The following is a 141,211-nucleotide window of genomic DNA, read 5'->3' on the forward strand; positions in this document are numbered from 1 at the left end:
GGAGAGAACAGACCTACATTTTCAGTTATAAATATTTGAGTACGACGATAAACAGGTATGGTTCCATGCAAATATTGGTTTATTATTATTGGTTTATATTATTATTGGTTTATTAAATGTAATTATTTACATTTTGTATGCATATTTCTATCTATCTATCTATCTATCTATCTATCTATCTATCTATCTATCTATCTATCTATCTTGTCCAAAAACTTTCTTTTCAAGTTGAAAAATAAAGTTTGTTGTTGTCGTACCCCCCCCCCAGCCATCCAGATACTCACCGGCTCTCAGATCCATCGCTCCAAATCTAACCGACACGAACCGCACCAGCGTGATCCAAAACCGGGCAAGGATACCGGTACCGGGACGACCAGTTCCTCTTGACGCGAACTCCCACCGCTGGAGAGTGGCGACGTATAGAGCAGACAGACCCCGAGTTGTTTCAGGGTACCCCCGAAACTCACTGCGCCGCGATTCTTCCCCGCGTCTCGCTGTGGCGTCTCCACCGCTGCCGGAGATCCCGACCCCGGGGGTGAGTGTCAGAACCGTCCCGGTAACCGTGAGAAGGGCGATAGCTGCTGTGGAAGTTGTAGTGGTTACGGTGAGAGCGGTAGTGGCGGCGCTGGTGGAGTTTCGAGCCGGGCTGCGAGTCTTCTTCAAGCTGGAGGAGTCGTTGTCTCCGTCGGCTTTTAAAGCCCATTTCCACCCGCTCTCGCCTCCTCGCTTTCCTTTTTCAAATTCTTCACAGATGGTTGACGCATAGCTAACCACAACCTCTGACGACACACCAGTGATACAGAACTTCATATAGTGAGTGTGTGTGTGTGTGTGTGTGTGTGTGTGTGTGTGTGTGTGTGTGTGTGTGCGTGTGCGTGTGAGTGTGCGTGTGAGTGTGTGTGTGTGTCAGAGAGAGAGTGTGTCAGTGAGTGTGTGTGTCTATCTCAGTGAGTATGTGAGTGTGTGTGTGTGTGTCAGTGTGTCAGTCAGTGTGAGTGTGTGTCAGTGAGTGTGTGTCAGTGTGCATGTGTGTGTGTGTGTGTGTTAGTGGGCGTGTGTGCGTGTGTGTGCCTGTCTGTCTGTCTGTCTGTTTGTATTACATATTACAAAGACATTTCAGAGGGCTGGATCTCATCAATATCAGGGTCTAGTGCTGTATATTATAAAGACATTTCAGAGGGCAGGATCTCATCAATATCAGGGTCTAGTACTGTATATTATAAAGACATTTCAGAGGGCTGGATCTCATCAATATCAGGGTCTAGTGCTGTATATTATAAAGACATTTCAGAGGGCTGGATCTCATCAATATCAGGGTCTAGTGCTGTATATTATAAAGACATTTCAGAGGGCTGGATCTCATCAATATCAGGGTCTAGTGCTGTATATTATAAAGACATTTCAGAGGGCTGGATCTCATCAATATCAGGGTCTAGTGCTGTATATTATAAAGACATTTCAGAGGGCTGGATCACATCAATATCAGGGTCTAGTGCTGTATATTATAAAGATATTTCAGAGGGCTGTGTCTCATCAATATCAGGGTCTAGTGCTGTATATTATAAAGACATTTCAGAGGGCTGTATCACATCAATATCAGGGTCTAGTGCTGTATATTATAAAGATATTTCAGAGGGCTGTGTCTCATCAATATCAGGGTCTAGTGCTGTATATTATAAAGACATTTCAGAGGGCTGGGTCTCATCAATATCAGGGTCTAGTGCTGTATATTATAAAGACATTTCAGAGGGCTGGATCTCATCAATATCAGGGTCTAGTGCTGTATATTATAAAGACATTTCAGAGGGCTGGATCACATCAATATCAGGGTCTAGTGCTGTATATTATAAAGACATTTCAGAGGGCTGGATCGCATCAATCTTTTTGTTTTTTTTTTTTTTTTTTTTTTTTTTTTTTTTTTTTTTTTTTTTTTTTTTTTTTTTGTTTTTTAGTTCTTTTTATTATAAAGACATTTCATTCCAGCTTTTCTTTCAAGATTTCTGTCCTTATTGTCTTCGTAAGTTCTTTCTTTCTTTCTTTCTTTCTTTCTTTCTTTCTTTCTTTCTTCTTTCTTGCACAGCAATCCCTGTCTGTCTCCGCGCCTCACGCGTGCTTGCTTGGCTTTGTTCCTCGTAATAATTCAGTCTAAAAGATGTTTGCGTGTCAGCGAAGTCTATTCGTTAAACCGTAGTTTCAATCTGAACCGAAGAAGGAAAATAAACAAATAAACAAACAAACAAATAAATAAATAAACAAACAAATCCTGCAGTAGGTTCTGACGCGAGCTGCTTGCATCACGTTACTCGATGTGTCTTTATTTAAACTCTGAAAATCAAACAGTATTGCTCCCGCGTCTCTCTTTTCTTAAATAAATGTTTTGCACATGAAAACGTTTTGAGCAGGTTTTGAAAACAATGTAATCCGATGTGATTATATTACATTTATTTTATATAGCTATACCAGTATTCTATTTTGCGATTGCGTGAGATGTTGATTATTATTATTATTATTATTATTATTATTATTATTATTATTATTAGCTCTAACTAAAGTTTTGCATCATTCCACGCCCTCTATATAGAATTAACTCACTCAGCTTCATAGAGTCCAGTGAAAGCTGCTGAATAATGTTCCCTTGTTAACATATTGAATTGCACCCCCTCTATATAGAATGAACTCCCTCAGCTTCATAGAGTCCAGTGAAAGCTGCTGAATAATGTTCCCTTGTTAACATATTGAATTGCACCCCCAGCACTTTGCAGTTTGAACTCCCCAGATACTTAGAGTCCAATAGAAAAACTGACATTGAAAAAAAGTGACATTATGTATCTTTTTGACTGTAACGGGTTTTTTTGCACTGTGAATACTTTTTAGATTGTACTTTATAATACGTGACGATAAACTGGATGGTCATTTCTTGAAGCAATATTAAAAACATTATGTGCAATATCTTCCCAATTATTACCGCAGTTAAGGCGTTCTAACGATAACAAAGAGAATCTCTGATAGGGGGCGCGTAGATATATATGTTATATATATAATATAGATATAATATAATATATATTGTATATATATATATATAGTATTATATATATATAATATATATTTAAATAAAAAGAGTCTTTAATATATTTATATCTAAATATTTTGAAATTACGCAAAACTTTAAAGAAAAATTGTCAGGGTGTGAAATTGATACAAAAACGATAAAACTGTCGAGTTTAATGCGTTTTTTTTTTCTTTAATAGAAAAGCGGTCAAGGGAGTAAACGTTTGAAAAAACAGCTTAGTGCAAACTTGGGGTGTGTCTCGGTTTGAGAAAGCCTGCTTTGAGAGATCTATTATTCATCTTGTCACCGTTTGACAGCTCCCTTTCTCCCCGCTGTAACATTTCACACAAATATTTTTCACACCTCGGACTCATTTGTCAGACCACCCCCCCAGGGAGAAATGACATCATAACACTTTACACCTCTCTCTTCTCCCCCACCTTCCACCCCCTCTCTAACCCAGGCAATGGAACGCTCCGTGCATTCAATAGCTGCAGGCTGTCGTTTGGAAGCTACCACAAACCCTTTAATAAAAGGGGTAGAAAGGTTCATTTTTTATTTTTTTCGCTGACATAATTCTTGGGTGGATTTTGACTTGCTTTCTTTATTGTGAGAGAAGCAGAAAAGGAAAATCCTGGAACTTTAGAGACAGTTAACCTGTGAGATGCTGATTTAGCAACAGTATATAGATATTACACTTTACTGTGCTTTTACTGCTGTGGGAAAGTTTTGTAAGGGTTAGTTTACCCTGTTTTGTAATCAGCTTTACCAGACCTCTCTGTGCTTTACAATGCTTCCCTGTGCTTTACCAGACCTCTCTGTGCTTTACAATGCTTCCCTGTGCTTTACCAGACTTCTCTGTGCTTTACAATGCTTCCCTATGCTTTACCAGACCTCTTTGTGCTTTACAATGCTTCCCTATGCTTTACCAGACCTCTCTGTGCTTTACAATGCTTCCCTGTGCTTTACCAGACCTCTCTGTGCTTTACAATGCTTCCCTGTGCTTTACCAGACCTCTCTGTGCTTTACAATGCTTCCCTATGCTTTACCAGACCTCTCTGTGCTTTACAATGCTTCCCTATGCTTTACCAGACCTCTCTGTGCTTTACAATGCTTCCCTATGCTTTACCAGACCTCTCTGTGCTTTACAATGCTTCCCTATGCTTTACCAGACCTCTCTGTGCTTTACAATGCTTCCCTATGCTTTACCAGACCTCTCTGTGCTTTACAATGCTTCCCTATGCTTTACCAGACCTCTCTGTGCTTTACAATGCTTCCCTATGCTTTACCAGACCTTTCTGCACTTTACAATGCTTCCCTATGCTTTACCAGACCTCTCTGCGCTTTACAATGCTTCCCTATGCTTTACCAGACCTCTCTGTGCTTTACAATGCTTCCCTATGCTTTACCAGACCTCTCTGTGCTTTACAATGCTTCCCTATGCTTTACCAGACCTCTCTGTGCTTTACAATGCTTCCCTATGCTTTACCACACCTCTGTGTGCATCACAATGCTTACTTATCATTATTATTATTACAGTTCACTGTGATTTTTAAATCCTATTGCCAAAAGAACGCGCCCATGAAAGATCAAAAGGCAGAAGATGACTTAATCCTGCCCGGTCTGGCATTGTGAAGCTGTCCCGCACTGACGGGCTGAGCTGGGATTTCATCTATAGAAGAAAATGAAGATTAAAAAACAATGAACCCACAGAGATCAGGGATGACAGGGGTTACCCCCGAATGAAAGGTGGTATTATGGGATTAAATCTTCTACTCTCGGCAACTAAAAAAAAAACCTAAAATAAACAGACAGACAGTCTGTGGAGTGCTGCTTGGACTAAAAAAAAAACAGAATTTTATTTTGGTCTGTCTGGTACAGACCCTGGAGTGCGACTTCTCTGATTTAGTATTGATCATTGTTTCTATGCACAGCTCTAGAGGGGAGCTCTGAACCCCAGGACTGGGTGCAGCAGCAGCAGGGCTAGTGTGAGTTTCTAACCCTGCTCAAACTCCTGGCTCCTGATCATTGCAATATTAATAATAATAATAATACTAGACTTCATTGAGGGGAGCTCTGAGCCCCATGACTGGGTGCAGCAGCAGCAGGGCTAGTGTGAGTTTCTAACCCTGCTCAAACTCCTGGCTCCTGATCACTGCAATATTAATAATAATAATACTAGACTTCATTGAGGGGAGCTCTGAACCCCAGGACTGGGTTCAGCAGCAGGACTAGTGTGAGTTTCTAACCCTGCTCAAACTCCTGGCTCCTGATCATTGCAATATTAATAATAATAATACTAGACTTCATTGAGGGGAGCTCTGAACCCCAGGACTGGGTGCAGCAGCAGCAGCAGGGCTAGTGTGAGTTTCTAACCCTGCTCAAACTCCTGGCTCCTGATCATTGCAATATATAATAATAATAATACTAGACTTCATTGAGGGGAGCTCTGAACCCCAGGACTGGGTGCAGCAGCAGCAGCAGGGCTAGTGTGAGTTTCTAACCCTGCTCAAACTCCTGGCTCCTGATCATTGCAATATTAATAATAATACTAGACTTCATTGAGGGGAGCTCTGAACCCCAGGACTGGGTGCAGCAGCAGCAGCAGGGCTAGTGTGAGTTTCTAACCCTGCTCAAACTCCTGGCTCCTGATCATTGCAATATTAATAATAATAATAATAGACTTCATTGAGGGGAGCTCTGAACCCCAGGACTGGGGCTGCAGCAGCAGGGCTAGTGTGAGTTTCTAACCCTGCTCAAACTCCTGGCTCCTGATCATTGCAATATTAATAATAATAATACTAGACTGGATTGAGGAGCTCAGTGGTTAGATAGAGAAAGCCCTGGGCTGCAGTGTGGAAGGCAGTGGGTTTGAGGAGCTCAGTGGTTAGATAAAGAAAGCGCTGGGCTGCAGTGTGGAAGGCAGTGGGTTTGAGGAGCTCAGTGGTTAGATAAAGAAAGCGCTGGGCTGCAGTGTGGAAGGCAGTGGGTTTGAGGAGCTCAGTGGTTAGATAAAGAAAGCGCTGGGCTGCAGTGTGGAAGGCAGTGGGTTTGAGTAGCTCAGTGGTTAGATAAAGAAAGCGCTGGGCTGCAGTGTGGAAGGCAGTGGGTTTGAGGAGCTCAGTGGTTAGATAAAGAAAGCGCTGGGCTGCAGTGTGGAAGGCAGTGGGTTTGAGGAGCTCAGTGGTTAGATAGAGAAAGCGCTGGGCTGCAGTGTGGAAGGCAGTGGGTTTGAGGAGCTCAGTGGTTAGATAAAGAAAGCGCTGGGCTGCAGTGTGGAAGGCAGTGGGTTTAGCTCAGTGGTTAGATAGAGAAAGCGCTGGGCTGCAGTGTGGAAGGCAGTGGGTTTGAGGAGCTCAGTGGTTAGATAGAGAAAGCGCTGGGCTGCAGTGTGGAAGGCAGTGGGTTTGAGGAGCTCAGTGGTTAGATAAAGAAAGCGCTGGGCTGCAGTGTGGAAGGCAGTGGGTTTAAGGAGCTCAGTGGTTAGATAGAGAAAGCGCTGGGCTGCAGTGTGGAAGGCAGTGGGTTTGAGGAGCTCAGTGGTTATAGAAATCCAGAGAAAGCCACCCGACTGGAAGGGGGCGCTATATTATATCCACGCAACGATTTCAGTTTCGGTTCAAAAAAAAAAAAAAGTTTTGCTGTCCGTTTATATCTGTGAGCAGCGTTTCAAGACACTTCCTCGTTTCAAAGAGGAGTAAACAAAGACCGGACCAGAAGAGCGAAGTCACTGCAAACTGCAAAACCGCGCAACGAAGCACGCAAATTAACAAATAACACGTGTATTTGATTTAAAAATCAAAAAGCAGTTCATTTCTGTAGAGATCCACCAACGTAGCTTGATGTTAAACACTTGCTCAAATTCGCGTAGCTAGCAGCTATATAGACAGCCGAGGCTTTCACCGCTTATCTCTCTTCAAGTATCTGTACAAAATAATAATCATTTTTAAGCTTTCTCTCTCCTCTCTTCATCTCTTCCTCTCTCCTCTCTCCTCTCCCTCTCTCTCTCTCTCTCTCTCTCTCTCTCTCTCTCTCTCTCTCTCTCTCTCTCTCTCTCTCTCCTCCTCTCCCTCTCCCTCCCTCTCTCTCCTCTCCTCTCCTCTCCTCTCCTCTCCTCTCTCTCTCTCTCTCTATATGTATATATATATATATACACTACTGGTCAAAAGTTTTCGAACACCCCCATTTTTCCAGTTTTTATTGAAATTTAAGCAGTTCAAGTCCAGTGAGTAACCTGAAATGGTACAAAGGTAAGCGGTAAAAAAAAAGCAAAGTTTAGGTTACCAAAAACTGAAAAATAATGTACATTTCAGAGTTATACAGAAAGGCCTTTTTCAGGGAACAAGTAATGGGTTAACGGCTCACAGCTGTTCTGCAGCAGTGGAAGTAAATTAAGCCTTGAAAGTTGATGCTAACAATTCCTACAGGTGTCCCAACTTTTGTTCATTGCTTACAAACCCTCTGTCTGTATAAAAGCAGTGTTGGAACAGACTGTGTTACTACACCCGCTGAAGCATTATTTGGACAGTATTGCACTGCAGGAAGTAGTAAGTAGTATGTTGCTACCATAATGGCGAGAAAAAGGCAATTAACAAAGGAAGACAGACCATTGTAACCCTTAAAAGTGTAGGTATTTCCTTTAGAGAAATTGCAAAGAAAGCCAAGGTGTCAGTGAGTACAGTTTCCTACACCATCAAAAGGCACTTGGAAACTGGAGGAAACTCTGACAGGAAGAGGTCTGGCAGACCCAAAGCCACAACAGAATCAGAAGACAAGTTTCTGAGAGTCAACAGCTTGCATGATAGGCAGCTCACAGGACAACAGCTTCAAGCACAGTTTAACGCTGGTCGAAGTAAGCAAGTCTCAGTTTCAACTGTGAAGAGAAGACTTCGAGCTGCAGGTTTGACAGGTCGAGTGGAAGGAAGAAAGCCATTGCTAAGATGGCAAAATAAGAAAACGAGGCTTGCCTGGGCCATAAAGCACCGCCAGTGGACTACTGAAGACTGGAAGAAGGTCTTATGGACTGATGAATCAAAATTTGAAATCTTCGGTTCATCACGCAGGGTTTTTGTACGCCGTCGAGTAGGCGAAAGGATGGTTCCTCGGTGTGTGACACCAACTGTCAAACAGGGAGGAGGAAGCGTGATGGTCTGGGGCTCTTTTGCTGGATCCAGAGTCGGCGACTTGCACAGAGTGAGTGGCACCCTGAACCAAAACGGCTACCACAGCATTTTGCAGCGCCATGCAATACCCTCTGGTATACGCCTAGTTGGTCAGGGGTTCATCCTACAGCAAGATAATGACCCAAAACATACCTCCAGGCTATGTCAGAACTACCTTAGAAGAAAAGAACAAGACGGTAGGCTTCAAATCATGGAATGGCCAGCACAGTCTCCAGACTTAAACCCCATCGAGCTGGTTTGGGATGAACTGGACAGAAGGGTGAAAGCAAAGCAACCTACAAGTGCAACACATTTGTGGGAACTTCTGCAACAGTGTTGGGAAGAACTTTCCGAACAATATTTGATTTCCATTGTAGAAAGAATGCCACGAGTGTGTTCGGCTGTTATATCTGCAAAAGGTGGCTACTTTGATGAGTCAAAAAATTTAGATTAAATTTTGTTAAACAAAACGATTCCATGATTACTTTTTTTTTTTATCTCCAATTGTTTTAAACAGGATTCCGAAATTGAAGTCATTGGTAACCTGTAGTTTGACACAACTATATATCTATATATATCTATATATATATATATAATATATATATCCAAATATGATTTATCAGTTATTTGTAAAAGACTCGAGTGCTTCGCGTCTGGTTATATATATCTTGTTTTATCATGTCTTGTGAAGACAGCTGGCTTGCAGCATACCGCGTTTGAGATTCACAAGCGCACGTTATTGTAAACTGCGATTCTGTACAGAGCTTCGCATCGATTAAAACAACAGCACGACTCGATATTGTATATAAATATCTCGCACCGCTGTGACTGGTAGGACGGATTCCTGTTAGAGTTTTTGGGGGAAGTCGTTTTTAAATGGACAGAGAAATGTCCGCCAAACCAAAACTTATCAGCGATTCCTTTAAAGTTGTCAAGAAAGTAAAAAAGGAGAACTCTAAACGCAACATATTGCAAGAGCAAGGTGATTATATTATTATTATTATTATTATTATTATTATGTTGGACTGGAATTACATTGTAACTGCAGTTTAATATCACTAGACTGGACTGGAATTACATTGTAACTGCAGTTTAATATTGGAATGGAATCACTGCAGTTTAATATCACTGGACTGGGCTGGAATTACATTGTAACTGCAGTTTAATATCACTGGACTGGAATTACATTGTAACTGCAGTTTAATATCACTAGACTGGACTGGAATTACATTGTAACTGCAGTTTAATATCACTAGACTGGACTGGAATTACATTGTAACTGCAGTTTAATATCACTGGACTGGACTGGAATTACATTGTAACTGCAGTTTAATATCACTGGACTGGACTGGAATTACATTGTAACTGCAGTTTAATATCACTGGACTGGGTAACTGGAATTACATTGTAACTGCAGTTTAATATCACAGGACTGGACTGGAATTACATTGTAACTGCAGTTTAATATCAGACTGGACTGGAATTACATTGTAACTGCAGTTTAATATCACTAGACTACTGGAATTACATTGTAACTGCAGTTTAATATCACTAGACTGGACTGGAATTACATTGTAACTGCAGTTTAATATCACTGGACTGGACTGGAATTACATTGTAACTGCAGTTTAATATCACTAGACTGGAGGAATTACATTGGCTCAAATCCAGTGCTGCCTGACCATTAGTCTGAGATTAACGGTGTGTGATCCCACGCCAGGTCAGTTCACTAGTGCTGGATCCGAACGTCCCATTAATCTAGGTATAGTGGCCTACCTCTTACTGTACATTGTCCGATTACTGAGTTAGGGGTGCAGTCTGATATTATTAAACTCCTAGTGAAAGCAGGACTGGATCACACTGCTGTGCAGCGGGAGTCTGATTATTAAACTCCTAGTGAAAGCAGGACCAGATCACACTGCTGTGCAGCGGGAGTCTGATTATTAAACTCCTAGTGAAAGCAGGACTGGATCACACTGCTGTGCAGCGGGAGTGTGATTATTAAACTCCTAGTGAAAGCAGGACTGGATCACACTGCTGTGCAGCGGGAGTCTGATTATTAAACTCCTAGTGAAAGCAGGACTGGATCACACTGCTGTGCAGCGGGAGTCTGATTATTAAACTCCTAGTGAAAGCAGGACTGGATCACACTGCTGTGCAGCGGGAGTGTGATTATTAAACTCCCAGTGAAAGCAGGACCGGATCGCAGTGCTGTGCAGCGGGAGGCTGCGTTTCTGATGGCTCTCAGTTCGCTGGTTCTCTGCAGGTCAGGTCTGCTCAGAGCTCCTGTCGAAGTGAGTATGTTTTTGAGGCGTGAAAATATTTTGACAGCTTCTCTCCAGGAGAGGACGGCTGCTATTCACCCTCGGGGTTTCTGCACAGAAAGAATTAGGAGAATTCATGAAAAAAAAAACAGATGTGCGAGGGGTGGGGGGGTAGGGGGGGGGGGTGGGGGGGGGGGTAGAAACCCAATGTTTGGGTTACAAAGTAGAAAAACAGGATTTTTGTTTGATAAAAGAACAGCGACACACACACACACACACACACACACACTGACACACACACACACTGACACACACTGACACACACACACACTGACACACACTCACACACTGACACACACACTCACACACACACATTGACACACACACACTGACACACACACACAGACAGAGTGTAAATATCTAACAGTGCTGGTCTCTGATGAAGTTGATATTAGTGTTTTGTTTCTTGCAGTTTGTGGCACGATTACCCTCTGATTCAACACGGAGAAAGAAAGAAAGAAACAAAAAAAGAAAGAAAGATAGAAAGAAAGAAAACAGAATGTTGGTTCTTTAAATGCATCTTGATGAGTCTGAAATTTCTGAACTAAAGCAATCCTCTCCTCCTCCTCTCCTCCTCGTCTCCTCCTCCTCTCCTCCCCCTCCTCCTCCTCCTCTTCTCCTCCTCCTCAACTCACCCTCCTCCTCCTCCTCCTCTCCTCCTCCTCTAGTTCCGATCGAGTTTGGATCATTTTCCGATTCGCATCCTGCAGAGTTTTTAAAAGCCTTGAAAGCAAACGCTGTGTCTTCCACAGAGCTCTCAGAATCCCCTGTGAACTATAGCAGCTACACTGGAGTGGAGCCGCTGTTAACCTGCCCCCTGCAACACTCTGCCCCCTAGTGCATAGGAGACACACAGCAATAAGAAATTATATATATATATATATATATATATATATATATATATATATATATATATATATATATATATATGTGTGTGTGTGTGTGTGTGTGTGTGTGTGTGTGTAAATATTCTTTTTTTCATTCTCTTTGTGAAATACTACAAATAATGTGTTACTCTGTGATTCAGAACAGGATTAAAAGCTAATGTCACGTACTGAACCAAGCTTGTATCTCGTTATTGTATTTCTGGAGAGAGTCATACCCTTTCTCTCAGGGAGGTGAGGGAGGGAGGGATCAGTTCAGTCTCTGTGCCTCAAGCCTGCCCTGGACTGGAGGGAGCCCCCTTTCTCTCAGGGGGTGAGGGAGGGAGAGATCAGTTCAGTCTCCGTGCCTCAAGCCTACCCTAGACTGGAGGGAGCCCCCTTTCTCTCAGGGGGGTGAGGGAGGGAGGGATCAGTTCAGTCTCTGTGCCTCAAGCCTGGTGAATTAGCAGCTGTCTGTGTGTCTCTGCCAGCTGCCCCCACAGATTACGAAAGCACTCGCCTCACCCAGCCCGAGAAAAATATATGTTCTTGGCTTTCATTTCAATATTTTTCATATCCTGAAGCGTGCGTGTTTACGCAATAACCTCCGCGGACACAACACAGGGCAACCCGGCAACGGTTGCTAGGCGTGTCCGCCGCCTATCCCATCCTCCCGGGGGGACATCGTTTGTAAAAACGACCAAGATCTTTATTGATTTATTTAGAGCTGCATCTGGAAGAAAATCCTCAACGGCGATTGGTTGATTTCTCAAATGAATAAGATCTACACCTGGCACAGAATACATTAAAATTGGTGAAAGTTTATAGCGGTTCTGCCGCTGCTGTTAACACGGAACCGCAGCGCGCTCTGGTGGGGAGAAACTGTAATTACAACGTATTGTAGCTCATAGGAAACGTAAACAACGTTATGAAGAAGGGATTATACTGTAGCGACAAACTGAACAGGCTTGTGGGGTTCTGTCTGTCTGCAGCTTTAATGAAACTAAACTATTTTCAGAGTGTAGTAAACTAACACAGACACCAAGAAGAAGGGATTATATTGCAGCGTCAAAACCGAAGAGGAATTTTGTGAATTTCATTTCCCGGACAAAACGTTTTTTGGCGGCATCTAGCGGCGACAATCTGTAACTACAGTCTAAATCCCATAACGATCTTCAAAGGGGTTACATTTTACCATATTGATAGCGTGACCAAAACGGATATTTTGTATTGGTATTCTAATAATATTTTTTGTCCAAAAAAAAAAAACAGTACATTTTGTATCATTTAAAATAATACAGTTTTTTTTTTTTTTCCCGTAGAAGGTCGTTCAAATAAACCCCGCCCCCTTCAAACCATCTTACAATCTGATTGGTCACCAGGGCGTGCCCGTGTATTTACACTAACAGCAGCTAAAAAAACTCCGCATTCCCCATGCCCCGCCTCTCCACTTTTCTCAAACCGCTATTGGTAGAGCTGGAAAAAAAAAAAAAAACACTGCCTTCCAATTGGTTGCTGCGATTGTCATTCAAATCCCGTTTCCGAGGAAACAACAACCATAGAGGGGGCGGAGTTTGTTTGTTTTTTTTTCCTACGAAAACACAGACATCAAGCGATTGGCTCGTCCGGATTGTCAATCTACCTACCTGCGCCGGGCTATCGGGGGCATTCTAGATACCCGATTGGTCGAAAAAAATTAAAAAAATCTCACCAAAGCCCGCCTCATGCAGATAGCCGACAAACAAGGCGACACGATTGGCCGCTGAGGACGTCAATTACAGCGAAGACCTCCCCCTCATGCGATGCAGGAGGCGGGGAGAGCAGCGGACACGCGATTGGCTGACAGCGCCGTCCTTCGCGGGTTAGCGGCCCCCGATTGGGCGGCCGGTCTGCGGGGGTGACGTCAGTGGCCAGGGGAGTGAGTTTATCACGAAGGAGACGGAGAGCGCTTCATATTCTCAAAGCGAGCGACGCGACTTCAGCAAAATAACAGTAAAAACAATAAAAACCCGGGGATCGGCCGGTTTGACTTTTAATTTGGCTTTAAAACGAAAACCCGTCTTATAAATAAGAGACTCGCGGGTAAATGAGTCTTTCACCGGGTCCCGTGTGCAGCGGGGGGATGCGTGTATAACAGAACAGCCAGCGAGGAGGAGAGAGCAGATTAATACTAATAATAATACTAATACTAATAATCAAATCAGAATAATCAATCACATTGAAAAGATCTACCAGCAACCATGCCGGCGCAGGATTCCTGCGAGAAAAAATAATTAATACTTAAATATACACAGAAATCAAAGCCGCTAATAATTCATTATCATTTTGACTTCAACGCCGCGCCGTATTTCGCTCATTATTAATAGTAATACGAATAATACTAGTCGCTGGCTGTGTCATTGATTATATATCGGAGATCTATCGATAAGTCGTGTTGTTGGAAAATGGAAAGCGCTCACACGAAGACCGTGGAAGAAGTCTTGGCTCATTTCGGGGTGAACGAGTCGACCGGGCTGAGCGCAGATCAAGTGAGGAAAGCCAAGGAGAGGTGGGGCGCTAACGGTAAGAGGAGGAGAGGAGAGGGGGATGGAGAGGGGGGAGAGGGCGATGGAGGGATGGAGAGGGATGGGGGAGAGAGAGGGGGAGAGGAGGATAGAGACAGGGGGGGATAGAGAGGAGAGGGGGAGAGAGAGGATAGAGAGAGAGAGGAGAGAGAGAGAGGAGGGGAGAGAGAGAGGAGAGGAGAGAGGGAGAGAGAGAGAGAGAGAGAGGAGAGGAGAGAGAGGGGGAGAGGGAGGGAGAGGAGAGGAGAGAGAGGAGAGAGAGAGGGGGGATAGAGAGGAGGGAGAGGATAGAGAGAGAGAGGGGGATAGAGAGAGGAGAGAGAGAGAGGGGGGATAGAGAGGAGAGAGAGGATAGAGAGGGGGGGGGGGGAGAGGAGGGGGAGAGAGAGGAGAGAGAGAGGAGAGAGGGAGATGAGGAGGGGGGAGAGAGAGAGAGAAAGAGGGAGAGAGGTGGAGATGAGAGAGAGAGGAGAGGTGGAGGGAGGGAGAAAGGAGAGGGATTGGGATTTATTAATTAATTTATATACTGTTTTCTTTGTCTGTCTGAAAGCCTGTGCGTGTGTTTGTTGATGCATCGTTTTTCCTGTAGGAGGTGAGGTATCAGGGTCCTCTTTACCTCCCCCTACCCTATATTATTAATTAAACATTTGATTTCTTGTCTGACAGCCTGTAAATTGTAGCAACAATTGACTGACTGTATGTTATTTATGTGTGTCAATTAATGTTGCGAATTAATGTTCAACATTTGCAATGTTCACAAATCTGTTAATTTATGTATATTATTACGCAAAATAAACTTTCTTTTTGAGAGACGTCGTCTCTGCTTGTGATTCGGTAACAAGCCATTTTTTTTTAAAGAGGCTACTGTAAATAATAATAATAATAATAATAATAATAATAATAATAATAAGCACACGATGCCCTACTAAACGACTATATATGTCGTATATATAGAGAGAGAGTAAAAATACGTTTTTATGAAGGGATGCTGTTATAATGTCACACCGCCTCGCTAGACGTCTCCGTTCAGCGTTATTACGCGTTATTAATATTTATTGGCTCTAATAATATCTTCTCGACGGTTCCTCGCCCGGTTTCCTTGTATTATTTCCCGTTGGATTGTTCGCTTTTGAGGCGAATGCGATTCAAACCCCGGCGTGTGTCGCGTTATCCGATCGCCGGTATTTAATAACGTTGCATTTTTATCGATCGCAGATGCACCCGTGCGGGTCACCGTGCCCTGGATCTCTCTGCCTGTAACGTTTACCAGCACCACAGGCTGCTGATAATGCAACAGCGCCTTTTGAAACAGTATTAATAATAAACCCGGCGATTTTAGTGGCAGTCTAGTGAAGGGGGGGGGGGGGGGGGGTGAAATCGTTGCAGCGGGGTCATGACGTTGTGTTTGGGTGCCGGGGGTAACGATGGTGCCCCTCCCTTTCTAACAGAGTCAGGGAGAGAGGGTGGGATTTGCAACCCCTTTTATCCAGCTAGCCCCCCCCCCCTCACTCGTTAAATACCTTTTCCAATGCTCCTGAATACCCAGTCCTCTCCCTTAAATATATACCTCTCTGTGCTTTACAATGCTTCCCTGTGCTTTACCACCCCTCTCTGTGCTTTACAATGCTTCCCTATGCTTTACCAGACCTCTCTCTGCTTTACAATGCTTCCCTATGCTTTACCAGCCCTCTCTGTGCTTTACAATGCTCCCCTATGCTTTACCAGACCTCTCTGTGCTTTACAATGCTTCCCTATGCTTTACCACCCCTCTCTGTGCTTTACAATGCTTCCCTATGCATTACCAGACCTCTCTGTGCTTTACAATGCTTCCCTATGCTTTACCAGACCTCTCTGCTTTACAATGCTTCCCTATGCACAGACCTCTCTGTGCTTCCCTATGCTTTACCAGACCTCTCTGTGCTTTACAATGCTTCCCTATGCTTTACCAGACCTCTCTGTGCTTTACAATGCTTCCCTATGCTTTACCAGACCTCTCTGTGCTTTACAATGCTTCCCTATGCTTTACCAGACCTCTCTGTGCTTTACAATGCTTCCCTATGCTTCTCTCTATGCTTTACAATGCTTCCCTGTGCTTTACCATACCTCTCTGTGCTTTACAATGCTTCCCTATGCTTTACCAGACCTCTCTGTGCTTTACAATGCTTCCCTATGCTTTACCATACCTCTCTGTGCTTTACAATGCTTCCCTATGCTTTACCATACCTCTCTGTGCTTTACAATGCTTCCCTATGCTTTACCACACCTCTCTGTGCTTTACAATGCTTCCCTATGCTTTACCAGACCTCTCTGTGCTTTACAATGCTTCCCTATGCTTTACCAGACCTCTCTGTGCTTTACAATGCTTCCCTATGCTTTACCAGACCTCTCTGTGCTTTACAATGCTCCCCTTCCCTCTCTGCTTTACAATGCTTCCCTATGCTTTACCACACCTCTCTGTGCTTTACAATGCTTCCCTATGCTTTACCAGACCTCTCTGTGCTTTACAATGCTTCCCTATGCTTTACTTTACCTTTACCAGACCTCTCTGTGCTTTACAATGCTTCCCTATGCTTTACCAGACCTCTCTGTGCTTTACAATGCTTCCCTGTGCTTTACCAGACCTCTCTGTGCTTTACAATGCTTCCCTATGCTTTACCAGACCTCTCTGTGCTTTACAATGCTTCCCTATGCTTTACCAGACCTCTCTGTGCTTTACAATGCTTCCCTATGCTTTACCAGACCTCTCTGTGCTTTACAATGCTTCCCTATGCTTTACCATACCTCTCTGTGCTTTACAATGCTTCCCTATGCTTTACCAGACCTCTCTGTGCTTTACAATGCTTCCCTATGCTTTACCAGACCTCTCTGTGCTTTACAATGCTTCCCTATGCTTTACCAGACCTCTCTGTGCTTTACAATGCTTCCCTATGCTTTACCAGACCTCTCTGTGCTTTACAATGCTTCCCTATGCTTTACCAGACCTCTCTGTGCTTTACAATGCTCTCTGTGCTTTACAATGCTTCCCTGTGCTTTACCAGACCTCTCTGTGCTTTACAATGCTTCCCTGTGCTTTACCAGACCTCTCTGTGCTTTACAATGCTTCCCTATGCTTTACCAGACCTCTCTGTGCTTTACAATGCTTCCCTGTGCTTTACCAGACCCCTCTGTGCTTTACCACACCTCTCTGTGCTTTACAATGCTTCCCTGTGCTTTACCACACTTCTCTTGCTTTACAATGCTTCCCTGTGCTTTACCAGACCTCTCTGTGCTTTACAATGCTTCCCTGTGCTTTACCAGACCTCTCTGTGCTTTACAATGCTTCCTCATTGCTTTAATCCAGTTTTACCTCTCTGTGCTTTACAATGCTGTGCATACAGAACTACCAGCTGAGGAAGGTATTATCCATCATTGCATTTTAATATCACTAGACTCTGAATTGCATTGTAACTGCAGTTTAATATCACTGGACTGGGCTGGAATTACATTGTAACTGCAGTTTAATATCACTGGACTGGGCTGGAATTACATTGTAACTGCATTTTAATATCACTGGACTGGACTGGAATTACATTGTAACTGCAGTTTAATATCACTGGACTGGACTGGAATTACATTGTAACTGCAGTTTAATATCACCAGACTGGACTGGAATTACATTGTAACTGCAGTTTAATATCACTAGACTGGACTGGAATTACATTGTAACTGCAGTTTAATATCACTGGACTGGACTGGAATTACATTGTAACTGCAGTTTAATATCACTGGACTGGGCTGGAATTACATTGTAACTGCAGTTTAATATCACTAGACTGGACTGGAATTACATTGTAACTGCAGTTTAATATCACTAGACTGGGCTGGAATTACATTGTAACTGCAGTTTAATATCACTGGACTGGACTGGAATTACATTGTAACTGCAGTTTAATATCACTAGACTGGACTGGAATTACATTGTAACTGCAGTTTAATATCACTAGACTGGACTGGAATTACATTGTAACTGCAGTTTAATATCACTGGACTGGACTGGAATTACATTGTAACTGCAGTTTAATATCACTGGACTGGAATTACATTGTAACTGCAGTTTAATATCACTAGACTGGACTGGAATTACATTGTAACTGCAGTTTAATATCACTAGACTGGACTGGAATTACATTGTAACTGCAGTTTAATATCACTGGACTGGACTGGAATTACATTGTAACTGCAGTTTAATATCACTAGAACTGGAATCACTGCAGTTTAATATCACTGGACTGGACTGGAATTACATTGTAACTGCAGTTTAATATCACTGGACTGGACTGGAATTACATTGTAACTGCAGTTTAATATCACTAGACTGGACTGGAATTACATTGTAACTGCAGTTTAATATCACTAGACTGGACTGGAATTACATTGTAACTGCAGTTTAATATCACTAGACTGGACTGGAATTACATTGTAACTGCAGTTTAATATCACTAGACTGGACTGGAATTACATTGTAACTGCAGTTTAATATCACTGGACTGGGCTGGAATTACATTGTAACTGCAGTTTAATATCACTAGACTGGACTGGAATCACATGAAGCTCATTGCAAGCTCTCCTCTTGTTTTTGCTGTGCAGGGAAGTCTCTGTTGGTTCTGGTTCTGGAGCAGTTTGAGGATTTGCTGGTTCGGATATTGCTGCTGGCGGCCTGCATCTCCTTTGTGAGTTTACAAGAGCCCTTCTTAAACTAAATCTTGTGTGTCTCTGGTCTCAGTTTGTGTCTCTCTGGTCTCAGTCTCTGTGTGTGTGTGTGTGTGTCTCAGTGTGCTGTGTTTGTGTGTGTGTGTGGGTCTCAGTGTATGTGCGTGTCTCTGGTCTCAGTGTGTGTGTGTCTCTGGTCTCGGTGTGTGTCTGTGTCTCTGGTCTCAGTTTGTGTCTCTGGTCTCAGTCTGTGTGTGTGTGTCTCTCTGGTCTCAGTGTGTGTCTCTCTGGTCTGTGTGTGTGTGTGTGTGTGTGTTTGTGTCTGTGGTTTCAGTGTGTGTGTGTGTGTCTCAGTGTCTATGTCTCTGGTCCCTGTGACAAACAACACACAGAGAAGTCCTCAGTGTGCCTCTGGTCTCATATGTGTGTCAGTTGTGTCTGTGTGTGTGTGTGTGTGTGTCTGTGTCTCTGGTCTCGGTGTGTGTGTCTCTGGTCTCTGTGTGTCTGTGTTTCTGGTCTCAGTGTGTGTGTCTCTCTCTGTGTCTGTGGTCTCAGTGTGTGTGTCTCTGGTCTCCGGTCTCAGTGTGTGTGTCTGTGGTCTCAGTGTGTCTCCATTCTCTGTGTGTCTCTGTGTGTGTGTCTCTGGTCTCTGTGTGTGTGTCTCTGGTCTCGGTGTGTGTCAGTGTCTGTGTCTCTGGTCTCAGTGTGTGTGTCTCTGGTCTCAGTGCATCTCCATTCTGTGTGTCTGTGTCTGTCTCTGGTCTCAGTGTGTGTGTGTGTGTGTGTGTGTCTGTGTCTCTGGTCTCGGTGTGTGTGTCTAACACTGTTCAAACTGTGTTCTGTGTTTCCTGGTCTCAGTGTGTGAGGGTCTCTGCTCTGTGTCTGGTCGCTTGTGTGTTTCTGGTGATCATGTGTTTCCAGGTTTCTGTAAAAACTGCTGGTCTGGGTGTGGTCTCAGTGTGTGTGTCTCTGGTCTGATGTGTTTCCAGGTTGACTGTAAAAACTGCTGGATTGTGGGGGCCCCGCCGGGATCTTGGCCGCCCCCCCTGGTAGAACGCACGCTGTAACTCTGCGGTTCATTGTTTCTTGCAGACCCTGGCTTGGTTTGAGGAAGGCGAGGGTACCGTCACCGCGTTCGTGGAGCCCTTCGTCATCCTGCTGATTCTCATTGCCAACGCCATCGTTGGGGTGTGGCAGGTGAGGAGAGGCACCCCGAAACCCGGGAGGAAGGGGGGCTTGATATTAGGAGGTTCAAATCCCAGTGTGTCTATCCTGTAACTCAATACAAGTGATACAGACCTTTATTACGATATATTATGTAAAGAAAGCATCGCGACTTCATTGATACACAGTGAATTGGTCCAGCCCTGGCTATAGGACTACAGCTCCCAGCATGCCTCTGCCCCCATGGCAATGGTGAGGGATGCTGGGAGCTGTAGTTCTTTAGCTACAATGCGCTGCGCTGGGCTGTATTACATTGTTTTTGCTCGTTCTGTGTTGCTTTGTCTGGGTTCAGGAGCTGCTCTTCAGCTCTAGCTGCTCTGCTATAGTTATTGTATTGTGAATCGGTCCAGCCCTGGCTAGGACTACAGCTCCCAGCATGCCTCTGCACCCGCGGTAATGGCGAGGGATGCTGGGAGCTGTAGTTCTTTAGACAGTCGGTACAGCCCCAGTTGTAATGCCTCTGTGTGTCTCATCAGGAGCGCAATGCGGAGAACGCCATCGAGGCGCTGAAAGAGTATGAGCCGGAGATGGGGAAGGTTTATCGGCAGGACAGGAAGAGCGTCCAGCGCGTCAAAGCCAGGGCCATTGTCCCTGGGGACATAGTAGAAGTGGCAGGTAAGAGGATGAGGGGACAGTCTGACAAAAGCATCCGTCTGTCTGCCTGTACATCTCTCTCTCTTCTCTTTCTCCTCTCTCCTGCCCTTTCTCCTTCATGTTTAACAATACTTTACTAAGTCCCTGTCTCTCCTGCTGATCTCTGTCAAGATTACGGTCCCCGCCCTCTTTTTAACAATCCCCTGTTTGTTCCCATGGTCCTCTATCTTCCCCTCGCTCCTCCCATAGTATGAAGCCGGAGGCCTCTACCCTATTCTTATTCGGCAATTGTTTGACGTCCCAGCGTCAATCTCCAGTTTAGATTACTATTCCCTCCTTGAAATGCTTTAGTTGTTGTAAGAGGAACCTCAACCCTCCCAAATCTCCTCCCGTCTGTCCCTGTATTTTCCTATGCTCTTTTCCTTCTCCCTCCCTCTCTTTCTCCTCTCCCTCTCACCTCTCTTTCGCCCCCTAAAATCTCCTTTTTCTCCTTTCTTCCCTTTTCTCCCTCCTCCCTTCTCTCCTCTCTTGTCTCTCTTCGTCCCCTCTCCATTCTCTCTTCTCCCCCTCTCATCTCGTCACTCCCTCTTCTTCTGAGAGATAGCTTCTTGGTAGAAGAGATGAGGAGAGGATTACCCTTCCCCCTCTCTCCTCTCTCTCTTTGTGACTCTCTCCATCCCCCCTTCTCAAATGTTCCTCGACTCTCACCTTCCTCAGATATGGACCGACCCCTCCCTCTCACTCCCAAAAACCTCTCTCTCTCCCTCGCCTCTCTCTCTCCTCTCTCTCTCTGTCTCTCTCTCTCCTCTCTCTCTCTCTCTCTCTCTCCTCTCAGGTGGTGATAAGTCCCTGCTGATCAGACGATCAGTATCACCACTCCCATCACTGTCTACCACGCTGCGAGTGGACCAGTCTATCCTGACTGGAGAGAGCGTCTCGGTCCTGAAGCACAGCGACCCCGAACCCCGCGTCCTGACCCCCCCGCGCCGTCCAACTCAGAAGTAGACAACCTCTCTCTCTGCAGAGACTCTGTGGAGACAGGAGAGGCTGTGTGAGTGTTGTGTTGTGTGTCTTATTGTGTTTTGGGTTTGTGTGGTGTGTGTTTGTGAATACTGTGAGTCTCTGTCATGCTGTGAGAGATGGGGAGAGGCTGTGTGTGTGTGTGTGTGTGTGTGTGTGTGTGTGTGTGTGTGTGTGTGTGTGTGTGTGGTGTGTGTGTGTGTGTGAATACTCTGAGTCTCTGTCTGTCCTCAGTGTGCAGGGTGGGAGTGTCCTGTGAGTCTCTGTCTGCCCTCAGTGTGCAGGGTGGAAGTGTCCTGTGAGACACTGTCTCTCCTGTAAAAATTACCCCCCCTCCCCCCCCCCCCCCCCCCTCCCTCCCCCTTTCAGGGCACGAACATCGCTGCGGAAGGCGATCGGCGTTGCCGTGGCGACGGGGGTGCAGACGGAGATCGGGAAGATCCGAGACGAGATGGCGGCGACCGAGCCAGAGAGGACCCCCCTGCAACAGAAACTGGACGAGTTCGGAGAGCAGCTTTCAAAGGTACAGCACAGTACAATACAATACAATACAGCACAGTGTAGTACAGTAAAGCAAAGTACCATCCACTAATACAGCACAATACAGCACAGCCAAATACCATCCGCTAATAAAACACAATACAGCAAACAGGAATACAGTACAGTACAGCAAGTACAATACAGCACAGGAAAGTACCATCCACTAATACAGCACACAGCAATAGAGCACAGCAAAATACCATCCGCTAATACAGCACAATACAGTACGGTGCAATACACCACAGCTTGCCTGAGTGTCTCTCTCTCTCTCTCTCTCTCTCTCTCTGTGTCTCTCAGGTGATCTCTCTGATCTGCGTGGCTGTCTGGGCGATCAATATTGGTCACTTCAGTGACCCGGTCCACGGGGGCTCTTGGCTCCGGGGGGCCGTGTACTACTTCAAGATCGCCGTGGCGCTGGCCGTGGCTGCCATCCCAGAGGGTAACCAGCCCTCACCGATTCCTCACCGCACTGCGGGCTTTATGATGATCCATCCTTCCTTTTCACAGTGCAGATGTTAACCCCCCCTCCTCTCCTGTCATCTGTCTTTGCCTCTGTGTGTTTGTATGTATCTCTCTCTGTCACTTTCTGTCTGTCTGCCTGTGTGTGTGTGTGTCTCTCTCTCCCTCTCTCTCTCTCTCTCTCTCTCTCTCTCTCTCTCTCTCTCTCTCTCTCTCTCTCTGGTACAGTGTTCGACCACCTTCTCCCCTCTCCTCTCCCCCCAGGTCTCCCCGCTGTGATCACCACATGCCTGGCTCTGGGTCTGTCTCGTGAGGAGCCTGCCGTCCGTCTCTCTCTCTCTCCTCGGTCATCTGCTCTCTCTCTCCACCCTTCTGATGCCCACCCTCTCCCTCTCGTGCTCCCTGGAAGAACGCCATCTGTTCGTCTTCCGTCCGGAGAGACCCTGGTCCACTCTGACTCTACGAAGTGTTCGACTCACACCTTGTCTCTCACGCGTCTCGTCTCTCTGAGCCACCCCCGCCTCTACACACACTCACACGCACACGCACACACACACACACAGAGGTACCCTGACCACCAACCAGATGTCTGCGTGCAGGGTGAGAGACTGAGACAGACACACAGGCACAATCTCCACCAACCACAGAGAGAAATACACAAAAAGGTACACACTGAGATACAGAGACACAGACACACACTGACAGAGAGAGAGAGAGACTGACAAACATGCACAGAGACTCACACACAGTGTGAGAGAGAGGGAGAGACACTGAGACACACACACACACACACACTGAAACACACTTTTTTTAGGTTGATGAAGAGGTTTCTGTGCTCTGTTATTTTCTATAGCAGGATGTGCAAGAGGTCTCTGTTATTTTCTATAGCAGGATGTGTAAGAGGTCTCTGTTATTTTCTATAGCAGGATGTGTAAGAGGTCTCTGTTATTTTCTATAGCAGGATGTGTAAGAGGTCTCTGTTATTTTCTGTAGCAGGATGTGTAAGAGGTCTCTGTTATTTTCTATAGCAGGATGTGTAAGAGGTCTCTGTTATTTTCTATAGCAGGATGTGTAAGAGGTCTCTTGTTATTTTCTATAGCAGGATGTGTAAGAGGTCTCTGTTATTTTCTATAGCAGGATGTGTAAGAGGTCTCTGTTATTTTCTATAGCAGGATGTGTAAGAGGTCTCTGTTATTTTCTATAGCAGGATGTGTAAGAGGTCTCTGTTATTTTCTATAGCAGGATGTGTAAGAGGTCTCTGTTATTTTCTATAGCAGGATGTGTAAGAGGTCTCTGTTATTTTCTATAGCAGGATGTGTAAGAGGTCTCTGTTATTTTCTGTAGCAGGATGTGTAAGAGGTCTCTGTTATTTTCTATAGCAGGATGTGTAAGAGGTCTCTGTTGTTTTCTGTAGCAGGATGTGTAAGAGGTCTCTTATTTTCTATAGCAGGATGTGTAAGAGGTCTGTTATTTTCTATAGCAGGATGTGTAAGAGGTCTCTGTTATTTTCTATAGCAGGATGTGTAAGAGGTCTCTGTTATTTTCTATAGCAGGATGTGTAAGAGGTCTCTGTTATTTTCTATAGCAGGATGTGCAAGAGGTCTCTGTTATTTTCTATAGCAGGATGTGTAAGAGGTCTCTGTTATTTTCTATAGCAGGATGTGTAAGAGGTCTCTGTTATTTTCTATAGCAGGATGTGTAAGAGGTCTCTGTTATTTTCTATAGCAGGATGTGTAAGAGGTCTCTGTTATTTTCTATAGCAGGATGTGTAAGAGGTCTCTGTTATTTTCTATAGCAGGATGTGTAAGAGGTCTCTGTTATTTTCTATAGCAGGATGTGTAAGAGGTCTCTGTTATTTTCTATAGCAGGATGTGTAAGAGGTCTCTGTTATTTTCTATAGCAGGATGTTTCTCTGTTATTTTCTATAGCAGGATGTGTAAGAGGTCTCTGTTATTTTCTATAGCAGGATGTGTAAGAGGTCTCTGTTATTTTCTATAGCAGGATGTGTAAGAGGTCTCTGTTATTTTCTGTAGCAGGATGTGTAAGAGGTCTCTTATTTTCTGTAGCAGGATGTGTAAGAGGTCTCTGTTATTTTCTATAGCAGGATGTGTAAGAGGTCTCTGTTATTTTCTATAGCAGGATGTGTAAGAGGTCTCTGTTATTTTCTATAGCAGGATGTGTAAGAGGTCTCTGTTATTTTCTATAGCAGGATGTGTAAGAGGTCTCTGTTATTTTCTATAGCAGGATGTGTAAGAGGTCTCTTATTTTCTATAGCAGGATGTGTAAGAGGTCTCTGTTATTTTCTATAGCAGGATGTGTAAGAGGTCTCTTGTTTTCTGTAGCAGGATGTGTAAGAGGTCTCTTATTTTCTATAGCAGGATGTGTAAGAGGTCTCTGTTATTTTCTATAGCAGGATGTGTAAGAGGTCTCATTTTCTATAGCAGGATGTGTAAGAGGTCTCTCATTTTCTACAGCAGGATGTGTAAGAGGTCTCATTTTCTGTAGCAGGATGTGGTGTTGTTTTCCAGGTGTTTGGGGTTGACAGTGTCGTTGTTGTTTTTGCAGATGTTTGTGGTTGACAGTGTCGTTGGAGATCAGTGTGTCCTGAACGAGTTCACAGTGACGGGGTCCACTTACGCGCCCGAGGGGGAAGTGTGAGTAAAACCAGCAGACACTGGAATAACAATGGGAGTAATCTCAAATGTAGTTAGTAATCCAATTGTAAATAGTAATCACAACAGTAATCCCAATAGAAAATATAATGCTTTTAATTTCATAACAGTAATAATCATATCATCGGTAATATACAGTATGTTTTCTTGTCTCTCCCCAGTTTGAAGAACGGTGTCCCAGTTCGCTGCTCCCAGTACGAGGGGCTGGTTGAACTGGCCACGATCTGTGCCCTCTGCAACGACTCATCGCTGGACTTCAACGAGGTACTGTCTGTGAATGTTTCTGTGTGTCTGGCTGTCTTTGTGTCTGCCTGTGTCTCTCTCGCTCTCTCTCTGTGTTGTAGTGTCTCTACCTCTCCCCATCTCTGTCTACTTTCTTTCTCTCTCTCTTTCTTTCTCTCTTACTTTATATTGTGAGTGTGTGTGTGTGTGCATGTATTTGTCTCTGTCACACCTGGGCACAGAACTATGTGATTGATGTATATGTATTAACTTTTCTCCCCCTCTCTCTCTCTCTCTCTGCCTCTTTTTCCTTCTCCCCCTCTCTCTCTCTCTCTCTCTCTCTCTCTCTCTCTCTGCAGTTGAAAGGTGTTTATGAGAAGGTGGGTGAGGCCACAGAGACGGCTCTCTGCTGCCTGGTGGAGAAAATGAATGTGTTCGATACCAACCTGAGAGGACTGAGCAAAGTGGAGCGAGCGACTGCCTGCAGCTCGGTGAGACACAGAGGCACTGAGACGCGCACACCGAGACACGGAGGCACTGAGACGCGCACACCGAGACACGGAGGCACTGAGACGCGCACACCGAGACACGGAGGCACTGAGACGCGCACACCGAGACAGGGAGGCACTGAGACGCGCACACCGAGACAGGGAGGCACTGAGACGCGCACACCGAGACAGGGAGGCACTGAGACGCGCACACCGAGACAGGGAGGCACTGAGACGCGCACACCGAGACAGGGAGGCACTGAGACGCGCACACCGAGACAGGGAGGCACTGAGACGCGCACACCGAGACAGGGAGGCACTGAGACGCGCACACCGAGACAGGGAGGCACTGAGACGCGCACACCGAGACAGGGAGGCACTGAGACGCGCACACTGAGACACAGAGGCACTGAGACGCACACACACTCACTCTCACACACTCTCTCACACTGACACTCTGTGTTCCTCTCCCAGGTGATCCGGCAGCTCTTGCGGAAGGAGCTGACTCTCGAGTTCTCTCGTGATCGCAAGTCCATGTCTGTGTTCTGCAGCCCCAACAAGCCCACCCGCTCCACAGCGGGGAGCAAGATGTTCATTAAGGTAACCCCGTCTGTCCGTCCGTCCGTGTGTGTGTGAGCCTGTGTGTATCTCTGTGTGTATCTGTGTGTGTGTGTGTGTGTACAAAAATACAAAGATCTGAAGCTGCTTCTCTGACGTGAGAGTCTCCCTCCCCTCTCCACTCTCTCTCCTCCTTCTTGGAATCTCTCCTCTCTCCCCCTCTCTCTCTCTCTCTCTCCCCCTCTCTCTCCCTCCCCTCCCCCCTCTCCTCTCTCTCAGGGTGCTCCGGAGGGAGTGCTGGAACGCTGTCGCTTCGTTCGGATCGGCTCCCAGCGCGTGCCCCTCTCCGCGGGGGTGCGTGAGCAGATCAGCGCCGTCATCAGGGAGTGGGGCGCCGGCCAGGACATGCTGCGCTGTCTCGCCATGGCAACCAGGGACCAGCCCCCCCGCACGGAGGACATGAAACTGGAGGACAGCAGCAAGTTTGCTCAATATGAGGTGAGAGACAGGAGAGAGGAGGCACTGGACAACACTATACACTGTGTGTGTCTCTCTCTCTCTGTCATTCTTTCCCTCGGGCCCTCTCTAAACCCCCCCTGTCCTTATTCTCTCTCTCTCTCTAGACCCCCTCTCCCATCCCCTCTCGTCCTCTCTCGTAAACCCTCTCGCCCTCTGTCTCTGTAACCCCTCTCTCTCCCGTGTCCTCTCTCTAACGCCCCGCCTCTCCTCTCTCCTCTCTCCTCTCCCTCAGGCTCTGGCCCGCTACACGCCCTCTCTCATCTCTCTCTCCCTCCTCTCTCCTCTCACCTCTCTCTCCTCCCCTCTCACCCCCCCTCTCATCTCTCTCTCTCTGAACCTCTCTCACCCCCTCTCTCCTCCCTCTCTTCTCTAACACCCCTCTCTATCTCTCTCTTCTCTCTAACCCCTCTCTCTTCTCTTCTCCTCTCTCCCAACCCCTCTCTCTCTCTCTCTAACCCTCTCTCTCTCTCTCTCTCCCCCCTCTCCCTCTCTCCCCTCCTCTCTCCCTCTCTCCCCTCTCTCTCCCCCTCTCTCCTCTCTCCTCTCTCCCCCCCCTCTCTCTCTCTCTCCCTCTCTCTCCCCCCTCCCCTCTCCCCCCTCTCTCCTGTATCTCTCTCCCCTCTCTCTCCCCCTCTCCTCTCTCCCCCCTCTCCCCTCTCTCTCTCTCTCCCCCTCTCCTCCTCTCTCCCCCTCTCTCCCCCCTCCCCCCCCTCTCCCCCTCTCTCCCTCTCCTCTCCCCCTCTCTCCCCTCTCTCTCTCCTCTCCTCTCTCTCTCCCCCTCTCTCCTCTCTCTCTCTCTCCCTCCCCCTCTCTCTCTCTCTCTCTCCTCCTCTCTCTCCCTCTCTCTCTCCTCTCTCTCTCTCTCTCCCCCTCTCCCTCTCTCCCCCTCTTTGTCTTCTCTCTCTCTCCCCCTCTCTCCCCCCCTCCCTCTCTCTCTCCCCCCCTCTCTCCTCTCTCTCTCCCTCTCTCTCTCTCTCTCTCTCCCCCTCTCTCTCTCTCTCTCTCCTCTCTCTCTCCTCTCTCCCCCTCTCTCCTCTCTCTCTCCCCTCTCTCTCTCTCTTCCCTCTCTCCCTCTCTCTCCCCCCTCTCTCTCTCCCTCTCTCTCTCTCTCTCTCTCTCTCTCCCCTCTCTCTCTCTCTCTCCCCCTCTCTCTCTCTCTCTCCCCCCCTCTCTCCCTCTCTCTCTCTCAAGAAGCTCTCCGCCCTCTCGAATCTCTCTCACCCACTCTCTCCTCTTTCTCTCTCTCATCCCCCTCACCCGTCTCTCCCCCTCGTTGTTTGTGGCGATCTCCCCTCTCTCTCTCTCTCTCTCTCTCTCCCCCTCTCTCTCTCTCTCTCTCTCTCTCCCTCCCTCCCCCTCTCTCCCTCTCTCTCTCTCTCCCCCTCTCTCCCCCCTCTCTCTCTCTCTCCCCCCCTCTCTCTCTCTCTCCCCCCTCTCTCCTCTCCTCTCACCCCCTCTCTCCTCTCTCTCACCCCCTCTCTCCTCTCTCTCCCCAGACGGAGCTCACGTTCCTGGGGTGCGTGGGGATGCTGGACCCCCCTCGTAAGGAGGTGGTGGGTGCGGTGCGAATGTGCCGGCAGGCCGGGATTCGGGTCATCATGATCACAGGCGACAACAAGGGCACGGCGATGGCCATCTGCCGTCGCACGGGGATCCTGGGCCCGGCGGAGGAGGCGGGGGGCGCGGCGGTGGCTCTGACGGGACGCGAGTTCGACGAGCTGCCCCCCCCCCTGCAGAGGCAGGCCTGCCGCACTGTCTGCTGCTTCGCCAGGGTGGAGCCAGCGCACAAATCCCGCATCATCGAGTACCTGCAGTCCCTGAACGATGTGACGGCCATGGTGAGGAGCACCGCGCTCTGTCTCTCTGTGTCACTGTGTGTCTCTGTGTCACTGTTTCTGTGTCACTGTTTCTGTGTCGCTGTGTTTCTCTGCCTCGCTGTGTCGCTGTGTCTTTATGTGTCGCTGTGTTTCTGTGTCGCTGTCTCTCTGTGTTTCTGTGTGTCTCTGTCTCGCTGTGTCTGTCTTGCTCTGTTTCTGTGTCGCTGTGTTTCTCTGCCTCGCTGTGTCTCTGTGTCTTTTTGTGTCGCTGTGTTTCTGTGTCGCTGTCTCTCTGTGTCTTTCTGTGTCTCTGTGTCTTTGTCTCGCTGTGTCTGTCTTGCTCCGTTTCTGTGTCGCTGTGTTTCTCTGCCTCGCTCTGTCTCTGTGTCTTTGTCTCGCTGTGTTTCTGTGTCGCTGTCTCTGTGTTTCTGTGTCGCTGTGTTTCTCTGCCTCGCTGTGTCTCTGTGTCTTTTTGTGTCGCTGTGTCTCTGTGTCGCTGTGTCTCTGTGTCGCTGTGTCTCTGTGTCGCTGTGTCTCTGTGTCGCTGTGTTTCCGTGTCGCTGTGTCTCTGTGTCGCTGTGTTTCTCTTTCATTAACACACTCTCCCCACCCTCTCAGACGGGTGACGGGGTGAACGACGCCCCCGCTCTGAAGAAGGCTGAGATCGGTATTGCGATGGGCTCGGGCACGGCCGTGGCGAAGTCTGCCTCAGAGATGATCCTGGCCGATGATAACTTCTCCACCATCGTGGCGGCCGTGGAGGAGGGCAGAGCGATCTACAACAACATGAAGCAGTTCATCAGATACCTCATCTCATCCAACGTGGGGGAGGTGGTGTGGTGAGAGAGGGGGGGGAGAGGGGCTGTGTGTGTGTGTTTGGTCTGGTGTTTAGCTAATGAGGAAACAGACAGTAGGGGGGCTGTCTGAATCATGTTTGGTGTTGCTGTATAATATATAAAATCTATGCAGATTGAATCGTGTTTTGTGTTGCTGTATAATATATAAAACTCAGGGGGGTGTCTGAATCGTGTTTGGTGTTGCTGTATAATATATAAAACTATGCAGATTGAAGCTCAGGGGGGCTGTCTGAATCGTGTTTGGTGTTGCTGTATAATATATAAAACTATGCAGATTGAAGCTCAGGGGGGCTGTCTGAATCGTGTTTGGTGTTGCTGTATAATATATAAAACTATGCAGATTGAAGCTCAGGGGGACTGTCTGAATCGTGTTTGGTGTTGCTGTATAATATATAAAACTATGCAGATTGAAGCTCAGGGGGGCTGTCTGAATCGTGTTTGGTGTTGCTGTATAATATATAAAACTATGCAGATTGAAGCTCAGGGGGGTGTCTGAATCGTGTTTGGTGTTGCTGTATAATATATAAAACTATGCAGATTGAAGCTCAGGGGGGCTGTCTGAATCGTGTTTGGTGTTGCTGTATAATATATAAAACTATGCAGATTGAAGCTCAGGGGGGCTGTCTGAATCGTGTTTGGTGTTGCTGTATAATATATAAAACTATGCAGATTGAAGCTCAGGGGGGCTGTCTGAATCGTGTTTGGTGTTGCTGTATAATATATAAAACTATGCAGATTGAAGCTCAGGGGGGCTGTCTGAATCGTGTTTGGTGTTGCTGTATAATATATAAAACTATGCAGATTGAAGCTCAGGGGGGCTGTCTGAATCGTGTTTGGTGTTGCTGTATAATATATAAAACTATGCAGATTGAAGCTCAGGGGGGCTGTCTGAATCGTGTTTGGTGTTGCTGTATAATATATAAAACTATGCAGATTGAAGCTCAGGGGGGCTGTCTGAATCGTGTTTGGTGTTGCTGTATAATATATAAAACTATGCAGATTGAAGCTCAGGGGGGTGTCTGAATCGTGTTTGGTGTTGCTGTATAATATATAAAACTATGCAGATTGAAGCTCAGGGGGGCTGTCTGAATCGTGTTTGGTGTTGCTGTATAATATATAAAACTATGCAGATTGAAGCTCAGGGGGGGTGTCTGAATCGTGTTTGGTGTTGCTGTATAATATATAAAACTATGCAGATTGAAGCTCAGGGGGGTGTCTGAATCGTGTTTGGTGTTGCTGTATAATATATAAAACTATGCAGATTGAAGCTCAGGGGGGTGTCTGAATCGTGTTTGGTGTTGCTGTATAATATATAAAACTATGCAGATTGAAGCTCAGGGGGGCTGTCTGAATCGTGTTTGGTGTTGCTGTATAATATATAAAACTATGCAGATTGAAGCTCAGGGGGGCTGTCTGAATCGTGTTTGGTGTTGCTGTATAATATATAAAACTATGCAGATTGAAGCTCAGGGGGGCTGTCTGAATCGTGTTTGGTGTTGCTGTATAATATATAAAACTATGCAGATTGAAGCTCAGGGGGGCTGTCTGAATCGTGTTTGGTGTTGCTGTATAATATATAAAACTATGCAGATTGAAGCTCAGGGGGGCTGTCTGAATTCGTGTTTGGTGTTGCTGTATAATATATAAAACTATGGCTATTGAAGCTCAGGGGGGTGTCTGAATCGTGTTTGGTGTTGCTGTATAATATATAAAACTATGCAGATTGAAGCTCAGGGGGGTGTCTGAATCGTGTTTGGTTTTGCTGTATAATATATAAAACTATGCAGATTGAAGCTCAGGGGGGTGTCTGAATCGTGTTTGGTGTTGCTGTATAATATATAAAACTATGCAGATTGAAGCTCAGGGGGGCTGTCTGAATCGTGTTTGGTGTTGCTGTATAATATATAAAACTATGCAGATTGAAGCTCAGGGGGGCTGTCTGAATCGTGTTTGGTGTTGCTGTATAATATATAAAACTATGCAGATTGAAGCTCAGGGGGGCTGTCTGAATCGTGTTTGGTTTTGCTGTATAATATATAAAACTATGCAGATTGAAGCTCAGGGGGGGTGTCTGAATCGTGTTTGGTGTTGCTGTATAATATATAAAACTATGCAGATTGAAGCTCAGGGGGGTCTGTCTGAATCGTGTTTGGTGTTGCTGTATTGAATATATGGAAACTATGCAGATTGAAGCTCAGGGATGTAATTGTTTTGTCTGAATAGTGTTTGGTGTTGCTGTATAATATATAAAACTATGCAGATTGAAGCTCAGGGGGGCTGTCTGAATCGTGTTTGGTTTTGCTGTATAATATATAAAACTATGCAGATTGAAGCTCAGGGGGGCTGTCTGAATCGTGTTTGGGTGTTGCTGTATAATATATAAAACTATGCAGATTGAAGCTCAGGGGGTTTTCTGAATCGTGTTTGGTGTTGCTGTATAATATTTTAAACTATGCAGATTGAAGCTCAGGGGGTGTCTTGAGGGGTGTTCAGTATAATATCGTAAAACAATGGTGATGGAACAACAATATTATATTTAGGGGTCTTACTCAGAGAGTCACTTAGAATCAATGTCGCTCTGGATCCCAGTTTCACTTAGTAGCACAGGGTCTGCACGGATTCCCTTAGAGTTCTGCACTGCCAAGTTCGCTGCTCCCCCCCCCCAGTTGGGGGGGCTGAACCGTAGTACTTGTTTTTGGGGGCGTTACGGTCTTCTCTCATGTAGTAGAGGCCGACCGAGAACGAAAGCGATGAGTGTACCGAACACCAGAAAGATCTCGGCGTGTCCAGTGTGAATTCAATGGCAAACGTTTCCACTAGAAGTCTTTCTCAGCGTCTTCAGTGTGAATTCAATGGCAAACGTTTCCACTAGAAGTCTTTCTCAGTGTCTTCAGTGTGAATTCAATGGCAAACGTTTCCACTAGAAGTCTTTCTCAGTGTCTTCAGTGTGAATTCAATGGCAAACGTTTCCACTAGAAGTCTTTCTCAGTGTCTTCAGTGTGAATTCAATGGCAAACGTTTCCACTAGAAGTCTCTCTCAGTGTCTTCAGTGTGAATTCAATGGCAAACGTTTCCACTAGAAGTCTCTCTCAGTGTCTTCAGTGTGAATTCAATGGCAAACGTTTCCACTAGAAGTCTCTCTCAGTGTCTTCAGTGTGAATTCAATGGCAAACGTTTCCACTAGAAGTCTTTCTCAGTGTCTTCAGTGTGAATTCAATGGCAAACGTTTCCACTAGAAGTCTTTCTCAGAGTCTTCAGTGTGAATTCAATGGCAAACGTTTCCACTAGAAGTCTTTCTCAGTGTCTTCAGTGTGAATTCAATGGCAAACGTTTCCACTAGAAGAGTCTTCTCTCAGTGTCTTCAGTGTCCTCTCAATGGCAAACGTTTCCTCTCTCTCCTCTCTCTCTCTCTCTTCTCCTCTCTCTCTCTCCTCTCTCTCTCTCTCTCTCTCTCTCTCTCTCTCTCAATCTCTCTCTCTCCTCTCCTCCTCTCTCTCCTGCCTCTCTCTCTCTCTCTCCCCCCCTCTCTCTACCTCTCTCTCCTCTCTCTCTCCTCTCCCTCTCCCTCTCTCTCTCTCCTCCTCTCTCTCTCTCTCCTCTTTCCTCTCTCTCTCTCTCTCTCTCTCGTTCCCCAGGCTATGTTGGAGCCGCGACGGTCGGAGCCGCTGCCTGGTGGTTTATGGCCGCTCACGATGGACCCAAAGTCAGCTTCAACCAGCTGGTAAGGCAGCCATGACCTGCTAGAGGCCCGTTTCATTCATCGCTACTTTTACTCTTAAGTAGCTGAGAAATGGAATAGCCCGTCTGTGTGTGCTACTCTATTATTAATAATAATAATAATAATAATAATAATAATAATAATAATAATAATAATAATAATAATGGCAATCCTTACCCATGTATCTCTAGAGCAGCGCCCGTCCTATTTGTGTTGAAACTCGCTCAGGACCTTCTTCTGCTCACAAGCTATTGAGAGGAGCAGAATCTGGGGGTGTCACCGTGGGCTGCTGTCTGTCTGTCTGTCTGTCTGTGTGACTCTGATTGCTCCTGTTCTCACACTTCTCTCCTCTCTCTTCTCTCTCCTCTCCCATCTCTCCTCCTCCCCTCTCCCATCTCTCCTCTCCTCTCCTGCCCGCTCTCCTTTCCTCTCTGTCTCAGAGTCACTATCTCCAGTGCAGTGAGGACCATCCTGATTTTAAAGGGGTCGATTGCTCAGTGTTCGAGTCGCCCTACCCCATGACCATGGCCCTGTCCGTGCTGGTTACCATAGAGATGTGCAACGCGCTCAACAGGTGAGACTCGCTCCCCTGCCACCCCACCCCCCGTCCCCCCTCTATCACTGTATTCAAACTCCCTTCTCTCTCTCTCTCTCTCCCCCCAGTCTCTCTGAGAACCAGTCCCTGATGAAGATGCCTCCCTGGTCTAACCTCTGGCTGGTCGGAGCGATCTGTCTCTCCATGACCCTTCACTTTCTCATCCTCTACGTGGATCCGCTACCTGTGAGCACACCGAACTACAGCTCCCAGCATCCCTCGCCGTCACCGCTGAAGCAGGGGCATGCTGGGAGCTGTAGTTTTTATTCTGAATCAATTCAATTTAATGGTGCTTTATTGGCATGACTGCAGTACAGAGATAACACGGACACAAACAAAGGAGACGGCTGCTTCTGCATCCAGCGCTTGGAGAATATCACAGACCTCTGCAGAGCTTTCTGAGATGTTACAGTAATAAAATAATGACTGGGATCACGTTATTGAGGAGTTTGGTGATCGAGTGATCAGGAGAGGATTGATCTGTATGCACGACTATGAAGAGAGATGTGATAAATACAGCGAACAAGGGGTGGGGCTTGGCTGGAGATGCAGGGCTGAGTGTGCTGTTGATATGCAGGGCCTTTTAAACCTGTTTCACTGGGAATGAAACGATAAAAATTCTCTTTCTTCTCTCTTCTTTCTCTCTCTCTCTCTCTCCCCCCCCCTCTCTCTCTCTCTCTCTCTCTCTCTCCCCCCCCTCTCTCTCTGTCTCTCCCCCTCTCTCTCTCCTGTCTTTCTCCCCCCCTCTCTCTCTCTCCCTCTCCCCCTCTCCCTCCCTCAGATGATCTTTCAGATCCGTCCCCTCAGCGCTGTCCAGTGGCTCACTGTCCTCAAGATGTCCCTGCCTGTCATCATGCTGGACGAGGCTCTGAAGCTGGTGGCTCGTAACTATGTGGACCCGGGGCGGGACCTGGAGGAGGAGGAGGAGCGGGGGAGGCGGGGTGGGGCGGGGCTCCAGACCCGGGTCTCCAGGGCGCTCAGGGGAGTCTCCTGGTCCTTCGCTGTGACAGCTCTTCCTCTGCTGGTCTGGATCTACAGCCTGGATACGGATATCACCAATATATTCTGGCAGGGAGACCCAGAGCAGAACTGAGAGAGGGAGAGAGTGTGTGTGTGTGGCACAATGTGGTGTGTGTGCACCGTCTAGACACACACACATACAACACTGTGTGGTGTCTGCGTTACACACACTACACACACCTGACACACGCACGCTGAGACACACACACCGTTGTGCACGCTGAGACACACACACACACGCACGCTGTGACACACACACACACACTGACACACACACACACACACACACTGACACACGCACGCTGAGACACACACACACACGCACGCTGTGACACACACACACACTGACACACATTGAGACACGCACACACTGACTGAGTTCAGTTGATGATGCAAAACGTTTGTCCGCTGTGGATCCGGACAGACTCTGTATTTACGGTTCAATTTTGGATAATTGTTTTTTGGATATACCGTATACAGGGCAAACATAATAATTAATAATAATAATAATTGTCTTGATGAATTTTTTTTAAAAAATTTTGTTTTTTAATTTGAAAGCAAGATAAACTATTCAAAAACTGTTAATAAGTTTAAAAGCGTAAATTTTTTTTTGTTTTTCTCATACATTGAAGATAATTTTCTTAATAAAAAGTGCACCCACCCCCCCCCACCCCCACCCCCCCACCAAAGGTACTCTATTTTGCATTCATTATGAGAGGCAGCTCTCACTAATATACACACTGCAACACAGACTGAGCAAAAGCAATGTAATACAGCCCAGCCCAGCGCATTGCAGTTAAAGAACTACAGCTCCCAGCATCTCTCACCACTGCCTCGGGTGCAGAGGCATGCTGGGAGCTGTAGTCCTGTAGCCAGGGCTGTCCCGATTCACAGTACAGTAACTCTGGCAGTGTTTGAGTGACTGCAGTGAGAAGCAGCAGCGCTGGGAATGAATGCAAACCTCGTGGAAAGGCAAGGGGGAGGACTATAGACAAAAAAAAATGATGTCATGCTAATTGTGTTTAGCACTGAATTGAATCATTCCTGTTTCTGTGTCATATTGTTTGTCACTCGCCATCTAGTGGTCCGTTTGAGTCACTACATTGGTGAAAAAAAACAAAAAATTATATATATATATATATATATATATATATATATATATATATATATATATATATATATATATATATATCTTTTTGTTTGTTTTTTTTGTTTGTTTGTTTTTCATTAAATCATGCCTAGTCTTCAGAATTTTGGGGTAATTTTCCAATACACTACAGTGTGGAACGCACATCCCCGTTGGTAGTACAATCTCGTACTGCCAACAGCTGCAATAGTGTGACGTTATTCACATATAATAAAACGTAAGAACGTTTTGGAAATTCTTCAAATTCTTTTAAACTAATTTAAAAGGTGAAGTAATACAAAATAATAATAATAATATAATAATAATAATAATAATAATAATTCCAGATTCATAGGAGTATTTATCACAAAGTATCACTATTTTATTTTAGACATTCCTGTTTCATGTGTTTGTTTGTTAGTTTGTGTTTTAAAAAAAAATAAATAACAAAAATAAATCCATTTGTCTGCTGTGGTTCTGTGCAGGGTTGTGTAGTGCGATCCTGCCAGCATTAGGGGAACCAACTCCCCAGTAATGTTGAAGCCGACACCCTGGGATCCTTCAAGAAGCTGCTTGATGAGATTCTGGGATCAATAAGCTACTAACAACCAAACGAGCAAGATGGGCCGAAAGGCCTCCTCTCGTCTGTAAACTTATATTCTTTGCACACAACGACAGCTCTGTGTTTTTGGATCCAAAATGGCTCCAGGGAAAGAGAGGGAAGGGAGATGGAGAGAGGGAGAGTAGTAATGGGAAAATGTCCAGCTTTCACTGGACTCTATGAAGCTGAGTGAGTTCATTCTATATAGAGGGGGTGGAATTCAATATGTTAACAAGGGAACATTATTCAGCAGCTTTCACTGGACTCTATGAAGCTGAGGGAGTTCATTCTATATAGAGGGGGTGCAATTCAATATGTTAACAAGGGAACATTATTCAGCAGCTTTCACTGGACTCTATGAAGCTGAGGGAGTTCATTCTATATAGAGGGGGTGCAATTCAATATGTTAACAAGGGAACATTATTCAGCAGCTTTCACTGGACTCTATGAAGCTGAGGGAGTTCATTATATATAGAGGGGGTGCAATTCAATATGTTAACAAGGGAACATTATTCAGCAGCTTTCACTGGACTCTATGAAGCTGAGGGAGTTCATTCTATATAGAGGGGGTGCAATTCAATATGTTAACAAGGGAACATTATTCAGCAGCTTTCACTGGACTCTATGAAGCTGAGGGAGTTCATTCTATATAGAGGGGGTGCAATTCAATATGTTAACAAGGGAACATTATTCAGCAGCTTTCACTGGACTCTATGAAGCTGAGGGAGTTCATTCTATATAGAGGGGGTGCAGTTCAATTTGTTAACAAGGGAACATTATTCAGCAGCTTTCACTGGACTCTATGAAGCTGAGGGAGTTCATTCTATATAGAGGGGGTGCAGTTCAATTTGTTAACAAGGGAACATTATTCAGCAGCTTTCACTGGACTCTATGAAGCTGAGGGAGTTCATTCTATATAGAGGGGGTGCAATTCAATATGTTAACAAGGGAACATTATTCAGCAGCTTTCACTGGACTCTATGAAGCTGAGGGAGTTCATTCTATTTTGTCTGTGGGTTGTTAGTGGTTGTTTTAGAGTCACTTCCAGTAGGACCTCGTTTGTTTGGTGTCTCATCCAAAGGACGGAGCACAAGGAGGTTCAGTGACTTGCTCAGGGTCTCTCACACACACACAGTGAGTCAGGGGCTGCTGCAGAGTCTCTTCCAATAGGACCTCATTTGTTTGGTGTCTCATCCGAAGGACGCAGCACAAGGAGGTTCAGTGACCAATCCTGGGCCCTTCAGATTTAAGAGAAAGTTAACCACAGGTTCGACTGCAAGCTTCAGTTTTTGCAAAAGAGTTTTATTTAGTTTTATTCACAATCAGAGCTGTCTTCAACAATAACAGATACAGTGATTAATATGGATGTTTTTATTTTAAAAACCAGAATAACATTTATATATAAAGCTACTAGAATGTTTCTCTACAACACACACTCATGTACACTCAATGGTAATCAGACTCCTATTGCACAGCAATGTGATCCAGTCCAGGTTTTACTACCAGCTTGATCAGTCCCAGTGTGTCTAGGTAACAAGCTCAGGTGTGTCTTATTATTAAACTCCTAGTGAAAGCAGGACTGGATCACACCGCTGTGTAGCGGGAGTCTCATTCCCAGCCCTGTGTAGCGTCCCGCCTGCCTCCCCTCTCTAGTATTGTCGGAGCAGTGACAGGGTGTCTGGATCACAGGGGGTCTCTTCCACTCGGATCAGAGGGAGGATCACAAGGGGTCTCGCTCTCTTTCTCTCTCTCTCTCATTTCGGGTTTCTTTTTCTTGAATTTCAAGGCTTGCAGCCAGTTGGTCCCGGAGCTCTCAGACCTACAAGAAAACAAACAAGATTACATTGAATAGAGAGACAGAGACAGAGAGACACACAGACAGGACTACACAGAATAAAAGAGACAGAGAGACACACAGGCAGGACTACACTGAATAAAAGAGACAGAGAGACACACAGGCAGGACTACACTGAATAAAAGAGACAGAGAGACACACAGGCAGGACTACACTGAATAAAAGAGACAGAGACAGAGAGACAGACACCTCTCTGTTCTCTCACCATCTCCATTTTCTCCTGTTTTTTCAGCCTCTATCCTTTTCTCTCTCCCCTTCTCCTCTCCGTTTTCTCTCTTTTCCTCTCTCCTCTCACCCTCTCCTGTTTTCTCTCTCCTCTCTGCTCTCACCCCCTCTCTCCTCTCCTCTCTCTGTTTTCTCTCCTCTCTCACCCTCTCTCTCCTCTCTCTGTTTTCTCTCCTCTCCCAGGCAGAACTCTCTTTAATAAGGAGTTTTTGAATGTCGGTAGTTTCATGAATTTCGATCTCTTGCTTAAGTCGGCCTTCGAAATCACAGACTCCTCCCCCTCCCGGTCTCCCTGGCGACCACAGGATTCCGCAGGCTCCTCCCCATCTGTGGCGTCGGCAGAACTGACTCGAGAGCGGAGCTGAGCCTGAGAACAAACGAGACGGGAGGGGGCGGGTCAACACTGGAGCACGCCGGAGCATTCCGGAGTTATTTAAGATCATTGTACAGGCAATATTAATAATAGAGAATGAAAATAAAAAAAAAGGTTTAAAAAAATAGCAGTACAATAATAATCATCATCATCGCATAGAAATAAGAAAGCTCGGTACAGAATTGTCGCACCCCCCACTCCCTCGTACCCGGAGCTCTGTGGGGTCGCACACAGGCAGCACCTGCACTCTGCCTGCACTGGAAGCACTGGGAGCACTGGGAGAACTGGGGTCCAAGCGAGCGCACTTCAACTCCGAGTCATCGTCTTCATCAGAGGAGAGAACGACATGCACAGGGTCTGAGAGAGAGAGAGAGAGAGATTACATGAGGAGAGAGAGATTGATATTAATTGAGGAGAGAGAGATTACAGAGAGACAGATTACATGAGGAGAGATTACATGAGAGAGAGAAATATTAAATAAGGAGAGAGATAAAGAAAGAGGGGAGAGATTTATCTCAAATCGGACAAGTGCTTCTCTAGATATGTGTGAAAACGTAAGTGACAGACAGACAGACAGAGCCCCACAATCCTGTTCAGTTTGATGCTACAATATAATCCCTTCTTCTTGGAGTCTGTGTTAGTTTACTACACTCTGAAAAGAGTTTAAATTCATTAAAGCTGCAGACAGACAGACAGCCTCCACACCCCCCCCAGATTCTGCTCCTCTCAATAGCTTGTGAGCTGAAGAAGGTCCTGAGCGAGTTTCATCACAATCGGACGAGCGACCTGTGAAAACTCCCAACATGAATCCTGGAATTCTTACCGGTGGAATCTCTGAACATCCAGGAATTCCCGGCGTCTCCCGACGTGTTCGTATCCCGGGAATGTCGAGGCAGAAAAGCCGGAGCGCGGTGACCTCTTTTCCGATTCAGTCTGGCGCGATTCCGACAGACAGAGCTGTCCAAAATCTCCGACCCCTATCCCAGAGAAAACATGGAACCATTAGGAAAAAAATCTGCGCTGATCAAACCTTACCTCTCATCAGCTTTATTAACAGGATCACTGACCCCTCCCTTTAAAATCCATTCTCTCACCTCTTATTAGCTTTATTAACAGGATCACTGATCAGCGCTGCCCATCTTTAAAATCCATTCTCTCACCTCTTATTAGCTTTATTAACAGGATCACTGACCCCTCCCATTACAGGAGCGCTGACCATCTTTAAAATCCATTCTCTCACCTCTTATTAGCTTTATTAACAGGATCACTGACCCCTCCCTTTACAGGAGCGCTGACCATCTTTAAAATCCATTCTCTCACCTCTTATTAGCTTTATTAACAGGATCACTGGCCCCTCCCTTTAAAGGAGCGCTGACCATCTTTAAAATCCATTCTCTCACCTCTTATTAGCTTTATTAACAGGATCACTGGCCCCTCCCTTTAAAGGAGCGCTGACCACCTTTAAAATCCATTCTCTCACCTCTTATTAGCTTTATTAACAGGATCACTGACCCCTCCCTTTACAGGAGCGCTGACCATCTTTAAAATCCATTCTCTCACCTCTTATTAGCTTTATTAACAGGATCACTGACCCCTCCCTTTAAAGGAGCGCTGACCATCTTTAAAATCCATTCTCTCACCTCTTATTAGCTTTATTAACAGGATCACTGACCCCTCCCTTTACAGGAGCGCTGACCATCTTTAAAATCCATTCTCTCACCTCTTATTAGCTTTATTAACAGGATCACTGGCCCCTCCCTTTAAAGGAGCGCTGACCATCTTTAAAATCCATTCTCTCACCTCTTATTAGCTTTATTAACAGGATCACTGACCCCTCCCTTTACAGGAGCGCTGCCCATCTTTAAAATCCATTCTCTCACCTCTTATTAGCTTTATTAACAGGATCACTGACCCCTCCCATTACAGGAGCGCTGACCATCTTTAAAATCCATTCTCTCACCTCTTATTAGAAATTAAAACAGTTTAAAACAAATCATTTTTAAAAACTTGCTGGTAAAAGTCACTTTCTTTTCTTTCAGTGTTTAGCCAAAAGACTACATTACCCACAATCCTCTCTTACCGCCATAAAAGACAAGTCAAGGGGCGGGAGCTCATAATTAGAGCCATCTGGTTGGTCCTCCACTCCCAGCTCCTCCATCGATTGGTCGATACCTTCCTCTCCATCTGTCTGCGATTGGTCTGCATCGTCGCCAGCCTCTAAATCCGACTGGCTGCCTTCAGAACCCTCAGACCCGCCCTCGAACGGAATAGGATTAGCCACGCCCCCTTCGTCTTCCTCCAAATCGGATTGGCTGAGAGTTCTGCCTTCCTTGCGCTCCGATTGGGGGCTGGAACGTCCCCGAAGCTCCGAAGGGCTGTCTAGTTTATCGCTGAGCTCCAAGTGGCTGCTTTTCTCATCCTCGTGATCTGATTGGTCCTCTTGACTCCCGCTGGTCTCTTCTGGTTGACAGACGTGGTGGGAGCTCCACAGGCCCACGTTAGCCCCGCCCTCTGGCTCCGGTTGGCTGGGGCGCTGAAGGGGCGTGGAGTTCATTCTCTCATCCATGAATCTGGACCAATCGGTGTCTGTGCTGAAAATGTCATCCATTAAATTAATGGGACTGAATCTGGGGCTGAAACTCACAGACTCACTGCAGGAGCTGAAACCATGAAAACAAAGACAACAGAGTTAAAGAACTACAGCTCCCAGCATCCCCCACCACTGCCGCAGGAGCAGAGGCATGCTGGGAGCTGTAGTCCTACAGCTGGAGCTGTAGCAATTCACTGTGTAGATGATGCTTTCTTTACATGATGTTATACAGATCTGTATCATTTGTATAGAGTTACAGGACCACAGCACAGCGCACTGTAGTTAAGGAACTACAGCTCCCAGCATGCCTCACTACTGCTGCAGGTGCAGAGGCATGCTGGGAGCTGTAGTCCTAGCTAGGGCTGTACCGATTCACTGTGTATTGATGAATGTTGATTGATGTTCAGATGATGTAAAAATGTCTTCAGTGTAAATTCAATGGCAAACGTTTCCACTAGAAGTCTTTCTCAGTGTCTTCAATTGAATTGTGTAAACATGTAATTTAATATATTATTATTATTATTATTATTATTATTATTATTATTAATAAACTCAAAATAATTTATTTAAAAGTACTCAGATTACCTCAACTGCGATTCTGCAGTATTTTCCACTGTGGGTGTGGCTTCATTGAGATGACTGCTGATTGGTTGACAGTTGCCAGGCTCCTCCTCCTCTCTTGTAAGATTATCAGATATCAGCTGATTTCTGATTGGATGGTTTCCATGATCCTAATTATAAAAAAAAACTAGTTAATAACTAGACAGACAGACAGACAGACAGACAGAGCCCCACAATCCTGTTCAGTCTGACGCTGCAATATAATCCCTTCTTCTCGGTGTCTGTGTTAGTTTACTGCACTCTGAAGAGAGTTTAGTTTAATAGGTAAACTCTTTGCTTGCCAACTTGCCCGGCATGTTAGGATTCTCCAGCCGAGCTTCTCCAAGCTCCTCAATCCAGAGAAAAGGCGGGTTTTAAAATATGTTTTAATTTATAGAAACTCGATTTATCGGAGGAGCGACAGAAGCCAGAAACGATCAGAACAACTGAAGCAAAAAAACAGAGGAGGAGAAAGGGAGAAGGAGAGGAGGAGAGGAGCAGAGAGAGGGAGGAGAAGGAGAGGAGGAGAGGAGTGGAGAGGAGGAGAAGGAGAGGAGAAGAGGAGGGAGGCGAGGAGGAGGAGATGAGAGACGGAGAAGAGAAGGGGAAAAACAAAGACATGAAAAATATTTTCGAAGCAGATTTTTATTTGGAAGGAATTGACTCACTGAGCCCGTGTCTCGCATGACATCATCCTCTCCCCCCTCCTCTTTCGGCGGAATTCTCGGAACGCTCTCCGAACATTCAGGATCGCCGGAGCGGACCGCCGGGGGATCCCGGAGGGTGGTTCTCTGCAGCATGGACAGGAGGAGTGAGGCTCCCCCCGTCCCGCCAGGGCGGTCTCCTTCGATCGAGGACATGGCGCGGCGCTCGGCCATTTGGCCGCACCGGACGAGCCTCTCAAAAGCAGCAAAAACGTTTAAGATAAGGAGTCAAAATCAGAGGAGCGAAGGGAGCCTGAATAGTACTCAGAAATAAGACAGTCAGTCCTGCAAGTTAGGGTTTTCAGGGGAGCGCCTCAAAACAGGTCCAAGCCAGGTCTGAAAACATTTCAAATCGCTAAGAACTTAATAAAAGAACTTAGCTATTTTTTTTTTCCAACATTTCCTATTTTAGATGAAATAAAACTTTGCTATAATCTCTCGCGTCTTTGGGGAAAGAAACACCTCGTTCTCCAAATGTTATATTCCGGTTTCAAGGAAGAACAGAATCTTCTTCAGGAATTGTCTCGTTCCTCGAGTTTTTCGCGAATTCCTCCTCAAAGTGGATTTAGATATGTGAGAAACCGGTCAGAAAAATGTTGTCCTTCTTCCCCTCAAATAATCAGTGCTCCTTCTCTCTCGTCTGTTTTTCCCTGATCAAATCTTCCACCCTGCTCTCTCTCTCTCTCTCTCTCTCTCTCTCTCTCTCTCTCTCTCTCCCCCCTCCCTCCCTACACACCCGCAGCTTCCATTCTCTCTGCCCCGAATTTCGTGCGATTTGTGTAACTGCAGAAAACTATTTCAGAACTTGCTGTCAAGTTGAGAACGATTGAGTCGAACGCCACCCCCCCTTCCTTATTCCTGTCTTTAAAACTCTCCCTCCCTCTTCTCTCCCGCCCTCTCTCAGCTCCCCTCGTCTTAAATTCAGCTTCAAGCCATGCCTCACTCTCCCTCAAAATGCACACTGACTACTCAAATACATACTCACGCCTGGCTGTCTCTCTCTGTGTCTCAGCAAATCAAACCTGCACAATCTCAGTCTCTCTCTCTCTCCTTCCCCTAGCTTTTCTCTCTCTCATTCTCCTGGTGACTGTCTCACCTTTTCCTGTGTGTATTGTTCTCTCCTCCTCCCTCCCCTTCCTCTTTCTCTCTCCTCCTCCCTCTTCCTCTCTCCTCCTCCCTCTTTCTCTCTCTCTCTCAACTCAATTCAAGGCTACTCTAGCCTATGTTTACGTTCCTCTCTTACTCCCCCACGCCTTAAACTGTCGCCAATCAGCAACTCAACACCTAGACTCTGGGCAGGGCAATCCTGTTCCTTGGGGGGGGGGTTCCCGTTGTACCTGTTTAACCTGGAGTGGAATAATATCACTTCAGGGCTTTGGAGAGCGAGAGCGAGAGAGAGGGAGAGAAAGTGAGAGAGAGAGAAAGAGAGAGGGAAGAGAGGAAAAGAGGAGAGGGAAGAGAGAGGAGAGAGAGAGGGAAAGGGAATAGAGGAATGAGAGGGAGAAAGAGAGGAGTAAGAGAAAGAGAGAGGGAGAGGAGGAGAGAGGAGAGTAGAGGAGAGAGAGTGAGAGAGGAGAGAAAGAGAGAGGGAAGACAGAAGGAGAGGAGAGAGGATAAGGGAAGAGAGGAATGAGAGGGAGAAGAGAGGAGTAAGAGAAAGAAAGAGAGGGAGAGGAGAGGGAGGGGGGAGAGAGGGAGAGGAGAGAGGGAGCGTGGAGAGAGAGTGAGAGGGAGAGGGGAGAGAGGGAGAGGAGAGTAGAGGAGAGTGAGAGAAGACAGAGAAAGAGAGAGAGGGAAGAGAGAGGGAAGACAGAGAGGGTGGAGAGAGAGAGAGTGAGAGGGAGAGGGGAGAGAGGGAGGGAGGGGAGAGAGAGAAAGAGAGAGAGAGGGAGGGGAGAGAGAAAGAGAGAGAGGGGAGAGAGAGGGAGAGAAGAGAAAGAGAGATACACACACTCTAATCTAGTCTGCTGAATGACATTCATAACAATAAACTAACATATTATATTGTAGCGTCAAACTGAACAGGATTGTGGAGCTCTGTGTGTCTGTCTGTCTGTCTGTGTGTCTGTCTGTCTGCAGCTTCAATGGAACTAAACTCTTTTCAGAGTGTAGTAAACTAACACAGACACCATGAGATTAAAATGAAATAAGATTGAATGGAAGGTACCATCCTTACCTCTGCGTCACTTCCACGTGGAACTGTAACCTCGCACGCTTCAAGCAGATCTGGAGTCGTTTTTCGGGGTCCCCCTTCTGAGCCCCCAATTCCCTGCGGCTGCAGAGATTCCCGCTTGGGATGATCCCCTTCCATAAGAACGGAATGAGAGGGAGAGGTGGAACCTGTCCCAAATTCGACAGGGGTGTCAGGAGACTCATTTTGGGATTTAGCATCAAGTCCCCCTTTCAATTCCGACGCGGGACGTATCTCCTCTGTTAGGAACTGTTGGGGTACAAGGCAGCCGCCGCTCCCAAATTCGGTTTCGGTTCCATCGTCGGACAGTGATCCAGTCTCAGATTTACACACTGGACTTTTTCCCCTTTCCGAAAACGGAGGTCCTGTCTCGCAGACGGGCCCCCCAGCCCCTAGTAAAGGGGCGCTGGGTGGGGTTGGAATCATTTTGGGTTCGCTCTGCGCCCCGCGTTTGAATTCGGCATCAGGGTGGCTGTTCTCTAAAAGGAGGGTGTCTGGGATGACCACTTCCAGTTCGGCACATTCTGCCTCCCCCTCCTCTTCCTCCCCCACTGAAGACGATGCAATATCTGCAGCGGAAATATCTGGGGAAGGTCTCAAATTTAAGGTTCCGGAGTCTAGAACCCTAGAACAGTCTGGATTTCTCACCAGAGAGCTTTTACATTCCATACTCGGACCTGGTTCTGGTCTTACGAGACCACCTGTGTCGGTTCTGTTGAGTTCTAGATCCCTGTCTAGAAGGAGTTGATCTAGACTTCTCTCTTCTGTACGGGAAGAGGATTGCATTCTAGGTCGCTCTTCCCGTTTTGGGTCTTTCTCTCTGTCGTCTTGGTTCTCCAGCAGTGTGCTAGGTTCCAGGTTGCCATCTGGATGTTCTAGGTTTCCTCCAATTGTTCTAAATTCCAGCCAGGAATCCAAACTGCTGTTTAGAGAATCCAAAAGGATCGATGATGGGGTTCTAAATTTAGGTTCTGGATCTAGAGTTCCATCTAAAAGGTCTAGGTTACTGCATTCTCCTCCGAAATCTGATTCTGGTATCAGGAGATTGGTCTGTCCTGGTTCTTTGGTGGAAATAGATGATTCGGTTCTAGACTCGCTCTCAGTTCCTAGGCCGCTGTCTGAGAAGATATCTAGGGCTTTAGATTCTGGTTTAGAACACTTTGTTCCTTCTAGAAGATCAACGCCTTCCATTATCAATTCGGCTTCAGGTTCTGGGGCAGGGTCTGAAATATCTAGAAGTTCCATCATCCCATGAGAAGACATCGTTCCAGAGTCTCTCTCAGGTTCTAGATCCCATTGAATCAAAAGATCTAGGTTCTGAACAGCTGGGGCAGTACTAGCTTCTTTCTGAATTTCTAGATTGTGATCTAGACTATTTCCAGCAGGGGAAGCAATAGGAGCAGTGCTAGATTCTGTCTCGGGTTCTAGAACCCCATCAGAAAGATGCAGAAGATCCAGGATCCAGGGATCAGATTTTGGTTTTGTGTTGGAATATCCGATTCTAGATGCCGCGTCAATCTCCAGAGTGCCCCATGAAAGATCTACGAGTTCATCTTCTGTCCCTGAAAGAAACATGGTTCTAGGTTCCCCTACAGATTCTGGTTCTGGGGATTCGGTTCTAGATCCAGTTATGGGTTTCAAGGTTACCTCTGGGGTGTCCAGCCCTCGCAGCCACCCCTCCAACTGCAAGACTTCCGTCAGCTCGGAACATTTGGTTCTAGACTCAACTTGAGACGGTTCTGGGTTTGCATGGGATTCCTGTGACGGTTTAGTCTCCACCTCAAACTGCCCCCCAAACACCTTCTGTCCTGCAGTCGGGAACATTGTAATGGGACTAGGCAACATCTTAGAACCAGTCTCTTCCAGAACACCAGCACTTCTCTGCCTCTCCTCTAAGTCGTGTCCTACAGAAACGCCAGCTGGCATCTTCAACAAATCTGGACTTGTCACCTGCAGCACTCCAGAACCACCAGCTTCTAGAACATCTGCAGCCACCCCCTGTCCTTCTCTTAGCTTCCGGGCTTCAGAAACCTCCTCCGAATCCTGACTCCTTACAAGAGTCTGTCTGGAATCGGTCTCCGGAAAGCACGTCGGCATCCCCTGATCTCCGGTGTCTTCCGTGCCGGTGATCCCTTCAAGATCTCCAGCCCCCGAGTCGGGCCCCAACTCCTCCGAGATCGCAGCGTCCCGCTCCTCAGAGTCCCGGAACTCCTCCACGAATGGATTCCGACCCTCTGACTCAGTCAAGGAGCTTCTCCTGCCTTGGGAACCTTCCGGAACCAGAGACTGATTACTCCAGGCACTTAAAAGGTCGTCTGAAAGTTCTGGAGTGGCTGGATTCTGCAGTGACCCCTCGGTGTCTGGCGGACCCGTGGTCCGGTGTACCGGTTCTGGACTGAGCGTCTCCGGGGAGTTCCCATTGCTGGGGAATCTCTCCGCGGAGACGCTGCTGCCCGGCGAGCCGGTGTGATCCACGTCGGGATCTGAGTTTTCCAGGAGTCCTTTTACCGTCCAGGGAGGGGCATCCAGGACAGAGCCCCCTGACACCTGGAAACAAGTGATTGATAGCTTAGACTTTTTTTTTTTTTTTTTTTTTTGGGGGGGGGGGGGGGGGGGGGGTGGATATTTAAAATGTTTTTTTTTTTTTTTTGGGATGTACGCAAAAGGTTTACATTATTAAAAAGATATTTTTCTTTCAGGACGTTTCTGACAAAAGCATTTTTTAGTTGCATAGAAAGAAGAGTCATTTTTTACTGAGAGAGTGAGAGAAAGAGTGAGAAAGGAAGAAAGGAAGAAAGGAAAGGGTGGGTGAGTGAAAGCAAGAGAGAGTAAAAGAATGAGAAAAAAATCTATGCTAGTCTGTAAAGGGTGATGCCCCCTTTCACCACAAGATGTCACTGTAGTCCTCAATATGAAGAGTGAAACTCAGGGGGCACTAATAAATCACAAAGTCAACACATACAACTACAGCCCTGGCACTACACTCATGTAAATACAAGACTGATATACAGACTGATCAAGCCCGTGTTTCGCGTGTCTACAGCAGCGCAGCTAGAGCTGAAGAGCAGCTCCTGAACTCACAGTCAAAGCAACACAGACCGAACAAAACAATGTAATACAGCCCAGCCCAGCGCATTACAGTTGAAGAACTACAGCTCCCAGCATCCCTCGCCATTGCCGCGGGGGTAGAGGCATGCTGGGAGCTGTAGTCCTAGCCAGGGCTGTACCGAGTCACAATACAATAATGATTACATTTAAATCTAGTTTAAAGATATTGTAAAAAAAATAATAATAATTGAGAGATTTACCTGCAGATCTTGTTCCTGAATTTGATCTGGATCCTCAGATAATCTGGGATGGCTGGTGGAATCACCAAGACTTGCAAGCGGACTGAAATCAGAACTCCAAACGAGATTGTCACATTTTGATTCTGAATTCTCATCAACACCAGTGATCACAATTGGACTGGGAGCTCCAACAGCTACTGATTTCAGACTTGACTCTGGAATGAAGTCACCAGGAATTGGACTGGAGATGAAATCTGCAGAATTTTGAATTGAATCAATGAGATCTGAAACTGGACTTGATTTTTCATCTGAATAATCACTGATTTGATTTGGTTTCGAATCGTCAATATCTTGCTCGAGGCTTGACTGTTCAGCAGAACTTGAAATTGAACAATCTACAATTTGATTTGGTCTGAAATCATTGAGACTTGAATCTGAAACGAAATCACCAGTCACAGGACTTGCAGTGGAATCAGAAGGACTTTGATTTTGAACGAAATCATTGAGATTTGTTCTCAGACCCAAATTTTCAGCAGGAGGTGAACAATCAGTAACTCGATTTGGTTTTGAATCGCACAGATTTGATTCTGAATTGAAACCCCCAGGACTTAGATTTTGATTTGAATCGGATTTCTGACTTTTATTTTCAGCAGAACCCGGAACTGAATCATCGAGGAAATCTGGAACTGATCTCGAATCTCCTGGACTTGAATCAGCGGGAACGGAAATTCGTTTAAAATCGCCACGCCATGATTCCAGAACTAAATTCTCACCAGAAATCGAATCGTCAACATCAACTGATCCCGAATCGCCAACAATGATATTTGACCCAGAGATCTTTCCACTTGAACCGTCATCTTTCATCAAAGCCGTTCCGCACTCCAATCTCGGAGCCTCCTTCCCCACCCCGGTCTGTCCCAGTATGGGATTCTCCCCTGCTCCAGTCGAAGACCCCAAACCTCCTCCCTGGCTCCCCCTTTTCATAAAGGAGTATTGGGGAGCTCCCTTAAAAAACCCGGGGAGCCCCGCTGCTTCCCAAACTCTCCGCTGAAATGCGGCATCGCATTCCGGACCCCGGACCCCCGCTCCTTTCTCTCTGCGCTTTCTCATTTTCGATTCCTGGATTTCGGCCAGCACCTGGTCGACGGTCGTCCCGGGAAACCTCTTCGGATCGTTCCCCACCCGGACCTGCTTGACGTGGAAGAGTTTCTTGGCGGGACCGGTGCGCTCCGACTGGCAGTCAGGGCCGGGTTCTGGAGCGGAACCGAGAACCGCGCTGGCAGGACTTTGTAGGGTTTTTGTTTCTCGCCAACTCCCGGGTTTCGACCCCCGTTCCGGTTCCCCAGCCTCGTTTCTTCCTCCCGCTGGCGCCGGTTTTGCAGAGCCGGGTCGGGTTTGGATTTCTTGCGAGCCGGAGATTTTCAAACCCTCCGCGGTCGGCTCTGCCTCCCCTCTTGCAATTTCCAACTTCCTCTGGGAATCGAGATGCGCCGGGCTCGGGAGACTTCTCCCGGAGGGATCGATTTCCGGATCTGGAAAAATGGGATCATCCTTTCCCGGCGAATTCCCGTCTGGGGAACGTCCAGAGTTGCTTGGAGTGGAACTGAATGGAGGAATAACATTCTTATTATTATTATTCTTATTATTATTATTATTATTATTACTGAGATTCTTCTGAGAGGCTGGTTTTGAAGTGGGGACTGGGGGGGTCAGTTGTGGGGTCCCCGGGCTCTGCGCTTGCCTGGGGAATCCTATCCGGACGCTGTTGGGGTTCGCCGGTTTCCCGTAGGGTCTGGGACCAGCCAGGCAATGCATCCTGTGGGCGGAAGGCAGCTCGGAGGGCCCCGGTGCATTGTGGGATGGCAGCTTGCTCTGGGAGGACCGGCGGGGGGGCTCAGTGACCTGGGGGTTCGGGGGAGCCCCCCCACCCGGTTTCGGGGTGACGAGGAGGTGGGCCGGTTTGGGGGAGATTTTGGGTTTGGTTGGTTTGGGGGGCAGCTGAGATTTCGAGGCTCCCGCTGAAGACGAAAAAAAAAAATGAAATGATTTATCTGTAAATCTCCCAACTCTCAACTACACCGGAATATAAATACTAATAATACTAATAATACTAATAATACTAATAATAATAACCGCCTCCAACTCTCAACTACACCGGAATATATAAATTATATTCTAATAATATTATAATATTTTGGAGGGTCCCAAGAGTTCAACTGTGGCCTTATATTTATATACTAATAATTATAAATGATTATTTTGGACTCTCAACTAGGGTGGAGATTTAATACTACTAATATTTATAATACTAATAATACTATAATGATAGAAACCTATTATTACTCTCACTGAGAGTTGGAATATAAATACTTAATATTAATAATATAATAATTGGAGGGTTGGAAGTTGATGTGGTCCTTATATACTTATAATAATACTAATAATACTAATAATACTAATAAAACCTAACTCTCAACTACAATAACTAATAATACTAATAACTAATACTAATCAACTACACTGGAATATAAATACTAATACTACTAATACTACTACTAATAATAATAATAATAATAATAATAATAATAATAATAATAATAATTTGGAAAGTTTTATTTCTTGATTATGGTTTAAAAGTGGAAGAGAAAAAGAAAATGAGAGAGAGGGAGAAGGGAGAGAAAAAAGAATGAAAAAAGGGGAGAGGAGAGAGAAAAAAGATAGAAGGGAAAAGAGAGAAAAGGAAGAGTGTATAGAAAGGGAAGAGAAAGAGAGAGAAGAGAAAGGGAGAGAGAGAAGAGAAAGGGAGAGAGGAGAGGATAGAGAACAGAGATACAAAGGGATGAGGAGGAGAGAGAGACAGAGAGGAGAGGATAGAGAAAGGAGATAGAGGAGGGAGGGAGAGGGAGGAGGAGAGAAAGGGGAGAGAGAGAGAGAGAGAGAGAGAGAGAGAGAGAGAGAGATCTGGAGGACAGTTTTGCTAACCGGTTTGAAGTTCTTTGTCTCTGGTGGAGCTGGAGTCTGGTAAGGCTGGTATCGGTTGGTCCCCAGCACACGAGGCTCTGCCCAATGAGGAGACGCCTGACACTGGCTCCGCCCCCGACTCCATGTTAGCTCCTCCCCCTCTTGCAACCCAGAAAGAGTTCTGAAAAATCTAAAACAAACAGCGGCCTTTTAAAGGGAGGGGCCAGCGATGATGCGAGATGGGGTTAACCCCGCCCCTGTGTGTACTGTATTGATTATTATTATTATTATTATTATTATTATTATTATTATTATTATTATTATTTAAATGAACTGTTGAGTTTATAAAAAAAAAAAAAAAAAACATTTTTGTCATTGTTATCTTTACAGCATGGATAGAGTTAAAATTCCACACCCAGGCTAAATTCGTTCAGAACGTGATCGTCTCCAGATTGATGAATTTACTGCTCGTTTGGAGACGGGATGGGACAGGACGGGGCACAGTTATAAATCCCCGAAGCTGTGGTTGAGCTGGGTGGGATGAGAGAGGAGAGAGGAATGGAGACAGGGCTGGTTGAGGTACAGGCTTGCCTGGTCGCTGTGCCACAGCACTGGGTTTGTTTAGTGGTTTGTTTGAGCAGCTTGTTTGTTCTGGCCCCGGTGTGGTTTGGTTTGGTTTGATCTTTGAACTGGCGCTGCAGCGGTTTTGTTAGGGCAGGCCCAAGTCACCCCAAAGCCACACTGATCACATGATATTAATAACGCTGACAGACACCCTCGATCCCTCTCAATCCCTCCATCCTTCATCCCTCCGTCCCCCTCCACCCTCTATCCAACTCCATCATTCATCTCTTTCCAGCCTTCCATCTTCATCTCTCTCCATCCTTCATCCCTCTCCTTCCTTCCCTCCCTCTCTCTCTCTCAACTCTACTCTCTCCTTTCCCTCCCCTCTCCCTCTCCCTCTCCATCCTTTATCCCTCTCCTTCCTTCCCCCCCTCTCAACTCTCCTCTCCCTCTCCTCCCTCCTCTTCTCTCTCCCCTCCCTCTCTCCCCTCCTCTTCTCTCTCCCTGCTCTCTCTTCCTTCTCTCTCCTTCTCTCTTCCTCACACAGTCTCTTTGTCTATATTCATAAAATGTAAATCTTTGATTTGAATATGGAAACTGGCTAAAACTGACGTACAAACAAATAATTTCTAGAAAATAAAGAAAGGAGCGCTGACCACCTTTAAAATCCATTTTCTCACCTCTTATTAGCTTTATTAACAGGATCACTGACCCCTCCCTTTACAGGAGCGCTGACCACCTTTAAAATCCATTCTCTCACCTCTTATTAGCTTTATTAACAGGATAATGACCCCTCCCTTTACAGGAGCGCTGACCATCTTTAAAATCCATTCTCTCACCTCTTATTAGCTTTATTAACAGGATCACTGGCCCCTCCCTTTACAGGAGCGCTGACCATCTTTAAAATCCATTCTCTCACCTCTTATTAGCTTTATTAACAGGATCACTGGCCCCTCCCTTTACAGGAGCGCTGACCATCTGTAAAATCCATTCTCTCACCTCTTATTAGCTTTATTAACAGGATCACTGACCCCCTCCCTTTAAAATCCATTCTCTCACCTCTTATTAGCTTTATTAACAGGATCACTGGCCCCTCCCTTTACAGGAGCGCTGACCACCTTTAAAATCCATTCTCTCACCTCTTATTAGCTTTATTAACAGGATCACTGGCCCCTCCCTTTACAGGAGCGCTGACCATCTTTAAAATCCATTCTCTCACCTCTTATTAGCTTTATTAACAGGATCACTGGCCCCTCCCTTTAAAGGAGCGCTGACCATCTTTAAAATCCATTCTCTCACCTCTTATTAGCTTTATTAACAGGATCACTGACCCCTCCCTTTACAGGAGCGCTGACCATCTTTAAAATCCATTCTCTCACCTCTTATTAGCTTTATTAACAGGATCACTGACCCCTCCCTTTAAAGGAGCGCTGACCATCTTTAAAATCCATTCTCTCACCTCTTATTAGCTTTATTAACAGGATCACTGACCCCTCCCTTTAAAGGAGCGCTGACCATCTTTAAAATCCATTCTCTCACCTCTTATTAGCTTTATTAACAGGATCACTGACCCCTCCCTTTAAAGGAGCGCTGACCATCTTTAAAATCCATTCTCTCACCTCTTATTAGCTTTATTAACAGGATCACTGGCCCCTCCCTTTACAGGAGCGCTGACCATCTTTAAAATCCATTCTCTCACCTCTTATTAGCTTTATTAACAGGATCACTGGCCCCTCCCTTTAAAGGAGCGCTGACCATCTTTAAAATCCATTCTCTCACCTCTTATTAGCTTTATTAACATGATCACTGGCCCCTCCCTTTACAGAAGCGCTGACCATCTTTAAAATCCATTCTCTCACCTCTTATTAGCTTTATTAACAGGATCACTGACCCATCCCTTTACAGGAGCGCTGACCATCTTTAAAATCCATTCTCTCACCTCTTATTAGCTTTATTAACAGGATCACTGACCCCTCCCTTTACAGGAGCGCTGACCATCTTTAAAATCCATTCTCTCACCTCTTATTAGCTTTATTAACAGGATCACTGGCCCCTCCATTTAAAGGAGCGCTGATCCAAGATTCTTTAGAATAGGAGGGGGGAGTGAGTGGGAAGGAGATGGAGGGAGGGGAGGGCGGGGGTATGGCATAGCGACAGGGCAAAAGTCCATGTAGTTATGAATTACCTCAGTCATTTTGTCAGAGAATCTTGCCAGAAAACAAAAACGATCGTTTTAAAATCAAAAGCAGATGTTTGTTGTTCAAATTATTTTGTTTTTTTGTTCTTCTTGTTACTTGAAAACATTTAAAACCGAGTTGAGTTTGTAACGAGAGAGAGGGGGGGGGGGGGGGTTTGAGGAGCTCAGTGGTTTGATAAAGAAAGCGCTGGGCTGCAGTGTGGAAGGCAGTGGGTTTGAGGAGCTCAGTGGTTAGATAGAGAAAGCGCTGGGCTGCAGTGTGGAAGGCAGTGGGTTTGAGGAGCTCAGTGGTTAGATAGAGAAAGCGCTGGTCTGCAGTGTGGAAGGCAGTGGGGTTTGAGGAGCTCAGTGGTTTGATAAAGAAAGCGCTGGGCTGCAGTGTGGAAGGCAGTGGGTTTGAGGAGCTCAGTGGTTTGATAAAGAAAGCGCTGGGCTGCAGTGTGGAAGGCAGTGGGTTTGAGGAGCTCAGTGGTTTGATAAAGAAAGCGCTGGGCTGCAGTGTGGAAGGCAGTGGGTTTGAGGAGCTCAGTGGTTAGATAAAGAAAAGCTGCAGTGTGGCTGCAGTGTTGAGAAGCTCAGTGTGTTTGAGGAGCTCAGTGTTAGATAAAGAAAGGGATAGACAGATATACAGTTACAGAGAGACAGACCGACAGACAGCCCCTCCCCTCCCCTCAAACTGACTCAGACTCTGTTTACAGCTCAGGCTTCTCCTGTGAGATTCACACGTTTACTCTCAGGAATGACATCACAGCTGGCTGTGCAAACGAAGCAGATATGCTCTCTTCCACAGCCTGAGTTAATGTTTAAACCGTGAGCCGAGAGAAAGCATGCCTCTGCACCCACGGCAATGGCGAGGGATGCTGGGAGCTGTAGTTCTTTAACTGCAATGAGCTGGGCTGTTTTACATTGTTTTACTCAGTCTGTGCTGCTTTGACTGAGTTCAGGAGCTGCTCTTCAGTTCTAGCTGCGCTGCCATAGTTATTGTATTGTGAATCGGTCCAGCCCTGGCTAACAAATATATGGAGAAGCGCTGATCTCATTCTTGTGAAACTTTGTAATAATGTTTCTTAGCAGAACTTACTGAGAGTATCAGATTCTCAAAGGAAGGATTCTTTTAGAAGGGCCAACCCCTTTTTTCCCCACGCTACACGCAACTCTGTAATGTGACACCCTGCTGTGTTGCCATGGCAGCAGCTTGGTCTGCGTGTAATAAACGGCAGTGACCTCATCCAACATAGAAAGCTGATTCTGCAGCCTGCCTTTCCTTAGAAAGGTTTGCACAGTAATCCCTTTTAACTGTGCGTTACCGGACCTCTCTGTGCTTTACAATGCTTCCCTATGCCTTACCAGACCTCTCTGTGCTTTACAATGCTTCCCTATGCTTTACCAGACATCTCTGCGCTTTACAATGCTTCCCTGTGCTTTACCAGACCTCTCTGTGCTTTACAATGCTTCCCTATGCTTTACCAGACCTCTCTGTGCTTTACAATGCTTCCCTATGCTTTACCACACCTCTCTGTGCTTTACAATGCTTCCCTATGATTTACCAGATCTCTCTGCGCTTCACAATGCTTCCCTATGCTTTACCAGACCTCTCTGTGCTTTACAATGCTTTCCTATGCTTTACCAGACCTCTCTGTGCTTTACAATGCTTCCCTATGCTTTACCAGACCTCTCTGTGCTTTACAATGCTTCCCTATGCTTTACCAGACCTCTCTGTGCTTTACAATGCTTCCCTATGCTTTACCAGACCTCTCTGTGCTTTACAATGCTTCCCTGTGCTTTACCAGACCTCTCTGTGCTTTACAATGCTTCCCTGTGCTTTACCAGACCTCCCTGTGCTTTACAATGCTTCCCTATGCTTTACCAGACCTCTCTGTGCTTTACAATGCTTCCCTATGCTTTACCAGACCTCTCTGTGCTATACAATGCTTCCCTATGCTTTACCAGACCTCTCTGTGCTTTACAATGCTTCCCTATGCTTTACCAGACCTCTCTGTGCTTTACAATGCTTCCCTATGCTTTACCAGACCTCTCTGTGCTTTACAATGCTTCCCTATGCTTTACCAGACCTCTCTGTGCTTTACAATGCTTCCCTATGCTTTACCAGACCTCTCTGTGCTTTACAATGCTTCCCTGTGCTTTACCAGACCTCTCTGTGCTTTACAATGCTTCCCTATGCTTTACCAGACCTCTCTGTGCTTTACAATGCTTCCCTGTGCTTTACCAGACCTCTCTGTGCTTTACAATGCTTCCCTATGCTTTACCAGACCTCTCTGCGCTTTACAATGCTTCCCTGTGCTTTACCAGACCTCTCTGTGCTTTACAATGCTTCCCTGTGCTTTACCAGACCTCTCTGTGCTTTACAGTGCTTCCCTATGCTTTACCACACCTCTCTGTGCTTTACAATGCTTCCCTATGCTTTCACTGTGCTTTCTTACACTTTTTTTTACTTTGGAAACTTTTCTACACAATAAAACTTTCTCAAAAAGGTCTGTTATTTTGTTGCAGAGGAAACGTTGACAGTGACACACAGTTTCTCAAACATCAGCTTATAAGGCAGCGCCAGCAGAAAATCTGCCCAAAACTATTTTTAAAATCCTACAGGGACTTGATGGATGTGTAACAGCCCAGGAATGCAGCGTTATCCAGCATTCCTAGAAACCACCCCCCACCCCATGCTTCCAAATTAGGGAAAGTCCTGAGCCGGGATCAGGAGAAGATAGTTGCAGGGAAAATCAGCACTGTCAATAAGACGTTTGCAATGGTCTCGGCCACACTGCGAGGCTTTTGAAACCTGCAGTCTGTCAAAACCCTTTCTCTTACCTGTCTTGAGAAGCAAACACAGCTTCCCTTCGCTCTTCCTTTGACTGTGAGTTCTAGGACTACAGCTCCCAGCATGCCTCTGCACCCGCGACAATGGCGAGGGATGCTGGGAGCTGTAGTTCTTTAACTGCAACGCTCTGGGCTGGGCTGTATTACATTGTTCTTGCTCATTCTGTGTTGCTTTGACTGTGAGTTCAGGAGCTGCTCTTCATTTCTAGCTGCGCTGCCGTAGTTATTGTATTGTGAATCAGTACAGCCCTGGCTAGGACTACAGTTCCCAGCATGCCTCTGCACCCACGGCAATGAGATTACCAGGGCAAAGTACGAAAAAAGGTAAATTTCCCTCGACAAACAGCGCTATCAATTCAATAGATAAACAAGGGGAAAGCTAGCCAGTCTTGGATTACTGCGACACACCCAAAACACAGCACTAAGAGTCCAGCAGATTGCCAGCTGTATTATAAAAAGCTTAGCAAGACAGGTTTAACCACCACCAGCTTGATCAGCCCCCAGTGTGTCTAGGTAACAAGCTCAGGTGTGTCTTATTATTAAACTCCTAGTGAAAGCAGGACTGGATCACACTGCTGTGCAGCGGGAGTCTGATTATTAAACTCCTAGTGAAAGCAGGACCGGATCACACTGCTGTGCAGCGGGAGTCTGATTATTAAACTCCTAGTGAAAGCAGGACTGGATCACACTGCTGTGCAGCGGGAGTCTGATTATTAAACTCCTAGTGAAAGCAGGACTGGATCACACTGCTGTGCAGCGGGAGTCTGATTATTAAACTCCTAGTGAAAGCAGGACTGGATCACACCGCTGTGCAGCGGGAGTCTGATTATTAAACTCCCAGTGAAAGCAGGACTGGATCACACTGCTGTGCAGCGGGAGTCTGATTATTAAACTCCTAGTGAAAGCAGGACTGGATCACACCGCTGTGCAGCGGGAGTCTGATTATTAAACTCCTAGTGAAAGCAGGACTGGATCACACTGCTGTGCAGCGGGAGTCTGATTATTAAACTCCTAGTGAAAGCAGGACTGGATCACACCGCTGTGCAGCGGGAGTCTGATTATTAAACTCCTAGTGAAAGCAGGACCGGATCACACTGCTGTGCAGCGGGAGTCTGGTTCCCATCCCCTGTAAGTTTGCATCTGATAAAACAGTTCCATTAATCTCATGTGATTTCCACCTCCCTGAGCTATATGGGTCCAGCACCAAGTTGCACCACAATCGGACTAGTGCTTCTCTAGATATGTGTGAACGTGTAAGAGTGACAGACAGACAGACAGACAGACACCCCCCTGTACCCCCAGATTCAGATCCTCTCAATATCTTCCGCCAAATAAAGTTCACAGTAAGTTTTGTGAGGATGGGATCAGTGTCTCCAGATATCTGTGGACGTGTGACCTGAGCACGACCTGCAGCGACCGGCTGCACGTGATATACCCCCCCACCAGCAGGGGTGGGGGGGGTCACTTTGGGGCCGGGGGTCCAGGGTCAGGGAGCAGGGGGCAGGCAAGCGTCTTTGTGTTGTTTTCTCTGTTTTGTTTTTTGCGATCTGAGCAGATTTAGAAAGCAGATTGCCCTAGGAGTCATTTCTGTATAAACAAAGGAAATAACAGAAGGAAGTCTCAAATTTGCCTGAAGTTTAGCAACAAGCTGCTGGGAGATAACAGGAGAGAAAGAGAAAGAGAGGCTCTTCTACTCTCTGAGCAGCCTCCCTCTGCTCTGTGCTGGTGGAGCAGAGAAAGAGAGGCTCTTCTACTCTCTGAACAGCCTCCCTCTGCTCTGTGCTCTGTGCTGGTGGAGCAGAGAAAGAGAGGCTCTTATACTCTCTGAACAGCCTCCCTCTGCTCTGTGCTGGTGGAGCAGAAAGAGAAAGAGAAAGGGAGGCTCTTATACTCTCTGAACAGCCTCCCTCTGCTCTGTGCTGGTGGAGCAGAGAAAAGAAAGGGAGGCTCTTATACTCTCTGAACAGCCTCCCTCTGCTCTGTGCTGGTGGAGCAGAGAAAGAGAGGCTCTTATACTCTCTGAACAGCCTCCCTCTGCTCTGTGCTGGTGGAGCAGAGAAAGAGAGGCTCTTATACTCTCTGAACAGCCTCCCTCTGCTCTGTGCTGGTGGAGCAGAGAAAGAGAGGCTCTTATACTCTCTGAACAGCCTCCCTCTGCTCTGTGCTCTGTGCTGGTGGAGCAGAGAAAGAAAGGGAGGCTCTTATACTCTCTGAACAGCCTCCCTCTGCTCTGTGCTGGTGGAGCAGAGAAAGGGAGGCTCTTATACTCTCTGAACAGCCTCCCTCTGCTCTGTGCTGGTGGAGCAGAGAAAGAGAGGCTCTTCTACTCTCTGAACAGCCTCCCTCTGCTCTGTGCTCTGTGCTGGTGGAGCAGAGAAAGAGAGGCTCTTCTACTCTCTGAACAGCCTCCCTCTGCTCTGTGCTGGTGGAGCAGAGAAAGAGAGGCTCTTATACTCTCTGAACAGCCTCCCTCTGCTCTGTGCTCTGTGCTGGTGGAGCAGAGAAAGAGAGGCTCTTATACTCTCTGAACAGCCTCCCTCTGCTCTGTGCTCTGTGCTGGTGGAGCAGAGAAAGAGAGGCTCTTATACTCTCTGAACAGCCTCCCTCTGCTCTGTGCTCTGTGCTGGTGGAGCAAAGAGAAAGGGAGGCTCTTATACTCTCTGAACAGCCTCCCTCTGCTCTGTGCTGGTGGAGCAGAGAAAGACAGGCTATTCTACTCTCTGAACAGCCTCCCTCTGCTCTGTGCTCTGTGCTGATGGAGCAGAGAAAGAGAGGCTCTTATACTCTCTGAACAGCCTCCCTCTGCTCTGTGCTGATGGAGCAGAGAACGAGAGGCTCTTATAGTCTCTGAACAACCTCCCTCTGCTCTGTGCTGGTAGAGCAGAGAAAGAGAGGCTCTTATACTCTCTGAACAGCCTCCCTCTGCTCTGTACACCGGAGTGGAGCCGCTATTAACCTGCCCCCTGCAACACTGCACCGTAGTGGATAGGAGACATACAGCAGGAAGAAATACCACATAGAACACATGTTTTTGAGCAATTTAAACAAACTGGACAGTCCACACCGCTGCATACTCCCGAGATCAAATGCACAGAAGGGTCAACTCTTTTCAGAATGTAGTAAACTAACTCAAACACAAAGATGTCTTCTCGTAGATACATAGACAGACAGACAGACAGACAGACAGACAGATAGATAGATAGATAGATAGATAGATAGATAGATAGATAGATAGATAGATAGATAGATAGATAGATAGATAGATAGATAGACAGACAGAGATAGATAGATAGATAGATAGATAGATAGATAGATAGATAGATAGATAGATAGAGATACTGCACAGTATGTCGGTAGATTGATTTCTGCATTACTACAGCGCTACAGACCGCCGTGTTAAACGCGAGTCCTACGCACGCAGATTTACCCAAACCTTCAAACCAGTTTTTCCCAGTTTGTAACTTTTTAATTCGTTTAAATTAAAACGCCCGAGCCCTGCTGACTTTCTCCTCTGTGGCGTTTCGTTTCTCTCTATCAGGATACTGAGAAATACTTCGCTTCAAAATAAACAAACCGTTTTAAAAATCATCGTTTGTGCGACGGAGATCTATTTATTCGCGTATTTATTTTCCCAAAATCTGCAAATCCAATTTACTCAAATCCCTAAACAGTAGCACGGTTTAAATGTCTTCTTAATCCGCAATCGAAACAGCAAAAACAGATTAAACCGAAAAGATGTTTCTAACTTCAGTTTTTCTGTCTCCCGTTTTACGCCCAATATACAAATATATAACTTTTATTATCGCTATTTAAAATCAAGCGGGCTCGTTTTCCTTCTCTCCAGCGGCCTCTTTATTATCTCTATCAGGTAATCTAAGCTCTTTTTTGATTCACATAAACGTTCGCCTTACCTGTTCTCGTTTATATTTGGATTTCAATATTTCCCATTTAGCTGCGCTGATTAAACTCTCGTCTCTGTGTCACTTCGTGTTGGGAAGGCGAGTAAGAGGAGGGGGTGGGGGCCTCGCTAGCCACGCCCCCCAAGGTAATATTTTGCATATAACAGTAAATTAGCATAGCCCCGCCCCGTCAGCCAAACCACGCCTCCTGTTTACTGTAAATATTACGTTTAACGATATATAGCGCTAGATTTTCCACTACTTGTACAGAAAATTTTATATATATATATATATATATATATATATATATATATATATATATAGTATATATATATATATATATATATATATATATATATATATATATATAGAGAGAGAGAGAGAGAGAGAGAGAGAGAGAGAGAGAGAGAGAGAGAGAGAGAGAGGGATTAATCTATTAATTTTAACGTCTTTGTGTTTGCAATTTGAATAGCACTATCTCTTAATCTAAAGTAAAATTACCATTTAAAATCGTTACGCATGCCCGTCCTATCTGTGTTTCATCAATATCCCTCCCACAGGCAACTTCAAATAAATAGAGACTATTTGCCATTAACAAAGATGGCGGCTCTCTTTTCCCACCTCCTCCTGTGAAGCCAGAGGTCGCCGGCAGTACTAAAGATGGCCGCGCCTTCAAACGGCGTGTGTATGCGCTGCATGTGAAAACAAAACAATCTATTTTTCTGTTTAGATTTTGAACATAAAAAAGAAAACACAGATATAAACGGCAGCTGGTTTTCAGTAGACTCTAGATACCGGGGGAATGTCTCTTTTGAGAGGAATTCGTGGGAAGTGGAGAGTTTTCGGCGGTTCGTTGTCGGCTGGCGTGGATTTGAAGGACGCAGGGACAGCAACGGGTAAAATATATTCTTACAGAATGAATCTGCTGATAATAACACCTGATGAAGATGATAATGTAGTTTTTTGCTCCTCTCCCCCCCCCCCCCCCCCGTTCATTGTGTTTTGTCCCCGTGTGTCGCTGTTCGGTTTCTAATCTGGCTTGAGAAGCCTGTTGTTAATGGAAAAATTGTTGATTTTATTTTTATTTTGTCTCAATCCTAAAATTCAAGGTGATGCAAAACGTTTTGACCAGTTAGCTGTACGTGTTACGTCTGTGTAGTTATTTTTTTCTAACCAAAAATCTCTGTATGGGTGAAAATGTAATTAAAAAAAAAAAAAAAAAAAAACTACAGCTCCCAGCATGCCTCAAGCTAGCTAGTAGTAAAGAGGGGGTGATGGGAGCTGTAGTTCTTTGTACAGTGGAAGACAATTCGGACTACAGTGTAATAGACAGTGTGAGTGAATGTTTGATGCTGCAATATAATCCCTTCTTCTTGGAGTCTGTGTTAGTTTACTGCACTCTGAAAAGAGTTTAGTTTCATTAAAGTTGCAGACAGACAGACAGACAGAGCCCCCCTTATCTCCAGACTCTGATCCTCTGTATAGCTTGTGGTTGATGATATTAATGTCCAGTACCGTGCTGACTGTGTGAGCGTCTCTCGTCTCTCTGTCTCTAGCTGTGCGCTTCTCCTCCAGTTCCGTGTCTCCGCGGCCCCGCGACGGGGAGGGGGAGAGCGGCGAGGTGGGGCAGCGGGTCCCGGGGGGCAGTGCGGAGCTGGTGAACCCCCGATTCGTGAACCGGAACCCCAGAAACCTGGAGCGCATGTCGTTGGCGATGAAGGACCGGGGCTGGGAGACAGTGTGGCCGAGTAGGGCTTGCTGGCACAGGTGAGGTGAGGGGGGGTGCCAGTGTGACACATCTTTACAGATCACCCTCCATGTACTCTCCAGTTTTTGTGATGCGCCAGCGAAGTTGGGCTGCTTATGAATCTCTCTATTTGTTTATATAGCTGTGATTATGAATCTCTGTTTATCTAGCTATATGATTGAGTCTCTGCCTATCTGTTTATCTGTATGATTATGAATCTGTCTGTTTATATGATTCTCTGTCTTTGTTTATCAGTGATTATGAATCTGTTTATCTGTCTATATGATTATGAATCTATCTGTTATCTATATGATTATGAATCTGGCTCTCTTTACCTAACTATATGATTATAAATCGCTGTCTATCTGTTTATCTATATGATTATGAATCTGTCTGTTTATCTATATTATGACTCTCTGTCTCTGTTCATCTATATGATTATAATCAGGGCTCCCAGTTTTCCGTGTTTGTTTTTGATCGCGTGATGCTCTTTTTAACCCTGAGCCGACTCGCTTTCTTAATCAAACGCTAATTCCCAAAGGAAGCTGTTTCTTTGTAGCCTTCATGTCTTGATCGAGCTCACAAATGACGTGCATTGATCTCCCCCGATTCTATCTGATCCTGCTTTTCCATCCGCCTCTAATCTGATTCAGCTTATTCATTTCCACTGCGTTAGTTTCCAGCAGTGCGTTGGCTAATTTTGAACAGTCTGCTGTTCGGTTAAGTTGTTAATTGAGGTTTAAAGGGAGGGAGAGAGAAGGAAAACAAACACCGAAAACTATAATCACCCTGTCTCTATCTAGACTGCCTCTCCTCTCTCTCTAGGCTGTATTCCTGTGCCTCTCCTCTCTCTCACACACTCTCTCTTCTCCTCTCTCTCACACACTCTCTCTCTCTCTCCAGGCTGTGTGTTCAGCGCTCCCAGCACCACATCTCAGCCCACGTGGAGCACGTTCCCTCTGGGGAGGTGGTGGTCTCTGCCTCCACGCAGGAGTGGGCTGTGAAGAGGCACCTGTACTGCACCCGGGACGTCATGGCCAGCGAGAGCGTGGGCAGGGTGCTGGCACAGCGCTGCCTCGAATCCGGGGTACAGCATGTCCACTTCAGAGCTGTGCCTATGCAGATTGAAGCTCAGGGGGGCTGTCTGAATCGTGTTTGGTGTTGCTGTATAATATATAAAACTATGCAGATTGAAGCTCAGGGGGGCTGTCTGAATCGTGTTTGGTGTTGCTGTATAATATATAAAACTATGCAGATTGAAGCTCAGGGGGGTGTCTGAATCGTGTTTGGTGTTGCTGTATAATATATTAAACTATGCAGATTGAAGCTCAGGGGGGCTGTCTGAATCGTGTTTGGTGTTGCTGTAGGGGGCTGTCTGAATCGTGTTTGGTGTTGCTGTATAATATATAAAACTATGCAGATTGAAGCTCAGGGGGGCTGTCTGAATCGTGTTTGGTGTTGCTGTATAATATATAAAACTATGCAGATTCTCAGGGGGGCTGTCTGAATCGTGTTTGGTGTTGCTGTATAATATATAAAACTATGCAGATTGAAGCTCAGGGGGGCTGTCTGAATCGTGCTTGTTCTGTATAATATAGAAACTCTTTTAAATTATTTTTCAGATGCAGAGGTTTCGTGCTGCGCTAAAGGAAGGTGGAATTATTCTCAGTGAACCCAGAAGAATCTACAAGTAACAGACGAGACAGCGAGCAGTTTTGACATAGCTTTTAATTCTGCGAGTCTCTGATAAGCATTAAGGATATCGCATCGTGACATCAAACCGAGCCCAAACTAGAGCTGGGCTGCTGGACTGGACTGTTTCACCTAACAGTTTTTTATTGATCGTTTCGATGAATGTTTAAGTGAGGTTCGCTAACTAACAGCCACGGGTAATTAATAAATGGCTCAGTCACGAGGGGGTGTGATTTTACTTTGCACGGATCAATAAGTGATCAGTTCTGTGAGTTCCAGTGGGTTTGTACGGGGTGTAATTCATCTGCTGTAATTCGTGTCAAAATGCTTTCATAATAAAACTCAAACTCGCTCTATATTGATGACAAAATCAGTCTCATTTATTTACTGATCGATTGATTGGTGTGGCTCGAGTCTACCTCTCTTACATGCAAGTTTCATGATAATAGGAGCAGGAGTTAATCTGTGACCTGCATGCGCAGGACCGCCTGCACTACTCCCCCTCCACCAGCAGGGAGGCGATAACGAGTCGGCAGTGCTATTCATAGTAATAAATTCAAAGCCTGGGCTTTTTTGGTGTTAATCTGACTCCCCCCAACCCCCCCCCCCAGTTTGAAATTCTCCCCCGGGGGGGGGGGGGGGGGGGGGGTCGCTCCGTTCTTTCTTTCTTTTTTTACTTCTTAGTTATTTCCTGTTCCTCTGGGTCACTGTCGCTGGCTTCGGCGAGCACTTCCTGGCTCCGAATCGTCTGATTGGCTCCCTGGGAGTAAGGGGAGAGGACGGAACCGAAGAATAGAGAGCGGAACTGAGGAGAGAGAGAGAGAGAGATCAATACGTACATCACTCACATAGTGCTGTGCCCAGGAGACACACAGACAAATATAAAGAAAGAGAAAGAAAGTAGCCACAGAGGGAGAGAGTTTAATACAGGAATATATACACACACACGGGTGTAATACACAAAACAATTCAATGTTGACACAAAACACCATAGTGTAATACACAGAGAGAGATACAGATTAATACAGAGAGAAAGAAATATAGATTAATATACAGAGAGAGAAATATAGAGTAATACAGAGCAACAGTTTACTCCACACACACACACACACGCAAGAAAGTTTACAGACGAGAGGAGGCCACTCGGCCCATCTTGCTCGTTTGGTTGTTAGCTTATTGATCCCAGAGTCTCATCAGGCAGCTTCTTGAAGGATCCCAGGGTGTCGGCTTCAACAACATTACTGGGGAGTTGATTCCATACCCTCGCGATTCTCTGTGTAAAAAAGTGCCTGCTATTTTCTGTCTGAACGCCCCTTTATCGAACCTCACAGCGCTGTTATAATCGTTTTCTTTGCTTACTCTCTTTTGCGGAGGGGTCCCGGGTAACGCCTCTTCCTCGCTCTCCGACCCCCTCCTCTGGTCAGACCCGGTACTGCAGGCTGTGGTGGCAGGCTCCCTCCTCTGGTCAGACCCGGTATTGCAGGCTGTGGTGGCAGGTTCCCTCCTGTGGTCAGACCGGGTACTGCAGGGCTGTGCCTCTGCCCCGTCTACAGCGCTGGTCTCCATGGCGATCATATAGCTGTCCATGTCATCGCTCAGGAAGTCGTCATCATGGCTGGTGTTGGCCTGAGGGGGGTGACTGAGAGCAAAAAACCCCAAAATTATAAAAAAAATATATTCCCCTTCCCACTCCTCACTCCTCTCTCCTCTCTCCTCTCCTCCCCCCTCCCCCCTACCTCCGGTTCCTCTCCCTGTGGGTTGTGGTCTCCTCATCTGACAGAGTGGCCAGAACAAAATTAACCTCCAGAACCGGGTCATCCAGCCCAAATACCACTGGCCTGAGAGAGAGAGAGAGAGAGAGAGAGAGGAGGGCTTCATAACACAGGCAGACAGCCTCCACACACCCCCAGATTCTGCTCCTCTCAATAGCTTGTGAGCTGAAGAAGGTCCTGAGTGAGTTTCATCACAGTCGGACGAGCGCTTCTCTAGAGAGGAGTGAAAATGTAAGAGAGACTGACAGACAGACAGACGGATCTATTAGTTGTTCAGTTTTCATACCTCCCTGGTTCATCAAAGTACATAGTGACAGGCAACCCAGAGGACTCCGCGAAACTCAGGAGACCCTGCAGATAAGAACAACAATAATAACAATAAGAACCAAAACACTATTACTACAACTAATAGCAATTATTATTTTTTGGGAGTGTCGGGGACAGGAAACCGCAGCTCAGTGTCGGCCATCTTGGCTCCACCTCTTCTATACTTTACACAGGGGCCGGCTCCACAATGGAGCCAACATGGAGCCAGTTTCTCTCCCTTCTCTCTAGAGGGCGACCCCCGACACCGAGACAATATAAATCAAATTATCATAGACTAGTTTGCCAACAAGCCCCAGATTACCTGATATTAGAAACTATAACTCCAGCGGGAGTCTGATTATTAAACTCCTAGTGAAAGCAGGACTGGATCACACTGCTGTGCAGCGGGAGTCTGATTATTAAACTCCTAATGAAAGCAGGACTGGATCACACTGCTGTGCAGCGGGAGTCTGATTATTAAACTCCTAGTGAAAGCAGGACTGGATCACACTGCTGTGCAGCGGGAGTCTGATTATTAAACTCCTAATGAAAGCAGGACTGGATCACACTGCTGTGCAGCGGGAGTCTAAACTCCTTAAACTCCTAGGACTGGATCAGGGCTGGATCACACTGCTGTGCAGCGGGAGTCTGATTATTAAACTCCTAGTGAAATCAGGACTGGATCACACTGCTGTGCAGCGGGAGTCTGATTCCCAGGTCAGGGGCGCCTCTCTTCAGGAATTCAGGATCTCTCACCCGGAGTTCTTTCAGGCAGAAGGTGATTCCAGTCTCCTCTCGAACCTGGAAGCTCTCAAACTCGTCTGCATCGAGACTCATCTCAGTCAGCATCATCTTGGAAGCGTCTGGAGAGGGAATCCGCAGATAGAACTACAGCTCCCAGCATGCCTCTGCAGCAGCACCGGCAGAGAGGGATGCTGGGAGCTGTAGTTCTTCACACATATTTGACCGCAGTGTATTTATATATATATGTGTGTGTGTCAATCTCAGTGCGTGTCTCAGTGTGTGCGTGTCAGTGTATGTCTCTGTATCAGTGTCTCAGTGCATGTCTCTTTGTGTGTGTGTGTGTGTCTCTTTGTGTGTGTGTGTGTGTGTCTCAGTGTGTCTCTCAGTGTGTGTGTCTCAGTGTCTCTTAGTGTGTGTGTCTCTCTCAGTGGGTCTCTCAGTGTATAATCAATCCGCTACCTTGCTCATCCTCCAGGTGGTTTCTGAGCTGCATTCGTTCTCTGCTCACCGTCACGTTCACTTCCTCCAGCGAGGGTGGGAAATGCACCACCATGTCCGCCAGCAGCCTGCAGGGGACGGCAGAGAGCAGGTCAAAACAAGCACCACCTGAAGCCTGCAGGGGGCGGCAGAGAGCAGGTGAATACAAGTGCAGAACAAAATTAAAACTACAAAAAATAAATAAATAAAATGCAGTACAGCTCCAAGCAGGCCTATGCACTGGCAGCGACAGTGAGGGATGCTGGGATCTGTAGTTCTTCATAAGGGCAGCTATAAGACAGTGTGAGTTTACAATGGAAACACGGCTAGAGACAGAATCAGAATAAAAACAACATCTCACATCACCCTTACTGCAGTGCAGAGGTATGCTGGGAGCTGTAGTTTATATTCTGATTATTTCCATAGGCATGTTTCCAGTGTAAACACACACACAGTATGCAGCCAAGCCTGTCCTTACAACTGTCCTTATAAAGAACTACGGCTCCCATCACCCTCCCTGGTTGTTGCTGCGGGTGCAGGGGCATGCTGGGAGCTGCAGTTCCTCGACTCACCTGGGCTGGGCTCGGAGCACACTGGTGTATCCATCCTTGTCAAAGACAGGCTGCAGAGACTCGCTCTCCTGGAAAGCTAGATTGTGAGTCTTCGTGATTCCTGAGAGAAACACACAGAACAGGACTGTGTTTCACATGATATCCATCTACAAATATCTTACCAGTTCAGCCATCAGCCCCCTGCTTTACCCCAGGAGACCCACCCAGGTGTCACAGGGCAGCACAGACAGGGTTACAATGCAAGCTTCATATTTAAACACAGGGCAGTTTAAAGTCAGCGCTGATAATAACAACACTGCTAGAATACAATATGAACTAGGATGCCGTGTATAATAATAACACTGCTAGAATACAATATGAACTAGGATGCCGTGTATAATAATAACACTGCTAGAATCCAATATGAACTAGGATGCCGTGTATAATAATAACACTGCTAGAATCCAATATGAACTAGGATGCCGTGTATAATAATAACACTGCTAGAATCCAATATGAACTAGGATGCCGTGTATAATAATAACACTGCTAGAATACAATATGAACTAGGATGCCGTGTATAATAATAACACTGCTAGAATACAATATGAACTAGGATGCCGTGTATAATAATAACACTGCTAGAATACAATATGAACTAGGATGCCGTGTATAATAATAACACTGCTAGAATACAATATGAACTAGGATGCCGTGTATAATAATAACACTGCTAGAATACAATATGAACTAGGATGCCGTGTATAATAATAACACTGCTAGAATCCAATATGAACTAGGATGCCGTGTATAATAATAACACTGCTAGAATCCAATATGAACTAGGATGCCGTGTATAATAATAACACTGCTAGAATACAATATGAACTAGGATGCCGTGTATAATAATAACACTGCTAGAATACAATATGAACTAGGATGCCGTGTATAATAATAACACTGCTAGAATACAATATGAACTAGGATGCCGTGTATAATAATAACACTGCTAGAATACAATATGAACTAGGATGCTGTGTATAATAATAACACTGCTAGAATACAATATGAACTAGGATGCCGTGTATAATAATAACACTGCTAGAATACAATATGAACTAGGATGCCGTGTATAATAATAACACTGCTAGAATACAATATGAACTAGGATGCCGTGTATAATAATAACACTGCTAGAATACAATATGAACTAGGATGCTGTGTATAATAATAACACTGCTAGAATCCAATATGAACTAGGATGCCGTGTATAATAATAACACTGCTAGAATACAATATGAACTAGGATGCCGTGTGTATAATAATAACACTGCTAGAATACAATATGAACTAGGATGCTGTGTATAATAATAACACTGCTAGAATACAATATGAACTAGGATGCCGTGTATAATAATAACACTGCTAGAATACAATATGAACTAGGATGCCGTGTATAATAATAACACTGCTAGAATACAATATGAACTAGGATGCTGTGTATAATAATAACACTGCTAGAATACAATATGAACTAGGATGCCGTGTATAATAATAACACTGCTAGAATCCAATATGAACTAGGATGCCGTGTATAATAATAACACTGCTAGAATCCAATATGAACTAGGATGCTGTGTATAATAATAACACTGCTAGAATACAATATGAACTAGGATGCTGTGTATAATAATAACACTGCTAGAATACAATATGAACTAGGATGCCGTGTATAATAATAACACTGCTAGAATACAATATGAACTAGGATGCTGTGTATAATAATAACACTGCTAGAATACAATATGAACTAGGATGCCGTGTATAATAATAACACTGCTAGAATACAATATGAACTAGGATGCTGTGTATAATAATAACACTGCTAGAATACAATATGAACTAGGATGCCGTGTATAATAATAACACTGCTAGAATCCAATATGAACTAGGATGCCGTGTATAATAATAACACTGCTAGAATCCAATATGAACTAGGATGCTGTGTATAATAATAACACTGCTAGAATCCAATATGAACTAGGATGCCGTGTATAATAATAACACTGCTAGAATACAATATGAACTAGGATGCCGTGTATAATAATAACACTGCTAGAATACAATATGAACTAGGATGCCGTGTATAATAATAACACTGCTAGAATACAATATGAACTAGGAGGCTGTGTATAATAATAACACTGCTAGAATACAATATGAACTAGGATGCCGTGTATAATAATAACACTGCTAGAATCCAATATGAACTAGGATGCCGTGTATAATAATAACACTGCTAGAATACAATATGAACTAGGAGGCTGTGTATAATAATAACACTGCTAGAATCCAATATGAACTAGGAGGCTGCAAGTTAGCATCGCAGCGAGTTATATCTGCAGTGACAGATTAAAGGGCACATCAGGACTATTGTATTGTGTTACAGGTTCCCAGGCGTAGGTATTAATTTTTTTTTTTTTTTTACATTTTCAACCACTTTTTTAAAAACTTTTAAAACTGCCCTCCACTGCCTCTCAAGATGGCTTCCCGTGTACCCGCATGGACCTCTCGGAACTACATTTCCCATCATCCTCCTGCTGGCTGGTGAATCCATCTCAGTTACATGTGTGAGCAGGAGGATGATGGGAAATGTAGTTCACACACAGGCAGGATATTCAACACACAAACACACACGACTCTAGATTTCAGTTAATTACTAACCTTTCTTCTTCATCAAGTATCTCTAGCCTGTCAGTCTGTCTGCCTGTGTGTTTGTGTGTGTGATTGTGTCTTCCCCCCCCCCTCAGTCTCAGTCTCTCTCTCTCTCTCTCTCTCTCTCCCCCTCCCCCTCTCTTTACCGTATTTGCAGTGCAGTTGGAAGACGAGCCTGTTTCCTCCGGGATTCAGATCAATCGCACACTTCTCCACGGTCTTCTCAAGAGAGGACAGCGACTTGAACACGGTCTGTACTGACTGCAGGAAGAGAGACGAGACAGAAACCAGGGTCCCCGTCACTGTGCGAGACACGAGGAGACAGAAACCAGGGTCCCTGTCATTGTGAGCTGTCTGTCAGTCTGTATCTATCTGTGTATCAGTCTGTCAGTGTGTGTAAATCTCTCTCTCTGTATATCAGTCTGTCAGTGTGTGTAAATCTCTCTCTCTGTATATCAGTCTGTCAGTGTGTGTAAATCTCTCTCTCTCTGTGTATCAGTGTCAGTGTGTATCTCTCTCTCTGTGTATCAGTCTGTCAATGTGTGTCTCTCTGTATATCTGCATGTCACTCTGTCAGTGTGTGTCTCTCTCTGTGTATCAGTCTGTCAATGTGTCTCTCTCTCTCTCTCTCTCTGTATATCTGCATGTCAGTCTGTCAGTGTGTGTGTCTCTCTCTGTGTATATCTATGTATCAGTCTGTCAGTGTGTGTGTCTCTCTCTGTGTATATCTATGTATCAGTCTGTCAGTGTGTGTGTCTCTCACCTTCATCCCCATCTTGCAGCGGAAGCCGGAGTCCTCCAGGCCACCAGGGGGAGTCCCGGGGTCATAGTGCTGGAAGAAGAGGGGAGTGAACAGAAAGCAGCCGTAGGCCGAGCGTGAGGAATTCACACAGCGAAGAGCAAGCTGAGAGAGAGAGAGAGAGGAGAGACTCAGTTAAACAAAGTCTTTAAAATCCATTCTCTCACCTCTTATTAGCTTTATTAACAGGATCACTGACCCCTCCCTTTACAGGAGCGCTGACCATCTTTAAAATCCATTCTCTCACCTCTTATTAGCTTTATTAACAGGATCACTGACCCCTCCCTTTACAGGAGCGCTGACCATCTTTAAAATCCATTCTCTCACCTCTTATTAGCTTTATTAACAGGATCACTGACCCCTCCCTTTAAAGGAGCGCTGACCATCTTTAAAATCCATTCTCTCACCTCTTATTAGCTTTATTAACAGGATCACTGGCCCCTCCCTTTACAGGAGCGCTGACCATCTTTAAAATCCATTCTCTCACCTCTTATTAGCTTTATTAACAGGATCACTGACCCCTCCCTTTACAGGAGCGCTGACCATCTTTAAAATCCATTCTCTCACCTCTTATTAGCTTTATTAACAGGATCACTGACCCCTCCCTTTAAAGGAGCGCTGACCATCTTTAAAATCCATTCTCTCACCTCTTATTAGCTTTATTAACAGGATCACTGACCCCTCCCTTTACAGGAGCGCTGACCATCTTTAAAATCCATTCTCTCACCTCTTATTAGCTTTATTAACAGGATCACTGACCCCTCCCTTTACAGGAGCGCTGACCATCTTTAAAATCCATTCTCTCACCTCTTATTAGCTTTATTAACAGGATCACTTCAATTCAAGAGCAGTTTTAAATAGCGTTTCTCTCACCCCACTGCGCATCGGTTCGAAGTGCAGTTCATCCCCGATTCTCGACAGGGAATGCACGGCTTTGCCAAGAACTGAAATAAAAAATCAATTTTATAATAACTAATAATAATAATAATAATAATAATAATAATAATAATAATAATAATCACTAAGAATTTGAAGGTACTAGCAAGAAATGAAAAATAAACGATGACATCCCAACCCTGCGTTAAATCTTAAAACAGCTGCAGAGTTCAAATTATCAAATGTTACGGCTAACTTGAAATATGCAAACTGTGCAAGAGCTGAAAACAAGTTAAAAAAAAGTCTAATTAAGCAAATTATCAGTTCAATTCTAGCTCAGTACCCGGGTTTGAGAAGCGCTGCTGTGTTGGGGGTGGGGGTGAAATCGAATGATTTAATCATGTAAATTAGATTAGATTAGATTAGATTACAGACCCTAATAATACGCTTTGCTGCAGTCAAAATCTGTCTGCAAATGCAAAAAATCGTTCACTCGTGTAACTAGAAACTAAAATAATTCCGTAACTTACTCTTCACGTTGCTACTAGCGACCACGCACCTCATCGCGAGAGTACGCGACGTGATGTAAAAACTGTTTATTTTTTAATTTTTTTTTTTTTTTTTTTTTTTTTTTTTTTAAAGTCTTGATAAGTTTTTATTTTGATTCAGCGCGACACGGTTCCCCAAAAACACGACACTCGTCGTTTATAACATATAACCGCTCAAATATGTTTTAAAAAAATGTTTTTTTTTTTGTTTTTTTTTTGGACAAACAAAACCCATCGCTGTCGATTCCGCGCCGGGGGAGGCTGCCGGCTCCCATTGGCTGAACCGAGCTCCCTGATCACGTGTGAGGCGGGGCGGCTGCTGCCTCAGGGAGCGGATCACATGACGGGGTGGTCGCCGGGTCCGCGGGTTTTTCCCCGCGGTATTGGGCTACTTCACAAACACAGCCGCGGGAAATACGAAGGAGTCGCGGGTTTGGTAATGCAATTAGATTAGTGGTATAGCTTTGAAAGATTGAAACAGTTTTCATGTTTGCGATATTGTTTGGGATACACAGCGCCAGCGTTAGTTTGTTATCAGAGCAGGTCCAGAGCGAGTCTCATGAAAATCGGACGAGAGCTGCTCTCACACAAACAAACAAACAAACCCACTTTCCTTTTTAAAAAGTGCTTATTTTATTTAGATTTCAAAAGGCACGCCCGGTTCCCCCCCCCCCCTCTCTTTCTCTGTTCAGTTTACAGAAGCAAACATTTCAAAATAAATTAACGACAAAAAGTCAGAAAGAAAGGTGTATTAATTCAAACAGTAAGCAGATTCAAGGCAGACTGTCTCGATCCCTTTCAGCCCCCCTTGTCTTTCAGAGAGGTCTGCATTCATTACTTCACTGCAGTCACTCAAACACTGCCAGTTATCGTATTGTGAATCGGTACAGCCCTGGCTAGGACTACAGCTCCCAGCATGCCTCTGCGCCCGAGGCAACGGTGAAGGTTGCTGGGAGCTGTAGTTCTTAAACTGCAACACGCTGGGCTGGGCTGTATCACATTGTTTTTGCTCACTCTGTGTTGATTTGACTGAGTTTCAGCTGCGCTGCCCTACTTATTGTATTGTGAATCGGCACAGCCCAGCGCATTGCAGTTAAAGAACTAGAGCTCCCAGCATCCCTCACCATTGCTGCGGGAGTAGAGGCATGCTGGGACCTGTAGTTCTACATTATCAATTTTAAGTGTGCAATTCATAATAGGCTGGTCTAGTGGTTAAAGAAGGGGGTCTTGATACCAGGAGGTTGAAATCCCAGCTCAGCCCCTGACTCGCTGTGTGTGTGTGAGAGACCCTGAGCAAGCCACTGAACCTCCTTGTGCTCCGTCCTGAGACGCCAAACAAACAAGGTCGCATTGGAAGAGACTGCTGCAGCAGGCACTGACTCCCTGTGTGTGTGTGTGAGAGCCCTGAGCAGTCACTGAACCTCCTTGTGGCTGGTAAAGACCTCGTCTGAGACAGCGTTGAAAACTCAGCACCTGAGGTCGAGTGTGTGGAAAGACCCGGTGACACTGTGTGTGTGAGACCTGAGCGAGTCACTGAACCTCCTTGTGCTCCGTCCTTCGCATGAGACGCCAAACAAACGAGGTCCTATTGGAAGAGACTCTGCAGCAGCCCCTGACTCACTGTGTGTGTGTGAGAGACCCTGAGCAAGTCACTGAACCTCCTTGTGCTGCGTCCTTCGCATGAGACGCCAAACAATCGAGGTCCTATTGGAAGAGACTCTGCAGCAGCCCCTGACTCACTGTGTGTGTGTGAGAGACCCTGACAACCACACTCCTGTCCTCCTCGACCTCAGAGGTGTAGTAACACGACGCAGTAAGCCTGGAGCAGCAGCCACTGACTGACTCATTGTGTGACCCTGAGCGAGTCACTGAACATCCTTGTGCTGCGTCCTTCGCATGAGACGCCAAACAATCGAGGTCCTATTGGAAGAGACTCTGCAGCAGCCCCTGACTCACTGTGTGTGTGTGAGAGACCCTGAGCAAGTCACTGAACCTCCTTGTGCTTCGTCCTTCCGATGAGACGCCAAACAAACGAGGTCCTACTGGAAGACGTGCCCTGACTCACTGTGTTGTGTGTGAGAGACCCTGAGCCGAGGTCACTGAACCTCCTTGTGCTCCGTCCTGTCGGACTAGACGCCAAACAAACGAGGCGTCCTACTTGAAGGAGACTCTGCAGCAGCACTCTGTGTGTGACTTTGAGCGACCCTGAGCAAGTCACTGAACCTCCTTGTGCTCCTGTCCTTCGGACGAGACGCCAAACAAACGAGGTCCTATTGGAAGAGACTCTGCAGCAGCCCCTGACTCACTGTGTGTGTGTGAGAGACCCTGAGCGAGTCACTGAACCTCCTTGTGCTCCGTCCTTCAGATGAGACGCCAAACAAACGAGGTCCTATTGGAAGAGACTCTGCAGCAGCCCCTGACTCACTGTGTGTGTGTGAGAGACCCTGAGCAAGTCACTGAACCTCCTTGTGCTCCGTCCTTCAGATGAGACGCCAAACAAACGAGGTCCTATTGGAAGAGACTCTGCAGCAGCCCCTGACTCACTGTGTGTGTGTGAGAGACCCTGAGCAAGTCACTGAACCTCCTTGTGCTGCGTCCTTCGCATGAGACGCCAAACAAACGAGGTCCTATTGGAAGAGACTCTGCAGCAGCCCCTGACTCACTGTGTGTGTGTGAGAGACCCTGAGCAAGTCACTGAACCTCCTTGTGCTGCGTCCTTCGCATGAGACGCCAAACAAACGAGGTCCTATTGGAAGAGACTCTGCAGCAGCCCCTGACTCACTGTGTGTGTGTGAGAGACCCTGAGCGAGTCACTGAACCTCCTTGTGCTCCGTCCTTCGGACGAGACGCAAAACAAACAAGGTCCTATTGGAAGAAACTCTGCAGCAGCCCCTGACTCACTGTGTGTTTGTGAGAGACCCTGAGCAAGTCACTGAACCTCCTTGTGCTCCGTCCTTCGGATGAGACGCCAAACAAACGAGGTCCTATTGGAAGAGACTCTGTGTGTGTGTGTGAGAGACCCTGAGCGAGTCACTGAACCTCCTTGTGCTCCGTCCTTCGGACGAGACGCCAAACAAACGAGGTCCTATTGGAAGAGACTCTGCAGCAGCCCCTGACTCACTGTGTGTGTGTGAGAGACCCTGAGCAAGTCACTGAACCTCCTTGTGCTCCGTCCTTCGGATGAGACGCCAAACAAACGAGGTCCTATTGGAAGAGACTCTGCAGCAGCAGCGGTTATGCACTGATGAACATTAACTGCCGAGAGTGGACCTGTCACAACTGGAATTTTTGCAGACGAGTGGGGCGGGCCCACTTCAGATTTCTTACACTGGTTACTGATTCCGCCTAGTTTGACCACATTTTTTGGATTACTGACTATAAGACTGTACTGGACAACTGTTATTCCTGATTACATTATGGTCGTGCAATGTAATTCCAGTCCAGTCTAGTGATATTAAACTGCAGTTACTATGTAATTCCAGTCCAGTCTAGTGATTTTAAACTGCAGTTACAATGTAATTCCAGTCCAGTCTAGTGATATTAAACTGCAGTTACAATGTAATTCCAGTCCAGTCTAGTGATATTAAACTGCAGTTACAATGTAATTCCAGTCCAGTCCAGTGATATTAAACTGCAGTTACAATGTAATTCCAGTCCAGTCTAGTGATATTAAACTGCAGTTACAATGTAATTCCAGCCCAGTCTAGTGATATTAAACTGCAGTTACAATGTAATTCCAGTCCAGTCCAGTGATATTAAACTGCAGTTACAATGTAATTCCAGTCCAGTCTAGTGATATTAAACTGCAGTTACAATGTAATTCCAGCCCAGTCCAGTGATATTAAACTGCAGTTACAATGTAATTCCAGTCCAGTCTAGTGATATTAAACTGCAGTTACAATGTAATTCCAGTCCAGTCTAGTGATATTAAACTGCAGTTACAATGTAATTCCAGTCCAGTCCAGTGATATTAAACTGCAGTTACAATGTAATTCCAGCCCAGTCTAGTGATATTAAACTGCAGTTACAATGTAATTCCAGTCCAGTCTAGTGATATTAAACTGCAGTTACAATGTAATTCCAGTCCAGTCTAGTGATATTAAACTGCAGTTACAATGTAATTCCAGCCCAGTCTAGTGATATTAAACTGCAGTTACAATGTAATTCCAGTCCAGTCCAGTGATATTAAACTGCAGTTACAATGTAATTCCAGTCCAGTCTAGTGATATTAAACTGCAGTTACAATGTAATTCCAGTCCAGTCTAGTGATATTAAACTGCAGTTACAATGTAATTCCAGTCCAGTCTAGTGATATTAAACTGCAGTTACAATGTAATTCCAGTCCAGTCTAGTGATATTAAACTGCAGTTACAATGTAATTCCAGCCCAGTCCAGTGATATTAAACTGCAGTTACAATGTAATTCCAGTCCAGTCTAGTGATATTAAACTGCAGTTACAATGTAATTCCAGTCCAGTCTAGTGATATTAAACTGCAGTTACAATGTAATTCCAGTCCAGTCTAGTGATATTAAACTGCAGTTACAATGTAATTCCAGTCCAGTCTAGTGATATTAAACTGCAGTTACAATGTAATTCCAGTCCTAATCATCAATAGAAGTTCTGACAGCCGATAATAATGGGAAGCAGGATAATCAATTTTTTTTAAAAACAAACAAACAAACAAACAAACAAGTAATAATAGTAGTAATGCTAAATTGTATTGGAAGATTTGGTCTGGGCTAGCATTGCCGTGTTGAAGGTATAGTTTAGACAGAGCTGGACAGATTCTCCAGGATGGAGGAGAAGCAGAAGGGAGTCAGTTTGTATCCAGTTCCCAAGTAAAACTTGTTCTGAAACTCAACCCTGAAACAAAGGAAGAAAAAGAGAAGGAAAAAATCAATCCTTTATATAAACAAAAAACATTTTAATGCCTCCGTCACCCAGAGGAGGGAGAGAGGAGTAGAAATGAGAGGGAGAGAGAGAGGAAAGGGGAGATATATAAAGAGATGGGAGTAGAAATGAGAGGGAGAGAGAGAGGAGTGGGGAGATATATAAAGAGATGGGAGTAGAAATGAGAGGGAGAGAGAGAGGAGTGGGGAGATATATAAAGAGATGGGAGTAGAAATGAGAGGGAGAGAGAGAGGAAAGGGGAGATATATAAAGAGATGGGAGTGGAAATGAGAGGGAGAGAGAGAGGAAAGGGGAGATATATAAAGAGATGGGAGTGGAAATGAGAGGGAGAGAGAGAGGAAAGGGGAGATATATAAAGAGATGGGAGTAGAAATGAGAGGGAGAGAGAGAGGAAAGGGGAGATATATAAAGAGATGGGAGTAGAAATGAGAGGGAGAGAGAGAGGAAAGGGGAGATATATAAAGAGATGGGAGTAGAAATGAGAGGGAGAGAGAGAGGAGTGGGGAGATATATAAAGAGATGGGAGTAGAAATGAGAGGGAGAGAGAGAGGAAAGGGGAGATATATAAAGAGATGGGAGTGGAAATGAGAGGGAGAGAGAGAGGAAAGGGGAGATATATAAAGAGATGGGAGTAGAAATGAGAGGGAGAGAGAGGAAAGGGGAGATATATAAAGAGATGGGAGTGGAAATGAGAGGGAGAGAGAGAGGAAAGGGGAGATATATAAAGAGATGGGAGTAGAAATGAGAGGGAGAGAGAGAGGAAAGGGGAGATATATAAAGAGATGGGAGTAGAAATGAGAGGGAGAGAGAGAGGAGAGGGGAGATATATAAAGAGATGGGAGTAGAAATGAGAGGGAGAGAGAGAGGAAAGGGGAGATATATAAAGAGATGGGAGTGGAAATGAGAGGGAGAGAGAGAGGAAAGGGGAGATATATAAAGAGATGGGAGTAGAAATGAGAGGGAGAGAGAGGAAAGGGGAGATATATAAAGAGATGGGAGTGGAAAGGAGAGAGAGAGACAGGAGAATGAAAAGGAGAGAGAGGAGAGCGAGACAGGAAAGGAACAGAGAGAGAGAGAGAGAGGGGTGAGACAGGGGAGGGGAAAGGAGAGGAAAGGGGGATAGAGGAAAGGAGAGAGAGAAGGGATTGGAAAGGAGAGTGGGGCAGGTGGATAAAGAGGAGGGGGCGAGAGATATGGAGGGGTAGAGGGGCGGGGTTACGTGATCTCACCAGTGCAGACGGAGCGCGTGCAGGAAGGCTGACAGCCCCTCCATTACCAGCAGGATGGCGACGGTGAGCACAGCAAAGAAGCCGAAGACAGGAAACAGCATCGCGGCACCGTAGAACTGAGACGAGGACAGAGCATTCCGCATCACCATTGACCACAGCACCTCCGACAGCTCTGAGACCAGACAGAGGAGAGGAGAGGGGTCTGAACAGGAGAGAGAGCAAGACACAGCACCTCCGACAGCTCTGAGACCAGACAGAGGAGAGGAGAGGGGTCTGAACAGGAGAGAGAGCACGACACAGCACCTCCGACAGCTCTGAGACCAGACAGAGGAGAGGAGAGGGGTCTGAACAGGAGAGAGAGCAAGACACAGCACCTCCGACAGCTCTGAGACCAGACAGAGGAGAGGAGAGGGGTCTGAACAGGAGAGAGAGCAAGACACAGCACCTCCGACAGCTCTGAGACCAGACAGAGGAGAGGAGAGGGGTCTGAACAGGAGAGAGAGCACGACACAGCACCTCCGACAGCTCTGAGGGAGAGTGGGAGGGAGTGTGCGTGGAAACGAGTGTGTGTGTAACTCACGCGCGTGTGCGAGGCTCAGCGCCCACAGTCTCAGGTACGACGCGGTGTTGGAGACGCAGCCCAGGCAGTACTCTATAGTGTGGATTGCCTGGTGCATAAACACCTCTGAGAAATCAAACTGAAAGAGAGAGGGGGAGAGAGGGAGAGAGGAATCAATCAGCAAATCAATAAACAGTGCATGAAAATAAATAATGGAATAATAATAATAAACATGAAAACAGAATTTATTTTTTTTTACACTTCCATCTTAACAGAAATTGAAAAAAAATCACACTGAAAAAAAAAAAAAAACTGTAAAAAAATGTACATTCCTGACCTCCTCCTGGGCTGCACAGCCTCCCTCCTCCACGTCTCCCTCGACAGCGTTGATACTGCCCTCCCTATCCCGAGACAGCAGGGGGCGCCGATCAGAGGGGCTGGAGCTCTGAGAGAGAGAGGAGAGGAGAGAGAGTTTCATAAATCAGACACATTATAAATATGGAAACACAAACACACAAAAATAAACAAACACACTGAAGCCAGGGCTGGTAATCACACTCCTATTGCACAGCAGTGTCACCCAGTCCAGGTTTCACTACCAGCTTGATCAGCCCCAGAGTGTCTAGGTAACAAGCTCAGGTGTGTCTTATTATTAAACTCCTAGTGAAAGCAGGACTGGATCACACTGCTGTGCAGCGGGAGTCTGATTATTAAACTCCTAGTGAAACCAGGACTGGATCACACTGCTGTGCAGCGGGAGTCTGATTATTAAACTCCTAGTGAAAGCAGGACTGGATCACACTGCTGTGCAGCGGGAGTCTGATTATTAAACTCCTAGTGAAAGCAGGACTGGATCACACTGCTGTGCAGCGGGAGTCTGATTATTAAACTCCTAGTGAAAGCAGGACTGGATCACACTGCTGTGCAGCGGGAGTCTGATTCCCAGCCCTAGAGACAGACAGAGCGACACACACATACAGAGATCTTACTTTGGCATGCGAGTCCAACCAGTGGTTCAAGAAGAGATAGAGGGGTTTCCCAAGCAAGAGTACAGGAACTGAACACAAGGCCAGTATCACCAATATCATCTGAACGATATCCTGAGAGAGAGAGAGAGAGAGGGAGGAGAGGAGAGGAGAGATGAGAGAATCTATCAAGATTGAAGCTCAGGGGGGCTGTCTGAATCGTGTTTGGTGTTGCTGTACAATATATAAAACTATGCAGATTGAAGCTCAGGGGGGCTGTCTGAATCGTGTTTGGTGTTGCTGTATAATATATAAAACTATGCAGATTGAAACTCAGGGGGGCTGTCTGAATCGTGTTTGGTGTTGCTGTATAATATATAAAACTATGCAGATTGAAGCTCAGGGGGGCTGTCTGAATCGTGTTTGGTGTTGCTGTATAATATATAAAACTATGCAGATTGAAGCTCAGGGGGGCTGTCTGAATCGTGTTTGGTGTTGCTGTACAATATATAAAACTATGCAGATTGAAGCTCAGGGGGGCTGTCTGAATCGTGTTTGGTGTTGCTGTATAATATATAAAACTATGCAGATTGAAACTCAGGGGGGCTGTCTGAATCGTGTTTGGTGTTGCTGTATAGTATGTAACTCTGTGTTCAGAGTGAGGCTCAGTGAGATCCGAGCCTTCTTACCTGTCCCTTGTACAGCATTGTGTTTTCTGCACTCGTAGTGAAGAGGAACATGTTGATGAAGTGGATCAGGATGCTCGGGGCGGTCCGGGAGTTGTAGGGTCCGTAAACGAGCCACTTGTAGACGATCATAAAAACGAGGTACCCGAAGAGACAGAGCATGAACAGCAGCTCTGGGAGGAAGACCAGCACAATGCTGTACCCCTTCTTGAAGTGACTGAGAGACAGTGATATTAAACTGCAGTTACAATGTAATTCCAGTCCAGTCCAGTGATATTAAACTGCAGTTACAATGTAATTCCAGTCCAGTCTAGTGATATTAAACTGCAGTTACAATGTAATTCCAGTCCAGTCTAGTGATATTAAACTGCAGTTACAATGTAATTCCAGTCCAGTCCAGTGATATTAAACTGCAGTTACAATGTAATTCCAGTCCAGTCTAGTGATATTAAACTGCAGTTACAATGTAATTCCAGTCCAGTCTAGTGATATTAAACTGCAGTTACAATGTAATTCCAGTCCAGTCCAGTGATATTAAACTGCAGTTACAATGTAATTCCAGTCCAGTCTAGTGATATTAAACTGCAGTTACAATGTAATTCCAGTCCAGTCTAGTGATATTAAACTGCAGTTACAATGTAATTCCAGTCCAGTCTAGTGATATTAAACTGCAGTTACAATGTAATTCCAGTCCAGTCCAGTGATATTAAACTGCAGTTACAATGTAATTCCAGTCCAGTCCAGTGATATTAAACTGCAGTTACAATGTAATTCCAGTCCAGTCCAGTGATATTAAACTGCAGTTACAATGTAATTCCAGTCCAGTCCAGTGATATTAAACTGCAGTTACAATGTAATTCCAGTCCAGTCCAGTGATATTAAACTGCAGTTACAATGTAATTCCAGTCCAGTCTAGTGATATTAAACTGCAGTTACAATGTAATTCCAGTCCAGTCCAGTGATATTAAACTGCAGTTACAATGTAATTCCAGTGTAGTCCGGTCTGTGCAGGGGGTCTCGTTCTCACCTGTAGTTGAAGACCCCCAGGCACACTCCGAAGCTCATGTGAATGATTCCGATCACCACAGACATCTTCATCTTGTAGGAATTCAGGAAGTTCAAGTGATTGTTTGACAAGCTCCAGATCTGTTCGAGCAAGAGGAGAAAAATCAGGAAACTACAGCTCCCAGGATGCCTCAGCTCTGGCAGTAGCAGCGAGGGCTGATGGGAGCTGTAGTTTTTTTTCACAAGTTTAACTGTAGTTTATTTGTGTGTTTACAATTGAAATCATTGCTGGAGTCAGAATGAGGATACAAAACTACAACTACCAGCAGGCCTGTGCACTAGCAGTAGCAGCAAGGGATGATGGGAGCTGTAGTTCTTTATACAGGCTGCTGAAGAGCTTACCGGATCAATGCCGAATGGATATGGTCCATGAAAGACACCAGTGATGTTGGGATCCAGAGTGAGGTACTGGTTTCCTTCCAGTACAGCGTCACTTTAATAAAACAAAATGCACACATTAATAACCATGTTTAATATATAAAACTATGCAGATTGAAGCTCAGGGGGGCTGTCTGAATCGTGTTTGGTGTTGCTGTATAATATATAAAACTATGCAGATTGAAGCTCAGGGGGGTGTCTGAATCGTGTTTGGTGTTGCTGTATAATATATAAAACTATGCAGATTGAAGCTCAGGGGGACTGTCTGAATCGTGTTTGGTGTTGCTGTATAATATATAAAACTATGCAGATTGAAGCTCAGGGGGGCTGTCTGAATCGTGTTTGGTGTTGCTGTATAATATATAAAACTATGCAGATTGAAGCTCAGGGGGGCTGTCTGAATCGTGTTTGGTGTTGCTGTATAATATATAAAACTATGCAGATTGAAGCTCAGGGGGGCTGTCTGAATCGTGTTTGGTGTTGCTGTATAATATATAAAACTATGCAGATTGAAACTCAGGGGGGCTGAATCGTGTTTGGTGTCTCTGCTGATTGACGTGTCGTTTCTCTCTCACCTCCAGTCGCCGTTCTCAAACATGCCCGTCACGCTCCAGCCCGAGGGGAAGGGGTTCATCGCTTTGCTGAAACACTCGTTATAAACCGCGCCCGTGTAAACGGAGAACGCCCCCATCAGCAGGATCAGATAGCGCCCCCCAAAAAACGTGCGCCAAATCTAGAGAAAAAAAATTTAAATAACTGTATAAAACTACAGCTCCCAGCATGCCTCGGCATGACTGTTTACCAGGAGGGCTGCTGGGAGCTGTAGTTCTCTGTATAGGCAGCTTTCACTGCAGGATATTCTATACATGTGTGTTTTCACACAGGAAACACTGCTAGAGACAGGATTGCAATTAAAACTACAGCTCCCAGCATGCCTCTACACTGGCAGCAACAGTGAGGAATGCTGGGAGCTATAGCCCGTTACACAGTCAGCTGCATAAACTGATTTGACTGCAACGAATCAATATAACCATAATAAACACACACAGAAATAAAGAACTTCATCTCCCAGCATGCCTCTGCTCCAGTGCTAACAGTGAGGGATGCTGGGAGCTGTAGTTCTTATTTAGGTGTGAGTGTGTGTGTGTGTGGCAGTGAGGGATGCTTACAGCTGTAGAACCAATTCCTGATTACGAAGTCACGACTCTTTGGTTCTGAGTTAGTGTCCGCCTGGGCGAGGGCGTACCGGGAAGCCGTCACCGTCACTCCCTGACGACCCTCATCTCTCACAGGTGGATAGTGAGGATCTCTGGAGCCGACGTGCAAAGACTGCAACCCCAGAAAAGGAGGGTCTTTTCCTCCAGAACCATCCAGAGAGCGAAGAGGAACATGACGAGGCCGTGACCCACATCCCCAAACATCACAGCAAACAGGAAGGGGAACGTGATGATGGTGTAGGGGGCTGAGAGAACCAATACACAATCAACTCAGAATAGAACCATACACACAGTGAGGGATGCTGAGAGCTGTAGTACACAATCAATACAGAGAGAGCTGCCAATACACAATCAATACAGTCTTTTTCCAATACAGAACCAATCCAGAGACACAAACATGACAGAGAGAGAACCGTGACCCACATCAACCCAAACATCACAGCAAACAAGGAAGGGGACACGTGATGATGGTGTAGGGGGCTGAGAGAACCAATACACAATCAATACAGAGAGAGAGAACCAATACACAATCAAACAGAGAGAGAGAACCAATACACAATCAACACAGAGAGAGAACCAATACACAATCAACACAGAGAGAGAACAATACACAATCAACACAGAGAGAGAGAACCAATACACAATCAACACAGAGAGAGAACCAATACACAATCAACACAGAGAGAGAACCAATACACAAACAACACAGAGAGAGAACCAATACACAATCAACACAGAGAGAGAACCAATACACAATCAACACAGAGAGAGAACAAATACACAATCAACACAGAGAGAGAACCAATACACAATCAACACAGAGAGAGAACCAATACACAATCAACACAGAGAGAGAACCAATACACAATCAACACAGAGAGAGAACCAATACACAATCAACACAGAGAGAGAACCAATACACAATCAACACAGAGAGAGAACCAATACACAATCAACACAGAGAGAGAACCAATACACAATCAATACAGAGAGAGAACCAATACACAATCAATACAGAGAGAGAACCAATACACAATCAACACAGAGAGAGAACCAATACACAATCAACACAGAGAGAGAACCAATACACAATCAACACAGAGAGAGAACCAATACACAATCAACACAGAGAGAGAACCAATACACAATCAACACAGAGAGAGAACCAATACACAATCAACACAGAGAGAGAACCAATACACAATCAACAGAGAGAGAGAACCAATACAGGAATTACAACACAATCAATATAGAGAGAGCCAATACACAATCAATACAGAGAGAGAGAGAGACACACACAACACAGAGAGAGAACAAATACACAATCAACACAGAGAGAGAACCAAAGAAAGAAAGAAAGAAAGAAAGAAGACAATACAACTCTTTCTGAGTAACAAAACGTTCCGCTTTATTCTCTTCTCCACTTTTTCTTTCTTTGTCTCTTCTTGGTTCTTTTCTTCTTTCTTTCTTTCCTCTGTTCACTACACACAGGGGGACCTCTTGGTAGGTCGCGACCCCGTAGGCGTCAACAATGCCCTGGAAGCCCGCGGTGAAGCGATTGGTCCGGAACAGCGTGGGGGGCGTGTCCTGCGTCGGGATCCGATTAAAGAACGACTCGACCCCGGAGCCGCTGCGCAGCTGAGAGAGAGAGAGATCAATACAGAGAGATCATCAATACACAATCAATACAGAGAGAGAATCAATACACAATCAATACAGAGAGAGAATCAATACACAATCAATACAGAGAGAGAATCCACACACAATCAATACAGAGAGATCATCAATACACAATCAATACAGAGAGATCATCAATACACAATCAATACAGAGAGATCATCAATACACAATCAATACAGAGAGAATCAATACACAATCAATACAGAGAGAGAGAATCAATACACAATCAATACAGAGAGAATCAATACACAATCAATACAGAGAGAGAATCAATACACAATCAATACAGAGAGATCATCAATACACAATCAATACAGAGAGATCATCAATACACAATCACTACAGAGAGAATCAATACACAATCAATACAGAGAGAGAATCCACACAATCAATACAGAGAGATCATCAATACACAATCAATACAGAGAGATCATCAATACACAATCAATACAGAGAGAATCAATACACAATCAATACAGAGAGAATCTACACAATCAATACAGAGAGATCATCAATACACAATCAATACAGAGAGAATCAACACACAATCAATACAGAGAGAATCAATACACAATCAATACAGAGAGAATCAATACACAATCAATACAGAGAGATCATCAATACACAATCAATACAGAGAGATCATCAATACACAATCAATACAGAGAGATCATCAATACACAATCAATACAGAGAGAGAGAGAATCCACACAATCAATACAGAGAGAGAATCAATACACAATCAATACAGAGAGAATCAATACACAATCAATACAGAGAGAGAATCAACACACAATCACTACAGAGAGAATCAATACACAATCACTACAGAGAGAATCAACACACAATCAATACAGAGAGAGAATCAATACACAATCACTACAGAGAGAATCAATACACAATCAATACAGAGAGAGAATCCACACACAATCACTACAGAGAGAATCAATACACAATCACTACAGAGAGAGAATCCACACACAATCACTACAGAGAGAATCAACACACAATCACTACAGAGAGAATCAACACACAATCACTACAGAGAGAATCAATACACAATCACTACAGAGAGAATCAACACAAAATCAATACAGAGAGAGAATCCACACACAATCACTATAGAGAGAATCAACACACAATCACTACAGAGAGAATCAACACACAATCACTACAGAGAGAATCAATACAGAGACGCATACTAGACCTAGAGCCGCTGAGAGAGAGAAAGAGAGAGTTTAGTTTCATTGAAGCTGCAGACAGACAGACACACAGACAGACAGGTAGACTCACCGACCCCTCCCGCAGTGCCTGTGTCAGTCTGGGCAGCTCCCTTACTGCACACCACACCTCCGCGATGAGGCACTTGTCCGTCACACTCACGCTGCACATGTTCAGAACCAGGTAGATGGCTTTGCTCTTCTGCACCTGGACCGACCAGCCAGGCAGAGACTGGACAGCCCTCAGCAAGACCTGCCGCAGGAAATCCTCCGTCTCGCTCAGGACCTGCAGGGCGGGGCGGGACAATCAAATCACACAGCTTGAAAAACAGCCAGCCGTTCTGAACACAAGGGAGAACCAACGAGGAACTGGAAAAATCTTGATGCAGAACTTCAGCTCCCAGCATGCCACAGCACTGCTGGTCATGGCAAGGGGTGATGGGACCTGTAGTCCTTTAATGCAAGGAGCGGCAGAAGTAGTGTTGAAATGATCAGGACTGGAAGAATCACACAAAAAAACTACAGCTCCCAGCATGCCTCAGCATCAGTGGTGACAGTGAGGGATGATGGGAACTGTAGTGCTTTATAAAGGCAGTCACTAATGATCAGGACTACAAGAGTCACACTAAATAAACTACAGCTCCCAGCATGCCTCAGCATCAGTGGCGAGAGTGAGGGATGATGGGAGCTTGCTGAAGCACAGCGGACACAAAGAGTGCAGAGTCTCTCACGGATTTGGTTTCCTGAATTCTGGTTTCAAGTCCTTGCAGGATTTCGTGGCTCTCCTCGTCGTTCTGTGGGTAAGGATACACGCGAGTGTGATAGCTAGAGAGAGAGAGAGAGAGAGAGAGAGAGATCACCAATACAACAAAACATACAGTCTCTCCTCTGGTACCCATCAATTACGAGATGCACATACTGGACCCTGAGCCGCTAAGAGAGAGCAAAAGAAAGAGAGAGAGAGAGAGAGGCGCTATGGCGCTGAACACCTTAAAAAAAAAAAAAAAACAGGCATTCTAGCTGGACACCTCCAAAACGTCGTTCTGTGCAGCCATGTTGGTAAGGGAAAGCAGTGGTGGGGCAGCCATGTTGGTAGAGGCATGTTTTTATTATTTCATGTATTGTTGAAGTTTGTTGTAACTCACCAATCACAGATCTTCTTCACTTTCTGTCCAATCTGATCCCCCCAATAGGACACCAGAAACACCACCCAGTGAATCATCTCTCCCTGCAAGACAGAGAAACACAGGACTCTGAGTACAGTACTGTCAGAGACAGGGACCGCGGGGTCAGCTGGACACTGTTGGCAGGTCAGTGAGGAGGACAGTCGCGACTCATGTTTTAATTCAAATGGCTGGAAGTGAAACGCTGATATATAAACTAGGCCAGGGGCAGTCCGTGGTTGGAAAGTGACCAGACTGACCTCAGTAATTTTATTAAGAATCTGAAATCATTCAAAACTCAAAACCAGAAGGAACTGAGAAAGAGGACAAGATAGAAGAGAAGCTTCATCAGTGTAGTGAGACAAAACACACACACTCACACACAGACACAATGACACACACACTAACACACTCACACTTGTACTGACACACCGACACAATGACACACACACCCTGACACAATGACACACACACACATACACACAAACACACACACACACTGACACAACGACACAGACAGAAACAGACATCACACACACACGCAATAAAATGCAGAAACAGACAGAGACACACACACACAACGACACAACAAAACATTGTATCTACAAATACAACTATGAGCAGACTCCCTCGAATGCAAGAACACGCATTGGGTTGCTGTATAATATATAAAACTAGGCACAGAACAACCGACACACACACACACACTCCTGATTGTGCAGTTTTTGCTTCCCTCTGTTTTTGAGAAAGCTTCAATGTTGCAACTTCCCTCAATTCAAGATTTCCCACAAACCAGATTTTGCAATAAAATGCAGAAAATCCCTTCAAAAGATGATTCAGAGAATTTCAACATCACTCCCAAAATAATCCAAACTACTCAGAACAAAACTGTCCGTATTGTATCTACAAATACAACTATGCAGATTGAAGCTCAGGGGGGCTGTCTGAATCGTGTTTGGTGTTGCTGTATAATATATAAAACTATGCAGATTGAAGCTCAGGGGGGCTGTCTGAATCGTGTTTGGTGTTGCTGTATAATATATAAAACTATGCAGATTGAAGCTCAGGGGGGCTGTCTGAATCGTGTTTGGTGTTGCTGTATAATATATAAAACTATGCAGATTGAAGCTCAGGGGTGCTGTCTGAATCGTGTTTGGTGTTGCTGTATAATATATAAAACTATGCAGATTGAAGCTCAGGGGGGCTGTCTGAATCGTGTTTGGTGTTGCTGTATAATATATAAAACTATGCAGATTGAAGCTCAGGGGGGCTGTCTGAATCGTGTTTGGTGTTGCTGTATAATATATAAAACTATGCAGATTGAAGCTCAGGGGGGTGTCTGAATCGTGTTTGGTGTTGCTGTATAATATATAAAACTATGCAGATTGAAGCTCAGGGGTGCTGTCTGAATCGTGTTTGGTGTTGCTGTATAATATATAAAACTATGCAGATTGAAGCTCAGGGGGGCTGTCTGAATCGTGTTTGGTGTTGCTGTATAATATATAAAACTATGCAGATTGAAGCTCAGGGGGGCTGTCTGAATCGTGTTTGGTGTTGCTGTATAATATATAAAACTATGCAGATTGAAGCTCAGGGGGGCTGTCTGAATCGTGTTTGGTGTTGCTGTATAATATATAAAACTATGCAGATTGAAGCTCAGGGGGGGTGTCTGAATCGTGTTTGGTGTTGCTGTATAATATATAAAACTATGCAGATTGAAGCTCAGGGGGGTGTCTGAATCGTGTTTGGTGTTGTTGTATAATATATAAAACTATGCAGATTGAAACTCAGGGGGGCTGTCTGAATCGTGTTTGGTGTTGCTGTATAATATATAAAACTATGCAGATTGAAGCTCAGGGGGGCTGTCTGAATCGTGTTTGGTGTTGCTGTATAATATATAAAACTATGCAGATTGAAGCTCAGGGGGGCTGTCTGAATCGTGTTTGGTGTTGCTGTATAATATATAAAACTATGCAGATTGAAGCTCAGGGGGTCTGTCTGAATCGTGTTTGGTGTTGCTGTATAATATATAAAACTATGCAGATTGAAGCTCAGGGGGGCTGTCTGAATCGTGTTTGGTGTTGCTGTATAATATATAAAACTATGCAGATTGAAGCTCAGGGGGGCTGTCTGAATCGTGTTTGGTGTTGCTGTATAATATATAAAACTATGCAGATTGAAGCTCAGGGGGGCTGTCTGAATCGTGTTTGGTGTTGCTGTATAATATATAAAACTATGCAGATTGAAGCTCGGGGGGGCTGTCTGAATCGTGTTTGGTGTTGCTGTATAATAGATAAAACTGAGGGGGGGCGTGTCTTACCGTAGCGGGGTCCTCCATTGGCTGGTCCATCTCTTTGAAGTTGAAGATGATGTAACCGCGACACGCCCTCCACAGCAGTCTCTCCAGGGAGTTCACTTTCCAGGGGTGAATGACCCCAGCTGTGAAACTGGACAACGATGCATAACGAAAAGAAACAATGAGACGATCTACAGCAGCACAGAAAGCCATTTACGACGCTCTGCTGCAGTTGCTTGTGATGGCCAGGTGGTGGCGCTCTACCTACCTGAGCCGGACGTCCATCCTCTGAGGGAAGGGCTGGTATCCGTCGACGGCAGAGTACGGGTCAGAGAGAGGAGAACCGGACTCCTGCAGATTGAAGCTCAGGGGGGGGGGGGGGTAGGCAAGATCGGGTCAAAACCTCTGTCAGGTCCTTTTTATCAATTCAATCCCCTTTCGAATCAGTGTCTTTGAAAGACTTCTAGTGGAAACGTTGCCATTGAATTTACACTCTCTCTCTCTAAAACTAAGCTCGAGGAGAGAGAAATCCGCCTCCTCCTTGGGATGGTCCATCCTGTTGAATCTGTGTCTCTGTCTCTCGCAGTCCAGCGATCTCTCACTAGAGACATCTCTCTCTCTCCCCAGTTCAAAAGAGAAAAAAAAATGCTCCCTTCAAGGCACACTCACTGATCTCTCGTGCTCTCTCTCTCTCTCTCCTCTCTCTCTTCTCTACTTCACACACTGAGCCGAACCTTCTCTCTGACCGTCGCTCTGAATCTCGTCTACCTCACCGATGCAGAGAACACTGTGTGGTTTTAGGCCAGATCGGGTCCAAAACCGATGTCATCTCCGTTGAAGATCTCTTCATCTCTTTCGAAATCTCTCTTTTGAAAAAACTCTCCGTCTCGTAGCCACGTCTAATTTCCAATCACTCTCTCTCTCACCGATCTCTCTGAATCTCTGTCTCTGATCTCACTGTCTCTCTCTGTCTCTCTCTCTCACCGATCTCTCTGTGAATCTCTGTCTCTCTCACCGATCTCTCTGTGAATCTCTCTCTCTGTCTCTCTCACCGATCTCTCTGTGAATCTCTTTCTCTCTCACCGATCTCTCTGTGATCTCTCTGTGAATCTCTCTCTCTGAATCTCTCTCACCGATCTCTCTGTGAATCTCTCTTTGTCTCTCTCACCGATCTCTCTGTGAATCTCTCTCTCTCTCTCACCGATCTCTCTGTGAATCTCTGTCTCTCTCACCGATCTCTCTGTGAATCTCTCTCTCTCTCTCACCGATCTCTCTGTGAATCTCTCTCTCTCTCACCGATCTCTCTGTGAATCTCTCTCTCTCTCACCGATCTCTCTGTGAATCTCTCTCTCTCACCGATCTCTCTGTGAATCTCTCTCTCTCTCACCGATCTCTCTGTGAATCTCTCTCTCTCTCACCAATCTCTCTGTGAATATCTCTCTCTCTCTCACCGATCTCTCTGTGAATCTCTCTCTCACCGATCTCTCTGTGAATCTCTCTCACCTCTCTCTCTCTCTCTCTCTCTCTCACCGTCTCTCTCTCACCGATCTCTCTGTGAATCTCTCTCTCTCTCACCGATCTCTCTGTGAATCTCTCTCTCTCTCACCGATCTCTCTGTGAATCTCTCTCTCTCTCTCTCTCTCTCTCTCTCTCACCGATCTCTCTGTGAATCTCTGGCTCTCTCTCAGCACACTCTGGTATTCCAGCGCCTCTCTCAGCTGTTTCCGCAGGGAGTCTCTGTTCCGGCTGACCTCCCGCAGCTCCTGGGATAGACGCTCCGACTCCTCCTGGATCCGCAGGGCCTCGCGGGGGGAGGGGGCGGGGGTGGAGGAGGCGGCCGCGGAGGAGAGGGCCTCCGGGGAGACAGGGGGCAGCATCGAGGGTCCGGCGCGCCTGATCTCCTGCTCCAGGAACGCTGCAGAAAGAGAGAGAGACAGAGAGAGAAATGCAAACATTAAGGCTGGCTGCAGTACCAGCCTCCAAACACACAGGGCAAGGTTTGTGGAATGTCGCTATCCTCCATACTTATTTAAATATTAGTGTGGTCACACAGTTTACCCTTACTCGAGCGGAAGAGTATGTAATATATGTATATATTATAATATTATATATATCTATATAGATATTATATATCTATGATACTATAAGATTTAAGACAGAGATAGTATATAGGCAGGTAGATAATTAGAGAGAGAATGGTAGACAGAGACAGGAGGGCAGGTAGATAATTAGAGAGAGAATAAACAGATAGAAACAGACAGAGATGATCAGACAGACAGATAGACGGACAAAGATGATCAGATAGACAGAGATGATGAGACAGACAGACAGAGAGGATGAGACAGACAAACAGACAGACAGAGATAACTTTTCTTGGATTTGGATTGAGTGGAGTGGATCCGATCTCAATGCTCTGGAGCTCACAGAAAGTTTTCTCCATTTCTTCACAGCGGCGCACCTCCCCCACAAACTTCCTCTGGAAGGCGTTGACATTGGGGTTCAGCTGCAAGAGAGGAACAGCAGAATCCCATTGCAGAGCAGTGAGATCCACTCCAGGGTTTACTACCAGCGTCATCAGCCCCAGTGTGTCTAGGTAACATGCTCAGGTGTGTCTTATTATTAAACTCTTAGTGAAACCAGGACTGGATCACACCGCTGTGCAGCGGGAGTGAAACCAGGACTGGATCACACTCGTGCAACGGGAGTCTATTGTAACTCAGTTTAATATCATTGGACTGGGTGAAACCAGGACTGGATCATTGTAACTGCAGTTTAATGTCACAGACTGGACGGGAGTGGAAATTACATTGTAACTGCAGTTTAAAATCACTAGACTGGACTGGAAATGCATTGTAACTGCAGTTTAATATCACTGACTGGAATTACATTGTAACTGACTGGATCACTGGACTGCAGTTTAATATCACATTGTAATTGTAACTGCAGTTTAATATCACTAGACTGGACTGGAATTACATTGTAACTGCAGTTTAATATCACTAGACTGGACTGGAATTACATTGTAACTGCAGTTTAATATCACTAGACTGGGCTGGAATTACATTGTAACTGCAGTTTAATATCACTGGACTGGCCTGGAATTACATTACATCCACTGTGAACTCACATCTCGAAATTCCACCAATCCCATCTCTCCCAGCTCGCTGACGCAGCTGTAGGCGGAAGCTGACTGGAGGAAGAGCTGCGCGAGACATACCTCCTCGCTGCGAAACAGCGACAGCCTTGTAAAGCACAGAGAGGTATGGTTAAACATATTGAAGCATTGTAAAGCACAGAGAGGTCTGAGAAAGCATAGGGAAGCATTATAAAGCACAGAGGGGTCTGATAAAGCAAAGGGAAGCATTGCAAAGCACAGAGAGATATAGTAAAGCACAGGGAAGATTTGTAAAGCACAGAGAGGTCCGGTTGGAGCTGGAGAAACACGGGTCAGAATCCAGAATGAGGCCCGGGGTTGGAGGCAATACAGAGCAAAACAGCACAGAGAAAGCATGGTGAAGCATAGGCAAGCATTGTAAAGCACAGAGAGGTCTGGTAAAGCATAGGGAAGCATTGTAAAGCACAGAGAGGTCTGGTAAAGCATAGGGAAGCATTGTAAAGCACAGAGAGGTCTGGTAAAGCATAGGGAAGCATTGTAAAGCACAGAGAGGTCTGGTAAAGCACAGGGAAGCATTGTAAGACCGTGCGGGTCCCTTCGAGAGGTCTGTCTCTCTACCATGTTCGTATGCTTAGGGACAGCATTGCTCTACATGTCATCCACAGGCAGAGAGTATGTCACAAAATGGGGGGCATACTGAGCGGAAGCACTGTCCAAAAGCACATTGCGATAAACCCGTTACGGCACCAAATGCCGCGGGTGCAACCGAACTTGAGTAAAGCACAGGTGTGGTAAAGCATAGGGAAGCATTGTAAGGCACAGAGAGGTCTGGTAAAGCATAGGGAAGCATTGTAAAGCACAGAGAGGTATGGTGAAGCATATGGAAGCATTGTAAAGCACAGAGAGGTCTGGTAAAGCATAGGGAAGCATTGTAAAGCACAGAGAGGTCTGGTAAAGCACAGGGAAGCATTGTAAAGCACAGAGAGGTCTAGTAAAGCACAGGGAAGCATTGCAATCACACAAAGCATTTATAATATATATTTCCCTATCAGAAAGAGGAAAGTTTAGCACATTTTTAAAATGACCAATCATCACACTGGTTGGTTTATTCCTTGCGCTTACTGATCAACACATGGACCCTGCTACTCGCCAGAGAGAAGTGTTCGGGTTATTCTCGTGCAGAATTAAATTCGGAGCCTGTGATTGGAGGACGCTCGCTTGGTTTTAATAAAGGCATCGTGCGGGCAGGGCTGTGCTGAAACCAGGACCGGATCACACCCTGCTAAGCAACAGGAGTCTTGCTGCCGGCCCTGCTCTCCGCTTTCCTGCACAGACATGGCTGTGATTCCTAAGCTGGAGTTTGCTGGTTCCTCTGGCTTAATGAAGAATCGCATGCTGGCAATTACTCAGCGTGTCACATGAGCTGAACAGACTCCCAGTGCAGCTCACTTCCTCATTACAACGCTTCCCTGTGCTTTACCAGACCTTTCTGTGCTTTACAATGCGTGGGAAACTTTTTACAGAGAGGTCTCTAAAGCACAGGGAAGCATTGTAAAGCACAGAGAGGTGTGGTAAAGCATAGGGAAGCATTATAAAGCACAGAGGGGTCTGGTAAAGCATAGGGAAGCATTGTAAAGCACAGAGAGGTGTGGTAAAGCACAGGGAAGCATTGTAAAGCACAGAGAGGTGTGGTAAAGCACAGGGAAGCATTGTAAAGCACAGAGAGGTCTGGTAAAGCATAGGGAAGCATTGTAAAGCACAGAGAGGTCTGGTAAAGCACAGGGAAGCATTGTAAAGCACAGAGAGGTCTGGTAAAGCATAGGGAAGCATTGTAAAGCACAGAGAGGTCTGGTAAAGCATAGGGAAGCATTGTAAAGCACAGAGAGGTCTGGTAAAGCATAGGGAAGCATTGTAAAGCACAGAGAGGTCTGGTAAAGCACAGGGAGCATAGTAAAGCAAAGAGATTGTAAAGCACAGCACAGTATAGCCACTGGGGAAATCACCGGGTGTGAAAGACCGTGCTAAAAATACAGCGGTAAACTTTTACAAGAGTTTCACTGCACGCAATACCAGCCGATACAGAACTACCTGTCCCTTATAAACATGTGCAACTAGATTATAACTGCATAAAAACACAACGCCAAAATCGCAAAGCATACAGCGTATTCAAATCTATCTATCTATCTATATAGGTATAGATATAAATACACACACACACTCACTTACCGATTAGCAGGTCTTATACACGGCAATATTATATCACTCCTCGGACACGGGGAGTCGTGTTCGGGTTATATTCACGCAGGATTTAATTCGGAGACCGGGGACTGAGAGAGGCGAGATGTTTCTCGTCTCTTTGTGTTGAAATGTTGAAGTGCAATCGAATCAGTTTGTTCTCTGTTTGCATTTCCTGCTCCGACAGAAGCACAATTGAGCAACGATCACGTGACTTCGTTCCTCAAAAAAAAAAAAAAAAAAAAAAAATCACGTGCAACTGACTAAACACGCGCGCTGGGGGTTTAATGTTCTTAAAGCGACCGCGACTTCGTTTTTGATTTTATTCTATTTAAAAATCACCTGGAATTTTTTTTTTTTTTTATAATCTGTTCTGCTATTGTAATTAGTGAGATGACGGGTTTTGTTAGCCCCGTGAGTCTTTGTGACAAGACAGACTGGATGATGTCACTGACAGGCTGGTTTATATTGCTGGGGTGGATGATGTCACTGACAGGCTGGTTTATATTGCTGGGATGGATGATGTCACTGACAGGCTGGTTTATATTGCTGGGATGGATGATGTCACTGACAGGCTGGTTTATATTGCTGGGATGGATGATGTCACTGACAGGCTGGTTTATATTGCTGGGGTGGATGATGTCACTGACAGGCTGGTTAATATTGCTGGGATGGGGGGGGATGATGTCACTGACAGGCTGGTTTATATGGCTGGGATGGATGATGTCACTGACAGGCTGGTTTATATTGCTGGGGTGGATGATGTCACTGACAGGCTGGTTTATATTGCTGGGGTGGATGATGTCACTGACAGGCTGGTTTATATTGCTGGGGTGGATGATGTCACTGACAGGCTGGTTTATATTGCTGGGGTGGATGATGTCACTGACAGGCTGGTTTATATTGCTGGGATGGATGATGTCACTGACAGGCTGGTTTATATTGCTGGGATGGATGATGTCACTGACAGGCTGGTTTATATTGCTGGGGTGGATGATGTCACTGACAGGCTGGTTTATATTGCTGGGATTGGAATGATGTCACTGACAGGCTGGTTTATATAGGCTGGGATGGGGGATGGATGATGTCACTGACAGGCTGGTTTATATTGCTGGGGTGGATGATGTCACTGACAGGCTGGTTTATATTGCTGGGGTGGATGATGTCACTGACAGGCTGGTTTATATTGCTGGGGTGGATGATGTCACTGACAGGCTGGTTTATATGGCTGGGATGGATGATGTCACTGACAGGCTGGTTTATATTGCTGGGATGGATGATGTCACTGACAGGCTGGTTTATATTGCTGGGGTGGATGATGTCACTGACAGGCTGGTTTATATTGCTGGGATGGATGATGTCACTGACAGGCTGGTTTATATTGCTGGGGTGGATGATGTCACTGACAGGCTGGTTTATATTGCTGGGGTGGATGATGTCACTGACAGGCTGGTTTATATTGCTGGGGTGGATGATGTCACTGACAGGCTGGTTTATATTGCTGGGATGGATGATGTCACTGACAGGCTGGTTTATATTGCTGGGGTGGATGATGTCACTGACAGGCTGGTTTATATTGCTGGGGTGGATGATGTCACTGACAGGCTGGTTTATATTGCTGGGGTGGATGATGTCACTGACAGGCTGGTTTATATTGCTGGGGTGGATGATGTCACTGACAGGCTGGTTTATATTGCTGGGGTGGATGATGTCACTGACAGGCTGGTTTATATTGCTGGGGTGGATGATGTCACTGACAGGCTGGTTTATATTGCTGGGGTGGATGATGTCACTGACAGGCTGGTTTATATTGCTGGGATGGATGATGTCACTGACAGGCTGGTTTATATTGCTGGGGTGGATGATGTCACTGACAGGCTGGTTTATATTGCTGGGGTGGATGATGTCACTGACAGGCTGGTTTATATTGCTGGGGTGGATGATGTCACTGACAGGCTGGTTTATATTGCTGGGGTGGATGATGTCACTGACAGGCTGGTTTATATTGCTGGGGTGGATGATGTCACTGACAGGCTGGTTTATATTGCTGGGATGGATGATGTCACTGACAGGCTGGTTTATATTGCTGGGGTGGATGATGTCACTGACAGGCTGGTTTATATTGCTGGGATGTATGATGTCACTGACAGGCTGGTTTATATTGCTGGGATGGATGATGTCACTGACAGGCTGGTTTATATTGCTGGGGTGGATGATGTCACTGACAGGCTGGTTTATATGGCTGGGATGGATGATGTCACTGACAGGCTGGTTTATATTGCTGGGGTGGATGATGTCACTGACAGGCTGGTTTATATTGCTGGGGTGGATGATGTCACTGACAGGCTGGTTTATATTGCTGGGATGGATGATGTCACTGACGGGCTGGTTTATATTGCTGGGGTGGATGATGTCACTGACAGGCTGGTTTATATTGCTGGGATGGATGATGTCACTGACAGGCTGGTTTATATTGCTGGGATGGATGATGTCACTGACAGGCTGGTTTATATTGCTGGGATGGATGATGTCACTGACAGGCTGGTTTATATTGCTGGGATGGATGATGTCACTGACAGGCTGGTTTATATTGCTGGGGTGGATGATGTCACTGACAGGCTGGTTTATATTGCTGGGGTGGATGATGTCACTGACAGGCTGGTTTATATTGCTGGGGTGGATGATGTCACTGACAGGCTGGTTTATATTGCTGGGGTGGATGATGTCACTGACAGGCTGGTTTATATTGCTGGGATGGATGATGTCACTGACAGGCTGGTTTATATTGCTGGGGTGGATGATGTCACTGACAGGCTGGTTTATATTGCTGGGGTGGATGATGTCACTGACAGGCTGGTTTATATTGCTGGGGTGGATGATGTCACTGACAGGCTGGTTTATATTGCTGGGATGGATGATGTCACTGACAGGCTGGTTTATATTGCTGGGGTGGATGATGTCACTGACAGGCTGGTTTATATTGCTGGGGTGGATGATGTCACTGACAGGCTGGTTTATATTGCTGGGATGGATGATGTCACTGACAGGCTGGTTTATATTGCTGGGGTGGATGATGTCACTGACAGGCTGGTTTATATTGCTGGGATGGATGATGTCACTGACAGGCTGGTTTATATTGCTGGGGTGGATGATGTCACTGACAGGCTGGTTTATATTGCTGGGATGGATGATGTCACTGACAGGCTGGTTTATATTGCTGGGGTGGATGATGTCACTGACAGGCTGGTTTATATTGCTGGGGTGGATGATGTCACTGACAGGCTGGTTTATATTGCTGGGGTGGATGATGTCACTGACAGGCTGGTTTATATTGCTGGGATGGATGATGTCACTGACAGGCTGGTTTATATTGCTGGGATGGATGATGTCACTGACAGGCTGGTTTATATTGCTGGGATGGATGATGTCACTGACAGGCTGGTTTATATTGCTGGGATGGATGATGTCACTGACAGGCTGGTTTATATTGCTGGGGTGGATGATGTCACTGACAGGCTGGTTTATATTGCTGGGGTGGATGATGTCACTGACAGGCTGGTTTATATTGCTGGGATGGGGTGGATGATGTCACTGACAGGCTGGTTTATATTGCTGGGGTGGATGATGTCACTGACAGGCTGGTTTATATTGCTGGGGTGGATGATGTCAGGCTGACAGGCTGGTTTATATTGCTGGGATGGATGATGTCACTGACAGGCTGGTTTATATTGCTGGGGTGGATGATGTCACTGGCAGGCTGGTTTATATTGCTGGGGTGGATGATGTCACTGACAGGCTGGTTTATATTGATGGGGTGGATGATGTCACTGACAGGCTGGTTTATATTGCTGGGGTGGATGATGTCACTGACAGGCTGGTTTATATTGCTGGGTTGGATGATGTCACTGACAGGCTGGTTTATATTGCTGGGGTGGATGATGTCACTGACAGGCTGGTTTATATTGCTGGGGTGGATGATGTCACTGACAGGCTGGTTTATATTGCTGGGGTGGATGATGTCACTGACAGGCTGGTTTATATTGCTGGGGTGGATGATGTCACTGACGGGCTGGTTTATATTGCTGGGGTGGATGATGTCACTGACCGGGTGTGGTGGGGTGGGGGGCTGGTTTATATTGCTGGGGTGGATGATGTCACTGACGGGCTGGTTTATATTGCTGGGATGGATGATGTCACTGACAGGCTGGTTTATATTGCTGGGGTGGATGATGTCACTGACAGGCTGGTTTATATTGCTGGGGTGGATGATGTCACTGACAGGCTGGTTTATATTGCCTGGGGGATGGATGATGTCACTGACAGGCTGGTTTATATTGCTGGGATGGATGATGTCACTGACAGGCTGGTTTATATTGCTGGGGTGGATGATGTCACTGACAGGCTGGTTTATATTGCTGGGATGGATGATGTCACTGACAGGCTGGTTTATATTGCTGGGATGGATGATGTCACTGACAGGCTGGTTTATATTGCTGGGGTGGATGATGTCACTGACAGGCTGGTTTATATTGCTGGGGTGGATGATGTCACTGACAGGCTGGTTTATATTGCTGGGGTGGATGATGTCACTGACAGGCTGGTTTATATTGCTGGGATGGGGGGTGGAATGATGTCACTGACAGGCTGGTTTATATTGCTGGGATGGATGATGTCACTGACGGGCTGGTTTATATTGCTGGGATGGATGATGTCACTGACAGGTTGGTTTATTTTGCTGGGATGGGGTGTGGCTGGTTCTCCTTTTGCAAAATCCTAAGACTACAAAAATAGGATATTGTTGTCGGTGACTCGTAGGAAATATGACCGTCTTTCAAACATGTTCTTGGAATAAAATGACGAGGAAATTAGTAAGAGCCGTGTGTGGATCCCGTGTGTGTTGAGTGGAGGGCTATCTATAACTGGGCGATCATAGAGGACTGCAGTGGATCAGAAACTCCAAACCAGAAGAGACAGAGAGAGAAAGTCAAGTTAGCAAAGAAACGTTTCAATGCCTTCGTCACCCAGAACTGCACTGGATCAGAAACTCCAAACCAGAAGAGACTGAGAAAGTTGCTATAACAGGAATTAAATAAAAACACAATCCAGTGCAAGATTTGCTAATTTTTTATTTGCAGTAAACAAAACAGTTAAAATAGTTACATTATTGTTATTACTAATGCGTTTTTCACTCTCATCCCCCTTATCTTACCTTAAGCTCCCTCACCATTGCCGCGGGTGCAGAGGCATGCTGGGAGCTGTAGTCCCAGTCAGGGCTGTCCCGATTCACAATACAATAACTACGGCAGCGCAGCTAGAGCTGAAGAGCAGCTCCTGAGCTCAGTCAAAGCAGCACAGACTGAGCAAAACAATGTAATACAGCCCAGCCCAGCTCATTGCAGTTAAAGAACTACAGCTCCCAGAATCCCCCTCGCCGTTGCCGCGGGTGCAGAAGCATGCTGGGAGCTGTAGTCCTATCCAGGGCTGTACCGATTCCCAATACAGTATAACTGTTGCAGTGTTTCATGATGAGAAGCAGAGCAGCGCTTGAGGACCTTTATAAACGAAAGTGCCTTTGAAGAATTCCCCGCCCTCGCCATTGTCCAGCCATCTTCAGCCGGGAAGGACGAGTCTTTAGGGTCCCCAGTTTGAGAAGGCCTGAAAGACCGACTACTCAGCCAATTTTGGACAGCGTATCAGCTCTCTTTTCAACCGACAGAGAAAAGTTTTATGTATTATACAGCAACACCAAACACGATTCAGACAGCCCCCCCCCCATGAGCTCCCATCTGCATCCAGCACATATTATACAGCAACAGCAAACTCGATTCGGACAGCACCCCTGAGCTTCAATCTGGTCAGGTAGATCAGAGGGTATACAGCATCCCAAACACGATTCAGACAAGGCCATGAGCTTCAATCTGCATAGTTTTATATATTATACAGCAACACCAAACACGATTCAGCCACCCCCTGAGCTTCAATCTGCATAGTTTTATATATTATACAGCAACACCAAACACGATTCAGACAGCCCCCCTGAGCTTCAATCTGCATAGTTTTATATATTATACAGCAACACCAAACACGATTCAGACACCCCCCTGAGCTTCAATCTGCATAGTTTTATATATTATACAGCAACACCAAACACGATTCAGACAGTCCCCCCTGAGCTTCAATCTGCATAGTTTTATATATTATACAGCAACACCAAACACGATTCAGACAGCCCCCCTGAGCTTCAATCTGCATAGTTTTATATATTATACAGCAACACCAAACACGATTCAGACAGCCCCCCTGAGCTTCAATCTGCATAGTTTTATATATTATACAGCAACACCAAACACGATTCAGACAGCCCCCCTGAGCTTCAATTTGCATAGTTTTATATATTATACAGCAACACCAAACACGATTCAGACAGTCCCCCCTGAGCTTCAATCTGCATAGTTTTATATATTATACAGCAACATCAAACACGATTCAGACAGCCCCCCTGAGTTTCAATCTGCATAGTTTTATATATTATACAGCAACACCAAACACGATTCAGACAGCCCCCCTGAGCTTCAATCTGCATAGTTTTATATATTATACAGCAACACCAAACACGATTCAGACAGCCCCCCTGAGCTTCAATCTGCATAGTTTTATATATTATACTGCAACACCAAACCCGATTCAGACAGCCCCCCTGAGCTTCAATCTGCATCTGATCGTGTGTACCTCTTCATTCCTCACTCAACACCAAACACTATCCAGACATAGAGCTTCAATCTGCAGAGATTTATATATTATACAGCAACACCAAGCATATTCAGACAGCCCCCCTGAGCTTCAATTTGCATAGTTTTATATATTATACAGCAGTGTCACCACACAGGATTCAGACAGCCCCCCCTAGTTTCAATCTGCATAGTTTTATATATTATGCTGCAACACCAAACACGATTCAGACATCACCCCTGAGCTTCAATCTGCATAGTGTAACTTCCTGTCGCCCCCCTACTCAGGGTTAGGCCCCCCGCCCGAGTCCGTGTCCAAACTCCCCTCATCCTAACCTTCGGGTCCTCTTCCTTATCCTCTAGGCTCTCTCTGACTACTCCTCTAATCACCACAACAGAATTAGGACAGGACCATCTATCCCAAAGTCACCAAAATTCAGGTCCCAGGTCAGCAATTCCCACTCCCAAATCTCACATGTGTAGGAGATCAGTTAAATAACCCCAAGGTTTAGTTTTAGGGTTCGGTCACAGTGCATATCCCAACCCATCCCTTAGCAGGGTTACACAGGTGATTAGAGTTAGGGTTAGGTTAGGGTTAGGGTTAGGAGGGTTAGGGTTAGGGTTAGGGTTAGGGTTAGGGTTAGTGCGGTGTCAGGGTTTGGGTTAGGGTTAGGGTTAGGGTTAGGGTTAGGGTTAGGGTTAGGTTAGGAAGGTTAGGGTTAGGGTTAGGGTTAGGGTTAGGGTTAGGGTTAGGGTTAGGGTTAGGGTTAGGTTTTACCTTGGTGACTGCGAATGGGGAGTAGCAGAAGAGGTAGGACAGGACCAGGACTATAATCATCTCAGCCATTCTGGGAGAGGAGGAATTCTTTCTGTGTATGAGGGAGACAGAGAGAGGAAAAGGTGGAGAGAGGGTTAGGTTTAGGGTTACGGAGAGAGGTGGAACAGAGTGAGGACTAGAGAGCAGAGGGAGGGATAGACACACAGTGACACAGACACACAGACACAGACAAGCACACACACAGACACTCAGGATGGACACAGCATCACATTAAAACTGAGGAGAGAGGCGTCATGGAGCGTGACGGTAGGCGCGGTACATGAGGCTGTAGGAGGCGACGATGATTAAAACTGAGGGGTGAGGAAGCACACAGCGAAGGCACAGAGCGTTAAATCACAACACGATGAAAATCCTCGTTCCACCGGATAGTGCATACCAGCTCTGAACCGTCATAACTGAGGAGAGAGGACACATGACACAGCATCCATTAAAACTGAGGAGAGAGGACACAGCACCCATTAAAACTGAGGAGAGAGGACACAGCATCCATTAAAACTGAGGAGAGAGGACACAGCATCCACTAAAACTGAGGAGAGAGAACACAGCATCCATTAAAACTGAGGAGAGAGGACACAGCATAAAACTCATTAAAACTGAGGAGAGAGGACACAGCATCCATTAAAACTGAGGAGAGAGGACACAGCATTCATTAAAACTGAGGAGAGAGGACACAGCATCCATTAAAACTGAGGAGAGAGGACACAGCATACATTAAAACTGAGGAAAGAGAACACAGCATCCATTAAAACTGAGGAGAGAGGACACAGCATCCATTAAAACTGAGGAGAGAGGACACAGCATTCATTAAAACTGAGGAGAGAGGACACAGCATCCATTATAACTGAGGAGAGAGGACACACGACACAGCATCCATTAAAACTGAGGAGAGAGGACACAGCATCCATTATAACTGAGGAGAGAGGACACACGACACAGCATCCATTAAAACTGAGGAGAGAGGGACACAGAATTCATTATAACTGAAGAGAGAGGGACACAGCATCCATTAAAACTGAGGAGAGAGAACACAGCATTCATTCAAACTGAGGAGAGAGGACACAGCATCCATTAAAACTGAGGAGAGAGGACACAGCATTCATTCAAACTGAGGAGAGAGAACACAGCATCCATTAAAACTGAGGAGAGAGGACACAGCATCCATTAAAACTGAGGAGAGAGGACACAGCATCCATTAAAACTGAGGAGAGAGGACACAGCATTCATTATAACTGAGGAGAGAGGACACAGCATCCATTAAAACTGAGGAGAGAGGACACAGCATTCATTATAACTGAGGAGAGAGGACACAAGACACAGCATCCATTAAAACTGAGGAGAGAGGACACAGCATCCATTAAAACTGAAGAGAGAGGACACAGCATTCATTAAAACTGACACAGCATCCATTAAAACCGAGGAGAGAGGACACAGCATCCATTATAAGAACACAGTATACAGAGGCTGTTAGCATGTATGCATTTTTCATTCTGGCAGAAAATATCCTTCATACCCGAGAGGCTTGTTATCTATCTAGCTATCCATCTATATATTTATTTCCATACCTGACCCAATGCAGTATGACGGGCACGCTGCCAAACACGAGCCCCGAGATCCACGTCGAGACGCAGGCCAGCACGGCCATGCCCCGCGGAAACAGAGTCCGGTACTGGGTGGCAAAAACCACGGCAACGAACCGATCCAGAGAGATAGCGCCTGAGAGAGAGAGAGAGAGAGAGAGAGAGAGAGAGAGGTAGAGAGAGAGTAGGTAGAGAGAGGGAGAGAGAGGGAGAGAGAGAGGGGAGAAGAAGAGAGAGAGAGGAGAGAGAGAGAGAGAGAGAGAGAAAGAGAGGATACGAGAAAGAGAGCTGAGCGAGAGGGAGATAGAATAAAGAGAGAGAGAGAGAGGGGAGAGAGCGGAGAGAGATATTGCAGAGATCACAAGAGAGGGAGAGAGGAGAGAAAGAGAGAAGAGAGAGGTAAAGAGAGGAGCGAGAGGGAGATAGAGAGAGAGGAGGGGGAGGGGAGGAGAGGGGGGGAGAGGAGAGGAAGGGGGAGGAGAGGGAGAGAGAGAGAAGGAGAGAGAGAGAGAGAGAGAGAGAGAGAGAGGGAGAGAGGGGGAGAGAGAGGGGAGAGAGAGAGGAGGGAGGGAGAGAAGAGAGGAGAGAGGAGAGAGGGACAGAGGGAGGAGAGAGAAGAAAGCAGAGAGGGGAGGGGAGAGAGGAGAGAACTTCTGAGATCTCCTTATTTGGAAGAGTGATTCGATACAGCGTTTCTCTTTTTCGTATATATATTCAATCAGGTGTTATCGCAATATCTATAGATACTCTTTTAAAATCTCCTTTATTTAAATATTCCAAATAAAATCCTTTAAAATTCAAAGAGAGGAGAGACACGACAAAAGTTAAGATTCCTACATCTCTGGCTCTGCAAAATCTAAATTCTCTAAAATATATCGTTTCTCCTTAAAAAAAAAAAAATACCAGCTTCTAAAACTCAATTCTCGTCGTCTAAAAAATCAATATAGAGAAACAGTGTTTTTTTTGTTTTTTTTTTTTTTTTTTTTTTTTTTAAATCTACTTTGTTTGAGATAAAAGCCAAAAATAAAACACTGTAAAAGAGAGATTAGATAAAATTATTTGGCTCAAGCGGTTGGGCTCCCTCTCCTCACAGCACACAAGGTGTCTCCCACACATCACCTTTCCTGAAAGTCCTCCAGGTTACTGACCGGTTTAAAATACTCAAACTCCGCTTTGTTCTGGCTGACCAGTCTCTCGGTGTTCTCTCTCTCTTAGACCTCGTTGTTCCTCTCTCTCGCCTCTCTTCTCGGCTTTTTCTCGCTCTGCTCTTTTCCGTTTGCTCCGCTCTCCTGCGCTTTTCTGATGTTTTTCATTTTAAAATTGTATAGACCCCCAAAAATAAAAAGCTCCTTACTAAAAACGACTCCTAAATTATTCAGGATTCCCTGCAGTAAATTAAAAAGTGGCCGCATCCTCTCACACTCACTGTAGGCATGAAAGAGCGTTTCCTTTGTTGAGCAAAAAGCGCACTGCTCACTGATTCTGGGGTCCACTCTATGGAGAGACCTGGGAGAGGAGACAATGCAGAGTGGGAGAGAGGACTGCAGGTCCCCCAAGAGAGAGGAGAGAGGAGGTTTGGAGAGCACCCCCCAGACCGGGGAGAGCCCCTCCTCTACAGCCAAGAAAGCTCGCCACTTAGAGGATACCAGAACCCTTAGAGGCTATAACACACAATTTGATCTGTTTTACATTCATTGGGGAGAGAGTCCCCCCATTCTCTCCAGAGACCTACTGCTGCTGACGAGAGGAGAGGGAGAGAGAGAAAGAGTGGGGAGAGAGGTTAGAGTTAGCTGGGAGGAGAGCCAGCAGGAGGGCACAAGAGGTGGAGGCTTTTAAAAAACTGGAGAGAGAGGAACTTAACTGGAAAGAGTATTAAAAAAGAGCCCGCAAGCGCAGAGGAGAGCCAGGCGAAAGAAAGCAGAGGAGAGAGGAGGAGCTTTACTAAAACTGGTGTTCTCAATTAAAGAGAGAGAGAGAGCAATGATCCTCCTCCTCAGTGTACAGGAGACTGCCTGCAGTCTGAAGGCTGCCACCCGGCTGGCAATGCTGAGAGAGATCACTAGGGAGGTAGAGACTGCCGGCCTCAAACTGTGGAGAACTCCAGCAACACTCCCTGGAGGCCCTGGGGTGGGTCCTGGAGAGAGGGAGCCCCCGGCCCTTGAGGACAGTTGAGAGGGAGAGAAAGAGAGAGGAGAGAGAAGAGAGAAACAGAGACAGAGAGAGAGACACAGAGAGAAAAAGTTAGTGAGAGAGCGGTCTGGTAAAGCATAGTGAAGCATTGTAACGCACAGAGAGGTCTGGTAAAGCATACCAGCATAGGGCACAGCATTGTAAAGCACAGAGAGGTCTGGTAAAGCATAGGGAAGCATTGTAAAGCACAGAGAGGCCTGGTAAAGCACAGGGAAGCATTGTAAATCTCTAATAAAAAAACACAGAGAGGTCTGGTAAAGCATACACTTTTTAATCTACTAGGAAGCATTGTAAAGCACAGAGAGGTCTGTAAAGCATAGGGAAGCATTGTAAAGCAACAGAGAGGATCCTCCCCCTGGTAAAGCACCTTTCCGCTAGGGAAGCATTGTAAAGCACAGATATGTTGTCATTTTTATGGTAAAGCACAGGGAAGCATTGTAAAGCACAGAGAGGTCTGGTAAAGCATAGGGAAGCATTGTAAAGCACAGAGACCTTTCCTCTGGTAAAGCATAGGGAAGCATTGTAAAAAACAGATAGGTCTGTCTTAAAGCACAGGGAAGCATTGTAAAGCACAGAGAGGTCTGGTAAAGCATAGGGAAGCATTGTAAAGACTACACAGATAGTATAAAACCGGTCTATGGTAAAGCACAGGGAAGCATCTCCATATGTAAAGCACAGAGAGGTAAATGCATGGGGGTCATCATTATTTCGATATGTGCTCCTCCTTAATGGTTTGGTGTTTACTGGGACCAGCACTCACCCAGTGTTCCCATTGAGACGATAATGAAAGTGTAGTTCAGCAGACACACCAGGTCGCACAGAACAGCTCCCAGTACCCAGCTCCCGGCCAGTACAGAGACCAGTGCGCTGACCATTATAACCAGGCTGCAGCCCAGATCCGACACCGAGAGATTGAACATGAGGATCCCGAAGTTGGAGCGGACCAGCTTTGAGTTCTGAGAGAAGAGACTGCAGTTTAATATCACTAGACTGGGCTGGAATTACATTGTAACTGCAGTTTAATATCACTGGGCTGGAATTACATTGTAACTGCAGTTTAATATCACTAGACTGGGCTGGAATTACATTGTAACTGCAGTTTAATATCACTTGGTTAGATCATTAAGGACTGGAATTACATTGTAACTGCATCGGGGACACCAGTTTAATATCACTAGATTCTTTTCTAATTGCGCATTTTTTAAAAACGGAGGCACGTTAGAAATAATAACTTTCTGAGGGGAATTACATTGTAACTGCAGACTTTAATATCACTCATTCTTGACTAGACTAATATTTTCAAATTGTAACCTCTCCTACTGCCAGCAGTCACTCCTCCACCGAAACCCCGGGGTCAGTTGTGTAAATATCACTGGACTGGGCTGGAATTACCTTGTAACTGCAGTTTAATATCACAAAAAGACTGGACTGGAATTACATTGTAACTGCAGTTTAATATCACTGGACTGGGCTGGAATTACTTTGTAACTGACGTTACCGTCTGCAAAAATATTCTAGTGATCCTGACGAAGAGAGAGAAGAGAGAGAGAGAGAGGAGAGGGGAGAGGGGGAGAGAGAGATAGACAGGGAGAGAGGGAGAGAAGGGGAGAGAGAGAGAGAGAGGAGGGATAGAAGGAGCAGAGATAGTATAATGTAGGACATTGACGTCAATATGAGAGGATCTAGACCTGTACCTAAGTACAAGATTGACGTCAGAAGTGGATAGATACTGGACTGGAATTACATTGTAGACGGCAGAGGGGATATCACAGGACTGGAGCTGGAATTACATTGTAACAGCAGTTTAATATCACTAGACTGGACTGGAGATTAGCGAGAGAGTAACTGACAGAGAGAGATAGAGACTGGACGAAGGGCTAGGGGAGAAGAGAGACGAGAAAAGAGGGATAGTGTCGGAGAAGGGAGAGATAGAGAGAGGAGAGAGGCCATCAGAGAGAGGAGGAGATAGAGAGAGGAGGGGGAGAGAAAGAGAGAGGAGAGAGGGAGAGAGAGAGAGGGGGGGAGAGAGGAGGAGAGAGGGAGAGAGAGGAGAGAGAGAGGGAAGAGAGAGAGAGAGACAGAGAGAAGAGAGAAGAGAGAGAGAGACAACAGAGAGAAATATTAGTGAGAAAAAAGAGAGGTCTGTAACTGCAGTAAAGCACAGAGAGGTCTAATATCACTAAAGCACAGGGAAGCATTGACTGGACTGGAATTACATTGTAACTGCAGTTTAATATCACTGGGACTGGACTGGAATTACATTGTAACTGCAGTTTTATATCACATTGGACTGGACTGGAATTACATTGTAACTGCAGTTTAATATCACTGGACTGGGCTGGAATTACATTGTAACTGCAGTTTAATATCACTGAGAGAAGAGACTGGACTGGAATTACATTGTAACTGCACTGGACTTTAATATGCACTAGACTGGACTGGAATTACATTGTAACTGCAGTTTAATATCACTGGACTGGTCTGGAATTACATTGTAACTGCAGTTTTATATCACTGGACTGGGCTGGAATTACTTTGTAACTGCAGTTTAATATCACTGGATTGGGCTGGAATTACATTGTAACTGCATTTTAATATCACACTGGACTGGAATTGCATTGTAACTGCAGTTTAATATCACTGGACTGGGCTGGAATTACATTGTAACTGCAGTTTAATATCACTAGACTGGACTGGAATTACATTGTAACTGCAGTTTAATATCACTGGACTGGGACTGGAATTACATTGTAACTGCAGTTTAATATCACTAGACTGGACTGGAATTACATTGTAACTGCAGTTTAATATCACTGGACTGGACTGGAATTACATTGTAACTGCAGTTTAATATCACTAGACTGGACTGGAATTACATTGTAACTGCAGTTTAATATCACTGGACTGGACTGGAATTACATTGTAACTGCAGTTTAATATCACTAGACTGGACTGGAATTACATTGTAACTGCAGTTTAATATCACTAGACTGGACTGGAATTACATTGTAACTGCAGTTTAATATCACTGGACTGGACTGGAATTACATTGTAACTGCAGTTTAATATCACTGGACTGGGCTGGAATTAAATTGTAACTGCAGTTTAATATCACTAAACTGGGCTGGAATTAAATTGTAACTGAAGTTTAATATCACTAGACTGGACTGGAATTACATTGTAACTGCAGTTTAATATCACTAGACTGGACTGGAATTACATTGTAACTGCAGTTTAATATCACTAGACTGGACTGGAATTACATTGTAACTGCAGTTTAATATCACTAGACTGGACTGGAATTACATTGTAACTGCAGTTTAATATCACTAGACTGGACTGGAATTACATTGTAACTGCAGTTTAATATCACTAGACTGGGCTGGAATTACATTGTAACTGCAGTTTAATATCACTAGACTGGGCTGGAATTACATTGTAACTGCAGTTTAATATCACTAGACTGGGCTGGAATTACATTGTAACTGCAGTTTAATATCACTGGACTGGACTGGGGCCTACCTCATCGTGTCGTCACACTATATACAGAACCAAAGTAGATCCGCAAATTATTAGTCTGTTTAATAATCAGACTCCCGCTGCACAGCGGTGTGATCCAGTCTTGCTTTCTCTAGGAGTTTAATAATCAGACTCCCGCTGCACAGTGGTGTGATCCAGTCTTGCTTTCTCTAGGAATTTAATAATCAGACTCTCGCTGCACGGCAATGTGATCCAGTCCTGGTTTCACTAGGAGTTTAATAATCAGACTCCCGCTGCACAGCAGTGTGATCCAGTCCTGCTTTCACTAGGAGTTTAATAAATTTTATTCACCCTGGCTTGATTAACCTGAGCTGTGGTGACACTGGTGCTGATCAGCTGGGAATTGAAGGAAACCTGGATTGGGTCTGGTTGTCCTGGGACACGGGGGCGGTTTGGGAGTGTTGTGACTTTGCCACTCACATCCCAATTCAATTGGGTACATGTCATCTATCTCAGGTATCTTTCACAGCAGTACTACACTACCCAGAATGCACCCTGAGGGACGTCTTACACTTCCTACCTTGATCTTGGTCACAATGACCACGATGTTCCCAGAAATGCCCACTGCCGTTTCCAGGAAGAGCATGGGAGCCAGGATCGATCTCTGAACCTCGACCCCAGCTGGCTCTGAGGTCATGTTCTGTGACAGGTTCGCTGTGAGGTCATAGTTGGAGTAGTATTCTCCTTACTTAGAGACTGTATAGCGGCCTTTTACACCCCGAGGTGTGGTAAAGCACAGGGAAGCATTGTAAAGCACAGAGAGGTCTGGTAAAACATAGAGAAGCATTGTAAAGCACAGAGAGGTCTGGTAAAGCATAAGGAAGCATTGTAAAGCACAGAGAGGTCTGGTAAAGCATAGGGAAGCATTGTAAAGCACAGAGAGGTCTGGTAAATCATAGGGAAGCATTGTAAAGCACAGAGAGGTCTGATAAAGCATAGGGAAGCATTGTAAAGCACAGAGAGGTCTGGTGCTTTACAATGCATAGGGAAGCATGGTAAAGCACACAGAAGGCTGGTAAAGCATAGGGAAGCATTGTAAAGCACAGAGAGGTCTGGTAATGCATAGGGAAGCATTGTAAAGCACAGAAAGGTGTGGTAAAGCATAGGGAAGCATTGTAAAGCACAGAAAGGTGTGGTAAAGCATAGGGAAGCATTGTAAAGCACAGAGGGGTCTGGTAAAGCATAGGGAAGCATTGTAAAGCACAGAGAGTGCTGGTAAAGCATAGGGAAGCATTGTAAAGCACAGAGAGTGCTGGTAAAGCATAGGAATGCATTGTAATGCCCAGAGAGGTGTGATAAAGCATAAAAGGATAAAACACAATACAATACAATATATTAACAGTTATAATTACAAGTAAATTAAATCAAATGTAATTCAATTAAAAGAACAAAGGAAACAGAAATGTGACACACACACACACACACACACACACAGGTATATGAAATATGACTGCATGGAGAATGTGGAAGCAGCACACAACTCTATTTGCAGGAACGCTGCAGCGAGTTATTGCAACAGAGAGTTTTGCGCTTTTAATTACTTCTCACCTTCATTATAAAAAAAAAAAAAAAATTTATAAATAAAGGTGCAATCAAAACAATAAGTGAAATAAAGCGATTTAAAGTAAGAGTGATAACGATAATGATAATATTAACTATAGATAAAACCAGGACGAAATGAAATACAAGTAGAACATGTATACCGTATCTCTCTCTCCCTCTCTCTCTCTCCCTCTCTCTCTCTCTATATATACATTAGAATAAAAGTAAATATAAACCAAAGTCAATTAAATAGAACTAAATAATAACTAAAATCAGAAGACAGAATTTAAAGAGACTAATTGAAATTCTCAATGTGTTTCTTACTTCTTGTTGCAGTCTGATCATATTCCAGAAAACCGTATCTCGTTAAACTGAGCATGAGTGAGTGTGTGTGAGTGTGTGTGTGTGTGTGTGTGTGTGTGTGTGGTGTGTGTGTGTGTGAGTCTTAGTGCGTCTGTTTCAGTGTGTGTGTGTGTGTGTGTGTGTGTGTCTGTGTGCGTCTGTGCGTCGTGTGTGTGTGTTGTGTTGTGTGTGTGTGTGTGTGTGTGTGTGTGTGTGTGAGTCTTAGTGCGTCTGTTTCAGTGTGTGTGTGTGTGTGTGTGTGTGTGTGTGTGTGTGTGTGTGTGTGTGTGTGTGTGTGTGTGTGGTGTGTGCGTGTGTGTGTGTGTGTGTGTCTCAGTGTGTGTGTGTGTCTCAGTGTGTGTGTCTCCTAGTGTGTGTGTGTCTCAGTGTGTGTGTGTCTCAGTGTGGTGTCTCCGTGAGAGTCACACGCACACAGTGGCGGTGCATCAAGTCACACACAAGTCACACACCACAGTGTGGATCACAGTCCACAGTGGATCGTGTTTGAGAAAACACACACAGAGTAAAGGTTCACTTCACAGTGCAAGTGATCACGTCCTAGTGTGGTGGTAGTGTCAGTGCGGTGTGTCACAGTGCGTGTCACACTCACAGTGTCGTGTGTTCACTCAGTGTCTGTCAACAGCCACAGTCGCCATGTTGTGTCACCTCAGTGGCGTGTGTGTGTCTCAGTTTGTGTGTGTGTGTCAGTGTGTGTGTGTGTTTGAGAAAACATACATTTTTATAAAGGTACATACTTTATTATTATTATTATTATTATTATTATTATTATTATTATTATTATTAGTAGTAGTAGTAGTAGTGTAATCAAATTATAGATTATATTATTATTATTATTATTATTATTATTATTTGCTGTTTGTTGCCAGGTCCGTTTGGGATCTCTCGGGATTTCTCTCCGCTGTTTACTCGGGTGTAGTTTACAGTAATTTCTCAAGCTCCGCTGCTCTCCGCAGATAAACAAACTATCATTACACGCCAGTTAGCCGCTTCACAGCGGCTGTAATCAGATTAATTGGCGGTTCGTTAGAGTAGGCTGAAGGTAAACAAACAATCAATTTTATTGAGTCGGACAGGACGGGTGAGCGGCGTTATATCCGGCGCTGCTAGGTTTTGGGTCTCTGATATGCTCTTTTTAACCCTGAGCCGACTCGCTTTCTTAATCAAACGCTAATTCCCAAAGGAAGCTGTTTCTTTGTAGCCTTCATGTCTTGATCGAGCTCACAAATGACGTGCATTGATCTCCCCCGATTCTATCTGATCCTGCTTTTCCATCCGCCTCTAATCTGATTCAGTGTATTCATTTCCACTGCGTTAGTTTCCAGCAGTGCGTTGGCTAATTTTGAACAGTCTGCTGTTCGGTTAAGTTGTTAATTGAGGTTTAAAGGAGAGAGAAGGGAAACAAACACCGAAAACTAGAAGCCTTTATTATTTTGCAGAACAGGCTGATGCGAGCGATTTCAACTCAGTGATTTCGCCTTTATTCTATAGCAGCATCAAGTTGAAATCATTGAGGTGAAATCGCTCGGTTTTCAAGGTGTGCTATCCGAAACATCATTTGTAATTGACCAACCCAGGAGGGGAAGAGAACCCCTCCAAAAAGTCGTCCTTAACAAAGATGAGCGACACTTGAAGATAATAATATCCTTCAGGGAATAGAAAGGCGGTGCTGAATTGACAATAGAGTGATTTGACTCTCAGTCAAATCAGCGGCCCGCGTTTCGGATATTAATTAAACCGGATTGGATTTCAGACTGCCAAGGGGACGCGTTATTTCTTATAGTCCCCTTGTTTTAATAATGTCCCGACAGGAGAATTTCGTGGTTACTTTTGGAAGGACAGCGTGGGGATTCGCGTACGCGCAGCGAGCTGGGGGGGGGGATGCATTTCATTTTTGCGCGGCGTGTAAGAGAAATTAAATCTTTATCAGTATGATTTTTTTTTAACCGAGAGCCGAGTGCGCCTCACAGCGGGCTTGAGGTGTGTGTTTATACTGGAATCGCCCTACAAACTACAGCTCCCGGCATGCCCGTGTACCCGCAGCATCAGTGAGGGATGCTGGGAGCTGTAGTTCTGAGTGCAGAGCACGTTCAAGATAACTGGTGGCTGTACGGACAGGTTGTTTACAATGGAAACGATGTTGAAATATATATTTTTTTTTTAAAAAAGTGCTGAAATTGTAGGTATGTTTATTTAAATTCTTTTTTTTTTTTTTTGACACACTTAAAATGGCCGCCGCTTTCGCTCATTGGTTCCAACCCCCGCAGAATCATCATTTCCTGTTAGTATCCGATTCAGTTTCCGGTCCGGCAGAGCTGTTCTGGTTGAGAAGGCCAAATAGCAAAAACTCAGGTGAGTGAAAATAAGAATAAGAATAAGAATAGTAATAATAATAATAATTACTAGTCAAACAAACGCCCCAAAGCGGAGAAGCCTACTCGCATATTGTTTTAAAAGCTGATTTAAGCTCCGCGTTTTGTATTTATGTTGCACCGGCGGTAGGGTCACACAGTCCTTGACTTTTGAAGTTGCACGGATCTGCACGTTTTTTAAAGCCCCGTTTCTTTATTTCTCCATGTTTCTGTTTTCAGTTGTATCGCGCAGCCGAGGCGGTGTTTCGGGTGACGGGATCGATTTATCCTTTTCTAATCGATTAGAAGTTTGCAGGACCGAGCTGCCAGATAGTGTCCGCCAATACAACCAGGTGGAGTTCAGCGAGGCTCTGCGGGGCTTGCGAAATAGTGTTCCAATAGCATTCGCTAACGTGTGTGTGTATTATATTATTATTATTATTATTATTATTATTATTATTTATTACCCTGTGACTCCCCTGATTGTGTCCACATAGTCCCGTCGGTGTATTATTACAATGTTATTCGAATTATATATTTTTTTGTCCAGTTGACAGTCATGTCCAGGTGTCACAGGGCAGTCTACAATGCAAGCTTCATATTTAAAAACAGACACAGAACATTTACAGGTAAGACTCAACTGATGTGGTGCTGCTAGAATCCAATATGAACTAGGATGCCGTGTATAATAATAACACTGCTAGAATACAATATGAACTAGGATGCTGTGTATAATAATAACACTGCTAGAATCCAATATGAACTAGGATGCTGTGTATAATAATAACACTGCTAGAATCCAATATGAACTGGGATGCTGTGTATAATAATAACACTGCTAGAATACAATATGAACTAGGATGCCGTGTATAATAATAACACTGCTAGAATACAATATGAACTAGGATGCTGTGTATAATAATAACACTGCTAGAATACAATATGAACTAGGATGCTGTGTATAATAATAACACTGCTAGAATACAATATGAACTAGGATGCCGTGTATAATAATAACACTGCTAGAATACAATATGAACTGGGATGCTGTGTATAATAATAACACTGCTAGAATACAATATGAACTAGGATGCCGTGTATAATAATAACACTGCTAGAATACAATATGAACTGGGATGCCGTGTATAATAATAACACTGCTAGAATCCAATATGAACTAGGATGCCGTGTATAATAATAACACTGCTAGAATACAATATGAACTAGGATGCCGTGTATAATAATAACACTGCTAGAATCCAATATGAACTAGGATGCTGTGTATAATAATAACACTGCTAGAATCCAATATGAACTAGGATGCCGTGTATAATAATAACACTGCTAGAATCCAATATGAACTAGGATGCTGTGTATAATAATAACACTGCTAGAATACAATATGAACTAGGATGCCGTGTATAATAATAACACTGCTAGAATCCAATATGAACTAGGATGCCGTGTATAATAATAACACTGCTAGAATACAATATGAACTAGGATGCTGTGTATAATAATAACACTGCTAGAATACAATATGAACTAGGATGCCGTGTATAATAATAACACTGCTAGAATACAATATGAACTAGGATGCCGTGTATAATAATAACACTGCTAGAATACAATATGAACTAGGATGCTGTGTATAATAATAACACTGCTAGAATACAATATGAACTAGGATGCCGTGTATAATAATAACACTGCTAGAATACAATATGAACTAGGATGCCGTGTATAATAATAACACTGCTAGAATACAATATGAACTAGGATGCCGTGTATAATAATAACACTGCTAGAATACAATATGAACTAGGAGGCCGTGTATAATAATAACACTGCTAGAATCCAATATGAACTAGGATGCCGTGTATAATAATAACACTGCTAGAATACAATATGAACTAGGAGGCCGTGTATAATAATAACACTGCTAGAATACAATATGAACTAGGAGGCCGTGTATAATAATAACACTGCTAGAATCCAATATGAACTAGGAGGCCGTGTATAATAATAACACTGCTAGAATACAATATGAACTAGGATGCCGTGTATAATAATAACACTGCTAGAATACAATATGAACTAGGATGCCGTGTATAATAATAACACTGCTAGAATCCAATATGAACTAGGATGCTGTGTATAATAATAACACTGCTAGAATACAATATGAACTAGGATGCTGTGTATAATAATAACACTGCTAGAATACAATATGAACTAGGATGCCGTGTATAATAATAACACTGCTAGAATACAATATGAACTAGGATGCTGTGTATAATAATAACACTGCTAGAATCCAATATGAACTAGGATGCCGTGTATAATAATAACACTGCTAGAATCCAATATGAACTAGGAGGCCGTGTATAATAATAAACACAATATGAACTAGGCGTGAATAACACTGCAATATGAACTAGGATGCCGTGTATAATAATAACACTGCTAGAATACAATATGAACTAGGAAGCCGTGTATAATAATAACACTGCTAGAATACAATATGAACTAGGATGCCGTGTATAATAATAACACTGCTAGAATACAATATGAACTAGGATGCCGTGTATAATAATAACACTGCTAGAATACAATATGAACTAGGAGGCCGTGTATAATAATAACACTGCTAGAATACAATATGAACTAGAATACAATGCCGTGTATAATAATAACACTGCTAGAATCCAATATGAACTAGGAAGCCGTGTATAATAATAACACTGCTAGAATACAATATGAACTAGGATGCCGTGTATAATAATAACACTGCCAGAATACAATATGAACTAGGATGCCGTGTATAATAATAACACTGCTAGAATACAATATGAACTAGGATGCTGTGTATAATAATAACACTGCTAGAATACAATATGAACTAGGATGCTGTGTATAATAATAACACTGCTAGAATATGAACTGGGATGCCGTGTATAATAATAACGCTGCTAGAATACAATATGAACTAGGATGCCGTGTATAATAATAACACTGCTAGAATACAATATGAACTAGGATGCCGTGTGTAATAATAACACTGCTAGAATACAATATGAACTAGGATGCCGTGTATAATAATAACACTGCTAGAATACAATATGAACTAGGATGCCGTGTATAATAATAACACTGCTAGAATACAATATGAACTAGGATGCTGTGTATAATAATAACACTGCTAGAATACAATATGAACTAGGATGCCGTGTATAATAATAACACTGCTAGAATACAATATGAACTAGGATGCCGTGTATAATAATAACACTGCTAGAATACAATATGAACTAGGATGCTGTGTATAATAATAACACTGCTAGAATACAATATGAACTAGGATGCTGTGTATAATAATAACACTGCTAGAATACAATATGAACTAGGATGCCGTGTATAATAATAACACTGCTAGAATACAATATGAACTAGGAGGCTGTGTATAATAATAACACTGCTAGAATACAATATGAACTAGGATGCCGTGTATAATAATAACACTGCTAGAATACAATATGAACTAGGATGCCGTGTATAATAATAACACAGCTAGAATACAATATGAACTAGGACGCCGTGTATAATAATAACACTGCTAGAAACCAATATGAACTAGAGTGCCGTGTATAATAATAACACTGCTAGAATCCAATATGAACTGGGATGCTGTGTATAATAATAACACTGCTAGAATAGAATATGAACTAGGATGCCGTGTATAATAATAACACTGCTAGAATCCCAATATGAACTAGGATGCCGTGTATAATAATAACACTGCTAGAATCCAATATGAACCAGGATGCCGTGTATAATAATAACACTGCTAGAATCCAATATGAACTAGGAAGCCGTGTATAATAATAACACTGCTAGAATACAATATGAACTAGGAGGCCGTGTATAATAATAACACTGCTAGAATCCAATATGAACTAGGATGCTGTGTATAATAATAACACTGCTAGAATACAATATGAACTAGGATGCCGTGTATAATAATAACACTGCTAGAATACAATATGAACTAGGAAGCTGTGTATAATAATAACACTGCTAGAATACAATATGAACTAGGATGCCGTGTATAATAATAACACTGCTAGAATACAATATGAACTAGGATGCCGTGTATAATAATAACACTGCTAGAATACAATATGAACTAGGATGCCGTGTATAATAATAACACTGCTAGAATACAATATGAACTGGGATGCCGTGTATAATAATAACACTGCTAGAATACAATATGAACTAGGATGCCGTGTATAATAATAACACTGCTAGAATACAATATGAACTAGGATGCCGTGTATAATAATAACACTGCTAGAATACAATATGAACTAGGAGTGTATAATAATAACACTGCTAGAATACAATATGAACTAGGATGCCGTGTATAATAATAACACTGCTAGAATACAATATGATCTGGGATGCTGTGTATAATAATAACACTGCTAGAATAGAATCTGAACTAGGATGCCGTGTATAATAATAACACTGCTAGAATACAATATGAACTAGGATGCTGTGTATAATAATAACACTGCTAGAATCCAATATGAACTATGATGCTGTGTATAATAATAACACTGCTAGAATACAATATGAACTGGGATGCCGTGTATAATAATAACACTGCTAGAATACAATATGAACTAGGATGCTGTGTATAATAATAACACTGCTAGAATCCAATATGAACTAGGAGGCCGTGTATAATAATAACACTGCTAGAATACAATATGAACTAGGAGGCCGTGTATAATAATAACACTGCTAGAATACAATATGAACTAGGAGGCCGTGTATAATAATAACACTGCTAGAATCCAATATGAACTAGGATGCTGTGTTATAATAATAACGCTGCTAGAATACAATATGAACTAGGAGGCCGTGTATAATAATAACACTGCTAGAATACAATATGAACTAGGATGCCGTGTATAATAATAACACTGCTAGAATACAATATGAACTAGGAGGCCGTGTATAATAATAACACTGCTAGAATCCAATATGAACTAGGATGCCGTGTATAATAATAACACTGCTAGAATCCAATATGAACTAGGAGGCCGTGTATAATAATAACACTGCTAGAATACAATATGAACTAGGAGGCTGCAAGTTAGCATCACAGCGAGTTTTAGCTGCAGTGACGTCACAGTCGTGCGAGGGTAGGGGGGTATATGAATTAGTCAGTTAATTAATCAGTTTTGTTCTATAGCGCTTTCCATAGAGACTTCAGAATATGCGTGTTTGTTTACTGATATATTCTGATTGATAATATATTCTCTATTTTATGTAGAGCTGTTGGTATAGATTGGATGAAACAATGCGGCTAATTGAGCGAGAGAGAGGGAGAGCTTTTGAATTCTCTACGATCGCTATTATAAATGCGTGTGTGTTTTATTAAAACCGTGTGGCCCATGTTTTATTAAAACAGCCGCGTGTTATTTGTTTACACGCGAGATATGAGTCACGGATCATAATTTACCAGCTGTTTTTTAAATGAACACGAACACGGTGATTTTTTATTATTATTATTATTATTATTATTATTATTATTGTTTATTATTATTGTTTTTGCTCAGTCTGTGTTGCTTTGACTGAGTTCAGGAGCTGCTCTTCAGCTCTAGCTGCGCTGCCAAAGTTACTGTATTGTGAATCGGTACAGCCCTGGCTAGGACTACAGCTCCCAGCATGCCTCTGCACCTGCAGCAATGGTGAGGGATGCTGGGAGCTGTAGTTCTTTAACTACAATGCGCTGGGCTGGGCTGTATTACATTGTTTTGCTCAGTCTGTGTTGCTTTGACTGTGAGTTCAGTTCTAGCTGCGCTGCCGTAGACACGCGGAACACGGGCTAGATCGGCCAGTCTGTGTCGTCTTCTTATCGCTGCAGTCTCTCTAACGCTGTGTTTATTGTTGTTGTGTTTTCATAGTTCTGCGTTGCTGTGAGTCTCAGTGTTTTGAGTGTGTGTTTCTCTTGCAGACCACGATGTCAGCCCTGCGCTTGCTGTACTGTGCATCCAGATCAGGTGAGATTGAGACACACTCTCGCTGATAGACGCTCTCACACATAGACTGAGACACACTGATAAAGACTGATACACAGACTCACACACACACTCACTCTCTCTCACACACTCACTCTTTCTTTCTCCCCCTCTCTCTCACACATTTAGTCTCTCTCTCTCTCTCTCTCTCTGCTCTGTGTGGAGTGTCTCACCCTCCTGTCGTGTGCTCTGCTTCTCTCCTGCAGGCCCGAAGTCCCTGTGCCCTGCCCTGACTCGCCCCTTCACTGCGTCTGCACAGAGAGACAGCTACAGTAAGTACACCTGAATCTCAACCCTGACTCGCCCCTTCACTGCGTCTGCACAGAGAGACAGCTACAGCAAGAACAGCTGAACCCAACCCTAACCCTGCCCTGACTCTCCCCTTCACTGCGTCTGCACAGAGAGACAGCTACAGCAAGAACAGCTGAACCCAACCCTAACCCTGCCCTGACTCGCCCCTTCACTGCGTCTGCACAGAGAGACAGCTACAGCAAGAACAGCTGAACCCAACCCTAACCCTGCCCTGACTCGCCCCTTCACTGCGTCTGTGTGTCTGTCTGCAGCTTTAATGAAACTAAACTCTTTTCAGAATGTAGCAAACTCACAAATCGCTTTGCAAGATAGTGAGGATCAATGCATGATGCATTAAATACAGTGAAATACAGGGCATAGCACATTCGATACACACAGCAAAAAAAAACTATTCATTCTTTCTTGTTTCTCAGAGTATGTCAACGCGAAGGAACTCGCCACGGACTTCAAATCCATCACCGACCGCGCGGCGCAAACGCTGCTGTGGACAGAGCTGTTCAGAGGTGAGCAGTGCCACCCTCCCGCCACCAGGGGGCGATAAAGGGGGGGGGGGTTTGGGCACGCAGTCACGGTGCCACCCTCCCGCCACCCAAGGGGGCGATAAAGGGGGGGAGGGGGTTAGTCCACGCAGTCACGGTGTTCCATTAGGAGCCAGGGGCCAGGAGTTTGAGCAGGGATAGAAGAGTCACACTAGCCCTGCTGCTGCTGCTGCTGCACACAGTCCCGGGGTTCAGAACTCCCCTCAATGAAGTCTAGTATTATTATTATTAATATTGCAATGATCAGGAGCCAGGAGTTTGAGCAGGGTTAGAAACTCACACTAGCCCTGCTGCTGCTGCACCCAGTCCTGGGGTTCAGAGCTCCCCTCAATGAAGTCTAGTATTATTATTATTAATATTGCAATGATCAGGAGCCAGGAGTTTGAGCAGGGTTAGAAACTCACACTAGCCCCTGCTGCTGCTGCTGCACCCAGTCCTGGGGTTCAGAGCTCCCCTCAATGAAGTCTATTATTATTATTATTAATATTGAAATGATCAGGAGCCAGGAGTTTGAGCAGGGTTAGAAACTCACACTAGCCCTGCTGCTGCTGCACCCAGTCCTGGGGTTCAGAGCTCCCCTCAATGCAGTCTAGTATTATTATTATTATTATTAATATTGCAATGATCAGGAGCCAGGAGTTTGAGCAGGGTTAGAAACTCACACTAGCCCTGCTGCTGCTGCTGCACCCAGTCCTGGGGTTCAGAGCTCCCCTTAATGCAGTCTAGTATTATTATTATTATTATTATTATTATTATTATTGAATTATTTATCTCATTCACTTGTGATGATAACCTCTCGCAAGTGCCTCTCTCCTCTCTCTTCAGGTTTAGGGATGACTCTGAGTTACCTGTTCAGAGAGCCGGCCACCATCAACTACCCCTTTGAGAAGGGACCCCTGAGCCCTCGCTTCCGCGGGGAGCACGCTCTGAGGAGGTACCCCTCGGGAGAGGAGCGCTGCATCGCCTGCAAGCTCTGTGAGGCTGTGTGCCCCGCCCAGGTACCCCAAACTGCAGCGCTGCACCCCTGAGAGACAGAGGGATATCCACTCTAATATAAAACAGGAATAGACCTGTCTAGGAATAGTTAATACAAGCACGATCCACAGTGCAGACTCGAGAGCAGTGGCACAGGAATATTAACTGCTAAGACCCATTTGCCCTGCTCCCCCCTCTCTCCTGTCCCCCCTCTCCTCCTCTCACCTCCTCTCTGCAGGCGATCACTATTGAGGCAGAGCCTCGCTCCGACGGCAGCAGGAGGACCACGAGGTACGACATTGACATGACGAAGTGCATCTACTGCGGCTTCTGCCAGGAGGCCTGCCCTGTCGATGCCATCGTGGAGGTGAGAGCGCGCCGTGGCGGCTCCTGTACCAGCTGTGTGCGCCCCCCCCCCACATGTGATTCCCTCCTGTGTGCCCCCCCCCTGTGTGATTCCTCCTGTGTGCCCCCCCCCCTGTGTGATTCCTCCTGTGTGCCCCCCCCCCCGTGTGATTCCTCCTGTGTGGCCCCCCCCCCCGTGTGATTCCTCCTGTGTGCCCCCCCCCCGTGTGATTTCCTCCTGTGGTGCCCCCCCCCCCGTGTTGATTCCTCCTGATGTGTGGCCCCCCCCCCCGTGTGATTTCCTCCTGTGTGCCCCCCCCTGTGTGATTCCTCCTGTTTGCCCGCCCCCCCTGTGGGTAGCCCCCCCCCGTGTGATTCCTCTTGTGTGCCCCCCCCCCCCCCTTGCGTGCTCAAACTGGCTACCCCTCAGTTGTGTCAATAGAGCACGTCACTCGTCTGATTGTGATGAAACTGCGCTCAGGACCCTCCTTTGCCCCCCCTCGCTAACTCTCCCTTCTCGTCTAAAAGTGCCTTCCCCCGCAGGGTCCGACCTCGAGTTCTCCAACTGTCTAACCCTCAGTGGTGTAGAGAGGCACTCGTCTGATTGTAATGAAACTCGCTCAGGACCTCCTTTGACCCCCTCACTAACTCTCCCTCTCTCTCTCCTTCCCCGCAGGGTCCGAACTTCGAGTTCTCCACAGAGACTCACGAGGAGCTGCTGTACAACAAGGAGAAGCTCCTGAACAACGGAGACAAGTGGGAGGCAGAGATAGCAGAGAATATCCAGGCAGACTATCTGTATAGATAAGAGACTGAGAGACTGACACACACACAGAGCAGAGACTATCCAAGCAGACTATCTGTATAGATAAGAGACTGAGAGAGACACACATACACACACACACAGAGCAGAGAATATCCAGGCAGACTATCTGTATAGATAAGAGACTGAGAGACTGACGCACACATACTCACACACAAAAGGAAATGTCCTGTGCTGTTTTATAATAATTATATATAATATACACATCTGTACCTCAGAAATACCTGTTCATAATCTGCTAATAAAAATATGTTTAATGTCCTAATGAGAAATGAGTATTGTCTTTGTCATTTTTTAAAGGAGCGCTGACCATCTTTAAAATCCATTCTCTCACCTCTTATTAGCTTTATTAACAGGATCACTGACCCCTCCCTTTACAGGAGCACTGACCATCTTTAAAATCCATTCTCTCACCTCTTATTAGCTTTATTAACAGGATCACTGACCCCTCCCTTTACAGGAGCGCTGACCATCTTTAAAATCCATTCTCTCACCTCTTATTAGCTTTATTAACAGGATCACTGACCCCTCCCTTTACAGGAGCGCTGACCATCTTTAAAATCCATTCTCTCACCTCTTATTAGCTTTATTAACAGGATCACTGGTCCCTCCCTTTACAGGAGCGCTGACCACCTTTAAAATCCATTCTCTCACCTCTTATTAGCTTTATTAACAGGATCACTGGTCCCTCCCTTTACAGGAGCGCTGACCATCTTTAAAATCCATTCTCTTACCTCTTATTGGCTGAGTTTGTCACACTCGGACCGCCTGTTTCAGACTCACCTTGATTCACGTAGTTCTGTTTTTTTTTTTTTTTTTTTTGAAACCACATTTCGGTTTCAGAGAGGCGGAAGGAAATGACAGTTTTAAGAGGAAGAGAGTTCAGTTTTTGGTTTTTTATTCGGTGTACAAACAAACCGCCCTTTGGAAATTAATTTTGTAAAATTATTTTTTTAATACAAGGGCACAGGTGCAAACACGCATTCTATACAATGTGAATGCGATTGCACGCATCTATATATATATTTAAAATTATTATTTGTAAACATTTCAATTTTTTATGGCACTGCGTTTCAAACTGCGGATTCCGACACTTGATTCATTATCTTCTTCCTGACCACGGCGAAGAGACTTCTATTAAAGGTACGTACATAAAGATGATTATACCAGACCCATTTCCACTAGAGGTCTTTCTCAGCGTCTTCAGTGTAAATTCTATGGCAAATGTTGTAAAGCATATTCATAAACACATTGTGGTAAACTAACCCTTTTAAAAGTTTCCTGCAGTAAAAGCCCAGCAAAGTATAATAAATCATAGGGAAGCATTGCAAAGCACAGAGAGGTCTGGTAAAGCATAGAGAAGCATTGTAAAGCACGGAGAGGTCTTGTCTCCTTTCCAGAGCTCTCCCAGGAGAATCCCTTCTAACATCTTCATTGTGTAAAGCATTTTCAGATCCTGTCTTTCGTAGTTCGTAGACATTGAATGCAACCACGGCGTGCAGACATTGTCTCCGTTAAATCATAGGAATGATTGTAACATGTAAAGCATAGGGAAGCATTGTAAAGCACAGAGAGGTCTGGTAAAGCATAGGGAAGCATTGTAAAGCACAGAGAGGTCTGGTAAAGCATAGGGAAGCATTGTAAAGCACAGAGAGGTCTGGTAAAGCATGGGGAAGCATTGTAAAGCACAGAGAGGTCTGGTAAAGCATAGGGAAGCATTGTAAAGCACAGAGAGGTCTTTTAAAGCATAGGGAAGCACTGTAAAGCACAGAGAGGTCTGGTAAAGCATAGGGAAGCATTGTAAAGCACAGAGAGGTCTTTTAAAGCATAGGGAAGCACTGTAAAGCACAGAGAGGTCTGGTAAAGCATAGGGAAGGATTGTAAAGCACAGAGAGGTCTGGTAAAGCATAGGGAAGCATTGTAAAGCACAGAGAGGTCTGGTAAAGCATAGGGAAGCATTGTAAAGCACAGAGAGGTCTGGTAAAGCACAGGGAAGCATTGTAAAGCACAGAGAGGTCTGGTAAAGCATAGGGAAGCATTGTAAAGCACAGAGAGGTCTGGTAAAGCAAAGGGAAGCATTGTAAAGCACAGAGAGGTATGGTAAAGCATAGGGAAGCATTGTAAAGCACAGAGAGGTCTGGTAAAGCATAGGGAAGCATTGTAAAGCACAGAGAGGTGTGGTAAAGCACAGGGAAGCATTGTAAAGCACAGAGAGGTCTGGTAAAGCACAGGGAAGCATTGTAAAGCACAGAGAGGTCTGGTAAAGCATAGGGAAGCATTGTAAAGCACAGAGAGGTCTGGTAAAGCATAGGGAAGCACTGTAAAGCACAGAGAGGTCTGGTAAAGCAGCAGGGAAGCATTGTAAAGCACAGAGAGGTCTGGTAAAGCATAGGGAAGTCTTGTAAAGCACAGAGAGGTCTGGTAAAGCACAGGGAAGCATTGTAAAGCACAGAGAGGTCTGGTAAAGCATAGGGAAGCATTGTAAAGCACAGAGAGGTCTGGTAAAGCATAGGGAAGCATTGTAAAGCACAGAGAGGTCTGGTAAAGCATAGGGAAGCATTGTAAAGCACAGAGAGGTCTGGTAAAGCATAGGGAAGCATTGTAAAGCACAGAGAGGTCTGGTAAAGCATAGGGAAGCATTGTAAAGCACAGAGAGGTCTGGTAAAGCATAGGGAAGCATTGTAAAGCACAGAGAGGTCTGGTAAAGCATAGGGAAGCATTATAAAGCACAGAGAGGTCTGGTAAAGCATAGGGAAGCATTGTAAAGCACAGAGAGGTCTGGTAAAGCATAGGGAAGCATTGTAAAGCACAGAGAGGTCTGGTAAAGCACAGAGAGGCCTGGTAAAGCATAGGGAAGCATTGTAAAGCACAGAGAGGTCTGGTAAAGCATAGGGAAGCATTGTAAAGCACAGAGAGGTCTGGTAAAGCATAGGGAAGCATTGTAAAGCACAGAGAGGTCTGGTAAAGCATAGGGAAGCATTGTAAAGCACAGAGAGGTCTGGTAAAGCAAAGGGAAGCATTGTAAAGCACAGAGAGGTCTGGTAAAGCATAGGGAAGCATTGTAAAGCACAGAGAGGTCTGGTAAAGCATAGGGAAGCATTGTAAAGCACAGAGAGGTCTGGTAAAGCATAGGGAAGCATTGTAAAGCACAGAGAGGTCTTGTAAAGCATAGGGAAGCATTGTAAAGCACAGAGAGGTCTGGTAAAGCATAGGGAAGCATTGTAAAGCACAGAGAGGTCTGGTAAAGCATAGGGAAGCATTGTAAAGCACAGAGAGGTCTGGTAAAGCATAGGGTAGCATTGTAAAGCACAGAGAGGTCTGGTAAAGCATAGGGAAGCATTGTAAAGCACAGAGAGGTCTGGTAAAGCATAGGGAAGCATTGTAAAGCACAGAGAGGTCTGGTAAAGCATAGGGAAGCATTGTAAAGCACAGAGAGGTCTGGTAAAGCATAGGGAAGCATTGTAAAGCACAGAGAGGTCTGGTAAAGCATAGGGAAGCATTGTAAAGCACAGAGAGGTCTGGTAAAGCACAGGGAAGCATTGTAAAGCACAGAGAGGTATGGTAAAGCATAGGGAAGCATTGTAAAGCACAGAGAGGTCTGGTAAAGCATAGGGAAGCATTGTAAAGCACAGAGAGGTCTGGTAAAGCATAGGGAAGCATTGTAAAGCACAGAGAGGTCTGGTAAAGCATAGGGAAGCATTGTAAAGCACAGAGAGGTCATGGTAAAGCATAGGGAAGCATTGTAAAGCACAGAGAGGTGTGGTAAAGCATAGGGAAGCATTGTAAAGCACAGAGAAAGCACAGGAGGTAAAGCATAGGGAAGCATTGTAAAGCACAGAGAGGTCTGGTAAAGCATAGGGAAGCATTGTAAAGCACAGAGAGGTCTGGTAAAGCATAGTGAAGCATTGTAAAGCACAGAGAGGTCTGGTAAAGCACAGGGAAGCATTGTAAAGCACAGAGAGGTCTGGTAAAGCACAGGGAAGCATTGTAAAGCACAGAGAGGTCTGGTAAAGCACAGGGAAGCATTGTAAAGCACAGAGAGGTCTGGTAAAGCACAGGGAAGCATTGTAAAGCACAGAGAGGTCTGGTAAAGCATAGGGAAGCATTGTAAAGCACAGAGAGGTCTGGTAAAGCATGGGGAAGCATTGTAAAGCACAGAGAGGTCTGGTGATAAACTTTTATATGATTTGTTAGATTGAGGACATTTTTCTGCAAGATGCAAATACGTTAATATCTCTCTGTCTCTCTCAAAGCTCTCCGATGGCGCTCACAGAGAGGGGTACCCCCAGACTGGAGCCCCCCTCCCTCCCGGACCCCGATTCCAGCTCGGCCGGGTCCGAGTCGGACAGCGCTTCTGTTGCCAGCGCGCAAGTGCCGGTCAGAGAGACGGACAAGTATGGCTTCCTGCTGGGAACGCCGTCAGCAGCAGAGTGAGTAGAAAATCAAAATAATATCAAACTGCCCTTCACTGCAATAAATAAAACACATTTAATAACAGGGAAGCATTGTAAAGCACAGAGAGGTCTGGTAAAGCATAGGGAAGCATTGTAAAGCACAGAGAGGTCTGGTAAAGCATAGGCAAGCATTGTAAAGCACAGAGAGGTGTGGTAAAGCACAGGGAAGCATTGTAAAGCACACAGAGGTGTGGTAAAGCACAGGGAAGCATTGTAAAGCACAGAGAGGTCTGGTAAAGCATAGGGAAGCATTGTAAAGCACAGAGAGGTCTGGTAAAGCATAGGGAAGCATTGTAAAGCACAGAGAGGTCCTCTCCTTTCTCCTCCACTCACATCTCTCTCTGTTTACTCTCCTTTCTCCTCCACTCACATCTCTCTCTGTTTACTCTCTACTCTCCTCCACTCTCATCTCTCTCTTCTCCCCCCCCTTTCAGTTTCCTGGTGAAGGCTCTGTTTTGTTACCATGGCGACCGTGCACCCTCATCTTTTGTGGTTTGAATGATTTCCTGTATCTCCGCCTCTCTGTGTTGCTCTGTTGAAGCATTGCAGCAAAAACCGCACCTATCTTTCAATAGTATCACTGGCAATCATGAATTAGTTTTTCAGCAGACTATTTTCTCCAAAGAGACTTCCAGAGACCAGGGGGGTGAACTCTGCATCATCAACAACTCGTTTGCTGTCTGCTGCAGAGACTGCAGGGTGAACTCTGCTCTCATCAACAACTGCTGCTGCTGCTGCAGAGTCTCTTCCAATAGGACCTCGTTTGTTTGGCGTCTCGTCTGAAGGACGGAGCACAAGGAGGTTCAGTGACTCGCTCAGGGTCTCTCACACACACACAGTGAGTCAGGGGCTGCTGCAGAGTCTCTTCCAATAGGACCTCGTTTGTTTGGTGTCTCATCCGAAGGACGGAGCACAAGGAGGTTCAGTGGCTTGCTCAGGGTCTCTCACACACACAGTGAGTCAGGGGCTGAGCTGGGATTTCAACCTCCTGGTATCAAGTCCCCTTCTCTAAGCACTGGAGCAGCGATCTAATTCTAACCATGCAATTCGTAATTAATGAATTCATTGTAATTTGACCACATACAAGATTGGCTAAAAGTTTTACACATCCCCCTATATAGAATGAACTCCCTCAGCTTCATAGAGTCCAGTGAAAGCTGCTGAATAATATTCCCTTGTTAACATATTGAATTGCACCCCCTCTATATAGAATGAACTCCCTCAGCTTCATAGAGTCCAGTGAAAGCTGCTGAATAATGTTCCCTTGTTAACATATTGAATTGCACCCCCTCTATATAGAATGAACTCCCTCAGCTTCATAGAGTCCAGTGAAAGCTGCTGAATAATGTTCCCTTGTTAACATATTGAATTGCACCCCCTCTATATAGAATGAACTCCCTCAGCTTCATAGAGTCCAGTGAAAGCTGCTGAATAATGTTCCCTTGTTAACATATTGAATTGCACCCCCTCTATATAGAATGAACTCCCTCAGCTTCATAGAGTCCAGTGAAAGCTGCTGAATAATGTTCCCTTGTTAACATATTGAATTGCACCCCCTCTATATAGAATGAACTCCCTCAGCTTCATAAAGTCCAGTGAAAGCTGCTGAATAATGTTCCCTTGTTAACATATTGAATTGCACCCCCTCTATATAGAATGAACTCCCTCAGCTTCATAGAGTCCAGTGAAAGCTGCTGAATAATGTTCCCTTGTTAACATATTGAATTCCACCCCCTCTATATAGAATGAACTCCCTCAGCTTCATAGAGTCCAGTGAAGGCTACGACTTATTACAAAGGGAACAAGAGTCGTACTTACGTGGGGGAAGGAGAATATCTTATTAGGGAGTCGAATATCGCAGGTCCTTTCGACTCGACGACTTATCAAGGGAAACAAAATTGTATAACTTAACGTTGGTGAATATATCTTACTTGAGGTTAGTCAAGTATCTCAGGTCACTTTGTACACTTTCGCGACTTATTACAAGGTAACAATTTATAACTTAAGGTGGGGGAGATAATATCTTACTTGAAGAGGGAGTCGAGTAATCTACCATACCAGGTATAAGCACTTAGCTGCTGAATAATGTTCCCTTGTTAACATATTGAATTGCACCCCCTCTATATAGAATGAACTCCCTCAGCTTCATAGAGTCCAGTGAAAGCTGCTGAATAATGTTCCCTTGTTAACATATTGAATTCCACCCCCTCTATAAAGAATGAAATGCTGAAATATGTTTCCCTTGTTAACAGATTAAATGTACTCTATATTTTTTTACATCAATAAAAATCTCCGAAGGAACTCCTCACTTCATAGAGTCCAGTGAAAGCTGCTGAATAAATAAGCTTCAAAAAACTACAGCTCCCAGCATACCTCAAGCTAGCTAGTAGTAAAGAGGGGGTGATGGGAGCTGTAGTTCTTTGTACAGTGGAAGACAATTCGGACTACAGTGTAATAGACAGTGTGAGTCGATGTTTGATGCTGTAATATAATCCCTTCTTCTTGGAGTCTGTGTTAGTTTACTACAGTCTGAAAAGAGTTTAGTTTCATCACAGCTGCAGACAGACAGACAGACAGACAGACAGACAGACAGACAGTCTTTCACTGCTTGTTGTCCGCCTCTGTAATCGATTGATTCCAGTTCAGTTGCTGATTGATTGATTTGTCGTTCGATCGTTGCGCTCGTCTTTTCAAACCACTTTTTTCCAGTTTGTTCATGTATCTGTATTCCTCCCTCCATCCCTCTCTCAATCTCTTCCTCTATCCCTCTCTCAATCTTTCCCTCCATCCCTCTCTCAATCTCTCCCTCTCTCCCTCCTTCACTCTAAATTGTCATCACAGTGTGTTTCTATGGTAACTGTTGTTTTGTTTGCTTTGGGGTTCAGCTCTGAGGGCCCACCCCCTCAGGTCGTCAGGCAGAGGGAGGTCAAGTGGTTGGACATGATCGGCCAATGGGATCGCTATGTGGACAGGAAGTACAGCAAGGTCAGGATTCCTGTCATCAAACTGGATCTTTCTGAACCCTCACTCTGAACTCGTTTCATGTTTCTGGCATCTCTATTAATTCAACTCTCTTCTCCTCTCCTTCACTCCCCCTCTCTTCTCTCTCCTCTCCCCTCTGCTCACTCCTCGTTCCTCTCTCCCCCTCTCTATGATTCTCTCTCTCAGTACAAAGCTGTATTCTATGATTCTCTCTCTCAGGACAGAGCTGTATTCTATGATTCTGTCTCTCGGGACAGAGCTGTATTCTATGATTCTCTCTCAGTACAGAGCTGTATTCTATGATTCTCTCTCAGTACAGAGCTGTGTTCTATGATTCTCTCTCAGTACAGAGCTGTGTTCTATGATTCTCTCTCTCAGGACAGAGCTGTATTCTATGATTCTCTCTCAGGTGAAGCTACAGTCTCGGACGGGGATCCCAGCCTCTCTTCGAGCTCGCTGTTGGCCGCTGCTGTGCGGAGCTGCTGCCAGGATGGAGAAAAACAAAAACAAATACAAGGTACCGTGTGTGTGTGTGTGTGTGTGTGTGTGTGTGTGTGTGTGTGTGTGTGTCTGTGTCTGTGTGTTTTCTTTGTCTTGTCACACAGAAGACTGGAGCTCTCCGCTCTCCTCAGGATAGGGACTCTCTTTCTCTCTCCCCTCTCTCCTCTCTCCTCTCCTCTCCCCTCTCCCTCCTCTCTCTCTCTCCTCTCCTCTCTCCTCCCCCTCTCTCCCCTCTCTCTCTCTCTCTGTCTCTCTCTCCTCTCTCCCTATCTCTCTCTCTCTCTCTCTCTCTCCTCTCCCTGCAGGAGCTGGATCAGGCCCCTGGTGAGAAGATGTGGGTGGAGATCATCGAGAGGGACATCGACCGGCAGTTTCCCTTCCATGAGATGTTCCTGTCAAGAGACGGGCACGGGTGAGAGAGGGGAGAGGAGAGGGGAGAGACAGAGAGGAGAGACGGAGAGAGCTTCTCTTCCCCTTCTCCCTTACTCCTCTGTCCTGGACTCCTCTCTCTGAGCTCCCCCTCTGCCTCCCTCCTCTGGATCCTCTCGGTGCTCAGCGTCCTCTTCTCCCTCTCCCCCGAGTAACAACGTGAATAAGAGTCGCTCTGGAATCCCAATAATAATATACTAATACATCAGATCTCATTATTATTATTATTCTTATTATTATATAAATACAACTAACTAAAAAAAATAAATAAAAGCCCGTCCGGGTTTCCCCGGCACGAGCCAGGGCAACTTCCGAATGTGAGTCCTGTCCGGACTCCTCCCGATGACAGTCCCCAGTTCCTGGGCAGCGTCGGTCACGACGACTACTTGTACGGTCGCCTCCAGCGCCCCCCCGCACGCATCTTGCGTGCACGTACGCACACCACTCACCACCACACCACCACAAAACCATTATGTAAATTGTTTATGTATATATATATATATTGATATATATATATATATATATTATATATATATATATTTACTATATATATATAAATATAAGTTTTACCATTAAGGAGACAGAGAGTCTGGTGTCTCGGAAGACCAACAGACCAAGAGATAGTCACTCTCATCATGCAGGTCCTATGATGTCGGGAATGACCATTTTTAGAGAGGGGATTCTCTCTCCTCTCTCTCTCTCTCTCTCTCTCTCTCTCTCTCCCACAGACTGGGGTACTGTCTCGACGTGCCTCCCCCTTTCCCTCTCCTCTCTTCTCTCCTCATCTCTCTCTCTCTCCTCTCTTTCCTCTCTCCTCTCTCTCCCTCTCTCTCCTCTCTCTCACCTCTCTCCTCTCTCCTCTCTCTCTCAGGAGGGGGTACACTTCGATGCCCAGGTGTTTGCTGCCCTGTTGAAGAGGCATTGCCCGCACGCTCACAGACACCTCCGGAAGCACGGGGTCGAGCCCCTCATGTACTGCACTGAGTGGTTCATGTGTTTGTTTACCAGAGCGCTGCCCTTCCCAACCCTGCTCAGAGTGTGGGACATGTTCTTCAGTGAAGGTAACTTCTCCTCTCCTCTCTTCTGTCCCTTTTCTCCGTCCTCTTCTCTCCCTCTCTGTCCCCCTCTCTCCTCTCTCTCTCTCCTCTCTCCTCTCCCCCTCTCCCCTCTCTCTCCAGATCTCTCTTGTGACTCCTGTCTCCTCTCTACCTTCTCTCCCTCTTTCTACTCTCCTCTCTCCTCTCCTCTCTCACGTCTCCTCTCTAGAAGAGACTCTATTCTTCTCTCTCTCCCCTCTCTCCCATCTCTCCCCTCTCCCCTTTCCTCTCTCTCTCCCCCTCTCTCCTCAAGACCCTTTCTCTAATCACTGAGCCACAAAACACAATTCCAGCGAATGCCTGTATTGAAAGTCTAGCTACAGATATCTGATACCTATCTCTCTCTCTCTCCCTCCCTCTCCCTCTCTCTCTCCCTCTCCCTCTCAGGGGTGAAGGTGTTGTTTCGTGTGGCCCTCGTTCTCGTTCGTTCGGCTCTCGGCTCCTCGGACAGAACGAGGGAGTGTGATGGGCAGCTGGAGACGCTGGAGCGATTGCGCTCAATAAATGAGAGGAGCCTGCAGGAGGAGGCCTTCATACAGGAGGTGAGGAGAGGGAGGTCTTCCTCAGTGTCTTCAGTGTGAATTCAATGGCAAACGTTTCCACTAGAAGTCTTCCTCAGTGTCTTCAGTGTAAATTCAATGGCAAACGTTTCCACTAGAAGTCTTTCTCAGTGTCTTCAGTGTGAATTCAATTGCAAGCGTTTCCACTAGAAGTCTTTCTCAGTGTCTTCAGTGTGAATTCAATGGCAAACGTTTCCACTAGAAGTCTTTCTCCAGCATTTTTCAATGGTAAATGGCAAGTGGCAAACCGTTTCAGAACTAGAAGTCAGAGTCACTGTCTGTCAGTGTAAATTCCGAAAAGTTTTCCTCTAGAAGTCTCAACAGGCCCCCTCCTCTCCCCTCTCCTCTCAGTCCCCTCTCTTCTCCTCCCCTCTCTCCCCCTCTCCTCTCCTCCCCTCTCTTCTCCTCCCCCTCTTTCTCTCCCTCTCTCAGGTTTGCTCAGTCTCTCTCTCAGAGAAGGAAGTTGAGCGTGTGACCGCAGTTCAGTTCCTGAAATGGCAGAAGCAGCGTCCGGACTCGACCTTCGACCCCCGCGGGCGGTGTCTGGGGTCACGCGCGGCCCATGAGTCAGCCGAGCGAGAGGAGAGAGAGAGGGAGCGCCTGGAGAAGAGAGGCAGCACCCTGTCCCTGTCCCTCTCCCTCTCCCTCTCGCTCCCTCTCTCCCTGGGAATGGAGCCGAGGAGGAGGAAGAGCATGGGGTGTCCTCGTGAGCAGGACAGGGCTGAGAGACTGGGAGAGGGGACTGGAAAGGAACTGAGAAGCAGTACCGAGGATACTGGGGATACTGAGAATCGCGATAGGGGTTCGGATTTGAAGGAAATTTCAAGGCAGGAAGGCGACGCAGCTGAGGGAAGAGACACAACATCCGAGGATCAGGCTAAAGATTCAAAATCTGATGTCCTCAATGTGGTTGATCAGGAGAAAGAGACGAGAGGCGAGGACATCAATGCAATCGATCAGGAGAAAGAGATGAGAGGCGAGGATATCAATGCGATTGATCAGGAGAAAGGGACGAGAGGCGAGGATATCAATGCAATCGATCAGGAGAAAGAGACGAGAGGCGAGGATATCAATGCAATCGATCAGGAGAAAGAGAAGAGAGGCGAGGATATCAATGCGAATCGATCAGGAGAAAGAGACGAGAGGCGAGGATATCAATGCAATCGATCAGGAGAAAGAGAAGAGAGGCGAGGATATCAATGCAATCGATCAGGAGAAAGAGACGAGAGGCGAGGATATCAATGCGATCGATCAGGAGAAAGAGACGAGAGGCGAGGATATCAATGCAATCGATCAGGAGAAAGAGACGAGAGGCGAGGATATCAATGCAATCGATCAGGAGAAAGAGACGAGAGGCGAGGATATCAATGCAATCGATCAGGAGAAAGAGACGAGAGGCGAGAGGCGAGGAGGCGAGGATATCAATGCAATCGATCAGGAGAAAGAGACGAGAGGCGAGGATATCAATGCGATTGATCAGGAGAAAGAGACGAGAGGCAAGGATAGGGTTAAAGATTCGAAAGCCACAGAGGAAAGACTGATTGATCCCAACGTGGATCTGATAGCTCTAGCCCCCAATGGAATTGATCGGGCTAAAGACTGCAGAGCTGAGGTCGTCAATACAGTTGATCAGGAAAAATGCCTCCAGGGTACGGCCGACGATCTCAATAAGAAAACGGTCCCGGTTCAAGTTTCCAGAGCTGAAGACCTCCGGGTTATCAATGCGGTCAATCAGAAGGACACAGGGTTAATCTCCGTGGATCTGGAGAGAGGCGATCGGGTTCGAGAGCCCGCGGGGGGTCAGGAAAGAGGCTCGGAGGGTCGGAATCCGACGAGAGGAAATCTTTCTGGGAAAAAAGGCGAGGAAGTGGTCAATGCAGCGGATCAGAAGAGAGGATCAGGAACGGGCGATCGCGATAACGCTGTCGAAATGGATCCAGCAGGTGTCCATGCGATAGATCAGGGCGTAGATTCAAAAGCTGCGGGTCTCTGCAGCGCTATTGATCGGGGTATAGATCAGACGGCAGAAGGGATCAGGGACGGTGATCCTCGAAAGCGTCCAATCGATCGGGGAGATGACCCTGCGGAGGTCAGTGCTGGGGGTAAAAATCCAGTCGGCGATAATGTTGATCAGCTAGACCCGAAGGCAGTTGATCCAGTCGAATATCCGGCACGTGGCGCGCCAGGCTCCGCGGGGAAAGAAGTTATCGATCCGAGTCGAGAGCTTAGAGAAATCGAGGGGGTGGAAGAAATTGATCTGGTTTCGTCAGGAGTCAATACAGCTGATCAGGAGGCAGACTCTGCGGGTAAAGCCAAGGAAATTGATCTCCTGGCTGCAGAGCTCGATAGCGCTGAAGGCACAAAGGCTACAGCGGATCTCAAGAAAGAGCCGCCGGCTGCCGATCAAGAGGTTATTGATCCAACAGCTGCGTGTGTCAATGCAGTCGATCAGGAAAAATATCTGAGGTCCGCAGGATGGAACACCTGCGATCAAGATACAGTATCGAAAGATCTTGGAGCTATTGATCTCAATAAAGTCCAGATAGACCCAACTATTGATCTCAATAAAGTCCAGATAGACCCAGCTATTGATCTCAATAAAGTCCAGATAGACCCAGCTATTGATCTCCAATAAAGTCCAGATAGACCCAGCTATTAATCTCAATAAAGTCAAGATAGACCCAGCTATTGATCTCAATAAAGTCCAGATAGACCCAGCTATTGATCCCAATAAAGTCCAGATAGACCCAGCTATTGATCTCAATAAAGTCCAGATAGACCCAGCTATTAATCCCAATAAAGTCCAGATAGACCCAGCTATTAATCCCAATAAAGTCCAGATAGACCCAGCTATTAATCCCAATAAAGTCCAGATAGACCCAGCTATTAATCTCAATAAAGTCCAGATAGACCCAGCTATTAATCTCAATAAAGTCAAGATAGACCCAGCTATTGATCCCAATAAAGTCCAGATAGACCCAGCTATTGATCCCAATAAAGTCCAGATAGACCCAGCTATTGATCTCAATAAAGTCCAGATAGACCCAGCTATTAATCTCAATAAAGTCCAGATAGACCCAGCTATTGATTTCAATAAAGTCCCAATAACCACAAGACAGACGGCTGTCGGATTGAATAGTGATTTCAAAGCCAGACAAAGAAATCAGTTCAAGCAGCCGACAGATAAGAAATCTGAGGTTGGAAAAGCGTGCGATGGCAAAGCCGGGCGCTCCCATAGAAACGTTCCCGATCCCGGAGGGAAATCCCCATCCGGAGTGTCCGGGGATCCCAGGGAACTGGATCCCGCTGTAGTGGGAATTCCAAGGAAGTCTGCAACGGAGCCGAGCGCGGGGAAAAATCTGTTGCAGTTCCCAGCCGGCATTCCCAAGATCCTGGTGGAGGATTTGACCGCCCCTCCTCTGGAATCGGAGAAAGCAAAAAAGAAAAGGCTGAAGGAGGAGAGGAAGCGAGAGAAGGAGGCGGCGAAGAGGAGGGAGAGGGAGAGGAAGGAGAGGGAGAGGAGAGAGAGGGAGCGGCAGAGGGAGGTGGAGAGAGAGGATAGAGAGGAGGAGGAAGGTCTCCTCTCGCCCGCCTTTCCTTCCTCCTCTCCTTGCGCCCCTCCTATCCTCTCCTTCCTCGTCTTAAAAGTGCGTTGGTCTATACTCGCGCTTCTGGCTCTTCAAGGGGGGCCTCCTTTCCTTCTGACTGGACCTAGACCCTGTTCTCTGTGAGCCGAGTGAAAGATGCTGTCGTATAGGAAATCCTTTGGAAGGGGGGGAGAAGGGGGGGGGGAGGAAGGAGAGAGAGCGGGCGGAGAAGGAAGGGGGGAGGAACCGAAAGGCTTCTTTCACAAATGCCCTCCCCCACCCTCTACCTCCCCCCCCTCCTTCCTCCTCCTTGGCTTGGCGGTGGTGTGGCGGTCTGGTCGGTGACCCAGCCCAGCGCCTCCCTTTTCACGTGACCCAGGCCCAGCGCGACGCCGAAATGTTTCCCCCCTCGGAGGTCAGCAAGACTGACCTGGATCTGGAGACCAAGAGACACTCGGCTCCTTTCTACGACACATATTTTTAAATTTGCTTCCAGCAGTAAAATAAATCCATTCTCTCGCCTCTTATTAGCTTTATTAAGAGGATCACTGGCCCCTCCCTTTAAAGGAGCGCTGATCATCTTTAAAATCCATTCTCTCACCTTCTTATTAGCTTTATTAACAGGATCGCTGGCCCTTCCCTTTAAAGGAGCGCTGACCATCTTTAAAATCCATTCTCTCTCCTCTTATTAACTTTATTAACAGGATCACTGACCCCTACCTTTAAAGGAGCGCTGACCATCTTTAAAATCCATTCTCTCTCCTCTTATTAGCTTTATTAACAGGATCACTGGCCCCTCCCTTTAAAGGAGCGCTGGTCATCTTTAAAATCCATTCTCTCACCTCTTATTAGCTTTATTAACAGGATTTTTTTAGTGAAGGAGAGTGGGGAGGAAATAACGAAATAATTTTCCTAGGACCGGGAGTGTGAAATGGTCCTCGCGAGGAGCTGGTACAAAGATTAATTTTTTAGGTAAGAGATGTGGAGAATAATCGAAATATATTTCGTTCCGAGTGACTGGGGAGGGAAATGCCTCCTCGCGACCGCGATTACGGAACTGGTCGAAATTTAGGTTAAGAGAGGTGGAGAATATCCGAAAGATACTTTGTCCTAGGTGACCAGGTAGGGAATGTCCTCGCGGATACCTAGACACCTGGTAAGAAAATTTTTAGTAGAAGAGAGTGGACGGATCATCGAAATATTCAACAGCGTCCCCCTCCCCCCCCCCCCCACCCCCCCCTCACTCTTGTCCGAGTGGATAGGAGAAAATTTCACTTACCTTTTGTAAAACTCAAAGATCAAAGACCAAATAATAGGTAGTCAAGATTTATAGATCTTATTAGCTTTATTAACAGGATCACTGATCCCTCTCTCTTGTCTATTGAAAACATTTTGAGTTTCTAGCTTCTGTTTTATACATCAGTTTTAAATATAAATATATAAACTCGCCAAATACAATTTTATGAAGTTTCATTTTGTATATTTTGATGTTTGTTTGTCATTTTGTATTTTTTTAAAGTTTGCAAAATAAAATGCATTTTCAGAACTTGTGTGTTTTATTCTGCATTCTCTTACAGTTCCCTCCTCCTCTCCTGTTTCCTCTCTGCCTCCTCTGTTCCTCCTCTCTTTCTCCTCTGCCTCTCCCCCTCCCCCCTCTCCTCTCCTCCTCTTCCTCCTCTCCTCCTGTGTGTTTTTTTGCTTCTGTCGTTCTGATCGTTTCTGGCTTCTGTCGCTCCTCCGATAAATCGAGTTTCTATCAATTTAAACACATTTTAAAACCTGCCTTTGCTCTGGATTGAGAAGCTTGGAGAAGCTCGGCTGGAGAATCCTAACTGCCAGACAGACTGCCGCATTCTGTTCACGTCACGTGAAAGCGTGACCTTTCAACTGTGCTAGCTTACACAGTGCATAGACTTTCACAACAGACACATACACGACACACACAGACACAGAGACACACACACAGAGACAGACACACACACACACACAGATGTCTAATGTGTCTGTGACTGCTGTCTGTGTCTTTGTGTCCTGTACTCTCTGTGACTTTGTGTGTCTAATGAACTAGTGTGTCTATGTCTATATGTGTCTGTTTGTGACTGTGTTTGTACTGTGTGGTGTGTGTGTGGTTGTCTTTGTCTGTGTCTTTTTTGTGTGTCTGTTCCCCTGTGTGTGTCTATGTCTGTGTGTGTGGTGACTGTGGTGTCTATGTATGGTCTGTGTCTCTGTGTTTGTAAGACTGTGTCTGTGTGTTTGTGTTTTTTGTGTGTTCTATGCTACAACTGTGCGTGGTGGTGTGACTCACACTGTGGTGTGTCTATGTTTATGTGTCTGTTGTGTCTCTAATGTGTTGACTGTGTCTCTGTAGGTGTTTGTGCTGTTCCTATGTCTATGTCTATGTGTCTATGTCTATTGTGTCTGTGTCTTACAAACAAGACACACACAAACACAGCTCTTCTCTTTTGTGTGTCCTTCTGTTCCTCTGTGACACACACAGATACAGACACACACACACACACACACACAGAGTTACACTACGTGTCTGTGAACACTCTGATACTTACCAGACACACAGACACACAGAGATGCACACTGTGTCTAGTGTGTCACCTACGTGTGACAGTGTATCAGTTTTAGAACACTGTTCCAGAGATCTATATCTGATGTGTCCTATACTCACATGTCTATGAACTCTCTATATGTGGTGGGTACTCTGTGTGACTGTATGTGTCTGTGATTGTCTGTAATATCAGTTCAAGCATTCAGAATCCTCAAAGGTATTGACATTGTTGACCCAAGGGACTTTTTCAGCCTGAAAAAAGAAACAAGGGCCAGGGGTCACAAATGGAGATTAGACAAAGGGGCATTCAGAACAGAAAATAGGAGGCACTATTTTTCAACACGGAGGCGTTCTTACTATTGAAGAATGTAAAGAATACACACTTTTTCGGAGAGTTGACAGACCTCATTCTCTCGTGCCTGTCCTTCTCTCCGAAAGCTACAATACAACAGACAGAGCTACAGTATAATCCCTTCTTCTTGGTGTCTGTGTTAGTTTACTGCACTCTGAAAAGAGTTTCGTTTCATTAAAGCTGCAGACAGACACCCCCAAATTCTGCTCCTCTCAATAACTTCTGAGCCAAAGAAGATCCTGGGCGAGCCTCACCGCAGCCGGACGGGCGTTGCTCTCCAGACACACGTTTAGGAAACGCATCCACGCACTTCCCATTCCCGACCAGCAGCGGGCAACGTCGGCTTTTATCTTCGTGGGTTTTTTTTTTTTCTTCGTTTTTTTTCATTTCAATTCCACCCTTCCGTTCAGAGTTTCCTGCTTTCTGAGGAGAGACGAGGTTTTTGATAAATTCAAAGTATCTCTCTCTGTTCCCTCGCTGTCTCCGTCGCTCTTGCTCGATTTGTACACTAGATGTCCACTAGCTTATGCAACCCCGTCGGCGAGCTCAAAGACCAAGCATTGCACCA

At 45.3% G+C, this 141,211-nt stretch overlaps 8 protein-coding genes across 13 annotated transcripts in view; 3 read left to right on the forward strand and 5 right to left on the reverse strand.

The window, feature by feature from the left end:
* The window catches only part of clcf1 (cardiotrophin-like cytokine factor 1), a 17,615-nt gene extending 16,759 nt beyond the window's left edge, over positions 1-856 (reverse strand). The window contains exon 1 of the mRNA XM_041232115.1: positions 285-856. Within this exon, the coding sequence (XP_041088049.1) occupies positions 285-810 (526 nt within the window). The 5' untranslated portion in view covers positions 811-856. The remainder of the gene's footprint in view (positions 1-284) is intronic.
* Positions 857-13,308: 12,452 nt separating this feature from the next.
* LOC121302124 (sarcoplasmic/endoplasmic reticulum calcium ATPase 2-like) lies at positions 13,309-35,048 on the forward strand. Its single transcript, XM_041231944.1, has 20 exons — positions 13,309-13,960; positions 17,340-17,357; positions 18,589-18,671; positions 19,744-19,848; positions 20,352-20,490; positions 21,305-21,470; positions 21,859-22,012; positions 22,327-22,468; positions 22,753-22,811; positions 25,054-25,142; positions 25,322-25,424; positions 25,742-25,873; positions 26,345-26,470; positions 26,708-26,926; positions 28,444-28,785; positions 29,383-29,598; positions 33,211-33,342; positions 33,780-33,913; positions 34,003-34,120; positions 34,716-35,048. The coding sequence occupies exons 1-20, from the start codon at positions 13,843-13,845 to the stop codon at positions 35,025-35,027; spliced, it is 2,907 nt and encodes a 968-aa protein (XP_041087878.1). The 5' UTR covers positions 13,309-13,842; the 3' UTR covers positions 35,028-35,048.
* Positions 35,049-38,221: 3,173 nt separating this feature from the next.
* LOC121302265 lies at positions 38,222-61,072 on the reverse strand. Its single transcript, XM_041232111.1, has 10 exons — positions 60,975-61,072; positions 51,489-51,657; positions 48,528-50,524; positions 45,205-47,766; positions 42,310-42,455; positions 41,215-41,794; positions 39,958-40,111; positions 39,343-39,491; positions 38,908-39,128; positions 38,222-38,500 (listed from the first exon to the last, which is right to left on the reverse strand). Exons 2-10 carry the CDS (start codon positions 51,610-51,612, stop codon positions 38,365-38,367), a joined length of 6,069 nt encoding a protein of 2,022 aa, XP_041088045.1. The 5' UTR covers positions 51,613-51,657; positions 60,975-61,072; the 3' UTR covers positions 38,222-38,364.
* A 515-nt stretch (positions 61,073-61,587) lies between these two features.
* mrpl18 (mitochondrial ribosomal protein L18) lies at positions 61,588-64,757 on the forward strand. Its single transcript, XM_041232142.1, has 4 exons — positions 61,588-61,858; positions 62,519-62,729; positions 63,613-63,862; positions 64,332-64,757. Exons 1-4 carry the CDS (start codon positions 61,765-61,767, stop codon positions 64,401-64,403), a joined length of 627 nt encoding a protein of 208 aa, XP_041088076.1. The 5' UTR covers positions 61,588-61,764; the 3' UTR covers positions 64,404-64,757.
* A 2-nt stretch (positions 64,758-64,759) lies between these two features.
* Positions 64,760-73,720, reverse strand: rad9a (RAD9 checkpoint clamp component A). Of its 4 annotated transcripts, none has more exons than XM_041232117.1 (11): positions 73,172-73,720; positions 72,639-72,709; positions 71,730-71,870; positions 71,113-71,227; positions 68,273-68,372; positions 67,683-67,789; positions 67,236-67,342; positions 66,460-66,524; positions 66,138-66,239; positions 65,761-66,040; positions 64,760-65,206 (listed from the first exon to the last, which is right to left on the reverse strand). In XM_041232117.1, exons 1-11 carry the CDS (start codon positions 73,203-73,205, stop codon positions 65,075-65,077), a joined length of 1,254 nt encoding a protein of 417 aa, XP_041088051.1. In that variant the 5' UTR covers positions 73,206-73,720; the 3' UTR covers positions 64,760-65,074. The 4 variants fall into 4 exon arrangements, with proteins under 4 accessions (XP_041088051.1, XP_041088053.1, XP_041088052.1 ...); XM_041232119.1 differs by lacking the exon at positions 73,172-73,720 and adding an exon at positions 73,077-73,161; XM_041232118.1 differs by lacking the exon at positions 73,172-73,720 and adding an exon at positions 72,985-73,161.
* A 4,169-nt stretch (positions 73,721-77,889) lies between these two features.
* Positions 77,890-95,068, reverse strand: LOC121302125 (V-type proton ATPase 116 kDa subunit a3-like). The gene is made up of 21 exons (XM_041231946.1): positions 94,953-95,068; positions 93,687-93,801; positions 92,984-93,062; positions 92,215-92,474; positions 90,828-90,910; positions 90,584-90,710; positions 88,246-88,328; positions 87,832-87,925; positions 87,174-87,386; positions 85,688-85,838; positions 84,314-84,445; positions 84,044-84,048; positions 83,559-83,716; positions 82,948-83,038; positions 82,568-82,686; positions 81,544-81,757; positions 80,879-80,989; positions 80,227-80,334; positions 79,911-80,028; positions 79,331-79,502; positions 77,890-78,053 (listed from the first exon to the last, which is right to left on the reverse strand). Exons 1-21 carry the CDS (start codon positions 95,066-95,068, stop codon positions 77,957-77,959), a joined length of 2,646 nt encoding a protein of 881 aa, XP_041087880.1. The 3' UTR covers positions 77,890-77,956.
* An 8,707-nt stretch (positions 95,069-103,775) lies between these two features.
* Positions 103,776-111,419, reverse strand: si:dkey-9i23.8 (G-protein coupled receptor 161). The gene is made up of 4 exons (XM_041231947.1): positions 111,303-111,419; positions 108,003-108,198; positions 105,038-105,188; positions 103,776-103,870 (listed from the first exon to the last, which is right to left on the reverse strand). Exons 1-4 carry the CDS (start codon positions 111,417-111,419, stop codon positions 103,804-103,806), a joined length of 531 nt encoding a protein of 176 aa, XP_041087881.1. The 3' UTR covers positions 103,776-103,803.
* A 3,532-nt stretch (positions 111,420-114,951) lies between these two features.
* ndufs8a (NADH:ubiquinone oxidoreductase core subunit S8a) lies at positions 114,952-124,393 on the forward strand. 3 transcript variants are annotated; one of them, XM_041232132.1, is made up of 8 exons: positions 114,962-115,036; positions 115,276-115,388; positions 121,064-121,109; positions 121,334-121,399; positions 121,853-121,942; positions 122,804-122,976; positions 123,192-123,320; positions 123,975-124,393. In XM_041232132.1, the coding sequence occupies exons 3-8, from the start codon at positions 121,070-121,072 to the stop codon at positions 124,104-124,106; spliced, it is 630 nt and encodes a 209-aa protein (XP_041088066.1). In that variant the 5' UTR covers positions 114,962-115,036; positions 115,276-115,388; positions 121,064-121,069; the 3' UTR covers positions 124,107-124,393. The 3 variants fall into 3 exon arrangements, with proteins under 3 accessions (XP_041088065.1, XP_041088066.1, XP_041088067.1); XM_041232131.1 differs by lacking the exon at positions 115,276-115,388 and having other exon boundaries at positions 114,952-115,036; XM_041232133.1 differs by lacking the exons at positions 114,962-115,036; positions 115,276-115,388 and adding an exon at positions 115,427-115,450.
* Positions 124,394-141,211: the final 16,818 nt, after the last annotated feature.

Source organism: Polyodon spathula, chromosome 29, assembly GCF_017654505.1.
Source record: "Polyodon spathula isolate WHYD16114869_AA chromosome 29, ASM1765450v1, whole genome shotgun sequence".
NCBI lineage: Eukaryota > Metazoa > Chordata > Actinopteri > Acipenseriformes > Polyodontidae > Polyodon > Polyodon spathula.

Coding starts and splice junctions, on each gene's coding strand:
- LOC121302125 (XM_041231946.1), bottom strand. CDS start 95,068: ATGCGATTCTTCATTAAGCCAGAGGAACCAGCAAACTCCAGCTTAGGA. Junction 87,387..87,831: donor GAATTCAGGAAACCAAATCC/GTGAGAGACTCT, acceptor CCCGCCCTGCAG/GTCCTGAGCGAGACGGAGGA. Junction 80,029..80,226: donor GCTGTGCAGCCCAGGAGGAG/GTCAGGAATGTA, acceptor TCTCTCTTTCAG/TTTGATTTCTCAGAGGTGTT.
- ndufs8a (XM_041232131.1), top strand. CDS start 121,070: ATGTCAGCCCTGCGCTTGCTGTACTGTGCATCCAGATCAG. Junction 121,110..121,333: donor GTACTGTGCATCCAGATCAG/GTGAGATTGAGA, acceptor TCTCTCCTGCAG/GCCCGAAGTCCCTGTGCCCT. Junction 121,400..121,852: donor TGCACAGAGAGACAGCTACA/GTAAGTACACCT, acceptor CTTGTTTCTCAG/AGTATGTCAACGCGAAGGAA.
- si:dkey-9i23.8 (XM_041231947.1), bottom strand. CDS start 111,419: ATGACCTCAGAGCCAGCTGGGGTCGAGGTTCAGAGATCGATCCTGGCT. Junction 108,199..111,302: donor TCATTGTGACCAAGATCAAG/GTAGGAAGTGTA, acceptor CTCTTCTCTCAG/AACTCAAAGCTGGTCCGCTC. Junction 105,189..108,002: donor CGTCTCAATGGGAACACTGG/GTGAGTGCTGGT, acceptor TCTCTCTCTCAG/GCGCTATCTCTCTGGATCGG.
- rad9a (XM_041232117.1), bottom strand. CDS start 73,205: ATGAGGTGCGTGGTCGCTAGTAGCAACGTGAAGA. Junction 71,871..72,638: donor TCGAACCGATGCGCAGTGGG/GTGAGAGAAACG, acceptor TCTCTCTCTCAG/CTTGCTCTTCGCTGTGTGAA. Junction 65,207..65,760: donor GGACCCCTCCGCAAAAGAGA/GTAAGCAAAGAA, acceptor CTCTCTCCTCAG/TTCCGCTCTCTATTCTTCGG.
- LOC121302124 (XM_041231944.1), top strand. CDS start 13,843: ATGGAAAGCGCTCACACGAAGACCGTGGAAGAAGTCTTGGCTCATTTC. Junction 25,874..26,344: donor GAGCGACTGCCTGCAGCTCG/GTGAGACACAGA, acceptor TTCCTCTCCCAG/GTGATCCGGCAGCTCTTGCG. Junction 26,927..28,443: donor GCAAGTTTGCTCAATATGAG/GTGAGAGACAGG, acceptor CTCTCTCCCCAG/ACGGAGCTCACGTTCCTGGG.
- LOC121302265 (XM_041232111.1), bottom strand. CDS start 51,612: ATGGAGTCGGGGGCGGAGCCAGTGTCAGGCGTCTCCTCATTGGGCAGA. Junction 50,525..51,488: donor AGACAAAGAACTTCAAACCG/GTTAGCAAAACT, acceptor TTTCGTCTTCAG/CGGGAGCCTCGAAATCTCAG. Junction 41,795..42,309: donor ACTGCAGAATCGCAGTTGAG/GTAATCTGAGTA, acceptor TCATGGTTTCAG/CTCCTGCAGTGAGTCTGTGA.
- mrpl18 (XM_041232142.1), top strand. CDS start 61,765: ATGTCTCTTTTGAGAGGAATTCGTGGGAAGTGGAGAGTTTTCGGCGGT. Junction 62,730..63,612: donor AGTAGGGCTTGCTGGCACAG/GTGAGGTGAGGG, acceptor CTCTCTCTCCAG/GCTGTGTGTTCAGCGCTCCC. Junction 63,863..64,331: donor AGGGGGGCTGTCTGAATCGT/GTTTGGTGTTGC, acceptor ATTATTTTTCAG/ATGCAGAGGTTTCGTGCTGC.